A 140,174-nucleotide genomic window follows, 5' to 3' on the forward strand; every position below is an offset into this window, starting at 1 on the left:
TATGTTCACTTCAAGAGTGAAGGAACAAGAGAAATCCATACTTGGGTGGAGACTGGTCGGGAAGAAGCTAATTTTCCTCCGGTCAATCCAGAATAATTGTGTAGGCTTACCAGAATTTCAGTCCTTTCATTCTGAAGTATTTACATCCCTCTCACCTTTCTACAACTACTCCACCCCTTTCAGCTCCTTCCTAACAGCTGTAGCCAACTGATTCTACCCCAGAGTCCTAAGAGTCCACTCTGTACTCCTCTACCTCCGGTTCAAGAATGCTCCAGACCAGGAGCTTTAGGGACGCGGGTCAGGAAAACACGGGGTCACGCGCGGGGCAAGCGCCAAACTGGCCGCAGACTGGGGAGCGGCGCTAAAGGCGGGGCTGCGACGGGGCGGAGCGGGAGGAGGCCTGGGGGCGGCCTGGGTGTCACCACCAACCCGCTCCGGCCGGAAACTGGCGCCTGTTTCCGGCCGGACAGCCGAAAGCCAGCGATCCTGAACCAGCCGCCGGAGCCGGAGTGGTGACCGGGGTGTGGAGCGAGCAAAAAGCCACTGGGGGAGGCCAGTCCCGATCAGTGCCTTCTGGCTCCAGCTCCAGATCCTGTGCGGAGCAACAGCTGCGGTCGCCGTTTCCACCACCGCCTCCGCCTCCATCGCCGTCGGGGGAGGGGCCGGCCGGACCCCGGGGTCACTGCCGAGGAATGAGGAGAGGCGGTCGGGCCCCGCGCTCCGCCCCGGCCTAGGGCCTTGCCCCGGGAGCCGCGAGGGTAACGGAGCCCCCCGCCCTGACACTGTTCCCCGTCTGCTCCCGCCCCTCCCGGCTTCTCAGACTCGCAAACTCTGCTCCTCAGATCGCCACTGTCCCCTTTCTCCTTTCTGGTTCTGTTTCACCCGAAGCCATCTCCCCTCGGCACTCCTTTCTCGCCCTGACTGCTCCTTGCTTCGTCCCAACCTTTCCTCCTTCCTTTCACCTGCGTCCTGCGTTCCCACCCCGCGCTCTCCAGCTCCCGGCCTCCCTTGCTGAGCTGTGCTGGGCAGTTTGGACGGTCCCCCCTTGTCAGCTAGACTTTCGGGAGGGATGGTGGAGTTTTAAGGTGATTAAGATGCAGTCTATTACCCCCACAGTAGGATAAAGTTCATTTAAAATCTCAATATGAAACTAAAATGAAAAGCAAACAAGCTTATTCTCCCTATTGATAGCCTCCCTAAGGTGCATACAGTAATGGAGGAAAGGCGAGAAAAAGGTGTGTGTATGTGTGAGAGAGAGACGGAGGTTGACGGATTCTAGGGCAATCTTAAGTAAGAACTTTAGAAAAAAGAAAAGTTGCTATGAGCCGATGGAAACTTTAGAAGCTGATGATGAGTAAGTAAGCCGGGGGCTGCGTGATCTCACTCTTCTCATAATTACTAGGTTAACGGTGTGGCTCCGGTCGGGATGGAATGGGATTTGTTTACTGGGCCGGCGTATTTTTAGCTTGTCGGCTCACAAGGTCCAGCGCTCAGAGTCTCTCTCTCTCCCTCCTCGTGGTAGTCTTTCTGTCTAACCTAGGTGGCTTCTCTGGGCAGCTGTAAAAATTTGAAAGTAGAAACTGACTGGTGGAATTTTATGGAAGAAGTTCCCCACAAACTTTTCAGGCAGCTTTTCATGAATGCAAAGCCAAGAATTAGCAGGATATTGCCTTTTATTTTCCTTATCTTTTTGTACGTACTACGTAACGCTTTACTTAGAAATTCACAGGCTGCTAATTTTTCAGTCTTTGGCCTCTAGTACTGTATATTTAGGAGATTTTTGAGGAGGCTGGATCCCTTTGTCTTTCAGAATCTATTTCAAAGGTGGAAAAGGACAGTAGAGAAAGAGGTGTCGGTAAGACTGGCTCCAAAGAGTTGCTAACCCCTAAATATTTAAAAAACAGTTTCTGTGCTATGTAACTTCTGAAAACATTTGGAAAATTTTCTTCCTCCTAAATGAGATTGCATTCCTGATGGGGAGAAGACTTCAGGGACGGAAGCTGGATGGCTAGGGAGACATCAGAGGTAGTTAAGTATTTGCCGTGTATAACTTACATTATGCGCAAACAATGAATTAATTATACTCTTTGTCTTCATTGTTTTTCAAGTAGTTATTTTAACGTTTAGTAACCAACCTGCTGTGCTAGTCTACTGGTATTTTGAAGGCTGAACAAAACTGTAAAATAAATGAACTTGATGTTACTCCTCTGCAGGCTGAATACCGGACCGTTCTAATTTCCACTATTGACCCAGCTTGCCTCAGAGCACCTCCTTGACAAAGTGGCCAGTTACTATGTACTTAGAGATTGCAAATGAATGCAAATATTAGCTCACAATAGGCATAATTAAGAAGGTAAATATGCTGAAAACATATATTCCAAAACCAAAATAGATTTTTTCGATTTTACCCCCATTTTTGATTATCAGCACCTTTCTGCCAATAATTATCCGTTACCATGAATAATTTAGAATTGAATAGATGTCTGCTTTGGACATTACATTTTCAAGATAGAAGGAAAGATGGAAGGAAGATACTTTCCAAACTAATTTTTTATTGTCGTTGCCTTATTTGACTTATTCCTTGCTTTTAATACCGAAGACTCCCTCAGAAAAAAAAATGTAAAACTTTGCCAAAGCAAGAGCTTGCTATCTGCTGACTTGTATAAGGCAGGGTAACTGGTAATGAATGCTAATCGTTAGGTGGCCTTTAGTGGCCTTATGTTGCCAGCAACTTGGAAAATTTCCCAAAACTTTGTTTAATCTTTCTTTTGAGACCCCTATTTAAAAAAAGATTTAATTTGGAGATGAAAATCTAATTTTTATTTAATTAATTAATTAATTTTTTTTGAGGCGGAGTCTCGCTCTGTCGCCCGGACTGGAGTGCAGTGGCCGGATCTCAGCTCACTGCAAGCTCCGCCTCCCGGGTTTACGCCATTCTCCTGCCTCAGCCTCCCGAGTAGCTGGGACTACAGGCGCCCGCCACCTCACCCGGCTAGGGTTTTTTTGTATTTTTAGTAGAGACGGGGTTTCACCGTGTTAGCCAGGATGGTCTCGATCTCCTGACCTCGTGATCCGCCCGTCTCGGCCTCCCAAAGTGCTGGGATTACAGGCTTGAGCCACCGCGCCCGGCCAAAATCTAATTTTTAAAAACCGCATACACCTTTCCCAGAATCTGTTGATAATCAATAATTGTTTTGATCTGTGTGAGTTGATTGGTGCCAATATTAGTGATGATATCTGGGTAAATTCTATTTATATCTGCATCTGGCAACTCCCCTAAGTTGAACTGCATGCTTTATTCCAGGGCATGGGGATCAAAGGGGTTGAAGAAGCCTAGGAATGAGTGGAGAGCTGTCTGGTAGTCCACCACTATTTCTAGTTCTCAGAAGGCTTTATTTGCAATTTTGAGATTCAATGTATGTAACCAAAATAAGTACTCTGATTGTTATGAGGGCACTAAGTGCGACTTGTCAAAGTTTTGGAGCTCTTGAATATCTTAAGCATGCTAAAGACACTGGCCATTATAGTGCCTGTGTGTGTGTGTGTATGTGTGTATGAGTAGCCCTCTCCTTATCCTAAACACTCGTCCCACCAAAGGGAAAATCCTTAAACAGTGCTTTGAAATGTGACCTCAGCAGTGTCTTTCCTATGGGAACTTAGGAGCTGTGGAATAGCAGACTGTGGAATCTTTTTTGTAGCCTCTGATAAATTCAGGTAATTAAAAATTTGTGGAACTGGAAGACAGATACAGGGCAGTTTTTCTCATGAATGCCTGAATTCAGTTGACTTCTTAATATAATAGAAGGGAGTTGTTTGTTTGTTTTTAAATAAGCCATCCTTGCTGAGTAACAATTGAACACTTCTGTGGATAAAGCAGTCTCCATGCTCCAGTGACAGGCTTTAGGGAGGTATAAAAGATGTAAAGACATGTGTCCTTGCTCTTGGGGTTGAGGGTGGATGGGAAAGGTGGTATATAAATGGGAAGGCAGACTATTATAAGCTTTAACGTTTAGGAAACAACATACAGACAAAAGCAAATTTAACGTGCTGATAAGTATGTAAGGGCGAGAAGACTTGAAGTAACAAAGAAAGAATCAGTGAAATAAATTAGGGGAGATTTCTGAGTCAATAAATTTTGAAATGGACTTGGGAGGCTATGGATGAGTCATAAAGAGATATGGGCTATTGAGTTAGATGGGTCTTCGTTCAGACCTTGGGTCTACTTTTTACCATGTGACCTTGGACAAGTTAACTTCTCTTCCTTATCTGTAAAATGTGAGCATTCAAGTAAATGAAATAGTTATTGGGTTGGGAATAAAGGAAAAGAAAGGATCTTCCAAACAGAAAGTATAGAATGTACAGTGTGCAATGATGGTATGAATGACTAAGTTGTGAGTGGGGGGAATATATGAGTGACTGTAGAGAATGTGGGTTGGGCAAGTCATGGGTAGAGCAGGCAAGAGGGTGGAGGGGACTCAGAAGCCAGACTCTGTTGGGTGTTGATAGAAGGGTCAATAGAATCATTGTAGATCCTTGAACAAAGGACGGATTTAATGAGAAATATTGAGCTCTTTGGTTCAGGAACTCAGGGACAAGGAGTCAGGCAGGCATCCGTACATTGTGACTCTTATTTTCTTTACCATCCTGGCCTGAAGTGATACAGCCAGGAGGCATAAGATTCCTTGTAGAAGTTTTTGTGTTTACACACCTTACTATGCTGAGCCTGCTTGTGCCTGTCTCGTAGTATACCATCCTGTGGGGAAGTCTCAAGACTATGGCCGGATTCTCCTCAAGAGCTTATAGTAAGGACAGCATTATGTTTCAAGTGCATTTAACTCTCAGTTATCTCTGCTAACGTAGGGAGCACTGTTGTAGGTAATTCAGAACTTAATAAAGACATTTCTTGGTTATTTTCAACTGTGTGTTTTTAAGATTATATCTTATCCCTTTATTTCCTCTAAGAAATAGTTTTAGATAAGAAAAATTACTAAACTGTTATTTGTAGTGACCCACTATGAGTTTAATTCTTTGCTAGGTGCTATGGAGAACTAGGAAGAATGACAACTTTGTGCCCTTGAAAATACATTTTTTTTTTTGTTTTGAATCACAGTCTCGCTCAGTTGCCCAGGCTGGAGTGCAGTGGCGCGATCTCGGCTCACTGCAAGCTCCACCTCCCGGGTTCACGCCATTCTCCTGCCTCAGCCTCCCAAGTAGCTGGGACTACAGGCGCCCAGCGCCACGCCCGGCTAATTTTTTTGCATTTTTAGTAGAGACGGGGGTTTCACCGTGTTAGCCAGGATGGTCTCGATCTCCTGACCTCGTGATCCACCTGTCTCGGCCTCCCAAAGTGCTGGGATTACAGGCGTGAGCCACCGCGCCCGGCCAATACATTATTTTTTAAACCAGATTTATTTTCATTTTGGGGGATCATACTGATATTGAAATAAATTTGCGTTTCTAAGCTTATATTACCTGATGGCCAGGAGAGTACACTGATGATGATGAACAGTCAATCTTGTATTAAAGGTTTGGCCTTAGAACTCCATAAAATGAATAATCCATTTGTGGATAATTAAGACTAGACTACACTGAATATGTTGATAGACCAATTTCTTTTCAAAATCTGTATGGATTTAATGTGGCCTCCTAGGCTGTCTATCTTATGTCTGAGAATGACTGGCAGGTGATGCTTGTGTTCCAGCCAGAACGAGCCTTCACTCACAGTATCTGGACGCATGCCACTGCATTATGTTGTGTTGTTGAAGATTAAACCGGCTTTCTCAAAGGACTTGTTCTTTGTAGAGGCTCTTCCAGATATCAGCTTCATTGAAAATCTGTCAGACTTTTCCTCCTGTAGGAAAGTTGTTTGAAAAATATGTCCAATTAAAAAAAAAGAAAAAAAAAGAATGGGCTGAAGTGTCCACATTTAAGAAGTAAACAAAATCACATGCCATTCTTTCATCCTTTTTTTTTTCCTCCAGTTGACTTGCTTTCCTCTATCCTTGCCACCCTCCCCCACCTTTTTATAATCATTAGCAAACTGTGATGTCACTAGCACAGGATTATTATTTACTTCTTGAATCAGGAGATTGTAGTATTTCTGAGCTAGAAATCAGGTGGAAAAGTCAGGAATCTTATTTTATACAACTAGATAGGGATTATTTTCGACTTTTTTTTTTTTTAGGATTATACTTTATCCCTTTATTTCCTCTAAGAGACAGCTTTAGATAATAAAATTACTAAACTGTTATTTGTAGTGACCCACTACGAGTTTAATTCTTCGCTAGGTGCTACGGAGGATTAGGAAAAATGACAACTTTGTGTCCTTAAAGAGTTTACAGTCCAGTTGGGAGTAAGGAGAATAAGAGGGAATGAATACTTGCTGAGCCTCTTAATATGCCAGACAAAATTTTAAAATGTAAAACTATATTGTTAGTTGCATAGTACAGACCTAATACCATAGGTATTTGGGGAGAAGAATACTCAGGTAGTTATGTCACAGATGAATTATAACTCATTTCAGATCTTAATAAATAGGCCAGACATGGTGGCTCATGCCTGTAATCCCAGCTACTCAGGAGGCTGAGGCAGGAGAATCACTTGAATCCAGGAAGTGGAGGTTGCAGTGAGCTGAGATGGCCCACTGTGCTCCAGCCTGGGTGACAGAGCAAGACTCTGTCTCCAAAATAAATAAATAAAAGATAAATAAAAGTGTATTAGGTACAAGGGATGAAGATGAAGAGGATAACAAAACATTTCATATTGGAGCTGAAAGGGATCAAGCAAAAGCCTGGAAACAGGACTATATCTGAGATGTTCTTGGGGCAGTGAGGAGACTAACTTGAGTGGCAGCAGTAGTGAAATGAAGGTGGGTAGGTTGGTTTGGAGCTATGTTTATAGAGGGTGTTAAAAAGCCAGGCATATATATATATATGAAATTATTATTTTTTTGAGACAGGGTCTTGCTCTGTTGTCCAGCTCAGACTTGGAGTGCAGTGACTCAGTCTTGGCTCACTGCAGTCTCCGCCTCCTGGGTTCAAGCGATTCTCGTGCCTCAGCTTCCTGAGTAGCTGGGATTACAGGCGTGCACCACCGTGCCCAGCTAATTTTTGTATTTTTAGTAGAGACAGGATTTCACCATGTTGGCCAGGCTGGTCTCAAACTCCTGACCTCAAGTGATCCACCCACCTCAGCCTCCCAAAGTGCTGGGATGACAGGAATGAGCCACCGTGCCCGGTCAACTTTATATTTTAAATGATAGAAGATTTTTGAATAGAATAGCGGTATGATGATACTAATACACAGGCTGGCTTGGAGGGAATGGAGATTGACACTGGGGGTGTGTGAAATGATGAGGCCCGAGTTAGAGTTGTGGAGGGTAGGCTAAGGAGAGGAAAGAGTGAAAAAGAGACTGTGAAGGAAAAATGGAAATTAATGAGGACTGGATGTGGGAGATGAAGAAGGATGATGAGTCAACTACGACTGTGACACATTATGCCTGGGTGTCTGAGACATTGACTGAAATAAAGAAGTTAGGAAGCTTTCCTCATTTTAGGGAAATATGATGAGTATAGTTTGGGATGTGTTGGATTTAAAGTGGCAATGAAATGTCCAAATGAAGGCCACCCTGGGTGTGAGCTGGGGTAGAGATGGGGGTAGGTTTGGAAATGCAGTTTTACAATTCATGGCCTAGATGTGGTAGCTGTAGCCAAGATAATTAATAAGCTCTCTGAGGACTAGAGTTTAGGGAAAGAGCAGAAGGGCAAAGAAAATGGTACCGATAAACTTAAACACGTCTAAACCTAAACATGTCTCCTATCTTGTAAACACTGTCCTAGGCACTGAGATGGAGGTAAGGCAGACAAGGAGCCCATGAGGAGCGTATGGGTCTAGTGGGAGGAGACAGATATGTAAATATATAGATGGAATGAAGTGTGATAGATGCTGTGATAGAAGTATGTAGCAGGGAGAGTGGGAACCCAAGGGTCAGTTCTCTCTTGGGCACACAGAGGTTGGAAAGAGCCTCACCGAGGAGTTAGCATTTGAGTTGAGCCCTGAAAGATTAATTAAGGATATACTCTACAGATGACAAGAGTTACATTCCAGTCTGAGAAAATACCATGAACAAAAGCTTAAAGGAATGAAAGCCAGACTTTCTCAGGTAACTTTTACTTAATCATTATGGCTGGAGGATGGGTTGGAGGGCAGGCTGAAGAGGTAGGCAATGCTGGATCATACAGAGCTTTATCTTACACTGCAGTATATGATAAACCATTTAATAAGTTTCACATCCTAGAAAGATCATGTCAGTGGTGTGTAGGGTGGATTGGAGATGGAGAAAGCAAAAGTCCTTTCAGTAACTTCATTATGCTGAACACATTTATTGAGAGTGATCATATTTATAGAATCCTGGAATCAGACAACTGGAGGGACTGCTATGCTTTCTTAGTTTTCCTCATTCACTTTCAAATAGAATACCTGAGGTTTACTCAGGATCACAGAAGTGGGTCTGTGATAGCTTGGTCTAGAATTCAGTCTTCAATATGTACTAGGTGATTAATAAAGGTGAGTTCACCTCTCTGTTCTCTCCCAAGTCCCATTTCAGTGTTTGTGTCATTCTACCACATTGCATTGTACTAGATGATAGAAGGACTCAATGTCATTCCATTCTACTGTCTGTTTTTAACCAGTCCAGAGTGAATAGAGGTATTTTCTTAGGTCTGACTGAGAAAGATGTGCCCTGAGAGTACCATTGGGAAGAGGGGCAGTTCAGTGCCCTGGACTGGGCTGAATAAGGTGTTAGGATTTTTTTCGTGTAGTGATTCAGATGTAGAAGAATGTCAAGGTATTTGTTCTGTTGAGTGTCTTTATCTCTGGCACTAAGCTCCCTTTGTTTTCTTTTAAACTTAGTTTTAATTTGTGCCACTGAAACTTGTTAAATAAGCTATGATAAATTGGGCACTGATTAAAAGTATATTTATCTAAAAAAAAAGAATATCTAAACAAAGTTTAGAAAAGTTCAGGGAAAAAACTCAGACAGACACAATTTTGAGCCTACAACCCAAATTTGATGGACATTAACATTTTGTCTTGTTTTATATTTCTTTCTTTAAAATATTAAATACTCAGATTCTGCATCTTCCCTGTATTTTTATTTTCATTGGATTTTTATGGAGGGAAATTGTTTGGTTTTAAAGTGCTAAGCAAGAGTTTGGATTTTGTGTTTTAGTCATTTTTGCTGGAGGAGAACAGAACAGGGTAGAGGGCATCCTGTAAGTCCTTAGGTACCCCTGGGAGAAGTTGGCACTTAAGGACGTGTGGAAGGATGGATACCTTCCATTGATAGGCCTTCCTCAAAACTTGTCTGAGTTGTGATTTTTAAATTATTTTCTCTGGGCTCTGTCAGCATCTTCCCCAGGGAAGGGCCTTGGTTTGGAAGCTGTCCACTTTAGCAGAGCTGCCAAGTCTTAATTCTTTCTCAAGTGGGCAAGGGTACATTTTGTTTTTGTTTGTATTTGGGAGTGGGAAGGGGTGGGTAGAGAGGAGGCACAGAATAGCTACTCACAGTGAGTACTTATCTGAATTCCTGTGTAACTGGAAGTTTCCTTGACTGTTTTAGGGGAGATAACTTGGTTACACTGGCATTTAAATTATGTGGGAAGGTGATTTTTCACTCCCCTCCGTTATCTGATTTGAGATGGCAATAAACCTTCTTATCCATTGTTGTCAGTCCCCACTCTACCCTGTTCTAAGCTCTGCTCGTGCACGCTGTTTGAGGGATGTGAAGGCTCCTCTTCACTCTAAAACTAAACAAGTCAGATATCTCCTTATAGTTTTGGGAAACCATTCTGCTCCTTACTGTTTTTGTGTTGACTCCTCTATTCTTCCAATCACCTGACCCTTTATTAATTTTACAATTTTGCATAATGAGATATTTCAAACATTTAGAAAAGTTCAGGGGAAAAACTCAAACAATTTTGAGTCTGCAACCCAAATTTGATGGACATTAACATTTTGTCGTATTTGTTTTAGATGTCTTACTCTCTTTAAAATATTAAATGTTATAGATATAGCTGAAGTTCCACCCTGCATCCTTTCTTCCTTCCTCTTTCTCAGGAAATGACTACTGGCCTGAATTGATGTGTTCATTCCTTCATGTTTTATACTTTTCCCCCCCACATCTTTATTTATTTATTTATTTTTGAGGTGGAGTCTTGCTCTGTCACCCAGGCTGGAGTGCAGTGGCGCAATCTCTGCTCATTGCAACCTCTGCCTCCCGGGTTCAAGCGATTCTCTTGCCTCAGCCTCCCAAGCAGCTGGGATTACAGGTACGTGCCACAATGCCCAGGTAATTTTTGTATTTTTAGTAGAGACGGAGTTTCACCCTATTGACCAGGCTGGTCTTGAACTCCTGACCTCAAGTCATCTGTCCACCTTGGCCTCCCAAAGTGCTGGGATTGCAGGCAAGAGCCACCATGCCCGACCCCACATATGTATTCATAGGCAACATATAGTTTTGTTTTGAAATCTTACATAAATAGAATCATGTATGTATCCTTTTGCAACTTTTTTTTTCTCAAGATTGCTTTTCAGATGTGTCTACAGGTAGATCTAGTTCATTCAGTCACCTAAGTTTTAAACCTGTTTTCTCCATTGCCCTCCCCACTTGTCCTGTTTTTCTGTTTGTTTGTTTTTTGTTTTCTTTTTTTAAGACAGGGTCTTGCTCCGTCACCCAGGCTGGAGTGCGGTAGCGCCATCTTTGCCCACTGCAACATCCACCTCCCAGGTTCAAGTGATTGTCCTGCCTCAGCCTCCCAAGAAGCTGGGACTACAGATGCGCGCTACCACACCTGGCCAATTTTTGTATTTTTTCGTAGAGACAGGGTTTCCTAATGTTGGCCAGGCTGGTCTCAAACTCCTGACCTCAAGTGATCTGGCTGCCTCGGTCTCCCAAAGTGTTGGGATTACAGGTGTGAGCCACTGTGCCCAGCTCCCACTTGCCCTGTTTTTTTTTTTTTTTTATTAAAAAAAACTTACCCATTCATAAAGTCCCAGTGTAAACTATCTCTTCCACAAAAACGTTCCTGATTTTCTTTTTTCTCCAGCAGGATATAATCGTTCCTACAACTGAATCTTCCTATCATTTTGTTGGTACTTGTCATGTGGTAGCTGTGTATTCTTGTATTTTGGTTTATTTGTGCCCTTGGCATGCCTCTTCTACTATGCTGTAAGCTCTTTGAGAGCAGATAAGTAGTCTCTTTTTCTTTGTATCCCTTATGAGGCATGCTGTAGAAACTTACACATAGTAGGCATTTAGACACTGTTCGTGACTAAATAGATTATGAACAACAACAAAAGGCCATCCTTTATGTTAGTGAACTATTAATTTGACTATTGGTGTGGACCCCATGAAAAATAAAGCTTATAAACAAACACTTGGCACTGAAAATTACATAAAAATGCCCATAAATGGTAAAAGTAGTCAAGACTAACTTCCTGCAGGGGTGAGAACAAACATTTCTCGGAAAATGAAATGGAAATTGATAGGTGATAGCATCCCAATTGGGAAACTCCTGGGAATTGATCCTGTTGGCTTTTGAGGCAGTGTATTCATGTGGCCAGACTCATTTCACTAGCTATCAGATTCTGCTTTCGTCATCAAGGTCTTGACACCTTCACAGGAGATGGAGACGGGCCTTAAGAAAAGGCAGCCTGTCTATTCACTTAATAAAGACTGCTAAGGACCAACATGTGTATCCAATTATTGGATACACCCATTCACACATATATATGTACATGTACTTTTCACCACACTCCTTTTTTTAATGATGAGGCCAGGTCGTGTATCAGCATATTTTGAAGCTTTTAATTCTGTAACATATAGTCCCAATATAACATTGTTTTGGCCTTATGGAAGCTCCTCCCACCCCCAAGTGGGAAATTAATATTAAGTTAAACTATATGAAATTGCCATTTTGTAGGTTAAAAGCAGTCAACTCTTGACAATTTTGATTGGTTAAACCAACACGTTGTGATTTCCTTTTGGCATTCTGAAAGGCAATATAATGGACCATTTTGAAGTAGATAATCCCAAATCCTTTTTTTTTTTTTTTTTTTTTGGAGCCAAGGTCTCTCTCTGTCACCCAGTTTGGAATAGAGTGGCATGATTGCAGCTCACTGCAGCCTTGACCTCCTTGGCTCAGGTGATTCTCTCACCTCAGCCTCCCAAGAAGCTGGGATCCACAGGTGTGTGACACCATACCTAGCTAATTTTTTACATTTTTTGTAGAGAGGGGTTTTGCCGTGTTGCCCAGGCTGTTCTCGAATTCCTGGGTTCAAGCAGTCTTCCTGCTGCCTCCCAAAGTGTTGGGATTACAGGTGTGAGCCACTGTGCTCGGCCCATTTATACGTCTAAAATGCATTTCTGAACTTTAATTTGCAGGGGATTAAATGCTTTTTATTTCTGAGCACACATTTAGTATATTTGAGAAGGTGGAGGGGAAACGTATGAGAGTTGTAGGCCACAACAGGTTCTAGGAAATAAGCCTGAGATGAACATTTTTGCTGTAAATATCTCCATGTTATTGAGTTGTCTTTAATGAGGTTATAGTTCCTATGAGTAAATGACTTATTCCCCCTCTTACCTGCTACCCCCATGTCTCCTCTCTAGTCTTGATAAGGAGATCTGGTTGGGGGCGAAAACCACAGAAAAAGATGATTGCCCATGTCTCTTTGATGTTATTTGGGGTCTTAAAAGGAAAGAGGACAAGATCCCTAGTTCCTAGCACCAGATTGTTGACCTTGTGGCTCCTAGAGCCACAAGATTGGGGGTGGGCGTGGGAGGAGAATGCAGAAGACAGGGGAAAGGGCAAAGAAGCTGAGTAGGTAGGAGTTAGCAGATGTTATAAAATAGGATTGAGGAACAGGAGCAGAAAGAAGGGGATAGGTATAAACATTTAAAGGGCTTCTGTTTCCTCTCATTCTTCAAAATCTGGCTTAGAATTCTGTATAAGTCTTTTATCTTAACTATATCAAAGTTGTATCCAGGCTACACTCTACAGATACCTACTTAGAGAATATTATAGATAGAATGCAGCTTTGAAAGTACCAGTGCTGTGTTCTAAAATAGTTCTTTGAAAAGTCAGGGTCATTTTAAATGAGTTGGTCTGCTAGTGCCTTTTGAATCATTAATAGCTAACATCAAAAGAAAAGGAGGAGCGAATTCCTCTGAGGCTTTAGTGTTAATAAATATGGATATTTACATGAAGGTAGTCGCATGTGAAGAATTAAGGCATGACAATGGGAAAATACAATGACACTAACTAACAAAAATGTAGTTTGTTTATTTATTTATTAGAGACAAGGTCTCACTATGTTGCCCAGGCTGGTCTTGAACTCCTGGGCTCAAGCCATCCTCCCACCTCAGCCTCCTGAGTAGCTGGGACTGTAGGTATGTGCCACCATGCCTAGCTCCAACAAAAATATATTTTAGAAACTTACCTTCTCTTATGTGCTCCATTGTGAGCATCTGCTTTTGCCTCCCTTGAACTGGTAGCTCACCTGGCTAGGTATGAAACCATCCATTTCCTGAAAATGTCTATCAGTTCTAAGGGACAGGATTCTCTGACATCAACAATACTTGGTCCCTGTTGTTTACTGACCATAGATAGAGACTTTCCATACCCCTTCTTAGAACTCTGAAAATACAATTTGCGAGTAAGACTTAAGAGTTTCTGTGTCCTAGCTTAAATAAATTCCTGGCTATTTGGCACCAGGTGTCCTGTTATTTTAACAACTTTAAGTTCCTTCTTTCTCATGTCTTTGTAATTTTGTATAATATACTAGTTCATTATGAAAATTGAGATTTAAATCATCTGTGCGAATTTCCCTTGATGTTTGCTGCCTGATTGAAACTACAAATTCCTTTCCACCGAACACTTGCTGTGCACTGGAATCTGGGCACGATGCACTAAGTAGATGCCAAGGAGGTGTCACCCAGTAAATAAATAAGCAGGAGGAGAACTGGCCCCTTGGGAATTTATATTCTGGGTTACATAGGACATGGTTACATGTAGATAAATGCATATAAAGAAAAAGTGAGAAACAAATATAGGCTATGTAGAAGTATATATAATATCATATAGCATTTTAGAACTGAAAAGAGATTTACATATTGTCATTTCCTAGGTGAGGAAAACGAGACCCAGAAAATTTAAATGACTTGTCTAAGGTAGTAGTTACTATCAACAGTGTATTGGATATCTGTTCTCTGAAAAGTGAGGCCTCCAGTATATTATAGAAACAGTCAAAGTCCTTAAGAACTCACTAATTATCTGTGAACACTGAACATTTGCATAAGTAGATAAATAGTAATACAAAGTCCTAGGTACTAAGTACCAGGTGAGGAGTACAGTTATATAGCTATGTAGAAGTTTAAAGGGAATAGATAGGGAAAAATTTTACCTTTATGGTAATCTAGACCTTAGAGGAGAGAGAAATATAGCGGGGAAACATTCAAGGTGGAGGACCAGTGAGCCGAGCTCACCTTGTTTTGGGGGCAGGAACAGTAGTTTGTAGCACAGTGTTTTGCCTAGGAGGGCAATAAGATCAGTAAAGTTAGTAAAGTTAGAGTTAGATAAATTGGAGCGAGACTTGAATCTCAGCCAAAGGAATTTGGTTTTTATACTTACAGTGAAAAATATCTGAGTAGGGAATTGTACTGTATGAATTAGTATTTTAGGACAACTGATGTAGCCTTGTGGTATAAAATAGAAGAAAGGATACCAGTTAGAGGACTGTTGTAATAGTCCAGGAAAAAGACTGTCTACAAGGGTAATGGTAATGTAGAAAGAGGGAGAGATTTGAGTAATTTGAAGAGAGATAAATAGAATTTGGTAATTGATTATCGTGAAAAAGATTAGATAAGAATGATCACACATTTTCAGTCTGGGTAATAGCAATAGGGAGAACTGGGTTTGGTGGGTTTCTGATGCCTCTCCAAAGTGGGGTACCTTGGCAGACAGCTTTGAAAGGTACTGAGTCTGGCTCAGCATTCTCAGTGGATACTGAATTCAGGGTTTAAGTAACTGGTTTATGTTTGCATGCCTAGTAAGTAGTAGGACTTGGTGTGTATAGTCCGTTCTTTTGATGGTTGTTTAGTGCTCTTTCTACTAGATCACATTGCTTGAGAGGAGATGGATCAAGTGGTTAAAAACACAGAACGATGCCTGGAAAACGAAATGGGAAGTTGAAGACCACATTATGGTGAGGTTTAACCACAAACTGTTTCAGTTCCTTATGGGTTTTCCTTATATTTAGACACAAAATGTGTGTACTTATGTCTGTCAGGTTCTTAATGCAACAGTGGCCTGGGTTTCTTAGAGCTATCTTCTGAGATTCAATTCTTCATATTCAAGGGGAAATATTTCTTCAGATTTTGGATTTAACTGCATATTCTCTCTGACTCCCAATTTGAAGATACAATTAGTGTCCCCCCGCCCACTATCCCTGCAAGAAGGTAGGCTTGCTTGAGTTGAAAGCTGTGGGTGAGCCGGGCACGGTGGCTCAAGCCTGTAATCCCAGCACTTTGGGAGGCCGAGACGGGCGGATCACGAGGTCAGGAGATCGAGACCATCCTGGCTAACACGGTAAAACCCCATCTCTACTAAAAAATACAAAAAACTAGCCGGGTGATGTGGCGGGCGCCTGCAGTCCCAGCTACTCCGGAGGCTGAGGCAGGAGAATGGCATGAATCCGGGAGGCGGAGTTTGCAGTGAGCTGAGATCCGGCCACTGCACTCCAGCCTGGGCGACAGAGCCAGACTCCGTCTCAAAAAAAAAAAAAAAAAAAAAAAAAAAAAGCTGTGGGTGAAGTAGCCTCAAAGGCCCATTAGTCTTTTTTTTAGTAAAAGGAAGAGAGCTTTAGACTAAAATCTTTCAGGCTTATTTACGTTGTCAGCAGTTAAAAACAATTTACTGACATAGATCCTATTACCTGAAATGGAGAGTAAATACTATAAATCAATTGAGTATTTTTGCTAATAGGAGATTTTTTTACAGGGTTGAATAGCCTTAGATCTTTTGTATTTGCTTTTAAAATACATAGTCAGGCATATTTAAGATGTGACTCATTCCTACCCCTTTTCTCGTTTTCTTCTTTTGCCAGACTTTTGTTTATGTGATAACAGATACTTGAGGATTGAAAATACCATTTTCTGAATCAGCTAACACTTGTTATGCACCTACCATAAGGGACTGACACTGTTATTTAATTTCGTCTGCCAAGACTAAATATTCTCGGATTTTTTGACTAGGAACTCAGCTGCTTCCTGGAACTGAGCTCCTTGCTCTCACAGACTTAAGCATTTTAAAATGTTTTCTACTAGGTAATGCTCACAAGAAATCCTTGTGCCTGTTCTTAAGCTGCTAACTCCAGAGTAAGCACCACTCATCCTAGGTATGGCCCATGGTGATAGTAGTAAACATCTAATGCTTGGCTTCTTCCATGCTTATCCCATCTTATTCTTTGCCACAGCTCGTCTGTCATAATGTTTGACCTGGCTGGAGAATAAAGGGAAGAAAACTTCACTATTTAGTAGTGAGATCCTAGCCTGAGTTATACTAAAGACTTTATATAACACCTCATTTATACTCATAACAATTCCATAAAATAAATACTCTTATGCCACCTTACAGATTAATTCATTCGAAGTATGTATTAGTGTGATTTAGGCACTGTTTAAGGTCCTGAGGATACTATAGTGAATGTCAGATGAAGTATCTGCTAAGCAATAGAGATGTTAAATAATTTACCCAAGGTCACAAATCAAGAAAGTAACAGGTAGGATTTAGATACAGCTCTAACAGATTCCAAAAGGAATGTCTGCAACCATTGTTACATCATGCCACTGTTTACATATATTGGATGTTCTCTGTGAATATATAAAGGCATAAAAATAGGTGGAACCCCAGTTTTTTGTGTGTGTGTCTTTGTTAAAAATGTTCTTGATGAATCTAAGAAAGAAATGTGTCTTGGTGCTGAAAAGCATACCTGCACAATCATGCTTCTCTTCTCTTCCCCTTGCCTCTCCCTTCTCCCTCTCCACTCACTTGTACCTGGGTATAAACTGGACAGTGTGACCTGCTTTGGCATTTGAATGTGTTTGTGCTTTGAGAACTAGAAGAATGTTGTTTGCTTGTTTTTTTTGGCTTCCTGAAAGTTCGTGCCTACTTGCAGGTTCTTTCTTGTAGCACAATGGTGAGTAATGTGTTGTTAACATTGTAATGTGGTCATGCGAGTTGGAATTTTTTTTGTTTTCCCTCAGTTCTCTCTGATGAGTATGCAGGTAGGGACTCTTGAGTCAAACTTGCCTGCTCAATTCATTCAAGTAGAAAAAGCTTTCTGTATTCAGAGGACTAGAAAAGAGTTTTGAGGTTGGGAACAATACCAAGATCCAATGTCTTTTGCATAGCTGAAATTCAGTTTTGTTAGCATTCTAGGTTTATTCTTTAACTTGTGCTATCTAAGAGAGAACTTGTTTTAGATTATGGCCACTATTATCATGTGCCATACCTGGGATGAGTGGTCTTTACTCTGGAGTTAGCATCTTCAGAACAGGTGCAAGGATTTATTTTGAGCATTACCTAGTAGAAGCTTAAAAAAATTGCTTAAGACTTAGAGCGAGTAGCTGAGCTCCAGTAGGAGTTGAGTTCCAGTTGAGTTCTAAGGATTAATTAGGTGGGATCAAGGTTGCCACTGTTTTTTCTTTCTTTCTTTCTTTTTTTTTTTTTTGAGGTGGAGGTTTGCTTTGTCACCCAGGCTGGAGTGCAGTGGCACGATCTTGGCTCACTGCAACCCCTGCCTCCCAGGTTCAAGTGATTCTCCTGCCTCAGCCTCCCAAGTAGTTGGGATTACAGGCACACACCACCACGCCCGGCTAATTTTTGTATTTTTAGTAGAGACAGGGTTTCACCACTTTGGCCAGGCTGGTCTCTAACTCCTGACCTCAAGTGATCCACTTGCTTCAGCCTTCCCAAAGTGCTGGGATTACAGGTATGAGCCACTGCGCCTGGCCAAGGTTGCCAGTATTAGAACTGTCTGGTATTGGAAAGCTAATCACTTTAGTACTGGGGATCCAGGAGTATCTGGGCATGGTTTGTGAGGTTAGCGAGATAATTTATGTGGATGTATCTAACCCACAAGTAATGCATGGTACTTTAATTAGGTGCACAATAAACGTTAAATCTTCAAAAGGTCCTTGAATGCTAAATGTTGTCAGTTTGTCTTTCTAGAGCAGCTTCTTCATTATTAGTATTCCTTCTGTAGAAGAATATTTATTAAGTGTTTAAGTGTGGGTAAAGCATTTGGGAAAGAGATTGAGGTAAACAAAGATTTATAGTGTCAAATTCTTGCTGAGACTGTAATCTTAACATTTATACATTGAATCAGTTAGACCTAGCATTTAAGGGGATAATTTACGGGGAAATTTTTTCTGTGATTTTTGCATTGCTAGAGTCAGTCCAATGCTTTTTTAATAGAAATAACTTCTTGAATTGAAAATGCTTGCTCTGCAGTTCCAGTTAAATTGGGTTTGATTAGCCAGGCATGGTGGCATTCACCTGTAGTCCTAGCTACTCAGGAAGCTAAGGCAAGAGGATTGCCTGAGCCCAGTAGTTTGAGGTTACAGTGAGCTATGATCGTGCCACTGTGCTCCAGCCTGGCGACAGAGCGAGACTCCATCTTAAAAAAGTTTTTTTTTTTTTTTTTGAGATGGAGTCTCGCTCTGTCGCCAGGCTGGAGCGCAGTGGCGTGATCTCAGCTCAGTGCAACCTCCGCTTCTCGGGTTCAAGCGATTCTCCTGCCTCAGCCTCCCGATTAGCTGGGACTACAGGCGCATGCCACCACGCCCACCTACTTTTTATATTTTTAGTAGAGATGGGGTTTCCACATGTTGGCCAGGATGGTCTCCATCTCTTGACCTCGTGATCCGCCCACCTCAGCCTCCCAAAGTGCTGGGATTACAGGCATGAGCCACTGCGCCCGGCTGGGTTTGGTTTTTGATGTTTGAGATAATTGCCTATGATATTTCCTTTTATCCCTTCTTCATTTTTTTCAGTGAATGAGATAATATATTTGAAAGTATTTTATGAACTGCGAAGTTAGCACTTGTTATCACCACTACCACTACCAATAATAGTGTTAAAATTAATAATGGGATAGGACTCACTCTTAGAAGGGTTGGTTTCTTGGATTAATTTCAAGAAGACTCAGAACACAGTGAGATGTTTACCAGATGGCTTGTGTACTAATTGATACCTTTTGTAGTTTTTGTGGAAAGGAGAAGGAAAAACAGAAACCTTCCCTGAAAACTTGGCCTATGTAATTGTGGTCATTGTGAAGCGTTGCCTATACTACTTGTACCCACTCAGTATAGGGCAAAGAGGTTGAACGGGATTTACACGTTTGACTCTAGAGGCTTAGAGTACATTCTGTTGGAAGCATCTGTCTGCACAGGAAGCAACTCATCCCAGTTCTGGTAAGATCAACCACATTCCTATAATACAGATATTATATAATAGATATTTTTAAATGTATCGATATAGATCAGTATCTGCTAGTTTTCCCAGATTAGTAAGATTAAGGTAACAGTGCCTTTGACCAAAATATTTGGTTAGATATTATCATAAAAAAGCCTTTACAGTCAATTTCTGATGATTGACATTCTTGGAGAGGAACACATGACTTTAATAATCCAAAGGAGCAAATTGTTTAGTAAATTTGTTTAGTAAATTGAAAAAGTCTCTCACCTTTTAAAATTTCCTCTTCATCTTTTTCTGTCTCTTGGTCTGGCACTTAGTAAACTTTTTGTTAAATAAAGGCAGTTGGCTGATATCTATCTTGGGGTTTTCTCTGGAACCAGTCCATTAGATGAACTTTTGGAAAGCAGAGATGATGACTTAATTGGCTGATGCATCCCCTTCGCTTAGCAGCCTGCCTGGCATTAAGAGTGGGTCCTTATTAAGTGCTTTTTGAATGATTGAGTCAGGATGTTAAGATTTTCATCAGGAGAGAATTGCAGTGACCTGGGCACTACTGTACTGATGGTGGGCCTTCCTCAGGGGAAGAGGAAATATTGTCTTCCTACAAATAAACTTGAATAAATGTGAATGTGAGGAAAGTTATTGCTTTGATGCTTTCAGGCTGTATACTTTTTTTTTTTTTGAGACAGAGTCTCACTCTGTTGCCCAGGCTGGAGTACAGTGGTGCGATCTCAGCTCATTGGAACCTCCACCTCCCTAGTTCAAGTGATTCTCCTGCCTCAGCCTCCCTTGTAGCTGGCATTACAGGCACGTGCCGCCATACCTGGCCAAGTTTTGTATTTTTAGTAGAGATGGGGTTTCCCCATGTTGGCCAGACTGGTCTTGAACCCCTGACCTCAGGTAATCCACCCATCTCAGCCTCCCAAAGTGCTGGGATTACAGGCATGAGCCACCATGCCCGGCCAACACTTTTGGCTAAGGAGAAGTAATACAGTATGTTAAACGTTGGTGGTTTATTTCTCTCTTGGTTTTATGTTTTGTCCTGTTCAAAATTTAGCTATAGGCCAGCCCGGTGGCTCACGCCAGCAATGCCAGCACTTTGGGAGACTGAGGCGGGTGGATCACTTGAGGCCAGGAGTTTGAGACCAGCCTGGCCAACATGGCAAAACCCCGTCTCTATGATACAAAAATTAGCCAGGTATGGTGGTGCATGCCTATAATCCCAGCTACTTAGGAGGCTGAGACATGAGAATCGCTTGAACCTGGGAGGCAGAGATTGCAGTGAGCCGAGACTGCACTACTGCACTCCAGCCTGGGTGACAGTGAGACTCTGTCTAAAAAAAAAAAAAATAATAAAAATAAAAAAACCTCAAAAAACAATTTAGATATAGCTATGATTTCTGGATGGTGTATGATAAATAGCATCAAACTATCAGTAGAAGAGAAAAACTATCCTGATGTCACACATAATTTTGTCCTACCCTCTTGCTACAAAATAGTTGTGACATTAGAAGAATACTTACGGCCGGGCGCGGTGGCTCAAGCCTGTAATCCCAGCACTTTGGGAGGCCGAGACGGGCGGATCACGAGGTCAGGAGATCGAGACCATCCTGGCTAACACGGTGAAACCCCGTCTCTACTAAAAATACAAAAACTAGCCGGGCGAGGTGGCGGGCGCCTGTAGTCCCAGCTACTCGGGAGGCTGAGGCAGGAGAATGGCGTAAACCCGGGAGGCGGAGCTTGCAGTGAGCTGAGATCTGGCCACTGCACTCCAGTCTGGGCAACAGAGCGAGACTCCGCCTCAAAAAAAAAAAAAAAAAAAAAAGAGTACTTACAAATTCAGTTATATCTTTAGTAGTGATGAGCAAAACATAAATGATTATTTGGTTTTGGCATGCCTTCATGATTTTCTTTTTTTGAGATGCAGTCTTGCTATGTCGCCAGACTAGAGTGCAGTGGCCGATCTCGGCTCACTGCAACCTCCGTCTCCTGGGTTCAAGTATTTCTCTTGCCTCAGCCTCCTGAGTAGCTGGGACTACAGGTGCGCACCACCACGCCCAGCTAATTTTGTATTTTTAGTAGAGATGGGGTTTCACCGTGTTGGCCAGGATGGTCTTGATCTCTTGACCTCATGATCCGCCTGCCTTGGCCTCCCAGAGTGCTAAGATTACAGGCATGAGCCACCGTGTCCTACCCCATGATTTTCTTTATAGATGATTTCCTTTCCTAAATATGGCTTGCTTAAGTGATTAAATTTCCTAGGTATACATCTTTTTCTTTGGTATGCATCTGCAGGAGTAAGAGATTTACCTGGTGGCTGGGGAAAGGCAGTTTTTGTAAATAAATCCACAAAGTAGATCCCATGGAAAATTGAGGGCTAGTGGTATATGTGAAGTCAAGGAAAGATTACTGGAATGGGAGTAAGCAGATTTATATTCTGTACTCAGTTTTACTGTAGTTAGCTCTTTGAATCTGGACAAGTCACTTAATCTCGCTGTCTTGGTTCTCTGTGTTGTCATCTGTAACGAGGGTGTGGAATAAAAATAATCTCTGATGTTCTAGTTCTAAAAGCTGATGATTCTAAAGTGTCAATCAGGAAAACAGACTGACTTTCTGTACCTCACCACCAGGTTTGTTCTACATAAGACCCAAATGTGAAATATTAATTATATAAATGAAGTATATTTTCCATGTTCCCAGGTAGACGAGAACTATCAGATTGCGTTATATGCTTGTAACTAATTGTATGTGTGTAAATAAATGAGACTTGATTTCTTCTAAAAGAAAAATTATTATTACAAAAGGTACAATCAGTAGAAATGAGAGACCCAAATAGTGCGCAGGATACACTGGGTTAGAGTTTCTGCTTTTTAACACCAACCTGGAAAATGTGTGTGTGTTTGTGGAGTTGGTGGGAGGTGGGGAGGATAGTAGTGGCTAGGAGACAATGTAGAGAATATGGATAGTATTTTAAAAAACAAAATAGTAAGAGTTATTTAGGCTGTGGAGTTTGCACGTCTAAACTGATCTGGTTTTGCTATAAATCCCTAGAAAACTGATATGAGCCCTGCATTCTGAGTCTGAATACATAGGTCCAACCTCTATGCTATCTGGGTATTGTTTAAGCTTTGTAAACTTTTCTTTGCTTTTTTTGTTTTTTGTTTTTTTTGAGACGGAGTTTCGCTCTTGTTGCCCAGGCTGGAGTGCAATGTTGCGATCTCAGCTCACTGCAACCTCCACCTCCCAGGTGCAAGCAATTCTCCTGTCTCAGCCTCCCAAGTAGCTCGGATTACAGACATGCGCCACCATGCCTGGCTAATTTTTTGTATTTCGTAGAGACAGGGTTTCACCATGTTAGGCTGGTCACAAACTCCTGACCTCAGGTGATCCACCTGCCTTGGCCTCCCAAAGTTCTGGGATTACAGGCATGCACCACCGTGCCCGGCCTAAGCTTTGTAAACTTTTCTACGTATATGTGTTTTCCATCAGAAGAGATGGGATTAAAAACCTCAAAAAGTATTTAATTAAAAAAAGTTTATTATGAGATTATATTTATACAAGTGCTTTAAAAACAAAAATTATGACAGAGAAGCTATTAGTGAACAGACAACTGTACATATATAAGTTATTCATACAGACCTATTTATACATCTTGATGGGACAAATTTGAAACTAGTATGTAACACACAAGCCTATTTTAGGTATAGATAACTCTCAATTATCCACATATACGAACTAGCATGAATAGTTTAGAACCACAAATATTTGCTAGGCATCTACTATGTGCTAAGCAATGTGTTAGGCCTGTTTAGAATGTTTTCAAGTATAAAAAAAGGTGCAGACTTCAAGAATCTTATTTCTGTCTTGAATGTATTCTTGTCCTCCATCCTGGTGAGCTTTTACACATCCTTAAAGGCTTGGCTAAAAGTTTAGAAGCTTCTCTAAACTGGTTGCTTCTATATCTCTTCCTACCCCAGTGGGCACTAGTAACATATTTATATTTCTCTCATCAGATCAGAGTGCCTTGAAGGTAGGACTGGGATATCTCCAGGCCCCATGGCAATGCCTGGTAGATGGTAGACCAGCCTGGTAAATTTTGAATGAATGAATGATAGGCAGATTGGAGAGTTAAGATGTGAGTATCAGGAAGGTCAACTAGTATCACAAGACAGTAAATGATAACAGCAGATGCCAGGTAGATGTTTTGAATACTGGGCCTGTAGATCAAATGAGATTTAAGTATGGCCAGGAAAGATGGAACTGTGGAACTTAAAGATGGAGAATTTTAAAAAATGACAATAGTAATAAGAAGTATCCATCTTTTAACTGAGTTATATAATTTTATAAAAGACAAATTTCTCTCCCTCCCCCACCTGCCTCCTTTTTTTTTTTTTTTTTTTTTTTTAAACAGGGTGTCACCCTGTCACCCAGGCCAGAGTGCAGTGGCACTATCATAGCTCACTGCAGTTTTGAATGCCTGGCCTTGAGTGATCCTCTTGGCTTAGCCTCTTGAGTAACTGGGTCTACAGTGGGTCTACAGTGTGTGCCACCATGCCCAGCTAATTTTTGTGGGTTTTTTGTTTGGTTTGTTTTTTGTAGAGATGGGGTCTCACTGGGACTACAGGCGTGTGCCACTGCACCCGGCCCAAATTTCTAATTGTTCTGAGGCTTTTTTTTGGTTTTTTTTTGAGACAGTGTTTCACTCTGTCACCCAGGCTGGAGTTCAGTGGCACGATCTTGGCTCAGTGCAAACTCTGCCTCCCAGGTTCAGGTGATTCTCCTGCCTCAGCCTCCTGAGTAGCTGGGATTACAGGCACCTACCACCACACCTGAGTAATTTTTTTATTTATAGTGGAGACAGGGTTTCACTGTGTTGGCTACGCTGGTCTCAAACTCCTGACCTCAAGTGATCCACCCACCCCGGCCTCCCAAAGTGCTGAGATAACAAGTGTGAGCCACCTTGCCTGGCCTGTTTTGAGGCCTTATAAGAAATTTATTAGTACTTGTATGCTGAGGGAAATTAATTTACCAGAAGAAATTTATGAAGTAGATTAATTTCCTGTGGATAACCAAGAGTGGAACAGTATAGTAATTTGAATTTTTTTCTTTCTTCTATTTCTCCCCTTGAATGGAAATTCTGTAATTTATAGTGAAATGACTAAAGAAAGCAAGAAAGGGAGAGAAGATTGTCAGCTACTGAATGAATGTTTGAGAACTGATTCTAGAGAGATAGTATGTTTTGCTATTAGCCTAGTCTCTTGATTTATAGTGTTTTTTTTCTCTTGTGTCAAAAATTCAGTAATTAGAATCTTTAATAGGTCAAGTAGAACTTTTGTTTTTGCAGATTATTCTTTTAAAAGTTGAATTTGTTGAGAGCCCAAACCTTGACTATCCTTGGCTTTAGTTGAAAGGAAGAAAAAACTCATTGTGTGTTGCAAATAGACATGCTGGTCTGGATCTAAAAAAATAAACACTGACATGATTCTTGTTTCTATTTAAGCTACTATTGTTGTGCCAATATTATAATGACAGACTTTCTGTATGACTCTCCCTGCCCCCATTTTCCCAAAGATTACTTCCCTTCTGCAAGTCTTGCAAATTATTAAATTTCCCAAGTAACCGTAATTTAAGGAACCTTTATCATTAGCACTAAAGAGACAAATGCCAGTTTCCAAGTTCTCTGTTCACTAGTCCCTGATCTTTATATTACCCTTTGGTTGTTAATGAGATTTGTCTGTTGGAGTTTTATATCAAGCCTACTGTTTGTAGGCTTGATATAAAACTAGAAATTCTTGAAAAAATAGTTAAATTTTTTTCTGACACACACACACATACTAGTGGTAGCCCACCAGGGCTAGTTCCTGAGACCTTAATGTTGTGTATCCACAATAGCATATGATAAACAAATTGTTTTGGGAGTGGTTATATGACTGAGTTGAGGTTTTTTGTTTTGTTTTGTTTTGTTTTGTTTTTAACTCCATGTTTGACTTAGGGGGAGAAAGTAGACATTCCCCAAGTATATCCTGCATTAGAGGGAGAAGTATGCAGGGTGAGTAGAAGGATATATAAACATTTCCTTCCAATAATAAAAAAATAGACAATATACATGAGATTAAGAGACTATTACAAAATCTTTGAACCTGGAATGAGTAGAAGTAGTAAGAGGTACAGGTTGGGGAGGTAGGATTGGTAGATGAAGACATTGGGATTCCAGTAAATATGTATGTAATTGCTGTTCCTGGCGATTTGGAATGAATGAGCTATGTAGCTGTGTCTGTACATCTAGGAAGGGACAGTTACTTTTCTTTTGCTGTTATTTTTGAGGGACCATCTGGTGGAAGGTACAACTAAGGGACCCCCTTTAAAATATTTTCTTGAAGGCTTGAGTTGAAAGGCACTGGATTGGAAATGATAGGCTGGGCACTGTGTATGTGTCAAGACTGTGTTTTGGAAATGGTTGTGGGACTGAAGGGTTTGTTTCGGAGGGGTAGAGGAAGCTTTTAAAGGAAATATATAGGGAGGGGGCTGTGTTGGGCACCAGTGGAGTGAGATAGAGTGTATGGGAAGGAATTGGGCAGAAAGAAGGCAACTGACAATTGTAAGCTGCCCTAAAGCTTTACGTATGTTGTTTAATCCTAACAGGAGGGCTGAAATGCATACATTTCCCCCATTTTATACATGAAGAATCTGAGGCCCAAAATGGTTATATTACTTACCTATGATTACACAGCCCTTAAATAGTAGCTCTGGGATTGGAACCAAGATCTGTCAGAATCCACAGCCAGTTCTTTCTTCTGATGTGGAGTTGAGAGGAGTTGAAGCAGTGAGGGTGGACTTCCACATGGTGGACTGCTCGTGTTTTCTTAGTCCTCCTCCCTGGACGAAATGTGGCATTGTGTGTGAGCATATGTTCTCTGGAGTCAGCTGGGCTGGATTGATAAAAATCCTGGGCCTGCCACTTTTACCTGTGTTGCCTTGGGTGTATTACCCAACCTCTGTGAGCTTTAGTATCTTCATCTGTGATGTGGAGTAACAATACAAACTTCTTAAAGTTGTTTGGAAGTTTAAATGAAATAATATCTAAAGCTTTAAAGCATATTACTTTCTTTCTCTTCTTACTTTGAGACTCACCTTGTTACCTCTGGATTGTAACATTTAGTGTTACATAGATCCCTTTAGAGTAGGATTGGTCTGGATTCAGGACTAGATCCACAAATAAAAGAAAAGAGAAAAATAGAGTAAAATTGGTCATATTTTCTAAGAAGGTTATGTTTTGTTTCTTTGACTTAAAGGACCCATATTAACTAAAGACAATCTGCCAAGACGATTATTCATCTCTCCCTCCCACCTAATCAAGAATTATGTGAAAGTTCTAAGTGCCTCTGTCCCTCCTCTTTCTCCCTGTCTGGATTCCTTAGGACTGACATCATAGACATGGAGGAGTCTCTGACTTTTTAAAGTTTTTGACAGTCTTGAATGTTGTGGTTTTCCAGTGAGTTTTGGAAAGAGTTGGAGAGGACTCAAATGCAGCTCTAATGCTTCAGTGGAATCCGGAGATGGGTAGAGTGTGAAAATGTGGAAGCTTTGGGGGATGTTGTAAATGAGAGAATGTAGGGTCAGTAGTTTCTCTGGCATTTTAATAGAGCTTTATTATCCATGATCTTTAATTTTGGGTCATTTTTCTCTGTTACTAAGTAAGTTGGACACTTGGAGTATGCAGACTGATTTTAATATTATTCTGAACTAAACAATGTTTAGGAAGAGAAATTTGTTGCAAAGAAAGTTGTGTAACAATCTTAAACAGATGTCTTTGAGATGAGTTACTGTTTTAGACTTGTCTGTGTACAGCACTGATAGACTATCAACAGTACCGTGTGTGTGTGTGTGTGTGTGTGTGTGTGTGTGTGTGTGTGTTATGGGGTACCATACAAATATACTTCAGTTCGTCTGAACAAAAATTGAGTGCCTGCTAGGTGCTTGGATGCTGGGGAATATTGGATGAACAAGCCAAGATTCCTGCCCTCAAATTGTTCCTGGTTTAGTGGGGAGACAAACATGTGAATAAACACAACTACCATGCAGGGTGATAAACATTATGATAGAAGTAGAGTACAGGGTGCAGTGGGGGCACCAAGAAAGAAGTGGGCAATTTAGGAATTCAGAGAACTTTTGCAAATGAGGTAGTATTTAAGTTAATTTTAAAGAAGAGGTAGGAATTCACCTGCTACACTTAGGAGTTTCTCCAGTTAGAGGGAACAATATGTGCAAAGGGACTGAGATTTGAAGCACATAGTACACTTGGGGAACTCCTAGTACAAGGGAGGGAATGATGGGAGGTAGAAAAGACTGAAGAGTTAGGTAGAGCCAGATCATGAAGGGCCTTGTTTGTGCTGTATAGATTTTTTTTTTTTTTTTTTTCCATAAAGGGTCTCCTGTATCCGTCAGGCTGAGTGCAGTGGTGCCATCATGGCTGACTGCAGCATCACCCTTCTGTGCTCAAGTGATCCTCCCATCTCAGCCTCCTGAGTAGCTGGGACTACAGGCGTGTGCCTCCACACCCAACTAATTAAATTAATTATTTTTTTTGTAGAGATGGGTCCTCGCTGCATTTCCCAGGCTGGTCTTAAACTCCAGGACTCAAGTGATCCTCCCTCCTTGGCATCCCAAAGTGCTAAGATTATAGGCGCAAGCCATCAGGCGTGAGCCACCATGCCCTACCCTGTATAGGAATTTGTTTTTTTGTTTGTTTGTTTATTTTGAGATGGGGTCTCGCTCTGTCACCCAAGCTGGAGTGCAGTGGCGCAATTCTGGCTTACTGCAACCTCCACCTCCCAGGTTCAAGTGATTCTCCTGCTTCAGCCTCCCGAGTAGCTGGGATAAAAGCTGCATGCCACCACGCCTGGCTAACTTTTCTATTTTCAGTAGAGATGGAGTTTCACCATGTTAGCTAGGCTGGTCTTGAACTTTTGACCTCAAGTGATCTGCCCGCCTCGGCCTCCCAAAGTGCTGGGATTACAGGTGTGAGCCACCGCGCCCGGCCCCTATATAGGAATTTGGATCTAGGCTTTAGCGATTGAAAATCCACTGAAGAATTTAGAATAGTGGGATATAATACTATGATACTGGCATTTTAAATTGCTATAGTGGTTGCCTGTGGAGGCCAATCAATTGATGCAGAGAGGTAGAGGAAGGAGTAAGGGAGCTATTTCCTGGGGTCCAGGTTATGAAAACCTGAGATAGAATAAAAGAGCTGAAGCCTATGGAAGGTTTTGCAGGGATTTGAGAGATATTTAAGGTAAAATTAGTAAAACTTAGTGAAAGATTATTTGTGTGGATACGGCAAGAGAGAAGTCCAGGGCGGCTCCCTAACTTGTGACTTGGGTGATGGGGGACTATTTGCTACAATATGGAGTACTGGAAGAGGAATAGTCTGAAAGGATGGGAGCAGAGATGAGAGAATAAGCTCTTGTTTTTATGTTCTGAGTTTTAAGTGCCTGTATGATTCCCAGGTGAGGTGGAAAGAATTTGGGGGTGCAGATACATTTGGAGTCATGAACATGTGGGTGCTTAGGGCTGTGAATGAAGTTTCAATGAGAAGATGGAAGGCCTAAGGCTAGAATGGTGGGTGCACTAAGTTTGGTTCAGGGACAGAAATGGGAGTCCACAAAGATGACCAAGACACAGGGCCAGAGAAGCAGGAAGAGTGGTCAGTAAGTATCAAATGCTACAAAGAGAGCAGAAGTAAGGATGATTGTGATGATCTTATATATAAGCCAGTGCCATTCTCTTTCTGCAGAAGCCTATTTTTGTAGGTTGAGGACAAGGATTTTTGCAGGGAAGAGGAGAGTAACCACCAACAAATAGGAGCAGGGTAGGAAATATAAAGGAACCCCTCTTGCTTTGCTTTGTAATTTTTTTTTTTTTCTTTTTCTGTGAAGTAGGAGGCAAGGTCATTTGCCAGGAGTAAGGGGAGGTGATATGGATTGGGTGGGAGGCTCAAGGAGCATGGTGAAGGTATGGGATAGTAGCTCAGAAGATTGATTGAGGTACTAAGGTTAAGCAAAAGATAGCAGTGTTTCAATAAAAGGAAGGTGACTGAATAACATGTTAGTAGTCATATTGCTCTGCAAGGTTAGCAGGGAAGTTAGAATGTGGGATCCATCCAAGTTGGACAGATGAAATGGATAAGGGAATTAAATTTTCACAGGAAAGTAAATTAGGTGATCAATTATTGCTTTTACTTTGTTAGACGAGAAGAGATAAAGTGGAATCTATCCATTTTTCTCAACCTTCACTGCTTTTATCCTGGTTTAGCTCTATTTTGCAAGAATTTTCTAATCAATTCTCTCCGTAAATCCACTGTGCTTCTTCCAAACTCTTCTCATTGTAACCAGGGTGATCTTTTAACAATTCAAATCTGATTATGTTCTATCTGTGCATGCAACCCTTTGGTGGCTTCTCATTATGTTTAAGATAAGATCTCAAATCTTTAACAGGGTCCACTAGGCCCTCTCTTCATCCTTCTGTAGCACCATTCTCATCTTTATGCTTCTTCCTGCCACAGAACTTTAATGTTTTCTCTGCTTGGAGCATTCTTCCTTTCCCAATTTGTCTCTCCAATTGCTGCTTAATCTTAATTAATCTTAATTCGTACATGAAACATAATTTCCTTGGGGAAGCTTTTCCTGACTGCCTATAGGAGATAATACTCCCTTCTCTAACATTTCTTAATTATAATTATAATTGTTTGTGAAAATATTTGAAAAGATTATGAAAGGCAGAAACGTTAGATGAATTGTGCAGGTGGATGTTGAAATTGCTTAGGAAGATGGTAGGATTTTGTGGGTTTTTTCCTCCATGCTGGAAGCTTTTGAGGATAGGGATTGTGTCTAGTTCACTGTTGTGTTTTTAGTCCTGAGCATAGTGCCTCACACAGAGGCACGCCAAATACTTTTGTTGAATTAATGAATAAGGTGGTTAAGAGACTGGATGTCTTAGCAGGCAGGTTTAAAAGTAGAGAGAAGGCTGGGCATGGTGGCTCATGCCTGTAATCCCAGCACTTTGGGAGGCCAAGGTGGGTGGATCACGAGGTCAGGAGATCGAGACCATCCTGGCTAACACGGTGAAACCCCGTCTCTACTAAAAATACAAAAAAATTAGCTGGATGTGGTGGTGGGCGCCTGTAGTCCCAGCTTCCCAGCTACTCGGGAGGTTGAGGCAGGGGAATGGCGTGAACCCGGGAGGCAGAGCTTGCAGTGAGCTGAGATTGTGCCACTGCACTCCAGCCTGGGTGACAGAGCGAGACTCCGTCTCAAAAAAAAAAAAAAAAAAAAAAAGTAGAGAGGAAAAGCTGTAAGGAGATGAGGTTGTGGCCAGAGTAAAATGTTTGAGTTTAAGATTTAGAGGTGGAATGGTTTCAGGAAATGGCAGGGTCCAGGTTTGAGTTGTTGTTGCGGAGATGGTCTTAGTATTAGAAGAGGTGAAATTCTAAGGCAGCAATGTTAGGTGAGTAATGCAGATGGCTACTGAAATTGCTCAGGAAGATAGTAGGATTTAAAGTTATTAAAGTGCCTTTGGTCCCAGCTACTTAGGAGACTGAGGTGGGAGGATTGCTTAAGCCTGGGGGCTGGAGGTTGCAGTGAGCCGAGATCAAACCCCTGCACTCCAGCCTGGGTGACAGAGCTAGACCTTGTCTCTAAATAAATAAATAAAGTTATGTAAGGCAGGTGTTTAAGTCTTTGATAAATACGAGAGATAGGTACAACCTTTTCCTATGGTGAACAAATTAAATGGGTAAGAATCAGGGCAGTTCCAGGAATCAGTAATGCGTGCCCTAGTGTGGTACAGTGAAAGAGCATGGGTTCAGACTATCTAGGTTCAGACTTTGGGCCACCTACCTGACTTTTGAAGTCTTTTTTGTTTCTCTGTTTATAAATTGGGAATGAGACCTGCTGCAAGAGTTTTGTCATTAATGAGTAAGAGTGTTTTTTTTTTTTTAATTTACATTTTTTTTTTTTGAGATGGAGTCTCACTCTGTCGCCCAGGCTGGAGTGCAGTGGCAGGATCTCAGCTCACTGCAAGCTCCACCTCCTGGGTTCCCGCCATTCTCCTGCCTCAGCCTCCCAAGTAACTGGGACTACAGGCGCCCGCCACCACACCTGGCTAATTTTTGTATTTTTAGTAGAGATGGGGTTTCACCGTGTTAGCCAGGATGGTCTCGATCTCCTGACCTCGTGATCCACCCACCTTGGCCTCCCAAAGTGCTGGGATTACAGTCGTGAGCCACCGTGCCCGGCCGAGTAAGAGTGTTTTTAGAAGTGCTTAACTAATATTAACTTGTTAGTTTTTAATCTTCACTGCTGTCATTACTTCAAGATGATGTGGAAGTGGAAGTAGGGGTGAGAGGCAAAGACAGCAGAAGCGAATTTTGAACAAGATAATTTATTCAGCCTGTTAAGTTTATGGAATGAGGTCAGCACAAATATTTATGAATGAATATAGATACAAGCAAGTAATGATATAAGACAGGATTTTGTAAAATAAAGGCCACTGTTTGGCCCATAACAACATCATGATGTTGATCTACAACAAATGTTTATGTAAAGAAATGCTTTGTCTAATAATTTTGCGTGAAAATTCCATCATCCTTGGGAAGTAGGTTTTATTGTCCTGGAGAAAAGAATCAAGACCGGTATGTGAAAGTTATAGTTGGGGTGTGAGGCTGGTGATAGCTTTTGTTTTCGTTTAGAAAAGCATTTTCTAACAGTTAAAACTATCCATTAATAAAGTAGACATTATAGCAGAGTAATGAGGTCCCTGTCAGACCTTGTATTCAAGTGGAGATTATGTGATTTATGTCAGAGATGTAACAGAAGGATTCTTGCATGGGGGCAGGTATTTGGATTAAGTAATTGCTAAAGGCCCTTTCAGTTGGAAGATGTTGATGCCAGGTGAGAGCTGTCTTTACACCATTCAGTTAACAAATAGTTGAAAACCTCTGTTTTATTTGAAAGGTTGAAAGCCACTGGTTTTCTTCTTCTCCCCCTCCCCCTTCCCCTTCCTCCTTCTCCTTTCCCCTCCTCCCCCTTCCTCCTTCTCCTCTTCCTTCTTCCTGAGACAGAGCCAAAAACTGTGTTTGTTTTTTTTTTTTTTTTTTTTTTTTGAAACAGGGTCTCACTCTGTCACCCAGGCTGAAGAGTAGGGGCATGATTGTCGCACACTATATAGCCTTGACCTCCCAGGCTCAAGCAATCCTCCCACCTCAGCCACTCGAGTAGTTAGGACTATAGGCACACACGACCATGCTTAGCTAGTTTAAAAAAGGTTTTTAGAGACAGGGTCCCACTATGTTGTCCAGGCTGGTCTCAAACTCCTGGGCTCAAGTGATCTTCCTGCCTCAGCCTCTCAAAAAGTGCTGGGATTACAGGTATGAGCCACTGTGCCCAGCCTGAATTTTTTTTTTTTTTTTTTTTTTTTGAGACAAAGTCTTGCTCTGTTGCCCGGGCTGGAGTGCAGTGGTGCTATCTCAGCTCACTGCATCTCCGCCTTCCTGGTTCAAGTGATCCTTCTGCCTCAGCCTCCCTAGTAGCTGGGACTAGCCACCACGCCCAGCAGATTTTTGTATTTTTAGTAGAGATAGGGTTTCACCATGTTGGCCACGCTGGTTTCAAACTCCTGATCTCAAGTGATCCACCCTCCTTGGCCTCCCAAAGTGCTGGAATTACAGGCATGAGCCACCGTGCCTGGCCCAAACACTGTGTTTTAATCATTGGTTTGATATCTCCATTTGGAATTTGAAAAGCTTAAGCAAGGTATTAGTGGTGATGTAACAAAAGCTGTTGTTCTCACCTGTTGGGTGGGTTTAGGTCAGGGTCCACAGCATGCACCTGGAGACATCAAATGTAAGAATGTGCTGTTAAGAAGTTTGGCTTCAAATTTTTGCTAAAGAGCAAGGCATTCTAGATAATGTTGAGCCTCTAAATTACTTTGTTAAAATAGGTTTTTTTAAAGAATAGCCTGTGTGCTATGTTGACATGTGAGGTCTATGATGCCATAACACTGGTTTTCATTCACTTCTCTCACTCAGAAGACTGGCTGTGAAATTGCCTACATGCCTATGGCTTAGTCAACTCTTCCTTTTTGCTGAGCACGTGTTTGTGATTACTATTTTGTGTACTTATTGTATATTTCTCACATTCTTTCAGAAGTTATTAAAATGGCTTTATAGTTGCGTTGCTATTTTTTTAGAGAGAAGATTGAAATTTATTTTGCAGCTATACACTTGGTTTTGGATTATTCATGTGTATAAATTATTTGAGCTAGTACCTCTTCCTGTGACCTAAAGCTGTGGCTAAAATGGGTTTGGAGAAGAAATTCTTGCCTGTATTGGGGGATGGGAGGAGGATTTATTCATCTATTAATTCTGAATTTAATTCCTAATTCCTGAAGGTAAGGGACTGATTTACTTTATAACTTGACATTCTGAATTTGAGGTATCTTAGACCAAAAATTCTTTATGTATTAGTAATTCTTTCTGATAATTATGATATTGAAACTCAGGTAAATTTAAAATTGACAATATCTAGAATGATAGTCAAAGATCATAGATCATGAGGCTGTAGTGAACTGAAGAAGTTTACTTTTTAAACCTTGAAAGCATCTTAGGAGTCATCTAATCCAAGTCTAGATTATAGAAGAGACAACTGAAACCCTGTAAGTAATCTGACCAAAGTCACCTAGTTAATACATATAGGTGTATGTAGGTAAACTCATATAGTGTGAGGGCAGTAAGAGTAGTGACAGCATGGTTGATGTCCCTTTAGAAAGGAGAGTTTTTAAAACTTAGAACTAGAAGTGTGATAAGAAGTGCCCTAGAATTTCTGATCTGCTAAGCTTCAAATTGGTTGGTTTGTTGGTAGCTGATGTGGAAGTTGGCTTAGTCATTGAATCATTTAAAAATTCTTCAGGCATTTGACTACCTACTATATTATAGATGCTACACTAGATCTTGGTGTTACAAAAATGAAGAAATTGTGTCCCTGCACTCACGGATCTCTCGTACTACTAGAACAGGACAAGAGAGAATAATTTCTATTTTGCCATCTCTCTGTCTCAAAAAAAAAAAAAAAAATCCAGTGTTAGCAAGTTTGTGACCTACTGGTTTTATAACCCACAAATCTTGTTTGTTTATTTGCCTTGTCACTTATTGCCTTCAACAGTTATACTTTGACCTTTCCCAAAAGGCAGGGGATTGGTGGGTAGGATTGGTGGGTATGGTAAGGAAAGTGTACCTGGCAACTTAATGAATGAGTCTTCTATAGAAAACTGTAAACTTGGCAGAATTTGGTCAGAGATTGTTCTTCACTCTTATTGCTTCCCTCTGACTTTTAACCTCTGAGGAATGTTGGATTGGTGCCAGTTGTCAGGTCAGGGACGTAGTTTCTGCCAAAGTCTGAAAGAAGAGATCTTTTTCAGTTGAACTTATTTGGCAGTCATTTGTCATGTGTGGAGAAAGACGTGTTTGGAGTAGATGTGTTTCCTGGGTTCATGAGGTTAATGGACAGAGATTGACTCTTGTTATGAACCTTTCAGGTCCCTACTCTGTTTTGTGGAGTAACTTATATTTAATTTAATTTAATTTTTTGAGATGGAGAGTCACTCTTTTGACCAGGCTGGAATGAAGTGGCGTGATCTCGGCTCAATGCAACGTCCGCCCCACGCGGGTTCAAGTGATTCTGTTGCCTCAGCCTCCCGAGTAGCTGGGATTACAGGTGCCTGCCACCATACCTGGCTAATTTTTGTAATTTTAGTAGAGATGGGGTTTCCCCATGTTGGCCAGACTGATCTCAACCTTCTGACCTCAGGTGATACACCTGCCTCAGCCTCCCAAAGTGCTGAGATTAAAGGCGTGAGCCACTGCACCCGGCCTAATATTGTATTTTGAGTAGTTTTAAGCTATCAGTTTACTCCTCTGCTAGCATCAAAACACTAGTCAACTCTGAAATTATCCAGTGTATAGTAATTGTTCATTCACTCAACAAATATTTATTGAGGGCCAGTGTGTCTAGCACTGTGCCAAGTGATACATGCAGGGGATACATTAGTGAAGGAGACATACAAGTTTCCTGCTTTCAAGAAACATATATTAGAGGAGATGGCTAGACAGCAACTAATTAAAATAATTTGAGAGTATTCAAGTGCCAGGAAGGAAATAAACAAAGCTGCCATGTTAGAGACTATTGCAGGTGCGGAGTTCTTCAGGATGGTAGCCTGTTGCTTCCTTCTTTAGTTTGGATAAGCAAACTCATGGTAGAAACGCAGTACTCAGGAAAAGTACAGGAAAAGCATTTTTCAGGGTGGTATTACAGGTTACTGGTTAATGTAAATGTTGAGATATTAATGTTAATGAAGAGTTAGGAAATAAAATGTTACTCTTCATAATTTTAAAGTGCTGTATTTTAACATTCAACTGAAATGAATGAGCTAGGATAGTTTCACCATTTGGTTAGGAAGGTGCTGACATGGGGCTGTGATTATCCTGTTCCAGTGTAATTTGAGCCTTATGTATTTATTTATTCCTCAGGTGGAGGCCTGAATTTTGATCTATGTTCTACCTACATCCAGCTGGCTGAAAGTACTTGATGATCACATGACCCTGGACATGGATGCTGTTCTGTCGGATTTTGTCCGTTCCACAGGAGCAGAGCCAGGGCTAGCGCGAGATCTCCTAGAAGGTGAGGAGTTGTAGGGGAGAATGAGAAAAGAGAAAGTAAAATGTAGTATGTATCATTAGGATGATTTGGAACATTTAAGGTGATCAGGAAGATACTTTGTGTATGGTAGGCCCTACAGTTAATTCTAATGATATACTTTGTGTGTAACCCATCATAATTTGAAATTTTACAATCCCTTTTTCACCTTGAACTTCCTGGGTTAGTTTTTTCCACTGTCAGTTTATGCTCAGGCAGTGCAAGTGAAATTTTATATTAGTTCATTACAAATATAATTTTATTTTATTTTCATTAATTTATTTATTTTTGAGACAGAGTCTCGCTCTATTGCCCAGGCTGGAGAGCACTGGCACGATCTTGGCTCACTGCAATCTGTGCCTCCCAGGTTCAATCAATTCTCCTGCCTCAGACTCCCGAGTAACTGGGATTACAGGTGCCTGCCACCACACTCTGCTAATTTTTGTATTTTTTAGTAGAGATGAGGTTTCACCTGTTGGCCAGACCGGTCTTGAACTCCTTACCTCAGGTAATCTGCCTGCCTCAGCCTCCCAAAGTGCTGGGATTACAGGCATGAGCCACTGTGCCCAGCCTAAAAACATAATTTTAGATCTTTAAGACTTCCTCTTTATATATAAGTGTCTTTAGGGTTTTCATGATGGGATCATCCATAGTTTTGTTCTTTCCTTACATAACATACATTACGGGTAATTCTATGTTGAGTGGATCAATTTAATGTTTTCATTTTGCTGCTTTTGTTTACTTATATCTTTATATATATAAGTTTGAATGTTCTAGATTTTATTATTATTATTATTATTATTGAGACGGAGTTTCACTGTTGTTGCCCGGGCTAGAGTGCGGTGGTGCGATCTTGGGTCACTGCAACCTCCTCCTTCCCGGGTTCATGCAATTCTCCTGCCTCAGCCGCTGGAGTAGCTGGGGTTACAGGCATGTACCACCACACCCAGCTAATTTTGTATTTTTAGTAGAGATGGGTTTTCTCCATTTTGGTTGGGCTGGTCTCGAACTCCTGACCTCAGGTGATCCACCTGCTTCGGCCTCCCAAAGTGCTGGGATTTCAGGCATGAGCCACTGTGCCCAGCTGAATATTCTAGATTTTAAGGTCCTGAAGGGTTAGAATCATGTCCCTAGGATTCTTTGTTTAGAGTCACAAATAATAGATGGAAATATGAAAATATGTAATGACACAAACAGGCAGGCCTATGGGGAAGGGGCAAGTTCTTAGCATACATAGATAATATTTTAAATTGCCAGGCCTTAACAAGGTGTGACAATTAGACATTTGCTTGGCTACCTGTGAGGAGAGCGTGAGTTTGGAAACAGAAGATCAGGGTGTAAATTCCAGTTTAGTAATTCAGTACAGTTTTGCCCTTCATTTGCATTTTCTTTTTTTTTTTCTTTCTGAGACGGAGTCTCGCTCTGTCACCTAGTCTGGAGTGCAGTGGCACAATGTCGGCTTACCGCAACCTCTGCCTCCCAGATTCAAGCGTTTCTCCTGCCTCAGCCTCCCGAGTAACTGGGATTACAGGTGCACGCCACCATGCCCGGCTAATTTGTGTATTTTTAGTAGAGATGGGGTTTCACCAAGCTGGCCAGGCTGGTTTCAAACTCCTGACCTTGTGATCCACCCACCTCAGCTTCCCAAAGTGCTGGGATTACAGGCATGAGCCACCGTGCCCAGCCTAATTTGCATATTTAGTTTCATCTCCTACTACTTTTCCCTATACTTCTATGCAGCCAGGCCTGACTTGTCACCTCTCGGTGATAATGTTAGGTTACTTCCTCAGTTTGCAGCATTTCTTTCCTCTGTTATTCTCCTTGTCCTTCAAGATTCAGCTCAAATGTTTCCTCTTTCATAAAATCCTCAACTTTTCTGCATTCCTCTTATAACGTGTTGAACACTTATGAGTGCTCAATATGTGCAAAGTACTTGAGAAATGTTATTTTATTCTCACAACCACTGTACAATAAAGTTTTATTATCCTGGAGTTATAATTTTAAAACCTGAGGCTCAGTGAAGTTAAGTAGGATTTGAACCTAGGCAATCTGGTTTCAGAGTGTGGCTGTAAACAATTATGTTATAAATCATTGCTAGCATGCTCACATGTGTGCACACACACACACGCACATGCTGTGAAAGAAATGTCGAGGGTGCTGTGAGAGTGAAGAAAGAACCCTAACAGATCTAGAGTGCAGGAAGGCCTTTTCTGAGGAGTGATTTTTAAGCTGAGCCCTGAAGGACAAGTAGGAGCAGCAAGACAAAGGGATATAGAAGAGAGTGTTTATGCAGAATAAACAGCTTATGCAAGGGCCCTAAGGTGCAAGAGAGTTTGGCACATTGGAGAAACTATTAATAATGAGGTAGTAAGAATGGTACAAGAGTGGTAAGAAGCTGGTGAGATAGGTAAGAAGCAGAAAATAGGGGCTCTAGCCAGGTACGGTGGCATTCACTATAATCCCAGCTACCTGGGAGGCTGAAGTGGGAGGATCGCTTAAGCCCAGGAGTTTGAGACCAGCCTGGGCAGCATAGCAAGACGTCGTCTCTTTAAAAAAAAAAAAAGAAAGAAAAGAAAGGAAGAAAGAGAGAGGCTGGGTACAGTGGCTCATGCCTGTAATCTTAACACTTTAGGAGGCTGAGGCAGGCAGATCACCTGAGGTCAGGAGTTTGAGACCAGCCTGGCCAACATGGTGAAACCCCATCTCTACTAAAAATACAAAAATTAGTTGGGTGTGGTGGCGGGTGCCTGTAGTCCCAGCTGCTCGGGAGGCTGAGGCGGGAGAATCTCTTGAACCTGGGAGGCAGAGGCTGCAGTGAGCCGAGATTCTGCCACTACGCTCCAGCCCGGGTGACAGAGTGAGACTCTGTCTCAACAACAACAACAAAAAGTTATTAAGAAAAAAAAAGAAAGAAAAGAAAAAAAGAGAGTACAGGGCCTTTGTAGGCCATGATGTGAGGAGTTTAAATTTTATTCTAAGTTCACTAGGAAACTGGTGAAGGATTTTAATCAGGGGAGTGACATGACTGGATTTGAGTTTTTAACAGTGTACTTGTAGAGAACACTATGGCCAGAGAAGAAATGATTAAAACAGTTAGAAATATTGCCTTAGTTCAGGTGACAGATGATGATGATGTAGACTATGGTGGTAGCAATAGATAGAAGTGGGTGGAATTAAGATAATTTAGAAGGAAAAATACAAAAAACTTAGCTCAGCGTGGTGGCACATGCCTGTAATCCCAGCTACTCAGGAGGCTGAAGTGTTAGAATCGCTTGAACCCAGTAGGGCGGAGGTTGCAGTGAGCCGAGATTGCACCACTGCACTCCAGCCTGGGTGACAGAACGAGACTCTGGAGTTCCAGACCAGCCTGGCCAAGATGGTGAAACCCTGTCTGTACTAAAAAAATACAAAAAATTAGCTGGGCATGGTGGTGCGCACCTGTAATCCCAGCCTCTTGGGAGGCTGAGGCAGAGAATTGCTTGAACCCGGGAGGTGGAGGTTGCAGTGAGCTGAGATCATGCCACTGCACTCCAGCCTGGGTGACAGAATGAGACTCCATCTCAAAAAAGAAAAAGAAAAAAAAAAAAGAAAAAAATTTATAAGGGGCATAAAAGGACCGCATCCTCATTTTCTTTCTGTTGCTTGTTTTTTCTTTTAAAAGTTAACTGAGGCCGGGTGCAGTGGCTCATTCCTGTAATCCCAGCACTTTGGGAGGCCGAGGCAGGTGGATCACTTGAGGTCAGGAGTTTGAGACTATCCTGGCTAACACGGTGAAACCCCGTCTCTACTAAAAAATACAAAAAACTAGCTGGTGAGGTGGCGGGCATCTGTAGTCCCAGCTACTCGGGAGGCTGAGGCAGGAGAATGGTGTAAACCTGGGAGGCGGAGCTTGCAGTGAGCTGAGATCCGGCCACTGCACTCCAGCCTGGGCAACAGAGCAAGACTGTCTCAAGAAAAAAAAAAAAAACCCACAAAAATTAACCGGGAGTGGTGGCATGCGCCTGTTATTGCAGTTACTTGAGAGACTGAGGCAGGAGAATTGCTTGAATCCAGAAGGAGGAGATTCCAGTGAGCCAAGAGTGTGCCACTGCACCCCAGCCTGGGTATCAGAGCAAGACTCCATCTCATAAACAACAACAACAACAAAAAGTTAACTGATTGTATTTCAATAGGACTGTTCGGTTTTTGTTTTGTTTTGTATGAGATGGGGTCTCACTCTGTCATCTGGGCAGAAGTGCAGTTGTGTGATCTTAGCTCACTGCAACCTCCGCCTCCTGGGCTCAAGTGAGCCTCCCATCTCAGCCTCCTGAGTAGCTAGGCCTACGAGCACACACCACCACACCTGGCTAATAGGACTGTTCAATACTGATAATAGAAAAGAAGAGAAAGAAATCAAAAGTAAACTTTCATATTATAAAGAACAAATTAGAGAGGAAAGAGATCAGGAGGAGAGAGATCAGACAGAGAATTCCTTCCTAAAAGACCAAAGACCAAGTAAAGATTATGAGGACCTCAAATGGGGCAGTGGCAATAGAAATGGATAATAAGAAATGGATTTGAGAGATGTTTTAGGGGTACAAACAACTGTGAAGATTGACTTGGTGGTGAGGGAAGAGGAAGAATGTGATCTGAGGAAACTTGAGGAGCTGAAAATGACTGAAGTTTCAGGGCCTGGAGGGATTGTGATGCCATTACTGATTTAAGGAACGTAGGAAGAGGAGACGCAGCAAGTTTTGGGAGGGAAAATGACGGATACTCAATTTGGCCATGTGGATTGTTAGGAAGACCTGATTTTAAGGAGATTTGCAGTTGGAAGTATAGATCTGATGCTCAAGGCAGATGTCACTCATTCATGCATTGATTCAGGAGAAGAGTTCTCCATTAATTCAACAAATATTTATTGAGTAACTACTGTGTGCCAGGTACTGTTCTGGATGCTCCAACAAAACAAAACAAACAAAAATACCTGCCTTCATGTTCTAGCAGGAGAGAGGGTCAATAAACAACACATGTGATAACTAAGTAAATTATAAAGTATATTATAAACTGTTAAGTGCTATGGAGAAGAGTAAAGGGAATGATGAAGTGGGTTGTGATTTTTAAGTCAGGGTAGGCCTTACTAACAATGTGATATTTAAGCAAATACCTAAAGCTAATGAGGAGTTGTCTGTGTGGATATATTGGGCAAAGAACCTTCTAGGTAGAGGGAATAGTCAGTGGAAAGGCCCTGGAGTGGGAGTGGACTTAGCATGTTCTAGGAACAGCAAGGTCAGTGATGACTGGAACAGAGTGAGCAAAGGGAGTCAGAACAATTGGCTAATGTAATGATTTAGAAGTAAAATCATCAGTCATGATTTAGATGTAAAATTGTAAGTAAAACCAAGCACTATTCTAAGTGCTTTCAGCTCATTTAATCTTGATAACAACTCTATGAGGTTGGTTCTGTTACTGTCATCTGCATTTTCACAGATAAGTACATTGAAGCACAGAGAGGAGGCCAGATAAGTAGGCCAGGACATATAAAGCCTTGAGTATCAGGCCAAAGAGCCTGAGTTTTATTCTGTAGGCAGTGGTAAACCATTAAAAATCTCGATTATGGAACTAAAATCATCACAACTGTGCTTTAGAAAGATTAATCTCATGGGATTCTTTGGAATGGATTGGAGGTAGGACAGTAGGTGATAGGAATTGAATTAAGGTGATGGTAGATGGAATAGAACAGAAAGAAGTGTGAGCAATTATACAATGCATATTTGTTGAATAATTTAGCTGGAGAAAGCATCAGAAAAATCCATTATGACAAATCTTATCTTTCAGGGTCATTTCTTTTTTTTTTTTTTTTTTTTGAGACGGAGTCTCGCTTTGTCGCCCGGGCTGGAGTGCAGTGGCCGGATCTCAGCTCACTGCAAGCTCCGCCTCCCGGGTTTATGCCATTCTCCTGCCTCAGCCTCCCGAGAAGCTGGGACTACAGGCGCCCTCCACCTCAACCGGCTAGTTTTTTGTATTTTTTAGTAGAAACCGGGTTTCACCGTGTTAGCCAGGATGGTCTCGATCTCCTGACCTCGTGATCCGCCCGTCTTGGCCTCCCAAAGTGCTGGGATTACAGGCTTGAGCCACCGCGCCTGGCCTCAGGGTCATTTCTTTAGTAGAATGGTGATTCTTAAATTTGGGGGAAATACTGTTTCCTTTGATAAGCTGATGACAGCTATGAACTCTTTCACTAGAAAATGCACAAGCCCATGATCTTATATGCAGGTTTAGTGGTTTAGGGCACACTAGAGTACATGTAGGCTAAGAACCTCTTTGGATCTCAGAATTAGGAGACCTGGGCTTGAGTCCTGCTGGGTCTGGTGTGAACTAGCTGTGACTTTGGGCAAATAATTTACTTCTCTAGACTTTATCTGTAAAAGGAAGTTTTAATTTTAGGTTACTAGATCTTTAAGTTCAGAGGGACAAAGTTTCTATTTTCATGGCACTTACTTAGGAAATAGACAACAAATAAGTAAGTAAAGACATTTGATAAGTTAGATTGAAGTGTTATAAAGAAAATTAAAGCAGGGTAAGGCAAAAAAGAATGATTATGTGCATGTGTATTTGCATGCTGGTTTTGATAGGATAGTTAGTGTGATCTTTGTGTCTCTGTACTATGGGTGCACAATTTGCTTTTTGCTTTGTCTCCTGACAGGAAAGAATTGGGATGTAAGTGCCGCCCTCAGTGATTTTGAACAGCTACGTCAAGTCCATGCTGGGAACCTACCCCCATCCTTTAGTGAGGGGATTGGTGGCTCCAGGACCCCTGAGAAAGGATTTTCTGACAGAGAGCCTACTCGCCCTCCCCGACCCATCCTCCAACGGCAGGATGACATCGTTCAAGGTACTGGGGTGACTGTGGAATGTTTCCGTAAATGGAGTAGGAAGGGAGGGGATTGTTAAATGGAGTCATAAAGTCTAGTGATTCATTGGAGGTGATTCCATTTCTTCCCCTTCTCCCAGCTGAACCCAGATTGAGGGGGCCTCAGTCTGCCCAGGTGCTGCAGTCCCTCACTGCATCTCTGCATCTTTAGTGTTATCCTATATAAAAGCCTTCCTCAGATACTGTGAAAGAAATAGAGGAAGGAGAATAACAATCTCCTTGTTGATATAAAGTTCACATAAAGGTAGAATTGAAAGAACCACTACCTCTTTGGGGGGTAATTTGTTAATATTTGCCAATATCTATCAAAATTAAAATGCATACGTACTCTGAATTAGCAATTTCATATCTAGCAATTTATCATATATGTGTGTGTGCACATATGTATCCTTTAAATAAATACATAAGGTCGGGTGTGGTGGCTCATGCCTGTAATCCCAGCACTTTGGGAGGCCGAGGTAGGCAGATCACCTGAGATCAGGAGTTCAAGACCAGTCTGGCCAACATGGTGAAATCCCATCTCTATTAAAAATACAAACATTAGCTGGGCGTGGTGGTACATGTCTGTAATCCCAGCTACTTGGGAGGTTGAGGCAGGAGAATTGCTTGAACTTGGGAGGCGGAGGTTGCAGTGAACTGAGATTACACTACTGTACTCCAGCCTGGGTGACAGAGCTAGACTGCCTCAAAAAAGTAAATAAATAAATGAATAAAAATTTAAAAAAAGAAATACATAAATGCAGCGTATAATGTTATTCACAGCAGCATTATTTTATAATAATTACATCTTGAAACTTTTTTTTTCCTTGAGGCAATCCATCTGACTTGGTGCCTCAAAGTGCTGGGATTACAGGTGTGAGCCACCACGCCTATCCCTGAAAACATTTAATGTCCATTAGTAAAGGAGTAGTTAAGAAAATTGTAATCATCCATATTGTGGAATACTCTGCAGTCATTAGAAAGAATTAGGTAGAACTTGGTGTACTGTTTTGGAAAAATTTCTAAAATCTATTCAGAAAGGGGCTGGGCATGGTGGCTCACACCTGTAATCCCCGCACTTTGCGAGGCCAAGGCTGGTGGATCACCTGAGGTCAGGAGTTCAAGACCAGCCTGGCCTACATGGTGAAACCCTGTCTCTGCTAAAATTACAAAAATTAGTTGGTCATGGTGGTGTACACCTGTAATCCCAGCTACTCGGGAGGCTGAGGCAGGACACTTGCTTAAGCCCAGGAGGCAGAGGTTGTAGTAAACCTAGATTGCGCCACTGCACTCCAGCCTGGGTGATGGAGTGAGACTCCATATAAAAATATATATATAGTTTTTTTCAAAAAGGTAAGATGCAATACAGTGTATGTAGTATATTCTTATTTGTGTTTTAAAAGATGATTTTAAAAGCTGTATATGCATTTTTAGTAGAGATGGGGTTTCACTGTGTTAGCCAGGATGGTGTCGATCTCCTGACCTCATGATCTGCCCGCCTTGGCCTCCTGAAGTGCTAGGATTACAGGCGTGAGACACCACGCCCGACCAAAACCTGTATATGCTTCTGTATGCATAAAAATTTCTAGAAGGATACAAAAGTTTGCCTCTGAGGAAGGGATCAGGAATTTTGAATGAGAAGAAGACTTCCTTGTGAAATCATTTGATACCTTTTGATAGTATATTGATTTTTTACCATAGGCACGTGGTACTGTTTTTGAGGCAGGGTCTTGCTCTGTCCCCCAAGGCTGGAGTGAGGCTGGCGGAACACAGCTCACTACAGTCTAAACCTCCTGGGCTCAAGGGATCTTACCACCTCAGCCTCCCAAGTAGCTGGAACCATGGGCATGCACCACCTCGCCTAGCTAAATTTTTTATTCTTTGTAGAAATGGGGTCTCACTCTCTGTTGCCCAGGCTGGTCTCAAATTCCTGGGCTCAAGTGATCCTTCTACCTTGGCTTCCCAAAGTTTTGGGATTACAGGTGTGAGCCACCATGCCCAGCCTACGAATACCTAAAAATATTTTTAAGGTGGGAGTGGTGGCTTACGCCTGTAATCCCAGCATTTTAGGAGGCCAAGGCTGGCAGATCACCTGAGGTCAGGAGTTTGAGGAGAACAGCCTGGCCAACGTGGAGAAACTCCATCTCTACTAAAAATACAAAAAAAATTAGCTGGATGTGGTGGCGTGTGCCCATAATCCTAGCTACTCAGAGGCTGAGGCAGGAGAATCGCTTGAACCTGGGAGGCAGAGGTTGCAGTGAGCTGAGATTGCAGCACTGCACTCCAACCTGAGTGACAGAACGAGACTCTGTCTCAATTAAAGAACAAAAACAAAAAACAAAACTAAAACATATTTTGAAAATAGCATCACTATAAGATAACTTTAGACAACTCAGTTTATTTTGTGTATCATATATTGCAAATATGGTATTAAGAACGGCCCAACATGCTTTTGAAATTTTGGCTCCTTTGGATCGTCATTAAATCGTTACATAATTGAAGCCATACAAATGTACTGTAGTACTGCATTGAGCAAATTATAATCACAATGGAATATCTGCTTGTGAATTACAAGTGTCATGTATTCAAAACAAATGAAATGATGTGGGGTACTATCTATATTATTGCTCTCCTCTATAGACTGTTAAGAATTAACTGTCCCTATAAATTTCTGATAAATATGTGTATTGAGAAAAGTTATAGTAAGCAATATAGATTAATGTTATTGATGTAGGAAGAAAGTTCCCAAATGTGTAAGATTTATTGTTGATTGTCTTTTTTTTTTTTTTTTTTTGAGATGGGGTCTTGCTCTGTTGCCCAGGCTGGAGTGCAGTGGCATGATCTTGGCTCCCTGCAGCCTCCACCTCCTAGGTTCCAGCAATTTTCCCACCTCAGCCTCCTGAGTAGCTGGGATTATAGGGGCACACCACCATGCCCGGCTAATTTTTGTATTTTTAGTAGAGACAGGGTTTCACCATGTTGGCCAGGCTGGTTTCGAACTCCTGACCTAAAGTGATCGACCTGCCTTGGCTTCCCAAAGGATTTTCTTTTCTATAATGAAAATCTTTTATAATCTTTCTAGAATGAAAATACCCTTTAGAAAAGGTATTTTCCAAGACCCTGAAAATTACCAGAGAGATTATTTGACTAACTCTAGTCTAGTGAAACCTTACTTCCCTTATTCCCTCTCCTCCCACCAAACAATGACCAGATTGCTAAATGAACGGTCCTTATCACATTGGGAAATAATGGCAGTGGAGGAAGACAGAGTCAGAGGGAGGGGAAGATCAGGCAAATTCCAAACAAGGGTAGAAGGAGGAATGGATATTTAGTGCTAATGTAAGTGCCTGCAAAAATATTTTCTCTATTTCTCCAATTAATATTTGGCTTCAGAAAAAGGATTCTGAAATTCAGTAGTCAGTTAGACTTAGTTTTTCTCTGACTGTAAACCCTGTTGAGAGGTAACTATCACCACATCAGTGTAGAGTTCTCCAAGTAGGCTGGGTGTGTTCTAAGGTGACTCCATTTCTCATTGCAGAAAAACGCCTGTCTAGGGGCATCTCCCACGCCAGCTCCAGCATTGTTTCCCTGGCCCGGTCCCATGTCTCCTCCAATGGTGGGGGTGGGGGGAGCAATGAGCACCCCCTGGAAATGCCCATCTGTGCCTTCCAGCTTCCAGATCTCACTGTGTATAATGAAGACTTCCGCAGCTTCATAGAGAGAGACCTCATTGAGCAGTCCATGCTGGTTGCCTTGGAACAGGCAGGTCAGTGAGTGCTTCCTCTCCCACGCTCTTCCCTCTGCTCTCCACCTACAGGCAGCCTTGTGGAGGGGCTGGGCTTGATCGGTAGCTTCCAGTTTAAGTGTGTGATCTGATTGCAGTCAAAGTCAGGAGTCAGTGGGATAAACTTGTGCTGTCCTTAAAGAAAGGATACAGATTAGATACTTTACTCTGGGAATTTCCTGTTTGATGGAAGAGAAACCAGATATACATGTGAAAAGGCCTAGGAATCAATACCTAGAAATCAATACATGAAAAAAATACAACTAATTATAAAGGGCTCTGGAACACCCTTGTGAACAGAAATGACCAATGCTGTAGATGATGCACAGTAGTGAACCTATCCCCCCAAATGTATTTACCTTTGTAATTGTGTTTATCTTAAATTATTGTTAAAATTAATTATTACAGGGTGAGGCAGCTGTGAATTTTGGAAAAGCTAATCAGGCATTAAAATGCTTGCATGGGATAAGAACTGGAGTTAGATGAGGGCATGGAAAGGAAGCTTTTATTTTTCATTTTGTAACCTTCTATACTAACCATATACATCTATTTGTAATGTTTTTTTAAGTTAATAAATTATCTAACTTAATAATTTTAAGTCTGGGGAGTTTATAAGCCAGTTTTTCTTTCAGTAGTTCAAGAAACTATGCTCTGCAGTAGTTCAAGAAAACTTACGCATCACTCATAAAATATTTTCCTTATGTAAATAATGGGTTGGCAATTGTGGGATGACTGTATGGAATTAAGACTTATTTTTTTGGGTGTTTTGTGTACTTTATCTTATTGCTTATTCCTTTAAAGTCACACCCCACACATGCTGACATGCTGTCATATATGCAGATGATACTCATAAGACACCTTAAATACATGCTTTGAGTTGTTTTTATTTTGTTCATGATGGGTTTTTGCTGAGGTTTGTTGCTGTGATACATACTGGTCTCCTGAGTGGAGGGAAGGAATCAGAGCCAGTCCAAGCAGTCAACGGTTTCAACTTATGTCCTCACCCTCATCAGGGTTTCTCAACCTTGGTACTATTGACATTTTGGTCTAGATAATTCTTTGTTTTGCAAGCTGCCTTGTGCATTATATCAGGTTAGCAGCATCCCTGACCTCTGCCCATTAGATACCAGTAGCATCCCACTACCAGTTGTGACATGCAAACATATCTTCAGTCATTGCTAGTGTCCCTTTGGGACGAAATTGACCCTGCTCACTGATCTAACCAATTGTGCTCACAAGATTCTGACTGACTAGATATAAGTGAAGAAGATATAAAGAGTAATCGAGTGATGGTTTTATTCTGGGTAGGCCTCCTAGAGGAGGCTGCTTTGGAGTCTGTTTTAGAAATAGGAAGGTGGGAAGAGCTTCATGGATAATCTCCTTTTCCTCCAATATCTTGTTTCTACAGGGCGTTTGAACTGGTGGGTGAGTGTGGATCCCACCTGTCAGAGGCTGCTTCCTTTGGCAACTACTGGAGATGGGAACTGTCTCCTGCATGCAGCCTCCCTTGGTGAGTCTTGAAAGCAGTCCTCCATTCGCCTGCAGAAAGGAAGCAGTTGAGTCAAATCTCATGTGTAGGACTTGATCCAGACAACCTTGATCTTAGGCAGAAATGATGGTTCAGAGCAACATTGTGCATGCATATGTGCGTGTCTGTGTGTTTATGTTGGCACAACAGGAAATGGGAGTGAGCCCTACCTTTGTGAGTGAGATAGTGAAGAGAGCACAGATACTAGCTTGGGCTGGCTTTGAAAGCTGACCCCAAGAGTAATGAGTAGGAGTAAGCCAGCAATGTATAGCTTGATGTGTGTGTATATGTACAATTCTATTTGATATTTATTCTTTTGGTGTATGAAAAAGATACGTTTTTAGCAGTCCTTTGTAACACACACTTACTTTATTTTATTTATTTAGTTTTTGAGATGGAGTCTCAGTCTGTTGCCCAGGCTGGAGTACAGTGGCATGATCTTGGCTCACTGCAACCTCCACCCCTGGGTTCAAGTGATTCTCCTGCCTCAGCCTCCCAAGTAGCTGGGATTACAGGTGGGAGCCACCATGCCCCGCTGTAAATAGGCTTAACATTTAAAGTAGGGGCTGGGTGCAGTGGCTCACGCCTATAATTCCAACATTGTGGGAGGCCAGGGTGGGTAGATCACTTGAGGCCAGGAGTTTGAGACCAGCCTGGCCAACACGGTGAAACCTCGTCTCTACTAAAAATATAAAAATTAGCCGGGCATGGTGGCAGGTGCCTGTAATCCCAGCTACTAGGGAGGCTGAGGCAGGAGAATCATTGAATCTGGGGGACGGAGGTTGCAGTGAGTGAGCCGAGATCGCACCACTGTACTGCAGCCTGAGCAACAGAGCAAGACTCTGTCTCAAAAAATAAATAAATAAGTAAATAAAAAGCCAGGCGTGGTGGCTCACACCTGTAATCCCAGCACTTTGGGAGGCCAAGGTGGGCCGATCACCTGAGGTCGGGAGTTCAAGACCAGCCTGGCCAACATCGTGAAACCCTGTATCTACTAAAAATACAGAAATTAGCCGGATATGTTGGTGGGCACCTGTAATCCCAGCTACTCGGGAGGCTGAGGCAGGAGAATCTCTTGAACATGGGAGGCGGAGGTTGCGGTGAGCCAAGAACACACATGGCACTCCAGCCTGGGGGACAGAGCGAAACTCTGTCTCAAAACAACAACAACAACAAAATAAAAACCACAAAGAAACCAAATAAACAAAAAATTAAGTCAACTTACAACTTAATATATTATTTGCAGCCTGGTGCCATGGCTCACACCTATAATCCCAGCACTTTGGGAGGGTAAAAGGTGGGGGGGGTCACTTGAGGCCAGGAGTTCGAGACCAGCCTGGTCAACATGGTGAAACCCTGTCTCTACTAAAAATACAACAATCAGCAGAGTCAAGCTGAGGTATCTTACCATTACGCTTTCTTGCCACAGGGATGTGGGGTTTCCATGATCGGGACTTGATGCTGCGGAAAGCTTTGTATGCACTGATGGAGAAGGGAGTCGAGAAGGAAGCATTGAAAAGGCGCTGGAGGTGGCAGCAGACACAGCAGAATAAAGAGGTGGGAGAGTGTGGGTGGGAGCACCTTGTTTCCTAAAGTTACCTAGCTACCAGAGTTACCTGGTGCCTGCCAGTAGAAAATATTTCCAAGTATTTAAGTCAGTGTGACTCCCTTTATGATCCTGAAAATTAAGACAAAATGCAGTTAACACCAGTGGGGTAAATGCCTTCTGATGTGGTCATGAGAACTGGTGGTGGGCATGAGACCTACAGAGAGGTTATCTAACATTGTGCTTTTCCCCCAATAGGTGCTTTATAGCTTTTAGTGGCAGTATTTTGCAAAATGAGTTATGACAATTCCATAGGATTTTTGTATTGTTTTGTTTTTTTTTGCTTGTAATAAGGCTAGATCAATTTTTAAAGACTTACATTTTCAGCCCCTATAGAAATGTGAATACTTAAAAATCTTTTTGGACATAAATACCATTTGTTTTTCATATACTCAGTTTTAGTTTATTTTAAATTTTAAAAAGCATAAGGAACCAGCATTCTAATCACACACACACAAAAAGCATACCTATTTAATTGAGTTTGAACAGTACTTCTCAGGAGTTTGACAGATATTGAGGCTGCTGTTATATAAGGGAGTAATAACAGATTGTTTGTACTTGCCCTCTCCAAAATGGGTTGGGCAAACTATGGCTGTTTTGTAAAAAAAACAAAACAAAACAAAAAAACAAAAAAAACCCACTTTTATCAGAACACAGCCCTGCGTATTTCTTGGATGTTTACACATGTAACTGCTTTCTTCCTCCAACAGCGGAGTAGTAACATATGGCCTGCAAAACCCATACTTATTGACTACCTGGCCCTTTACAAAAAAAGTTTGCTGATTACTTCTCTTCAATAATGACATTATGCCTTTACATAAAAATAATGAGACTCCCTATTTCCTTTTCCTGTGATTCTGTCTCCTATGTTTATATCTCCTGCTCTTTATGTATATCTATTTTTTTTTTTTTTTTTGCCATGTTATGGCTGGATCTTTCTGGGATTTAATATGGCAGTATCTCTTCAGAAGCTTTCCTTTTTCATCCACCTTTCTTTTTTTCTCATTTTATGAGAAATGAGAAAAATTGCACCACTGTAGTAGTCAGCTTATGACAGAGTAGTCAGCTCTGTCATAACTGACAATATCGAAGAGTTTTTTTGTTTTAGTTATTTAGAATTTTATGTCCTGAAGATTTAATATGTAAGTAGAACATGCTATGTTTCTTCCTCAAAAACATATAATCCAGTTGTTAAAAGTAGGATGATATTAAGATCAGAATCCTGTCCTTGAGCAGCCAGTCTTCCCCGGAAGATTCCTGAGGGAAATAAACCCATAGGGGCAAGGCCTCATAAATGACATTCTTTATTAGCACCAAAAGCTAGAGCTAGCCTAGAATTTAGAATCCAAAGCCAGTCAGCAGTCAGTTTTGTAGTAGTCAACTTTGTCCTCTTCACTGTTGAGTTCAGATAATACCGGAACCTTAACCACTGCAGAAGCAAGAAAAAGCCAAACCAAAACATGCCAGCTATTAAGTAGAAATGACAGCAACAGCCAGAAAATAAGTGTATCCAATTTCAGTTATTAAAGCAATTACAGCTATTATTCTAAAGATGAGGTTAGATTATTATGGTATTTAACCAGGAAACCCAGAAATACCCAAGTTCTATCCTTGGCCAGCCAGCCTTAACCTCTCAAAGTCCCCAACATGCATAGAAAATAGTGGCTAGTAATGGAGTGATCGTTTTACTTCTTTTGCTCAGCACAGTGAACATTCATACTGAAAATGTGGCCTTCATAATTGTCTTAGCTTAGACCATTCATAGCATTATACCTACCTTGGGAGTGGGAATGGTAGGAGGGGGATAATGAACTTGGGAAGCTTCCTTTAGCTCCCCAGTACCAAAACCACACTAAGTAAGTTTTGATTTCCTGGGCTTCCTTGTTTTATGTTGAAATTGGTGGTGAGGCTCAGTAATAGTTTCTTAAATGTTAAGGCTAGAAGTGTACACCATCTAGTGGCTGTGTGTATTATAACAGTAAGCAGAAACAGGCGAGGAAGAGGGAGCCAGATCCCTCCGGATGCGTCTATTGGAGTGACTGCAGCACTCCATATAGAACTTGGGCATTGCTCTATTTATTTATTTATTTATTTATGAGACGGAGTCTTGCTCTGTCGCCCAGGCTGGAGTGCAGTGGCATGATCTCTACTCACTGCAAACTCTGCCTCCCGGGTTCATGCCATTCTCCTGCCTCAGTCTCCCGAGTAGCTGGGACTACAGGCACCCGCCACTACGCCCGGCTAATTTTTTGTATTTTTTAGTAGAGATGGAGTTTCACCGTGTTAGCCAGGATGGTCTCAATCTCCTGACCTCGTGATCCGCCCGCCTTGGCCTCCCAGAGTACTGGGATTACAGGCGTGAGCCATCGCGCCTGGCCTGCTCTCTTTATTTTTAATTGAAGTAAAATTTGTGATAGCATTTTACAAATTGAAAATAGCTGTGTCATTAAAAAGTTTCCAATTAAATTTGTTCCCAGTCCCCCTCATGTTTCCAGTGATTCCTTCTACTCTGTCAGTGTAGACTCATTTTAATACTAATGTCAGCCAAATAAAACGAATAAGGTAAACTTATTTCTCTTATCATTATATACTTCCTAAAGCCAATGTATTTTAAAATTGCTTGTACCATTGCCTGCTCTCCTTTGGTAAAAATTGTAGTTTCACTTAGCATATGTTTATTGATTACAGTCACGAAATAGACCTTGGGCGTATTGCATAAAACCTGATCCTAGAGTAGAGGAGAAGATGGATACGTAAATATATAATTGCAACAGGTTATAACATGTATAACTCTTATGATAGACGTCTCTGTAGCAGTTAATGCCGGCCGAGTGCGGTTGCTCATGCCTGTAATCCCAGCACTTTGGGAGGCCAAGGCAGGTGGATCACCTGTTAGTAGTTCGAGACTAGCCTGGCCAACATGGTGAAACCCCGTCTCTACTAAAAATACAAAACTAGCCAGGCATGGTGGCATGCATGTGTAGTCCCAGCTACTCAGGAGGCTGAGGCAGGAGAATTGCTTGAACCTGAGAGGTAGAGGTTGCAGTGAGCCAAGATCATGCCACTGTACTCCATCCTGGGTGACAGAGCAAGACTTTGTCTCAAAACAAACAAACAAAAACAACAACAACAAAAAACAACTCTATAGCAGTTAGGGAGAGAGGATACAAAGGAAGGAGTGGTTGACTACCAAGGGAGATTTAGGAGACTATTTAGAGGAATGATACTTGGGTTCTGTCCTAAAAGTTGAGAAATTGTTCACAAGGTCAGTAGAAAGTGAGCTACTCCAGGCAGAAGGAACAACTTAGACAAAAGCTCAGTGGTATAAAACAAACATGGTACATTTCAGGAACTACAGCTAATTCAGTGAGATATATCTGACTAGAGAAGTGGGTAGGGGCCAGGAAGTTGGCTTTGTATGCAGCGTTTCTATTTGGGAGGCTGAGGCAGGAGAATCGCTTGAACCCAGGAGGTGGAGGTTGCAGTGAGCTGAGATTGCTCCTCTGTACTCCAGCCTGGGCGACAGAGCAAGACTTCATCTCAAAAAAAAAAAAAAAAAAAAAAAAAAAAAAAAGGAAAGTATCCAGGTGTGGGGTGGGTGAAAGAAAGAGAGGAATATTAGATAATTCCTTGGTTTTGAGCTTGGATGTTTGGGTGATAGTTGGTACTATTCACTAAAGTAGGAAAATAGGAAGAAGAGTGGGTTTGGGAAAAAACAGGAGTTCTATTTTGACTCTACAGAGTTGAGGTAGCCATGGGCAGGTGGCATTCTCCAATAGGTAGCTGGATATATGAATATAGAAATTAAGAAGTCTAGACTGGGTGCAGTGGCTCATGCCTGTAATCCCAGCATTTTGGGTGGCTGAGGTGGGTGGATCACCAGGTCAGGAGTTCGCGATCAGCCTGGCCAACATGGTGAAAGCCTGTCTTTACTAAAAATACAAAAATTAGCTGGGCATGTTGGTGGGTGCTGTAATCCCAGCTACTAGGGAGGCTGAGGCAGGAGAATCATTTGAACCCGGGAGGTGAAGTTTACAGTGAGCCAAGATTGTGCCATTGCACTCCAGCCTGGGTGACTCTGTCTGAAAAAAAGAAAAAAGAAAAAAAAAAAAAGAAAAGAAATTAATAAATCTGGACTGGAGATAGATGGTATATACCGTACAGATGGTAGTGAGTGAGATTATGGCAGTAGAAGAGATCACCCAGAGGGAACCAAGGCGAAAATCATTGACACACCACTACTGATTTGGGGGCAGACAGAGTTTAGAGAAATAGTAAGCAACCTTATGGAAGCTAATGGTGAAGAAAAATTTAAAAAGGAAAATAACCTGCGGGAAGGCTAAGATAAGAACCAGGGTCCACTGAATTTGGCAATTAGAAGGTCATTATTCTTTGCCAAAATCCGGTAGGTGAAATGGTATGTGGCAGGTGGGTGAGCAGGATGGAGGGCAGAAATGGGACAGATTGCAATAGGTCAAAAAAGAATGGATGATAAAGAAGTGTAATAGTCATAGACTATTTGTTCATGGATCTTGACTGTAAAAGAGGGAAGAGATTTGACTTTGTAGTATAATTTGTAAACCAAGTGCTAAGGGATTAGGGAGTGGAGTAGCAGTGAGTAAGGTAGAATAGGTATTGCCTCTTAGAAACCAGCCTCTAATTGCCCAATGTTCCCTGCCTGTCCTTCACACAGTCAGGGCTGGTATATACAGAGGATGAATGGCAGAAGGAGTGGAATGAACTGATCAAGCTTGCCTCAAGTGAACCCCGAATGCATCTAGGTACCAATGGAGCCAACTGTGGTGGGTAAGTATGGCTAAGTGGGGGAGCGGGAAACCTTCATAGAGTCCTCACTGGGTTTCCACAGCCCCCTGTCTAGAGAGCTCTGTGCTAAGAGGATATTAGAAGGAAAGAGAGGAGCTATGCTAATGGCACAAAAGTGTAACAACATGATGTTTAGGAACTACAGGTAGTTCACTATTGAACTGGAATATAAAGTAGCTCATCTAGACTTTGGAAACTTCGGGACAAATGACCCAGTATCTTCAGTAAGTAAACTGCAAGGAAAATAAAAAGGGACAAGGAACTTGTAGGTTTAAATGCAGTAAAAAGACATATCAGGTTGGGTGCGGTGTCTCATGCCTGTAATCTCAGCACTTTGAAAGGCTGAGGCAGGAGGATCGCGTGAGCCCAGGAGTTTGAAACCAGCCTGGGTAACATAGTGAGACCCCATTTCTTTTTTTTTTTCTTTTATTTTTTATTTATTTTAAAATTTTTTTTGAGACAGAGTCTCACTCTGTTGCCCAGGCTGGAGTGCAGTGGTGTGATCTCTGCTCACTGCAACCTCTGCCTCCTGGGTTCCAGTGATTCTCTGTTTCAACCTCCCAAGTAGCTGGGACTACAGGTGTGTGCCAGCACGCCCAGCTAATTTTCATGTTTTTATTAGAGACTGGGTTTCACCATTTTGGCCAGGGTGATCTCAAACTCCTGGCCTCAAGTGATCCACCTACCTTGGCCTCCCAAAGTGCTGGGATTACAGGTGTGAGCCACCATGCCTGGCCAGTGAGACCACATCTTTCCAAAAAAAAAAAAAGAAAGAAAGAAAATTAGCCAGGCATGGTGGTGCACAATTAAGGAAATGTGAACAATGTCTCTGTGTTTGATTACTGTTAAAATTATAAAGTGTGATATTAATGGTATAGTGGTTGTTTAAAAAGGTAGTCCTGGCCAGGCGCAGTGGCTCATGCCTATAATCCCAGCACTTTGGGAGGCCAAGGTGGTTGGGAATTCGAGACCAGCCTGGCCAACATGGTGAAACCCCGTCTCTACTGAAAATACAAAAAATTAGCTGGGCATGGTGCTGGGTGGCTGTAATCCCAGCTACTTGAGAGGCTGAGGCAGTAGAATTGCTTGAACCCAGGAGACAGAGATTGCAGTGAGCTGAGATCACGCCACTGTACTCCAGCCTTGGCGACAGAGTGAGACTCCATCTCAAAAAAAAAATAAAAAGGTAGTCCTTTATTTTTTTAGAGATAGAAACTGAAATAAAATAAAAATGGATGAAATTATATAATGTCCAGGATTTGCTTCAAAATAATCTGGTGGGAGCCCATGGTGGGGGAGGTAGGTAAATAGATTTGAGACGTAGTGAAACAAGGTTGACCATGTGTTGAAGATGGCTGAATAGGAACAGCTCCAATCTACAGCTCCCAGCTTGAGTGACGCAGAAGAGGGATGATTTCTGCATTTCCAACTGAGGTAGCAGGTTCATCTCACTGGGGCTTGTCGGACAGTGGGTGTAGCCCACGGAGTGTGAGCTGAAGCAGGGCGGGGCATCACCTCACCTGGGAAGTGCAAGGGGTTGGCGAATTCCCTTTCCTAGCCAAGGGAAGCCGTGACAGACGGTACCCGGAAAATTGGGACACTCCCACCCTAATAGTGCGCTTTCCCAACGGTCTTAGCAAATGGCATACCTGGAGATTATATCCCGTGCCTGGCTCGGAGGGTCCCACGCCCATGGAACCTTGCTTACTGCTAGCACAGCAGTCTGAGATTGAACTGCAAGGCGGCAGCGAGGCTGGGGGAGGGGCGTCCGCCATTACTGAGGCTTGAGTGGGTAAACAAAGTGATTGGGAAGCTCGAACCGGGGGGAGCCCACCGCAGCTCAAGGAGGCCTGCCTTCCTCTGTAGACTCCACTTTTGTGGGCAGGGCATAGCTGAACAAAAGGCAGCAGAAACTTCTGCAGACTTAAACATCCCTGTCTGACAGCTTTGAAGAGAGTAGTGGTTCTTCCAGCATGGAGTTCGGGATCTGAGAACGGACAGACTGCCTCCTCAAGTGGGTCCCTGACCCCGAGTAGCCTAACTGGGAGACACCTCCCAGTAGGGGCCAACTAACATCTCGTACAGCTGGGTGCTGCTCTGAGACGAAGCTTCCAGACGAAGGATCAGGCAGGAACATTTACTGTTCTGCAATATTTGCTGTTCTGCAGCCTCCACTAGTGATACCCAGGCAAACAGGGTCTGGAGTGGACCTCCAGCAAACTCCAACAGACCTGCAGCTGAGGGTCCTGACTATTAGAAGGAAAACTAACAAACAGAAAGGACATCCACACCAAAACCCCATCTGTACATCACCATCATCAAAGACCAAAGGTAGATAAAACCACAAAGATGGGGAGAAACCAGAGCAGAAAAACTGAAAATTCTAAAAATCAGAGTGCCTCTTCTCCTCCAAAGGAACGCAGCTCCTCTCCAGCAACAGAAAAAAGCTGGACAGAGAATGACTTTGACAAGTTGAGAGAAGGCTTCAGACGATTGGTAATAACAAACTCTGAGCTAAAGGAGGACGTTCGAACCCATCACAAAGAAGCTAAAAACCTTGAAAAAAGATTAGACGAATGACTAACTAGAATAAACAACATAGAGAAGACTTTAAATGACCTGATGAAGCTTTAAACCATGGCACGAGAACTACGTGACGCATGCACAAGCTTCAGTAGCCAATTCGATCAAGTGGAAGAAAGGGTATCAGTGATTGAAGATCAAATGAATGAAATGAAGCAAGAAGTTCAGAGAAAAAAGAGTAAAAAGAAACGAATAAAGCCTCCAAGAAATATAGGACTATGTGGAAAGACCAAATCTATGTCTGATTGGTGTACCTGAAAATGACGGGGAGAATGGAACCAAGCTGGAAAACACTCTTCAGGATATTATTCAGGAGAACTTCCGCAACCTAGCAAGGCAGGCCAACATTCAAATTCAGGAAATACAGAGAACACCACAAAGATACTCCTTTAGAAGAGCAACTCCAAGATACATAATTGTCAGATTCACCAAAGTAGAAATGAAGGAAAAAATGTTAAGGGCAGTCAGAGAGAAAGGTTGGGTTACCCACAAAGGGAAGCCCATCAGACTAACAGCAGATCTCTCAGCAGAAACACTACAAGCCAGAAGAGAGTGGCAGCCAATATTCAACATTCTTAAAGAAAAGAATTTTCAACCCAGAATTTCATATCCAGCCAAACTAAGCTTCATAAGTGAATGAGAAATAAAATCCTTTACAGACAAGCAAATGCTGAGAGATTTTGTCACCACCAGGCCTGCCTTACAAGAGCTCCTGAAGGAAGCACTAAACATGGAAAGGAACAACTGGTACCAGCCACTACAAAAACATGCCAAAATGTAAAGACCATTGATGCTAGGAAGAAACTGCATCAACTAACAAGCAAAATAACCAGCTAACATCATAATGACAGGATCAAATTCACACATAACAGTATTGACCTTAAATGTAAATGGGCTAAATGCTCCAAGTAAAAGATGCAGACTGGCAAATTGGATAAAGAGTCAAGACCCATCAGTGTGCTGTATTCAGGAGACCCATCTCAGGTGCAGAGACACACATAGGCTCAAAATAAAGGGATGGAGGAAGATCTACCAAGCAAATGGAAAACAAGAAAGCAGGGGTTACAATTCTAGTCTCTGATAAAACAGACTTTAAACCAACAAAGATCAAAAGAGACAAGGAAGGCCATTACATAATGGTAAAGGGATCAATTCAACAGGAAGAGCTAACTATCTTAAATGTATATGCACCCAATACAGGAGCACCCAGATTCATAAAACAAATCCTTAGAGACCTACAAGGAGACTTAGGCTCCCATACAATAATAATGGGAGACTTTAATACCCCACTGTCAACATTAGACAGATCGAGACAGAAAGTTAATAAGGATATCCAGGACTTGAACTCAGCTCTGCACCAAGCAGACCTAATAGACATCTCCAGAACTCTCCACCCCAAATCAACAGAATATAGATTCTTCTTAGCACCACATTGCAGTTATTCCAAAACTGACCACATAGTTGGAAGTAAAGCACTTCTCAGCAAATGTAAAAGAACAGAAATTATAACAAACTGTCTCTCAGACCACAGTGTAATCAAATTAGAACTCAGGATTAAGAAACTCACTCAGAACTGCTCAACTGCATGGAAACTGAACAACCTGCTCCTGAATGACTACTGGGTACATAACGAAATAAAGGCAGAAATAAAGATGTTCTTTGAAACCAATGAGAACAAAGACACAACATACCGGAATCTCTGGGACACAGTTAAAGCAGTGTGTAGAGGGAAATTTGTAGCACTAAATGCCCACAAGGGAAAGCAGGAAAGATCTAAAATTGACACCGTCACATCACAATTAAAAGAACTAGAGAAGCAAGAGCAAACACATTCAAAAGCTAGCAGAAGGCAAGAAATAACTAAGATCAGAGCAGAACTGAAGGAGATAGAGATACAGAAAACCCTTCAAAAAATCAATGAATCCGGGAGCTGTTTTTTTGAAAAGATCAACAAAATTGATAGACCACTAGCAAGACTAATAAAGAAGAGAGAAGAATCAAATAGACATAATAATAAATAATAAAGGGGATATCACCACCGATCCCACAGAAATACAAACTACCATCAGAGAATACTATAAACACCTCTATGCAAATAAACTAGAAAATCTAGAAGAAATGGATAAATTCCTGGACACATACACCCTCCCAAGACTAAACCAGGAAGAAGTTGAATCCCTGAATAGACCAATAGCAGACTCTGAAATTGAGCCAATAATTAATAGCCTACCAACCAAGAAAAGTCCAGGACGAGACGGATTCACAGCCGAATTCTACCAGAGGTACAAGGAGGAGTTGGTATCATTCCTTCTGAAACTATTCCAATCAATAGAAAAAGAGGGAATCCTCCCTAACTCATTTTATGATGCCAGCATCATCCGGATAGCAAAGCCTGGCAGAGACACAACAAAAAAGAATTTTAGACCAATATCCCTGATGAACATTGATGCAAAAATCCTCAATAGAATACTGGCAAACCGAATCCAGCAGCACATCAAAAATCTTATCCACCAAGATCAAGTTGGCTTCATCCCTGGGATGCAAGACTAGTTCAACATATGCAAATGAATAAACATAATCCATCATATAAACAGAACCAAAGACAAAAACCACATGATTATCTCAGTAGATGCAGAAAAGACCTTCGACAAAATTCAACAGCTCTTTATGCTAAAAACTCTCAATAAACTATATATTAATGAGACATATCTCAAAATAATAAGAGCTATTCATGACAAACCCACAGCCAATATCATACTGAATAGGCAAAAACTGGAAGCATTCCCTTTGAAAACTGGCACAAGACAGGGATGCCCTTTCTCACCACTCCTATTCAACATAGTGTTAGAAGTTCTAGCCAGGGCAATCAGGCAGGAGAAATAAATAAAGGGTATCCAATTAGGAAAAGAGGAAGTCAAATTGTCCCTGTTTGCAGATGACATGATTGTATATTTAGAAAACTCCATCGTCTCAGCCTAAAATCTCCTTAAGCTGATAAGCAACTTCAGCAAAGTCTCAGGATACAAAATCAATGTGCAAAAATCACAAGCATTCTTATACAGCAATAATAGACAGCCAAATCATGAGTGAACTCCCATTCACAATTGCTTCAAAGAGAATAAAATACCTAGGAATCCAGCTTACAAGGGATATGAAGGACCTCTTCAAGAACTACAAACCACTGCTCAACGAAATAAAAGAGGACACAAACAAATGGAACAACATTCCATACTCATGGATAGGAAGAATCAATATCGTGAAAATGGCCATACTGCCCAAGGTAATTTATAGATTCAATGCCATCCCCATCAAGCTACCAATGACTTTCTTCACAGAATTGGAAAAAACTACTTTAAAGTCCGTATGGAACCGAAAAAGAGCCCTCATTGCCAAGGCAATCCTAAGCCAAAAGAACAAAACTGGAGGCATCATGCTACCTGACTTCAAACTATACTACAAGCCTACAGTAACCAAAACAGCATGGTACTGGCACCAAAACAGAGATGTAGACCAACGGAACAGAACAGAGCCCTCAGAAATAATACCACACATGTACAACCATCTGATCTTTGACAGACCTGACAAAAACAAGAAATGGGGAAAGGATTCCCTATTTAATAAATGGTGCTGGGAACACTGGCTAGCCATAAGTAGAAAGCTGAAACTGGATCCCTTCCTTACATCTTATACAAAAATTAATTCAAGATGGATTAAAGACTTAAATGTTAGACCTACAACCGTGAAAACCCTAGAACAAAACCTAGGCAATACCATTCAGGACACAGGCATGGGCACGGGCTTCATGTCTAAAACACCAAAAGCAATGGCAACAAAAGCCCAAATAGACAAATGGGATCTAATTAAACTAAAGAGCTTCTGCACAGCAAAAGGAACCACCATCAGAGTGAACAGGCAACCTACAGAATACGAGAAAATTTTTACAACCTACCCATTTGACAAAGGGCTACTATCCAGAATCTACAAAGAACTCAAACAAATTTACAAGAAAACAACAGCTCCATCAAAAAGTGGGCGAAGGATATGAACAGACACTTCTCAAAAGGAGACATTTATGCAGCCAACAGACGCATGAAAAAATACTCATCATCACTGGCCATCAGAGAAATGCAAATCAAAACCACAATGAGATACCATCTCACAGCAGTTAGAACGGCGATCATTAAAAAGTCAGGAAACAACAGGTGCTGGAGAGGATGTGGAGAAATAGGAACACTTACACTGTTGGTGGGACTGTAAACGAGTTCAACCATTGTGGAAGACAGTGTGGTGATTTCTCAAGAATCTAGAACTAGAAATACCATTTGACGCAGCCATCCCGTTACTGGGTATATACCCAAAGGATTATAAATCATGCTGCTGTAAAGACACATGCACACGTATGTGTATTGTGGCACTATGCACAATAGCAAAGACCTGGAACCAACCCAAATGTCCATCAATGATAGACTGGATTAAGAAAATGTGGCACATACACACCATGGAATACTATGCAGCCATGAAAAGGCATGAGTTCATGTCCTTTGCAGGGACATGGATGAAGCTAGAAACCATCATTCTGAGCAAACTATCACAAGGAGAGAAAACCAAACACTGCATGTTCTCACTCATAGGTGGGAATTGAACAATGAGAACACTTGGACATAGGGTGGGGAACATCACACACCAGGGCCTGTTGTGGGGTGCGGGGAGGGGGGAGGGATAGCATTAGGAGATATACCTAATGTAAATGACAAGTTAATGGGTGCAGCACACCAACATGGCACATGTAGACATGTAAAACAAACCTGCACATTGTGCACATGTACCCTAGAACTTAAAGTATAAAAAAAAAAAATGTGCAGGAGCAGCAAGCAGTTCCCATGCTACCCTAGATCTGAGGAGTAGCTTTGGGTGCATTCCTGAAATTACAGCCTAGAATCTGTTTATTGATCCATTTAGTACTGACACAAGCCTGTAATATGCTGTAATAAACTTTCTGTTTAAAGGGAAAAAAAAGTTGACCATGTGTTTATAATTGTTAAAGCTGGGTGATAGATGCATGATTGTTTAGTATACTATCATTTCTAGTATTGAATATGTTTAAAATTTTGAAATTTTGCATAATGGTTAAAAATTATAACCTATCCAGATTTGGTTGTACATAAGAATAATCTGGGCGAGTTATTTAAAATGCTGATTTCTGGACCTCCACCCCAGAAAAGTCCAGTTGAGTTGGACAGAGGTAAGGCCCAGAAATCTTTGTTTGTAATAAGCATCCAGTATTGAATAAAATTGCTTTAGGGGGTGGAAGCCATTGAATATTGAGTATGTGAATGACAGGAGCAAATTTGTCCCTCCATATTTGAACACAGTGACTCCAGTGGTTAATGAAGTGGAAAGGAGTGAGATAAGAGGCAGTTGTAGTAATCCAGGAAAGGGCCATGGATGTGAACAGTGAGGTAGACTGAAGATAGGCCAAGGGAGACAGATAAAAGAAACACACAGGAAATGGGATTGGTGAAACCATGTGATTACTGGAAGGTGAGAGATAAAAGCACAGTAAATATTCCACAAACTGCTGATTGAGCTACTGGATAGATGGTGAGGCTGTTCTTTAAGTGAGGGAACATAGGAAAGGAATTGTGTTTGGCCGTTTTTGTAAGACATGAGTGTGATGTGTGGGTGGTTGTAGTATATGAAGTAAGTAGGATGAAGCTATGCAGTTGTGTATTGAGCTACTGGATAAAGAGAATGGAGAGAGGCTATTGAACAGGAGGAATATTAAGAGATAGAGATTACCTCCAAATTCCTAACACTGCTTTAACCCCAGAGACTTCAAATCTCTTTTCTTGGATTTCCCCATATGTGAAACGGAAGTAGAAACAGCTATGGTAGCATAAAATAATCAGGTATATCAGTGGCAGCCTTAAGACTGGAAAACCAGGAAAGGACATTCTTCTTTTCCCTTTCTGCAGAACTGGTCTTCAGGGTCTCCTGTTTCTATTCTCTCATTTTTACCGCACCTCTTCCACTCTCTTCCCCTCCCGCTGTTCCAGGGTGGAGAGTTCTGAGGAGCCTGTATATGAGAGCCTTGAAGAGTTTCACGTCTTTGTCCTTGCTCATGTGCTTAGGAGGCCCATAGTCGTCGTGGCAGACACCATGCTGAGGGACTCCGGAGGGGAAGGTGAGTCAGCCAGTCAGTCCTCACTCCATCCTGAGCACCCCCTTTTGCAGAGCCTTAGGCTAAGCATTGGAAGGAAGGCAGGAAAGGGGATATATAGACCCTTGGGGAGAAAGCAAGTTATCAATTAGAATAGTGCAAAATTCTCAAGAGATGCTGAGTAAAGCAGTTGGGATTCGTTGACAGTGCTTCTTAGGAAATAATTATTAAACATGTTGGAATGAAAGCAGGGGCTCAGTTGGCAGAATGGGGTGAAGGGATTGTCCACTAGGCAGAAACACAGCCTTCATAATAATCTTCATGGCTTCCTGCAGCATTTGCCCCTATTCCCTTTGGAGGAATCTATCTGCCTTTGGAGGTCCCAGCCAGCCAGTGTCACCGCTCCCCTCTGGTGCTCGCATATGATCAGGCCCACTTTTCTGCACTTGTGTCCATGGAGCAGAAGGAGAATACCAAGGAACAAGGTGCCGAATGACATGTCTTTTGGTCTGCATTATTTTTACTTGAAAAACTTGAATGAGATCTAATGTAGGAGGAAAGAATTAAGTGGCATGCAAGCCCAGACAGCACATGTTGATACTGTTTTATTAAGCTATAAGTTACGCCAGAGTTTTCAAATTAAAAAAAAAAGTGGGGGTTTGGGAGTAAAGCAAGACCTATATTCCCTCTTCTGGAGTAAAGGCTTATGATTAAGGTGGTAAGAGCTTCTAAATGATGCTTTTCTAATTTGTGTTAAATTATGACTGAATTATCTGAATATACATTAACTGGAAAGAACATCGTGAGAGTTAGTTAACTGACTGGTGGGGACTCAGGGAGATTTGTGGCCTAAAACATATGCTGTGTGGTAGCGGGAAAACTAGCCAATTAGTTTTAATGCCGGGCTAATTCACATGTAAGAACTGAGAAGTGACTACAATTAAAGATCTTGGTATGATTTTAGTGAAGTAAGTCTGTGTTCAGTTGCCTTTCTCTCTCAAGGAGATTCCTTAATGATATGTTTCTTCCTCCCCAGCTGTGATCCCACTTACAGATTCAGAGTATAAGCTGCTACCCCTGCACTTTGCTGTGGACCCTGGAAAAGGATGGGAGTGGGGCAAAGATGATAGTGACAATGTCCGATTGGCCAGGTAAGCCAGGCCTAGTCTTTTCATCTACTTTGTAGCTGGGATTTCTTCCACATGCAGCATCCATCTCCCCGGGATTTTTCCTCAGCTCAGGCAAGACAGTCACAAGCTAAGGCGAGTTTTGTGAAGATGGGGAGGTAGAGGACAGGTTGGGCACCAGGACTCTTTCATGGTGTAGCTGCTTTTTCTCCCTCTGAAAGGGATGGGAGTCCTAGCATCTCAACTTGTTCTTTTCTTATAATAGGAAAAGTGTTCATGTACTGATTCATTCCTAAAAGAGTAATCAGAAAATCAGGATAATAAGGCCGGGCGTGGTGGCTTATGCCTGTAATCCCAGCACTTTGGGAGGCCGAGGTGAGTGGATCACAAGGTCAGGAGTTCGAGACCAGCCTGGTCAATATGGTGAACCCTTGTCTCTACTAAAAATACAAAAGTTAACTGGGTGTGGTAGCGTGCACCTGTAGTCCCGGCTACTTGGGAGGCTGAGGTAGCAGAATCACTTGAACTCGGGAGGTGGAGGTTGCAGTGAGCCGACATTGTGCCACTGCACTCCAGCCTGGGTGACAGAGTGAGACTCTGTCTCAAAAAAAAAAAAAAAAAGAAAAAAAGAAAGAAAATCAGGATAATCAAATCACATATCTTAGCCCAAGTGAGAGGAGTTTTAAAGAATTGATCAAGGCTGGATGCGGTGGCTCATGCCTGTAATCCCAGCATGTTGGGAGGCCGAGGCGGGCGGATCATCTGAGGTCAGGAGTTTGAGACCAGCCTGGTCAACATGGAGAAACCTCGTCTCTACTAAAAATACAAAATTAGCGGGGCGTGGTGGCGCATGTCTGTAATCCGAGCTACTTGGGAGGCTGACGCAGGAGAATCACTTGAACCCAGGAGGCAGAGGTTGCAGTGAGCTGAGGTGGTGCCATTACACTCCAGTATGGGCAACAAGAGCGAAACTCCATCCAAAATAAATAGATAAATAAATAAGTGATCAAAATAGTTTGCTCTGAGTTTTTTGCCTTTCTGGAATTTAAACTAATAGCAAGATAAATATGTTCCCTACCCTCTCAGCCCCCACTCTGCCTCCCTGTGGCTTGTTAGGCTTTCCTTCTGCCTCCTGCATCAACTTCCTGATGGAGAGTGTATGAATGCAAAAGCTCCTCCCTTAGTACTTACCCAGCGCTTCCCTCTCTGGGCTCCTGCCACTGGGTCCCAGCTAAGAGAGTTTGATTTTAAAATCCAGAGTTTATGACTTTTTAAAATTAACCTCTCACCTATTTATCAAAAGCTCCTTCTAAATAATATTTATAACAACAACAATAATAATGGCTACTGTCTAGTATTTTCCATTTTCCAGACACTGTACTGGGCTCTTTCCAAACACTATTTTAATCTTTACAACAACCCTGCAGGATAGATATTATCTATACCCATTCTCAGCTGCAACTGAGTTTCAGGGAGGTTGAAGTGACTTGCTTAAGGTTATAAAGCTTATTAATTAGTGGAGAATAGTTCAAACCCAATCCTATTTGACTCCTAAGCCATGTAGCCCTCTCCCACCCTTTCTCCCAACTATATCAAGTTGCTTTGCTTTTGAAAGGTCACAGTGAATTTTTTTTTCTTTTTTTCATAGTGTAATTCTGTCCCTAGAGGTCAAATTGCATCTGCTGCATAGCTACATGAATGTGAAGTGGATCCCACTGTCCTCTGATGCACAGGTGAAGACTTCTCCCACATCTACCCTGGTGTGTCTTCATTTCATTTTCAGTGACAGAACAAGGAGATCTGGGATGGTTTCCTTCTGAATCTATTCTGAGTGGTGGCTTACAATTCAAGGTTAGAAGTAACTAGAAGATGCCAAATAAGTTCCAAAGACACTTTTTCCTGTTTTTATTGTATTTCTTATTTATTTATTTTTTTTGAGATGGAGTCTTGCTCTGTCGCCCAGGCTGGAGTGCAATGGCATAATCTTGGCTCATTGCAACCTCCGCCTCCTGGGTTCAAGCGATTCTCCTGCCTCAGCCTCCTGAGTAGCTGGGATTACAGGTATGTGCCACCAAGTCCAGCTAATTTGTGTATTTTTAGTAGAGGGCAGGTTTCACCATCTTGGCCAGGCTGGTCTTGAATGCCTGACCTCAGATGATCTGCCCGCCTTGGCCTCCCACAGTGCTGGGATTACAGGCGTGAACCACCGCACCTGGCCTTTCCTGCGTTTTTGTTTTTTTTTTTAAGAGGAAGTCTTGCTCTGTTACCCAGGCTGAAGTGCAGTGGCACAATCTTGGCTCACAGCAACCTCCACTTCGCGAGTCCAAGCAATTCTCCTGCCTCAGCCTTAGGAGTAGCTGGGATTACAGACGTGTGCCACCACACCCAGCTGATATTTGTATTTTTAGTAGAGATGGGGTTTCACTATGTTGGCCAGGCTGGTCTCGAACTCCTGACCTCAGGTGATCCACCCACCTTGGCCTCCCAAAGTTCTGGGATTACAGGCATGAGCCACTGCACCCGGCCCTTTCCTGCTTTTTTAAAACCGTTAGTCTCCTATTTTCCACATCTCCTCTCCAACCAGGCTCTGTTGTCTGATACTAAAACATATATATATTTTTTGAGATGGAGTCTTGCTCTTGTCGCCCAGGCTGGAGTGCAGTGACACAATCTTGGCTTACTGCAACCTCTACCTCCTGGGTTCAAGCGATTCTCCTGCCTCAGCCTCCCGAGTAGCTGAGATTACAGGTGCCCGCCATCATGCCTGGCTAATTTTTGTATTTTTTTCTTTGAGTTGAAGTTTTGCTCTTGTTGCCCAGGCTGGAGTGCAATGGTGTGATCTCGGCTCACTGCAACTTCCGCCTCCTGGGTTCAAGCGATTCTCCAGTGTCAGCCTCCTGAGTAGCTGGGATTACAGGCATGCACCACCATGTCCAGCTAATTTTGTATTTTTAGTGGAGACAGCGTTTCTCCATGTTGGCCAAGCTGGTCTGGAACTCCCGACCTTAGGTGATCCGCCCACCTCGGCCTCCGAAAGTGCTGGGATTACAGGCATGAGTCACCACGCCTGGCTTAACATATTCTTTAAGAAAGGTTTTCAGGACTGTTTGTTGAACTTGAGATGATCATTATTTTGTCCTAAGTCTTCTGTAGATAGACCTCTGTTTTGGGCACTAGGACACGGAGTAGCTTAAAGAGGTCATAATTCAGTGGGCTCTGAGTTAGAACAGGAGCACAGGAGTAAGGGCAAATTGATGAACTCCAATGCAGAATGTATAAAAGTTGAGGGGATGCAAAGTGGCTAGACTTGGTTAGTTTTGATTAGTCAAGACTTTCTTGAGATTAGTTTTGCGCAGAATTTGGCATAGAGAAATTTATAATGAAGAACATTCTAGTGCCTGGGCCTCTCACCCAGAAGCCACGTATCATATGGTTGCTCATTGTTCTAAATGAAGAGAAAGGCTTCATTCTACTATCTCCTTATTACAGAAGGGAGTCAGATTGCAGTGGGGGAGAAAGCTGACTGACTGGAACCCAGGAAGGACAGTGCCATCCTGGGTGACCCTTCCTTCATCATGACAGCAGCCCTTCTCTGGAGCAAGGCAGTCACTAGGCGGTCACACAAAGGACGGAGTTCATAGGTGTCCACCCTTTCTTCTACCTGGCTAATTTCTATAGCCATGACTGCAGGGAGCTCCCTTAGCCAGATGGATGGGCTAGAGTCCCTGGGGGATTCCCCCATCCCAGGCTGCTGGGGTAACTGTCAACAGTGTTCTTGTCTCTTCCAGGCTCCTCTGGCCCAGCCTGAGTCCCCCACTGCCTCAGCTGGAGATGAGCCCCGGTCCACTCCTGAGTCTGGAGACTCAGACAAGGAGTCAGTTGGCAGCAGTTCCACCAGCAACGAGGGCGGCCGGCGGAAGGAGAAGTCAAAGCGAGATCGGGAGAAGGACAAGAAGAGAGCAGATTCTGTAGCTAACAAACTGGGCAGCTTTGGCAAAACCTTGGGCAGCAAGCTCAAGAAGAACATGGGGGGCCTGATGCACAGCAAGGGGTCGAAGCCTGGAGGGGTGGGGACAGGGTCGGGGGGAAGCAGCGGCACTGAGACACTGGAGAAGAAGAAGAAAAACGCACTGAAGAGCTGGAAGGGTGGCAAGGAGGAGGCAGCTGGGGATGGGCCTGTGTCTGAGAAGCCCCCAGCTGAGTCTATTGGTAACGGAGGGAGCAAGTATAGCCAGGAGGTGATGCAGAGCCTGAGCATTCTGAGGACTGCCATGCAAGGGGAGGGGAAGTTTATTTTTGTTGGAACCCTGAAGATGGGTCACCGTTACCAGTATCAGGAGGAGTTGATCCAGCGCTACCTTTCTGATGCTGAGGAGAGATTCCTGGCAGAACAGAAGCAGAAGGAGGCAGAGAGGAAGATCATGAATGGAGGAATAGGGGGTGGCCCTCCTCCAGCCAAAAAGCCAGAGCCAGATGCTAGGGAAGAGCAGCCGACCGGTCCCCCAGCAGAGTCCAAGGCAATGGCATTTTCTGCTGGCTACCCTGGGGGCTTTACTATCCCTCGGCCTTCTGGGGGCGGAGTCCACTGCCAGGAACCCCGGAGGCAATTGGCAGGAGGTCCATGTGTTGGGGGCCTACCACCATATGCCACCTTCCCCAGACAGTGCCCTCCTGGGCGACCCTACCCCCATCAGGACAGCATCCCTTCCCTGGAGCCAGGCAGCCACTCTAAGGATGGAGTTCACAGGGGTACATTGTTACCACCCCCCTACCGAGTGGCCAATTCCTATAGCAATGGCTACAGAGAGCCCCCTGAGCCAGATGGATGGGCTGGAGGTCTCCGGGGGCTTCCCCCAACCCAGACCAAATGCAAACAACCGAACTGCAGCTTCTATGGACACCCTGAGACAAACAACTTCTGTTCCTGTTGTTACAGGGAAGAACTGAGGAGGAAGGAGCGGGAACCGGATGGGGAGCTCCTGGTGCACAGGTTCTGAACGGGTGGAACATTGAAGGGCAAGGAGGCTAAACAAAGTTAAGCTCAACTAATTGGCTCATCAAGAACACAGTCCCCACGTTGATGGGGCAAATGCAGTAATGTTTGTGGGAGCCTGCCTGGAAACTTTTAAGTGTGTGCGCACAGGAGTGCTGCCAGGCTGGCAAGAGCAGGTCGGGGCTGGATGGCGCCCCAGGGGCTGTACTATTCCTCTGCAGAGCTTGACTTGATGAGACTGAGGTACAAGGGGGAAAGATGGCGATCCTGTCTTACAACCTCCTGGGTCCCATCCAAGGACCTAAGAGAAAGTAGCAGGGGAAGGTTTGGTGTGTGGGGGTGGGAGGTGGGCAGAAGTCTTGGGGAGGAATGGGCAAAGGAGGTTCTCAGTCAATAAAAGAAAACCAAAGTTCTTTAGGTTGGGAAAAAGCACATGGTGGTGGAGTGAGAAGTGTGGAGGGGAAGTGGGAAATTGGACATATTTGCTATTGATTTGAATTAAGATAGAAATTAAGGTTGGATAAATTCTTCCCCTTGAAGGATCTGGAAAGACAAGGCAGTAATGTGTCCTCATGGGTGCCTGTTAGGAGGTGGGGGTAGTTTAAATCCGTTTGTTTAGATGGGAAAGGGAGGAACTTAAAGGGAAATCCTTTTCCTCTTAAGCTTTATTTCCTTCCAAGCAGTCATCTGTCACCCGTTACAGTTTGAGAAGAGTTGAGAAGAGATTGCTGATTACCCCCTATCTTTTCCTCATCTAAGTCTTTAATTGTATTTGTTTAAGTTCCCAGTGGGAAAGGGAAGCGCGTGGTGAGAATAGCAGTCGTGTGTGTTGCAATTTTCTCCAGGTGAATTGGGACAGAACTGATCTATTTTTTAACCACAGCAATAACGATACATTGGGGTTTGAGCGCACCTTGGGAGGGGTGGGAGGACAGACATTTTAGCCAGACTGTTTCAAACAAAACCAAAAACCTAAGTAGAGCACTACAATCCTTTATGGCTGCTGCGTTTCTGTAGAAAGCAACTTATTTTACTGACTTTTTTTAAAGGAAAAGACCCCAGCAAGCAAAAATATTTAAAAAATGATTTTTTTCTCCTACTTAAGTGGTTCTTTCTCCCTTTGCTCTACTTTTGGAGAATGAACTTAACATCCCGGCTTCTTTTGTTAAGCCATAGCTGACCTTAATCTGTGGTTAGTTTATTAAAATAATTAAAAATACTTTATAAGAAGAGATATTTTTGATATTAGGGCTGATGTTGAAATATATAGGGGCAATTTATAAAAAGGTAGTTAGAGAAATATATTTTAGTGAACTATAACCACAGAGCACAGATGACTCCCAATGAGCTGATCTGTCTTTAGATTTCTCCCTTTCCCTGACCCATCCCTGTTCTCTAGGGGCTGGGAGTGGGGATGTGGACACAGAAGGGGGAGCTCCTTCGCATTTTGCACAAAGCACAAGTCTGAACAGCCTATGCTCTGGCCAGAGCCATTTCTAAGAGCTTTAAACCAGAAGACCTATCCTGGGCCAATTTTCCTTTTTCTTTATATTATTTTCCGGGAAAAAATAGTCAACTATGCAATTGTATACACTCCCGGGTGGATGTGAAGAAGGAGAATAAGTGTACTTATTGTCCAGGGTATTAACTGGGGCTGTTTTTCTGTCTTTGGATTTCTCTTTTGAGGTATGTACTCATAACCCATCCCATGGGACATAATCCCCACATTTGATCTAAAGCAGTTGTGCATACATGCATGCGCATGTGTGTGTACATATATGTGTGTGTGTTTTCCTCCTCGGTAGCCAGTCAAGATTGTCCTCATTGGAAATGCTCACGGTTTAGAAAGGTTATTTTCTCCTCAACAAACTCAGAAATCACGTATTTTCCAAATCTGATTTAATAATTTCCTATGGCTATTAACTCTTAGGGTTTTTTCTTTGAAAATAGATTTGTTTTAAGGAAGCAGTGAGATTCCAAAGGAAGGGATGTGTATATGTCTAAGCAGGTCTGGAACCTGGTATGAGATGAGCACTCCCCTAAGGTGCAAAATTTAAAGGTTACTATAAAACTCATTAATCAAGATACTTTGAAAAATGCAGTATTTAAAAAATTAATGCAAAAAATTTATGTTGAGTAAAATAGTGAAATCTTACAGGATCTGACAGGACTGAGATTAGGAGGAGGAAGTGGGACTGAATTGAGTAAGTATAGGGATGAATCATTTTAATTTAAAATTTTAATACATTGTCCATCATAGATTTTTTACATTAATTGTGATTTTTTAAAAATGCTGCATTAAAATAGTATACTGGGTTTTTTGGCACTCCTTAAATTTTGTGTCCAAGGTGAGTGCTTTACTCATCTCACCCTAGCTATGTCCCTGTTTCTGTGATTTGAACAACACTAGTGAGAACACCACTGTGTGCGCCTCCACCCCCATCACACACCAAACAACAACAGGTGGCTCAGACACCCTGAATTTGCACAGCTCACCTAGCTTTCCTAATTTAGGCCTTCATATCATAGGATGCTGGCCTGGACCAATAGGAATGAAAACAGACCAGGGGTTTTCCCAGAGAATAAAGCTGGAAAAGTTTGATTCTCCACTGGACTGCTGTCTTTGGATTTGATCTGTTGTTAGAGTCTAGTTAATACTTTTGTTTTTAACAACTGAAGACAAATGAACAAAAAACCTTGTATCATGTTTGTTTTTATTTATAAGTTAGCCAATCCCAATTTCTTTTGCCTTACTTTCAAATAAAAAAAGATGGAAATTTTGAGGGGTGGTCTAGGGGTGAATATGGTAAAATGGGGCTTTAGGCCTTATAGCTTTTTATTAAGAAATAAATTATTTTTTTTATTTGGGAAGGTAACTATTTATTGAGGCATTGAAAAACCTCTCCATTCTAAGGATGAGAGACCCTGAGACAATGGATATTTTTTATAGGAGATAGTAAAGTTTGTTTTGCTTCATTCTTTTGGGGAGGGGCTTGGTGGGATGGGGAGAGGTGAAGGAATAATACCTGGGAAATTAATATAGATTCAGCTTGGTTTGTGGTATTTTGGGAAGATGGGGGAATAGAAGAGGCAAGCCCATGTCGTTACTGGGTTAGAGAGAAGGAAAGAAGGGACATATGGCCTGCACTCAAAATGGGCAGAAAAATTCCTTAGTTAAGGAGAGGTGTGTGAGTGAAGGGGGAAGGCAGACCCTTTAACCCCAAGTGAGGGATGATATCATCTCTCAGGCTTAAATTTAAGTGCACTTAGTTCCTTTAATCCAGGGCAACTGGGGTACCTACTGAAGTTTTTAATGGAGAGGGGAGATTTTCAGGGTTCTTGTTTTTCCCTTTTTGATGTTAGACAGTGCTACTCCCTCCCTGCTATGATCTCTGCCCCATCTCCAATGGAGTAAGTATTACTGTAGTTAGGCCTCTGCATCTTCCTTAACCTATGCTGCATTTATTGAAAATTACAAGATTTAACCAGAAGTCTTTCCTCCATACTGGTTTTTTATCAACAAAATAAAAAGATTATATCCAAAGATTTTTTTAAAGATTCAGTCTTTTTAAGGAGTGGGGATGGTGTTAAACTCAGTGCTGTAGAGGGCCGTGGAAGGGAAGTACCTTGCCTCTATTAGCTCAGCTTTTTTTTTTTTTTTTTTCTGTCAAGCAAAACTGAGGCCCACAGACAAACAAGAATTAGCAGTGACTTCGTGTTGTATATCTGCGGGGTGATACTGAGCCCGAAAGAAGGAGGCTGGTTTTGAATGTGTTCTGAGAACCTAGCTTTTGCCATTCTTACTCCTTTTAGCCATGTGTCCAAGGTTCCAGTCACTTTTTTTTTTTCCCCCTCAGTAAAGAGTATTTCAGAGATGATTGTCTCTGAATTACTCGGACACCTCTGGACTTTTTTTTTTTTTTTTTTTTTTTTTTTTTGAGACAGAGTCTCCCTCAGCCACCTAGGCTGGAGTGCAGTGGTGCGATCTCGGCTCACTCCAACCACCGTCTCCTGGGTTTAAGCAATTCTCCCATCTCAGCCTCCCAAGTAGCTGGGATTACAGGCACCCATAATCATGCCCGGCTAATTTTTGTATTTTAGTAGAGACGGGGTTTCACCATATTGACCAGGCTGGTCTTGAACTCCTGACCTCAGGTGATCCGCCAGCCTTGGCCTCCTAAAGTGCTGGGATTACAGGCATGAGCCACTGCGCCCGGCCTCTGTGTCTTCCTTCTCCAATGAGTCTGCTCCAGACATACAGTCACAGGTGAGAAGACAGAATTAGAAGCCCCTTCCCGGCCTGGAATCACCTGCACTCCAGATTTTTCTAATTTCCTTCTTTCCCTCCAGGCCTTTCAACTATAGATTTGGATGAGTCATGCAGGCGTTCTGTCTCTTTTACTTTGCAGACACCCCGTCTGCAAATCACAGGGTATTTTGCCCCCATACTTTGGTTGGGTAACAAAATATTACGATGTCCCCATGTAGACTTTCTCCGTGCCATCTCCTGCATTGGCCAAGTGGGTAGGGGGCAGTAGAAAAGAGCAACGGAAGCTGGCTGGTAGCAGTTAAGAGGAGTGGGGGTGGGAAGGACCTTGGCCTCTTTCTGTGCTTATAACTGGATCTGTGACTCATCTTGTGAGTCACTCAGCTCCACCTCCCTCCTCCGGCTGCCCCTCCCAGCAGCCTTTACTGCTGGCACAAACCTGCAGTCAGACCAGGATTCTGAAAATGGAAAAATCTGATACAGCCCCTTGCCTCTCCACCCTGCTCTTCATCTAGTACTTATGCTGGGGGGGTGTGGGATGGGGAGAGGCAGCCTTAACCCTCAGCTCCTGCCCACTCCATTCCTGGTTAAGTATTGATCCAAATCGCCCAATTTTTTTCTCCTAATTTCCCCCGACCCCCCGCCCTTTTTTTTTTTGAGACGGAGTTTCGATCTTGTCGCCCAGGATGGAGTGCAATGGCGCGATCCCGGCTCACTGCAACCTTGTCTCCTGGGTTCAAGCGATTCTTCTGCCTCCTCAGCCTCCCAAGTAGCTAGGATTACAGGCACCCACCACCACGCCTGGCTAATGTTTTTTTTCTTTTTCTTTCTTTCTTTTTTTTCTTGAGACGGAGTCTCGCTCTGTCGCCCAGGCTGGAGTGCAGTGGCAAGATCTCAGCTCACTGCAAGCTCCGCCTCCCAGGTTCACGTCATTCTCCTGCCTCAGCCTCCCGAGTAGCTGGGACTACAGGCGCCCGCCACCTCCCCCGGCTAATTTTTTGTATTTTTTAGTAGAGACGGGGTTTCACCGTGTTAGCCAGGATGGTCTCGATCTCCTGACCTCGTGATCTGCCCGTCTCGGCCTCCCAAAGTGCTGGGATTACAGGCTTGAGCCACCGCGCCCGGCCTTTCTTTTTTTTCTTTCTCTTTTTTTTTTTTTTTTTCAGTAGAGTCAGGGAATTCACCATGTTGGCGAGGCTGGTCTCGAATTCCTGACCTCAGGTGATCCACCCACCTCAGCCTTCCAAAGTGCTAGGATTACAGGCATGAGCCACCGCCCCCACACTCCCTCACAGGATTTTTTTTCTCCGTGTTCCTCCAGTCTCCACACCTCAAAGTGCTAAAGAATAGAATGAGGCTCTTGAATGAAGGATGGTGGTGAGAAGGAAAGTGGATAATGGGATTTAAAAGTTATGGTACACACTTCTTCCTATGCTTTTTTTTTTTTTTTTTTTTTTTTTTGAGATGGAGTCTTGCTCTGTTGCCCAGGCTGGAGTGTAGTCATGAGATCTTGGCTCACTGCAACCTCTGCTTCCTGGGTTCAAGCGATTCTCCTGCCTCAGCCTCCCAAGTAGCTGGATTATAGGTGTGAGCCACCACGCCTGGCTAATTTTTGTGTTTTCAGTAGAAATGGGGTTTCACCATGTTGGCCAGGTGGTCCTGAACTCCTGACTTCAAGTGATCCGCCTGCCTTGGCTTTCTAAAGTGCTTGGGATTACAGGCGTGAGCCACTGCGCCCAGCCCCTATTTTCTTTTTACAACAGACTTTGGGAAGTATTTTCTTCCCCCAAGAGGTTGAGGCCCATGGAATGCATTAGGGGGAGGTGGGGTGGTGGTGCTCTGTAGCCTTTAGGACTTCTAGAATCAGGCTTCTGGGCCACCTTCCTAGCAGGTGTATACCTCTTTGTTCCAGACTGACTTCCTGTCTCACAATATCTTCACTATTTCCACAGTTGCAGCCGAGACAGGAAACTGAAAGCTGAGGCCAGAAGGGTGGTGTACTGGGGGGAGGGGAAAATTAAGTGTCACTTTGGAAAACTGGTGACCCCACCTAAGCATTGCTGCCTCTGTAGATTCAAAAGCAATAAAACAGCAGCTCATTAACTCTTATTTTGTATTTTATTTTCTGTCTTTTTCATGTCTAAATAAAGATTTTTGCTTTGCTGTCCCCAAGTCCCCCTCCTTTAAAGGAGCTGCAGCTCCTTGACTTCTCTCCTTGTTCCCAGCTTTTCTTACCCATCTTTGCTTCTTGGGTTGCAGATGGGAGGGACGAGGGATGGACTGTTGAGCTGAAGAGAGGTTTCCAGCCCTCACCTGTGAAAGCCCTGAACATGAATCATTCATTTGGAGATCTGGTGTCTGGGTTGGAGGGGTGGAGTCACATACGGGAATGGGCACCAATTGGTTGTGTATCTACGTGATGGGCAAGATTAACTGGTAAGATCTTTTTGTCCCATCCGCATCCACAAGACTTGCACACAAGCATACTTGTACTTGTGCCTGCATCTTGGACACATTTCCATCTCTTTTTATACTTCTCCACTGCACTCTTCACATGATGTCTGTGTCATGCCCTCTAGAGAAAGACATGCAAAACCACTTTAACCAGTTTCACTGCTTCCCCACCTAATTCTTGGGCCTCTGCTGACAAAAATCCCCCCAGGTCTAATTTTCATTTTCTTCTGGAAGAGGGGACAAGGAGGCTTGAACCACTTTCACATTCCTACCCCTCTCCCTGCCCCAAACCCCTTTGAGAAGACAAAAGAACTGAGCTTCTAAGGGAAGTTATCACTGAGACACTCCAGAGAGGTAGCCCAAATGATTCCAGCTTCATAATCAACAGAACTGCTCCCCTCAAACGGTCCCCAGTACTCATGAACAGGAAGAGAACAGGGTCTGGGATTGGGGTAAAGAAGGGAGTCGATATTTTTCTCTCAGTCCCCATTTCTCCCCAACCCGTCCGTCTCAGATTCCACCGTTTCCTCTCCACTTTTCCAGAATTGTGTGTATTCTCCTTTAAGGGGCTGGGCATCTCTCCCGCCCTCTCCAGAGCCGACTGAAGTTTCCGAGGAGACTTCTCAGGCTGGGCTGGACACACCTTTCCAAGGACCCCCACACTCTGCTCCGTGCACCTCAAATGCTCCTTTCCCTTGTGTCCAACCCCATACCCCTCTCCCTAACTGCCCTCTTCTCAACAAGACTCAGCCTCTCCCTGAGGTGGGTGAGCATCCTTGAGGTTTCCCACCCTTAACTGCTCCGTCCCCGGATGGAGCCAGAGAAATGTGGTGGGGGGGCCGGGGCCAGAGTTTCAACATTGCCCCCCGGAAGGAGGAGCCAGAGATGGGGGTAAGGAGAAGGAATTGGGGGGGGGGGGTGTCGGCAAGAGGGTGAGAATGGGGATGAGGTGGAGATAAAAGGGGGAAGCAAAGGTTCTAGAGGAGGAGGAGGGTGTGTCTGTCCTATCAGCTTCTGCTGATGAAGCCTGGTCTGTCTTTTTCATAGTTTCAAGTTCGGTGTCTCATTATCCATTAACCAGCCCCTCCCTTTACTGTCTGCCAGCCCTGGTAGGTCTGGAGCTCCCCACAGACACTGATCTCAGTTTCCCCCGAGAGTGTGAGTGTAGGCCTCTAAAGGCAGCTACCTTTGGGGAGTTGGGGAGCCTAGGGGTTAACTCTAGACCCCTCTCAACTCTCTGGACCAAAGTCTGTCCAGGAAAGCAGGATGCCGGAGCCCAGGAGTCGTCAGCCTAGCAGTTGCCTGGCCTCCAGATGCCTCCCAGGTAATAATGCAACAGCACTCTCCAAAGACTCTTCCAAATTTCATCCTACACCAATCTCGTTTCATGCCCTCACCAAAGATACCTCTGTGTTCCTCTCCTGGCTCAAAGTACTTCTGCCTGAGGCTCGCTGTCCTCCCCAACGGCCTCTAGAGCTGGCTGAGAGCTGGACCTTGACATTCCTTCTGTTTCCTTAACCCTGTTACCCCTTTTCAAATTTACTTATTCAATACATAGTTAGTGCCTGCTATGTGCCAGGCCCTGTTCTAGGCTCTGTTCTAGTTACAGAAATTTAAATATATATATATATTAAATAAATAAATATATATATATACACACACACACATATCTTTCCTCCTCATAAGCTTACATTGTAGTGGGCTTTGGGGAGGATTTTAATCTTCCCTATTTAGATCTCCCTTTCTCAGAGAGGGGGGTGTATCCAAGTGTGGGCAACACTGGGAATAGTCGTAACGGGGCTTCCCTTCTTCCCCTTTAGGGGAGCAGATCCTAGCATGGGCCCCAGGGGTGAGGAAGGGGCTGGAACCTGAATTGTCTGGAACCCTCATCTGTACCAACTTTAGGGTCACCTTCCAGCCCTGTGGATGGCAGCAGAATCAGGTGAGATGGTTGGGGCAACAGAAATGACAGCTAGTGGGAAACGGGTAGGGGAATCTAGCAGGATTTAGACAAACATTATGGGTTAAGGGCTGTCTTTTGAATGTGTCATTGATAATCAGTGGGAACTCTCTCTAGGGTAGTTGCCCCCTAGGGGTTGGGGCTGCCAGAGTAGGAAAATGAGGGCCATTTCAGATGTCTACCCAGTCACGTGCTTCCTCTAGGACACTCCCTTAAGCAGTGAATACGATTTTGCCCTGGTCAACATTGGGCGATTAGAGGCTGGTAAGTTGGGGGGGTTTGGTGAAGGGGTTCACTGGGGGTGTTGGAACTCCCTCCTCCTCATCCTTCCTGTATTCTCAGAAAACAGCAGGGATGGAGTGGGATGGGCTGGAAGAGTCCCTTCTGGAGGGACCCTGGTCCATGGTTACACTGCTCTGTACCTCTTGACTTCAGTGAGCGGCTTGTCCCGAGTCCAGCTCCTCCGTCCAGGGTCCCTGCTTAAATTTATCCCTGAGGAGATTATGATTCATGGCCGAGACTTCCGGCTACTCAGAGTTGGTTTTGAGGCCGGAGGCCTAGAGCCTCAGGCTTTTCAGGTAAGAGGCCCCTAACCTGAGGCTTCCTCCTCATCTCAGAACCTTGGGATCCTCTCCCTGACAATTTCCGAGATTTCTCCAGTCCCTAGGATCCTCTCATCATTCCCCCTGCTTCTCTCAAGGAAAGGCTAAAAGGCTGGGATAAATGATTGTGTGATGAGAGTAAAGAGCCTGCGCTCTAGCCTTACTCTATTAATTACCAGCGGTGTGACTCTGGGCGAGTTTCCTCCTCTGAAAAACCAGGATTCCTCCCAGAATCATCATTCTAGGATTCTGTGGTTCCGGATTTGTTCTCCCAACCCCAGTCCCCATGACCTGAGGAAGCCCCCTTCTCTAGGGCCTGTCTTCACTGTTCTTCTTTATTATTGGCAAAGAGAGTGGAGCAACACATGTGCTCCATTTCCTTCTTTTCACTTACTCAGCCTAAGCCAAAGGATGGAATGTCCTCTCCTCCACAGGTGACCATGGCCATTGTCCAAGCCAGAGCTCAGAGCAATCCAGCCCAACAGTATTCGGGGATAACCCTGAGCAAGGCTGGTGAGTGAGAGTACTTTAGGATAAGGAAGAATCTGAAAAAGCAGAGGATGGCTGACGACAAAGAGCTGAGAAGCTGTCTCTGATTTTCTCCTTCCTCCTCTATGTCTCACTCCTGTTCTAGGCCAGGGTTCTGGCTCCAGAAAACCACCAGTTCCTCTCATGGAGACAGCGGAAGACTGGGAGACTGAGCGGAAGAAGCAGGCAGCCAGAGGCTGGAGAGTCAGCACGGTCAACGAGAGGTTCGACGTAGCCACCAGGTGATGCCCCAGTGCACCCCAACCCTGCTGCTCTCTCAATCTTCCCTTAGTTCCTTGATCCTCTAAAGCTAGGACTTCCCACAAACTCCAGCCTCCTAGACACCCACAAAGCTATCTCCCTTACCTCCTAGATCCCTAAACCTGAAATCCCTTGGAATGGTCCTTCCGAAGCAGCTTCCTTGTAATAACAGCTTTACGTTGTAATGAAGTCACTGAGCCAAACTGTAATACCACTCTCATTTCACAGCCTCCCCCGTTACTTCTGGGTCCCTAACCGAATTCTGGACAGTGAGGTCAGGAGAGCATTTGACCACTTTCATCAGGGCCGTGGACCGGTCAGTGTGAGGGTTAGGGTAATGGCTGTGGATTAGAGGGTCATGGGAGGCCAGGGACAATGTGGAGGGAGGAAGCTCTGTGAGGTCAGTGTGGGGGCAAGGGTAGCGTGGAGCTAGGTGTTTCTCCCACAATGACCCTCTTCTGCCCCATGTGAAGCGCTTGTCCTGGCATCACCCTGGGGGCAGTGATCTTCTCCGCTGTGGAGGCTTCTATACAGCCAGCGACCCTAACAAGGAGGATATCAGGTGAGGGAGGCTTGATGAGAAGAATCAAGGGTTAGGTGCTCAGGGCAGACTCCTTCTCTTATTTCCTGACTCCCTCCCCTCCAGAGCAGTGGAGTCGATGCTCCAGGCTGGGCATTCAGATGTTGTCCTGGTAGACACTATGGATGAGCTGCCTAGCCTTGCAGATGTCCAACTTGCCCACCTGAGGCTGAGGGCCCTCTGCCTGCCTGGTGAGAATAACCTTTGACCCCTCACCCTCACCCCTAGGTCTGCTGAGCCTAACCTGGTTTACCCTTTGCTTGCTGTAGATGAGTAGCACTTTAGTCCAATGAGCCTCTTTTCTTTTCTTTTCTTTTTTTTTTCTTGAGACGGAGTCTCGGCTGGGCATGGTGGCTCACGCCTGTAATCTCAGCACTATGGGAGGCCGAGGCAGGTGGATCACCTGAGGTCAGGAGTTTGAGACTAACCTGGCCAACGTGGTGAAACCCTGTTTCTACTAAAAATAAAAAAAAAAAATAAAAAAAATAAAAATTAGCTGGGTGCAGTGGCAGATGCCTGTAATCCTGGCTACTTGGGAGGCTGAGGCACAGAGAATCGCTTGAACTCAGGAGGCGGGTGAACTGAGAATGTGCCATTGCATTCCAGCCTAGGTGACAAGAGTGAAACTCATTTTAAAAAAAACAAAAACAAAACAAAACAAAACAAAAAGGCCAGGTGCGGTGGCTCACGCCTGTAATCCCAGAACTTTGGGAGGCCGAGGTGGGCGAATCATGAGGTCAGGAGATCGAGACCATCCTGGCGAACACGGTGAAACCCCGTCTCTACTAAAAATACAAAAAAATTAGCCAGGTGTGGTGGCGGGCACCTGTAGTCCCAGCTTCGAGGGAGGCTGAGGCAGGAGAATGGTGTGAACCCAGGAGGCGGCGGAGCTTGCAGTGAGCGGAGATAGTGCCACTGCACTCCAGCCTGGGCAACACAGCGAGACTCCGTCTCAAAAAAAAAAAAAAAAAAGGCAGATGAGACGGAGTCTCCCTCTGTCGCCCAGGCTGGAGTGCAGTGGCGCAATCTCGGCTCACTGCAACCTCCAACTCCCACGTTCAAGCGGTTCTCCTGCCTCAGCCTCTCTAGTAACTGGGATTACAGGCGCCCGCCACCATGCCCAGCAATTTTTGTATTTTTACTAGAGACGAGGTTTCACCATGTTCCCCATGTTAGACTAGGCTAGTCTTGAACTCCTCAGGTGATCCACCCACCTCGTCCTCCTAAAGTGCTGGGATTATAGGCATGAGTCACCGTGCCCAGCCAGTGAGACTGTTTTCTACTCACCTCCCATCTCTCCCACCTCTCCCACAGACTCACTGATTTCCTGTTTTCTTGACCCCAATTTATTCTTTTTTAAACAGCTTTATTGAAACATAATGTACATACCATAAAATTTACCCTTCACTGAAGTATACAATTCAGTGAGTTTTATTGTATTTACAATGTTGTACAACCATCACCACAGTTTAATTTTAGAAAACCATCCTGGCCATTTATAATTACTTTTCATTCCTATTCTTAACCCAGCAGGCTATCAACCTGAATCCTGAATCCTGAGTTCTAATCTCTTTGCCTTTCTGATCTTTCTACCCTCTATCAGATTCATCTGTAGCTGAGGATAAATGGCTTTCAGCCCTGGAAGGAACACGATGGCTGGACTATATCAGGTACTCCTTCGCTTCTTCTAGCCATCATTTATAATTCAACCTTCTTCAACCTTCTGTTAACTTGGGCTCCTAAATGGCCTTTCTTTAGTTCTTCTCCTCAGCTTCCCAAGAAGACTGCCATTTTCTGCTTTTTAGAAGAAAGAGGGATAGGATTTGGAGTTGGCCTTATTCCATCCCATGACCCATCACTCCATTCCCCTAGGCTTATCATTTTTCCTCCCTCTTCCTCATCTGCTCCTCCAGGGCTTGTCTTCGAAAGGCCAGTGACATTTCAGTATTAGTGACATCCAGGGTTCGTTCTGTAATACTTCAAGGTGAGTTCCTTGGGTAAGCCCATTCCATTCTTTGCCTCTTTTCTTTACCCACCTGACCAGATTGCATTCAGGGAGGGAGACCCGTAAGGCTTCTTCCTCTCCTGTTCCTGGGAACTACATGCGAGCTCTACTCTCATCCTTCAGTGCTACCTCTGCCTCCCCATCACAACTTGTGGTCCCTGACACTAGGATGGTCTTAGCCCCTTTGTTCCTTTCCTTCCATCAGTGGGTGGGGACTGGGGTTGGGGTGGGAAGGGCAGTGTGGAAGCTGGTTTGAGAATTGTGATTCTGCTCCTTACATGTGAAACTGGGTATTTCTATCCGGGTGGAGTCTAGGATGTGAATCATTCAAGGTCTTTGTTTTTTCTTCACTTCTATGTGCTCTCTCAATCCTTCCTACCCCAAACCTTTCCCCTCTGTGCCTCTCACTTCTCATTGCCATATTTCTCTTCTCATTCTCTTCTGCCCTAGTTTCTTGGACCCCTCTTCTTTGTCCCTTCTTCCTCTTTATCACCCAGAGCGCGGTGATCGTGATCTCAATGGCCTCCTCTCTTCACTCGTCCAGCTGCTTTCAGCCCCTGAAGCCCGAACACTGTTTGGCTTCCAATCCCTAGTGCAGCGAGAGTGGGTGGCAGCTGGACATCCCTTCCTGACTCGGCTTGGGGGAACTGGGGCCAGTGAAGAGGTGAGAACAATTCGGGATGGCATCGGGGGGATATTACTAAAGAAGTAAGAGAATGAGAAAATTATTTTGTATAATCCACTGGAGGTGAATCCGGTCAGAAGGGCCCCGAGGTTAGGCTGAGATGAAGATCCTGATGAGTGAGGCCTCATAAGCCCCTGCTACCCTCAATTCAGATTTTCATTCTCCGACCTCCATAGTGCTCCCTATTCCCTGGGTTCCCCATTCCCTTATCATCTCACCATCCTCCCTCTTCGGGTCCCAGTAATCCCTTCCAACCTCTTAATTTCTCTCTTTTCAGGCTCCGGTGTTTCTCCTCTTCCTTGATTGTGTCTGGCAGCTCCTCCAGCAGTTTCCAGCTGATTTTGAATTCTCTGAGTTTTTCCTTCTTGCTCTTCATGACAGCGTCAGGGTTCCTGACACCCTTACCTTCCTGAGAAATACCCCCTGGGAGCGCGGAAAGCAGAGCGGACAGGTCAGTGACTTCTATTTTTGACTCGTTTTTTTTTTTTTTTTTTTTCCATTGAGATGTACTCTCTGAAGTTTGGTCTTGATTTGTTTTATGAGAAGTGAGGTCTGTGGGTGGGGAGGGGGAGATTTAGTCTCATTTTCAGGACAGGACTTTTGCGCTATATCTTTCCTAGAATAAGAGGTAAGAATCTCATGATTTGTCTCTAGATGTGGGAGGACTGTGTGTAACCATCCTTTTTCTTGCTTCCTCTGTCCAGTTAAACTCCTATACACAAGTCTACACCCCAGGATACTCCCAGCCCCCAGCTGGGAACTCTCTTAACCTGCAGCTGTCTGTCTGGGACTGGGATTTACGCTATAGCAATGCACAGATACTACAATTCCAGAATCCTGGCTATGACCCAGAACACTGTCCAGATTCCTGGCTCACTAGACCGCAGGTGAAACGTCTAAACTTCCTAAATTCCCTTGACGTTCCCACAGGCTCATGCTATGACACAGTGAAAAGTGAAAGACACAATGTCTTGAGTTCCTTAGGGAAAGCTACTCCACTACTCTTCTGCAGCTGTCACTTATAGTCCCTGGGTGTCCCTAGGAAGACAGAAGTCCTAGAATAGCACAGAGGGCACCCTTTTTGTCCTTCCTCAAGTCTGTTTACTCATCTTCCTGTCTCATGCACACATAAGTTGCCCTAAGATCAACCTTAATCAGTCCTGAGGCTTAGTTGAAGCCTAATGAGGAGGGTAGAAGAGTTCTCATGGGGAGGCTTGTAGTTCTAGTCACCAGTACAGTGAGTGGATGGCGGCAGGATACCCTATCCCGATCCAGATTGGGGAAACTAGGCTTATCTGGTCTCTCGGTTGCCAGTTGATTTCCTTTTCCCTTTAGCCAAGCTTCATGATTCCTGGACCCCCCAGTTCTGTGTGGCTCTTCTCTAGAGGAGCATTGACCCCCTTGAATCAGCTCTGTCCTTGGCGGGACAGTCCCTCCCTGCTGGCAGTCTCTTCTCGTTGGCTCCCTCGACCTGCTATCTCCTCTGAAAGCCTGGCTGACCAGGAATGGGGTCTCCCCTCACATTGGGGAGCTTGCCCTTTACCTCCAGGGCTGCTGCTGCCTGGATATCTGGGACCCCAGATCAGGTTCTGGAGACGCTGCTACCTGAGGGGAAGGCCTGAGGTCCAGGTAAGAAGGGAAAATAAGACTGGGAGTGGGAGAAGGGACTTGACTCTGCCGAACCAGATGAACAGGAGCTGGAAAGGCAAGGAGCTGAAGGCTGGGGGGACTGGGCAGTGAAGTTCTACTCCTCTTGGTATCAAACAGGGTTTGGGAGTGTAGGAGGTGCGGGAAAGTGCTTGTGGCTTAGATTAAGTGGAATTTAGGGCACAGCTGGAAAGGGAAACAGAATTAAAGACACCAGAAGTAGCAGAGAAGCAGGGGGCCAGAGCCACAACAGTATTCCTCTCTGTTCCTCTTTGCCTCCTCCCCAGATGGGCCTCTCATCTCCCACAATCTCTGGCCTCCAGGATGAGCTATCCCATCTTCAGGAGCTATTACGGAAATGGACACCAAGAATATCTCCTGAAGTTCACTCCAAGAAAAGAGATCCACATACCATTTTCAATCCCACTGAAATTGTGGGCATTCTCAAAGGCAGGGCAGAGGGGGATCTGGGGTAGAGGAGGGTACTGTCTAATCCTTTTTTTTTTTAATCTGGACTTGCAGCCTCAGCGTTCACACTCCAGCCCTTAAGTTCACTAAGAAGGTCTGAGTTTCTGCTGCAGATGGTGGTGTTAACTGCTCCAACTCTTGTCTTGTCTTGCTTAGTTCCTACGGATATTTTTGTTTCTTGTCATTTGAAGGATTAAGAAACAAAAACAATCCAGAAATTGATCGGTTTTTTTAGGCCAATTGCATCGCTTCTGGATAACCAGATGTTAAATCGTGAGATCAGAGATGCTGTTCATCAGTCCCAACAAGATGGCCTAGAGATCGCATTCTCACCTCGCCTTGCTGCTGCTTTAATTCCGACTTCCATTTCTTCCCTTATAGTTTTCTATGGGAATGAGGCGGATACAGGAAACACCCTGTCTCCTCTGTATTTTTGTAGTGGAATTTCTATTTAAGGGGCTCATTAAAGCATAGTATTTATACACATTGCTGGCATTGTTTCTTGTGTTTGAATAAAGGACTCTCCTAGGTAGGAAAGTGGTGGGTAAAAGGTGGGTATGACCCAAGAGAGGAGGGCATCTACCATATTATTGCTAAGGAAATAGGGGAACTGGATTTGGTGAGACTCTGCAGAATTCAAGTGCAGTTTGGGGAAAGGATTCTCGTGTGTGTCTCCCATTTAGAGGCAGATGCGGCCAGATTGTTCTAGAGATCCAGACTGAAGTCTCTGAGCTCCGATCCCATCCACCCCTCACCTGTGGTCACACACCACCTTGGAGCAGCCCTCACCCTCCCCATGCAATTACGACGAGATGAGCGCAGACGTCATTCCAGCTCAGACATTTCGCAGTCTCCTCTCCTGAGGGAAAACCAAATACCTCCAGCCCAAATCAGGGCTGTTGAGGCCAAATCTGCAAGAAGGTTGCAGGCGAGATGGAAGGTTCCCTCTGCGCCTGAAAGCAGCCAAGTCCTCGGGTTGGGGGGACTCCTCAGCACGTCCTTCTCTGGACAACAAAAGATCATCACTGGCCACAAAATATATGAAAACTGAAGTTTCTGTTCTTTTAGCTTTCGAATTTACAATTTTGGGAGCAGTGTGATTCTTTCCAGTCTAGCAGTGCATTAAGACGGTCTGAGCGTTTCCGTTCCGCCCTCCTCGCTAAGACCACTAGCAGCGGCACCTCAGCGCGGGAGCGGAAGACTCCACCTCCCAACCTGGGTTAAGTCTGGGAGGCTCCTAAGATGGCTGCAGCCGCTTCCAGGCACCTCCTCTTCCGCGGCTCCGCCCACCGCTACGTCCGCCTTCGCCCCGGAACTGGAAGTCGTGCTGAGGTCAGAAGGCGGAACCGCTGCTGGGAGACGGCGGGAGCTCTTTCGCCATGGCTGCCGGGCCGATCTCCGAGCGGAACCAGGGTAACTGGAGGGGGAAAGTCTGGAATGGGCTCAGCGTGGCTAAGAGGCCCCTACTACAGCCAGAAGTGCCTCTGCAGGGGTGGGAGACTGGACTCATCCCTTCCCCAGAGGGCGCGAGCCCGACCCCGTGCCTCCTGGGGGCGGGGTGGCCAGGTGCTGGCTGAGGCCTGTGGGTGTGATACTTACGTCCAATCCCCTGCTGAGTTCTCACTCAAAAAAACAAAAAGATCCACTCAGAATACTAAATTAGACTTCAAAGGATTCCCGAAGTCCTGGGAAGAGAGAAGTTTAAGGGTTTAACTTTTTTTTTTGGGCTCCTGTCCCCTACCCGCGTCCCCAGTTCCCCTGGTTGGGTTCCATCTTCATGTTTACATCACCTCCTTTCCTGTTATACTCTCACCCTTGCTCTAACTTTCTGCTCCCTCTCTTCAGATGCCACTGTGTACGTGGGGGGCCTGGATGAGAAGGTTAGTGAACCACTGTTGTGGGAACTGTTTCTCCAGGCTGGACCAGTAGTCAACACCCACATGCCAAAGGATAGAGTCACTGGCCAGCACCAAGGTGAGTACATGACAAGGGCAAATTGCTTCTGGAGGGTTCCAGCAGTATTCACAACTGTTTTGGAATAACATGAGCAACCTAAAGTATTTCTTTCTTTTAAGCCTCTGTTCAGTTTATTTCTGGAACCATTCTTAAGTGAGGTTGTTTCTTTCTTGTTCTTTGTGATTAGAGGGTAGATGAGTTTTCCCCATTTTCAATCTCTTATGTTGTTAACCTCCTCTTCTCCACTTCTCCAGGCTATGGCTTTGTGGAATTCTTGAGTGAGGAAGATGCTGACTATGCCATTAAGATCATGAACATGATCAAACTCTATGGGAAGCCAATACGGGTGAACAAGGCATCAGCCCACAACAAAAACCTGGATGTAGGGGCCAACATTTTCATTGGGAACCTGGACCCTGAGATTGATGAGAAGTTGCTTTATGATACTTTCAGCGCCTTTGGGGTCATCTTACAAACCCCCAAGATTATGCGGGACCCAGACACAGGCAACTCCAAAGGTTATGCCTTTATTAATTTTGCTTCATTTGATGCTTCGGATGCAGCAATTGAAGCCATGAATGGGCAGTACCTCTGTAACCGCCCTATCACCGTATCTTATGCCTTCAAGAAGGACTCCAAGGGTGAGCGCCATGGCTCAGCAGCCGAACGACTTCTGGCAGCTCAGAACCCGCTCTCCCAGGCTGACCGCCCTCATCAGCTGTTTGCAGATGCACCTCCTCCACCCTCTGCCCCCAATCCTGTGGTTTCATCATTGGGGTCTGGGCTTCCTCCACCAGGTAAAGCTTTTGGTTAAAATTTGTTTGTCTTAAGGTTGGGGGAGAGAGTCAGGAGGAAGAAAAAAAGAGCCTGAAAGGGGGATGGGACATGGAGTCAGTGAACAATAGGAAGAGGACTGAGGGGTGATGGTAGTGGTGGAGAAGAAAGTTGTTGGGTTTCTTTAGGAGGGTGAAGTTGGTTGACTTTTCTAACATTGCTTTTGATTTTAGAGCACTGGGAGGAGGGGGAAAGAGCTCACCCTGCCTGGAGAGGCCAGATCAGGACAGGCTCTTTAAAGACATTTTCTCCTCACTCCCATTAACTTTTCCTTTTTCCATTTCCTCTATAGGCATGCCTCCTCCTGGCTCCTTCCCACCCCCAGTGCCACCTCCTGGAGCCCTCCCACCTGGGATACCCCCAGCCATGCCCCCACCACCTATGCCTCCTGGAGCTGCAGGACATGGCCCCCCATCGGCAGGAACCCCAGGGGCAGGACATCCTGGTCATGGACACTCACATCCTCACCCATTCCCACCAGGTGGGATGCCCCATCCAGGTAGGTGTGCTTTGTTGGGAGGGAAGAGCTTGGTAGAGCATCTCTGTTACCTCTCACCCTGCTGCCCTCTGTTCCTCAACAGTAACAGTTTTAGAGTTTCCTTCAGACATTCTATTATAAAAACATACAAAATACTCTGTAACATCTACCTCCCTGAATCCATTTCTTAAGTTTTTCTGACAAGAAGACTATACTTGCTGGTTTTTATTTCTTTAACCTTTAGTTCCATTCTCTTCTCTGACTCCATCTCAAAGTGGTGACCTAATTGCCAAATCTCGGGGACTCTTCTGCTCCTTATCTAGTTTGGCCTCTGATGTACTTGAAACTAGTCGTGTCCTCCTCTTTGAAATTCTCGTCTCTTTTTGCTTTTGCTTTTCTGGATCCTCCACCCCTCTCTCTGACTCCTTAATCTTAGCTACCATGATAGACTCGTGTCTGCTTGTGCCTAGATTTTTGTGCTTGTTTCTCTTTTCTGCATATATCTATAGTTTTAATTGGGTGTATACTGATGCCTCCTAGATCTGTATCTCTAGTCCATAGCTGTTGACATTCTGGATCCTTAATGCTTTAATGCTGCTGCTTAACAGATAGCGTCATTTTTCTGTCCCTCTCCTCAAACCAATTCTTTCTCTAGCAGTCTTTTTTTTCAGGTGCTTAATTCATGAATCTGAGAGCGATGTTTGACTGCTCCCTATCACCCCACTTTTAATACCAAGTCTTGTTTAATATCAGTGGCATCTCTCCCCATGGCCAGTGTCCTAGTTCAGTCTCTCATTCCCTTATTTTTTAACACTTAATTTATTGTAGTAATCTCCTGCCACTTTGACTCCAGTTTTCCCTAACTTTGATCTACTTTCACAGAGTAGGTTTTTTAAAACACAGATGTGTACACACTTGCTCAAAATTCCTCTGTTGCTCCCTTTTACTTACAGAGTAAAACCCAAGCATTCACAGCTCTTTATGAGCTGGCCCCTGCCCCTCATTTCTATAACTGCATTTTGCTCCTGATTACTGAGTTAACTGGCATTTCCTGGAATATACTGTGCTGTTTGACACACCTGTAATCTTTCTGCTTGGGATGCTTTCTTCCCATGATCTTACCCTCCTGAAGCATTCATCCTTTAGAATTAGATCTTTGCTTAGACAGTATGTTCTCTGCTACTTTCTCAAATCCTATCAACAGTTATTACTCCACTTGTTATATACTTCAGCATTACTATTACAGTACCTAAACCATGGAAGAAGCAAGCAAAGAGGGTAAGGAGTTGATTGAGTAATTGGTTGGTTTGTGCTGCTGGAATAGGGTCAAGGATAGGGAGCACTTTTTACCACCCTTCTTTTTTGTTCTTTTGTTTTTTTGCTTTTTTGTTTTGGTGATGGGGTCTCACTCTTTCATCCAGGCTGGAGTGCAGTAGTGTAATTTTGGCTCATTGTAGCCTTGACGTCCCAGGCCCAAGTGATCCTCCCACCTCAGCCTCCTGAGTACCTGGGACTACAGGCACACACCACCATGCCTGGCTAATTAAAAGTATTTTTTGATAGAGATGGGTTCTCACTATGTTGCCCAGGCTGGTCTTGAACTCCTGGGCTCAAGTGATCCACCTAGGCCGCCCAAAGTGCTAAGATTATTGGCATGAGCCACTGTGCCCAGCCAGCCTTATTTTCTATACCCTTTTTTCTGTATAGTTCTCTTTCTGATGTCACTTTCTTTCTAATTTTGTTCTCTTCTTTTCTCTATTTTCTTTGCCTTCTTCTCTTTGTCTCTTTTCCTCTTGTGTCTGTTTTATTTTCATAGGGATGTCTCAGATGCAACTGGCACACCATGGCCCTCATGGCTTAGGACATCCCCACGCTGGACCCCCAGGCTCTGGGGGGCAGCCACCACCCCGACCACCACCTGGAATGCCTCATCCTGGACCTCCTCCAATGGGCATGCCCCCCCGAGGGCCTCCATTCGGATCTCCCATGGGTAAGTCGTCTCTAGCCACCTCCCTCATCTGCACCTATCATGTTCTTACAGCTTCCTGTAGGCACATCCCTTGTCCCGTGCCCTTACTAACTTTTCTTTTACTCCTTGCAGGTCACCCAGGTCCTATGCCTCCGCATGGTATGCGTGGACCTCCTCCACTGATGCCCCCGCATGGATACACTGGCCCTCCACGACCCCCACCCTATGGCTACCAGCGGGGGCCTCTCCCTCCACCCAGACCCACTCCCCGGCCACCAGTTCCCCCTCGAGGACCGCTTCGAGGCCCTCTCCCTCAGTAAATTCACATTTTTCCTTCCTCCTGTTACATCTTCCCAATATCTTTTCTATTCCTTGGACCAATCAGAGATGCTGTAGCTTCTTGGGGCTAAGGTACTAATCCCTTTCAGCACCCCCACCCCATTCCCCTTTTTAATGTAACTTTTTCCACAGGAGGTATTTCTTTTTTATGTTGGTGCTGAGTATTTTGCAAATGCACAGAGAAAATAAAACGAAACTGCTTGTTATTTGTGGTGTTTTCCTTGACAACAGTAACTTTTCTTCTTTAAGAAGAGATGTCAGAGTATCATGAAAAGAATGGTAAGGTAGGAGTAGGAGCAAGGGTGCTTACTCCACATTTTAAAGGCTTGTTCTGTAATGTGCTGTTGCAGTTGCTGAGCGCTGCTGTGCACTAGAGTAATTGTTTCCTTACATAGAGCTTATCTTCTCGTTTGGAAGATAGGGACCCAATATCTATAGCATAGGATCATCGTGTTTTTTTCTTTTCTTTTGTTTTTTTTTTTTGGAGACATGGTCTTGCTCTGTTGCCTAGGCTGGAGTGCGGTAGCATGATCACGGCTCACTGCGCCCCCAACCTCCCAGGCTCAGATGATTCTCCCACCAAAGCCTCCCAAGTAGCTGGGATCACAGGTGTGTGCCATCACACCCAGCTAATTTTTGTATTTTTTGTAGAGGTGAGGTTTTGCCATGTTGTCCAGACTGGTTTTGAACTCCTGGGCTCAAGCGATCCCCCTGCCTCACCCTCCCAAAGGGCTGGAATTACAGACGTGAGTCACCTCACCCAGCCAGATTATTGTTTTAAAGTGAGAACAGATGTATCTGGAGATAGTCTGGCAAAAAATGAAGTAACATACACAAAGGAATTTATTCCAGCACCGTTATAATGGCAGTAGATTGGAAACAACTCACATCTCCATCAGTAAAGGGATGGGTTGAATAAACTGATAAATTCATGCAACAGAGTACTGAGCAGCTGTAAAAAGGAATGGAGATGATCTCTATATACTGCTGTGGAGAGATCTCCAAGTGAAGAAAAATAATGTGTATAGTGTGCTACCTTCTCTAAGGGTGGCATATATATATATGTATTAACGTTTTTAAAAATGGGTAAACCAGCTACTCAGGAGGCTGAGGCAGGAGAATCGCTTGAATCTGGGAGGCGGAGGCTGCAGTGAGCCGAGATCGCGCCATTGCATTCCAGCCTGGGTGACAGAGCGAGACTCCAACTCCAGAAAAAAAGAAAGGATTAAACCAAATACTAATGGAAATTGATAACACTGGCGAGGGAGGGGATATTGAGGGAAGTTGGATTCTCTGAGTATACTGTGTTAATGTGTTTTTCATTTGGAACAATATAGATGTCTTACATAATACAAAACAAAGTTAAAATGAGTAAATGGAGACAGTAAATGTTCCATTTTGTTCTGTTCCTACAGATGTCTGTAAATAGTCATCTCATAAGGAGTTTGTATTTCAATTTTTTTCTCATTCTCAGTCCTTCCAAACTTGATTTTCATCACATTTAATCTGAGTTTAAAGACTTTTCAGTAGACCAAATCCAATAGCCTTTTTCTCCCCCATGTTCTTTGCCACATTGATCCTGTTAAGTCACCCCTTTCTTGAAGTGCCCTCTGGCTTATGTAACCATGAACTTTACTAAATTCTAGGCAAGAAGTGAGCCCAGCCCTCTTGTTCTCTTCCATCATTCTCATTAATATTTTTATGGTATCTACAAAGGCTCTCTGTTGGTGGCAGCCGAGGATTCAAAGATAAGCAAGGCAGTTCTGCCACAACTATACTTTATCTTCTCTAACTCAGTTCAGATAAGGTTGTGGTGGGTTTTTTTTTCTTTTTCTTTTTTTTTTTTTTTTTTTGAGACGGAGTCTGGCTGTGTCGCCCAGGCTGGAGTGCGGTGGCCGGATCTCAGCTCACTGCAAGCTCCGCCTCCCAGGTTCACGCCATTCTCCTGCCTCCGCCTCCCAAGTAGCTGGGACTACAGGCGCCCACCTCGTCGCCCAGCTAGTTTTTTGTATTCTTTAGTAGAGACGGGGTTTCACCGTATTAGCCAGGATGGTCTCGATCTCCTGACCTTGTGATCCGCCCGTCTCGGCCTCCCAAAGTGCTGGGATTACAGGCTTGAGCCACCGCGCCCGGCCGAGACTGTTAATGAAACAAAATATTTTGAGAGCAGGGAGAAAGTTACTTATTCTGGCATGAAGTCCAGGAAAATGACCAGGTGCAGTGGCTCACGCCTGTAATCCCAGCACTTTGGGAGGCTGAGGTGGGCAGACCACTTGAGGTCAGGAGTTCGAGACCAGCCTGGGCAACATGATGAAACTCCGTCTCTACTAAAAATACCAAAAATTAGCCAGGTGCAGTGGCAGGCGCCTGTAATCCCAGCTACTCAGGAGGCTGAGACAGGAGAATCGCTTGAATCTGAGAGGTGGAGGTTGCAGTGAGCTGAGATCAAGTCATTGCATTCCAGCCTGGGCAACAAGAGCGAAACTGTCCCCCAGCTACCCCGTCAAAAAAAGAAAAGTACAGGAAAACTTCCTGGGAAAAAAAGTGATACCTGCATTTAATCTTAAAGGAAGGATAGACCTTTCCCAGGCAAGGAGAAATTCGAGGTGGATGGGATGTTTCTGAGGAGAAACAGATTGATAAATAGCATGGTGTATAATGCACTAGAGCTGTTTGGGATTGGAGGCAGACTGAGGTCAGAGCCAGTTAGGGAGCTCCCAAAAATCATTTCTCAGCCCTTTTTCACATCATGGCAGGGAACCACTTGAAACAACATTGAGGTAAGGGGAGGCAGCTGCTTCAGCCTGGAGGCTATTGGCTCGGAAATTCTAGCTGCCCCAGTTTGATGTGCTTATTAGATGTTCGTGTGGTGATAATTGAATGGAGATTTTGAGTCGGGGCTTGATAGGAAGGTCTGGACTGCAGATATAAATGGGAATCATCCGCATATAGACAGTATTAAAGTTGGGACTGCCTGTGGTGAGCAAGAAGAGAGTAGAAGCCTTCCCGCCCCTGGGACTGAGCCCATAGGAACTCTAAAATTAAATGACCCCAGCAAAGGAGACTACAAAGAAGTGATTGGTGGGATAGGGCACTGGCACCTGGGGGAAAATGATGAAGTCTTCCCTCAGAACTTGAAAATATATACAGGCATCTGCGTATTCTCAAGGGATTGATTCCAGGACCCTCCACAGATAATCAAAATTCACAAATGCTCAAATCTCTTATATAAAATGGCACATTTGCATATAACCTGGGCACATCCTCCAGTGTGTTTTAAATCATATCTAGATTACTTGTGATACCTAATGCAGTGTAAATACTATGCGAGTAGTTGTTATACTGTATTGTTTAGGAAATAAATGTCAAGAGGAGAATGTCTATACATGTTCAGTACAAATGCAACCATCATAGGCTTAACTACATTTTCCATCCACAGTTGGTTGAATCCATGGATGCCAAACCCATGGATATGGAGGGCTGATGGTATAAGCTTTCACTCTAAGAGTACAAGATTTCTATTTTAGCAAATAAGGTATCAGTGGAGAGTAGGCAAAGTCACCTTAAAGGGAAGAAACGACTCCCTGCCAGCAGGACTCGGCTATAACCTAATTGAAAATGTTAACACATTAAATAAAGAATGTTGTCAGCCTGGCTGTGTGTGGTGGCTAATGCCTGTAATCCCAGCACTTTGGGAGGCAGAGGTGAGTGGATCACTCGAAGATCAGTTCGAGACCAGCCTGGCCAACATGGGGAAACCCTGTCTCCATTAAAAATACAAAAGTTAGCCGGGCGTGGTGGCTCATGCCTGTAATCCCAGCCCTTTGGGAGGCCGAGGTGGGCAGATCACAAGGTCAGGAGATTAAGACCATCCTGGCTAACACAGTGAAACCTGTCTCTACTAAAAATATAAAAAATTAGCCGGGCATGGTGGTGGGCACCTGTAGTCCCAGCTACTGTGTAGGCTGAGGCAGGAGAATGGCGTGAACCCGGGAGGTGGAGCTTGCAGTGAGCCGAGATGGCGCCACTGCACTCTAGCCTGGGTGAAGGAGCAAGACTGTCTAAAAAAAAAAAAAAAAAAAAAAAAAAAAATGTTAGCTGGGTGTGGTGGCACATGTCTGTAGACCTAGTTGCTTGGGAGGCTGAGGCAGGGGAATCACTTGAACCTGGGAGGCGGAGGTTACAGTGAGCTGAGATCGCGCCACTGCACTCCAGCCTGGAAGACAGAGTGAGAGTCCATTTCAAAAAAAAAAAAACAATATGTGTTAATCTGAAGAGGGGTCAGCAATGAAAGCCTAGTAAGGGGAGAGTTCCTGAGGCCAGTTCAAGCACCATCCTGGAAAGCCATGAGATTCAGAGTAGTCCAGGAGTGCTGGCAAGGCTGCCCATAGCAAAGAGGTGGGGGTAGAAGATTATTGCCAAGAAGAGTTTTCTGGACCCATTGGCATGGCTCCTTATTGCAGATGGCCAGATGCCATTAAAGATACAAATCCTCCAGTAATGTCATTGTGCATTTATACATTGACATTATGATTCTGATTTGGCTTCAGGGAGCGAATGTACTAGACATGTAGATAGTTTTCAGTCTGAGTAACAGTTAAATATTTATGATAATTTAATATTTATGTATTATGGCTTTATATTTCAGAGGACTGTGAACTTTGTTGGCATGAATGATTGTTTCCAAGATCTAGCTTTGGAGTCTGCAAAGCCCAGGCCCATGTCCCTGTCAGATGTAAATTCAACCTGTCAAATGTTACCTGTGTGGTCTCTTTGGACATAGCCTGTCAGCTTTCTCCATGTATATATCTCAGCATTCTGAAGCCTCCACATTTAGTAAAGTAGAATCACATGCTATTAGATCTGAGAAGAACCTGATGCAGCATCTAGTACAAGCCCCCCTTTTCCAGATGAGAAACCTGAAGTTCACAGATGTGGAGAACTTGACCAAGAATTGACAGCTTGTTAGCAGTGAGAACCCAGGTCCAAACCCAGGTCAGTGCTGTCCAGAAGGTCCTGATCTTATCTGACATAGGCACATTCAGGATGTATTTTCCCCAATCACTGCATTTCCTCTCACTCCTTCGGCAGGGATGGTCATCAAGTGTCACCAAGTGGCATGTCTTGGATCTCTGAGTCCAGGTTATTAGTGCAGGAGCAAAGGAAAGATGAAAGGAAAAGCTGAAACCAATTTACTTCTTCCTGCCTGGGAAGGACAAGTGTGTGGAGGGGAGGGAGGTTGAAGAGAGTAAGAGAAAATGGAGAAGGGTATTGAGAAGGATCCTTTTTGAGTCACTGGAGCAAATTAATGGAAGGGGATCTGTCCAGTTGGTCAGGTCTGTAAAAATCCCTCAGCTTCCCCAATACTTCTGCTACCACCAACTGAATAGACAGGATGAGGAGGTCTGCACTGTAAGTAAGTAACCTGGACTGTTTTTTTTTTGAGGAAAGAGATGGAAGGAATCCAGGGGTCTCTGACTTTGGCAGTTCAGGATAGAAATCACACCTTGTTATCTCTGCTTTCTCTAAAATGTCCAGGTAAACTTGGAGTAGGAGCACTCTGGATTTGGGAGACTGTTGTGAAAAAGGAGTTTGAGAGCAGTGGAGAAGGCAAGGGAGGTGTTTTGAAGGCAGCAAAAGCCCCTGAAATTATTGAGTCCTGCCATACTGAGACTGGGGTGCTAAGGAAGGGGCTGCCACATTCCCCATCTCCGTCTTCCCACTAGTCTTCCTAACATCACTGTTTTTTTCTTTAGTTCCTTTTATCTTTTACTACGAAGGGCCTGGGAAGGGCTGTGTGCCATTTCCAGCTGTTCTTGTGACAACCCCCGGCCCTTTCATCATTTCTCCCCGTGCCCTGACTCCCTCCCCATCCTTTTTTCTCTCCCCCACCCCACCAATGGTCTCTCCCGATGCTCAGTGGCGCCGGGTGGGGGTGGGGGGGGGGGCGGCGGAGGCGGGGCTGGAGTGGGGGGGGTGCAGGTCTGCATTGCCGCTTCCCTGGTACCCGGAGCAGTCGCCGCTGCCGCCTCCGCCCGCGGCCGGGACCCCCGTCGTCGCCTGGGACTCCTTACCCGGGAAATCCAGTCCAGGTGAGACCCCTCTGTCAGTCGCTCACCTCCACCCCGCCTCTGGCAGAAGCATCTTTGCCTTGCCTTGCAGCCATTTTATCCTCCGATGCTTTGCTTATAGGGAGGGTGCCGATCCCCTCTCTAGGGGTGAGGGGGGTTGGTTGGTTGGTGGTTGTTTGGGGATGGACATTTATTTCAGTTGTGCTCTTCAGGACACACACACACACGCATATGTATAATATTGGTGAATGGGGAGGAGGGGTGTTTTTCTCTACCTTAACCAAGTCCCCACTATCCCCTTCGGAGATTAACGTGGTGGTGGGGTTGTTAGGTGGGGTGGAGTTCCCTCAAACTCCTATCCCCTCCTCACCTTGACGTCCCCCCACCCCCAGGATGAATGATAAATGACCTTGGCTGGGGCTGGAGAATGGATGCTGCCTCAGTGTGCGCGCCTGGACTTGGGTGGGTGGGGTGGGGAGGGGAGCAGGGGAAGAAGGGCAGGTGAAGGATGGAGGGAAGGGGAGTGAATAATGGACATACTGGGGAGACAGAAATGGAGAGCGGCCAGGTGTTGGGGGCATGGATGGCGGGGGCTGGCGGCAGTTGCTCCAGGGTTGGGGGAAGGGGTGTTGAGTGAAGGTGGGCACTTGTCTAGCAGCAGGACCAAGGGTGGAGGAGGTGCTCAGAGCAGGGATTTAGTCAGTTTTGGGGGCTTTTCCCTTATTCCGGAGCTGAGGCAAGATGGGGTGTGTGGGGGGGTCCCTGCAAATGCTGATGGGGCGGTCTCTAAGTCTGTGCGTGCGGAGGTCTCTCCCTGCGTCTCCCTCTCTGCCTCTCCGTATTCCTCAGTGTCCATTCTCAGCGGACACCCTCATTTTTATCCCTCAGAACTGTGGGTGCTCCCATCTTCCTAACCCTGGGTAGGATGTGGGGAGGGGAGGCACAGCCTTGATGGTCCTGGGTGGGGGCTGAGGTTCAATGACCCCGCTGTCATGGGGAAGGGGTGCTCCCGCACCTCCCACATTCTACCCCTGACCCCGCGGACGTTTTGATAAGTGATTGCTTTTTAATGACCTTGTCACCTGAGCTAGGAAGGCCTTGGGATCTGGGTGGCCCCCAAAGTCAGGGGCTTTGACTGGGAGGAGGGTGGGGGGTTCTGGACCCTCCTCTGATCCCGGGCTGGATGAGCTGTTCTGAAAGGAAACATTTGCTCTGGAGTCCCCTGCCTGTCTCCACCCTCTGCAGAAAATCTCCTGGGCACATTTTTTCCTGTCAGGTGAAGTCAGCCAGCCTAGGACCTTGTAACCCTGAACCTTGTCTCCTTTAACCTCCACCTCTCCAAGTCTTGTCTCTCTCCCCCAGGCTTAGCCACCCTGTGCTGTTTTTGGGGCTAAAAATAGCACCACTTCCTCACCAGCTCAAAGAATTTGTCTTCTTTCTCTTTCTCCTGACCTCCTGGGCTTGCTGGCCCTGAGGGAGCTGACTGTTGAGCCCTCATATCCTGCTGCGCTTGTGGAAGGCTTCTCTGCCCTACATGCCCCTCTCAGGGCGAAATAGGGTCAACAAACATAGAGTATGGCTCCTGGTGGGTCCTGCCTCCTTCAGGGCTGGAGGGGAGATCCTGGTTAGGAAAGAGAGGAAAGCTAGCAAATTGCCATGCACTGAGGGGATTCCACAGTTCCAGCGCTTTCATGGGGGATGGTTGGGCCCTGAACAATGAAGAAAAGGTGACATAGGGGTCACTGCTTCTGGTCACCGTGGTCCACTGCTTACATCTGTCCTGAGGGGGTAAGGCCCTGCTTGCCAGTGCTTCTCTCTGAACCACATAGCATTGCTTACCCTCTTCTACCAGGGTGTGTGTGTGTGTGTGTGTGTGTGTGTGTGTGTGTGACATTTAATGAAGGCTCTGGATGGGTGGGAGCACCGGAGATTTTTGGGGGGATGATTTCTGGTCAGAATCTAGGCCTGCTTCCTCTCCTCCTATGAAGGAAGGGGGGGCTATCCCATGCCTTCCTCTGGAGAACATCTTTTTTGGGGGAACACCCAAACCCCCTTTATTCTACATCCACCTCCTACGCAATGCGGTGTTTGTGGACTCCTTCTTCCTTGACTCCTGGAGGAGGAGAGGAAAGGATTAAGGGGGATTAGGAAGGGAGGCCCTGAAGGGATGGGATGCAACTGTAGGCCTTAGAACCTCATGTTGAAAATGCATTTGACAGTCATTTCCATTCTCACCTCCATCCGTGGAAAGGGGACCCATCTATGACATTCTGCAGCAAGGTGGCAGTGGACAGTCATCACCTCTTTCTTAGCTTTCCATCTTTCCTGTTTACTTGGGTTCCAGGTCCCCCTTTTCTGGGTCTTCCCTTGTTTTTCTGGAGGTAGTTAATGTGGGCCCAGCTGCTGGAATTAGTTGAAACATAGACAGGGGGTCTTGGGACTCTGTTTGCAAGGATGCTGGGCAACAGCATCTAAGTATGACCCCGCTGTTGTCCCTTGCTGCTTCTTGCTTCTTTCTCACTTTTCAACATCATAAGAAGGAAGAAAACTAACATAGAGCATGTACTGTGAGATTACATTCTCACATCAACTCCAAGAAACAGTCTCCCAATGTAATTATCCCCAATTAAAATATATGGACTCTGAGGCTTAGGGAGGTTAACTAGCCTAACCGAGATCAGTTAGTAAGCGGCAGAATTGGGATTTCAACTTAGGTCGTCCCTAATGGTCATGTGCTTTGCCCTGAACCAGCATTCTCCTTGCCAGTATCCCTTCCTGCTGCTCACTCTAAAGAGCATCCAAGACGGCTTTCATTTGGGGACCTTATGAGGTAGTATAGGGCATTTCACTATATTACTGTCACCACAAAAATAAGAGTTAATATTTATTCATCATTTTTAAGTGCCAGCTGACTTATGTTAAGGAGCACAGATATATCATTCAACCCTTACTTTCCCCTTTTAAAATAAGAAGAAACTGAGGCTTGGTCCCTTAGCTAGCATTTGCCAAAACAGGAAGTCAAACCCATGTCTTTGTGACTCTGGAAGCTGAGCTTTTACCCATTAGACTATGTTGAGAGAAAATCCCTCCTTGTTGAAGCCTGTAAACATGGGACCTGAAGGAAGGACAGTGGAAGCCCCTGCCTTCAGATGCCATCAGTGGAGGTAAGGCCACAGGTTGGAGGGCTTGTCCTCTTACACATCCTTCTCAACTCCATCCCCAGTAAGAAACCCAGGCAAGACTAAAGAAGGGAATTCTGGTTTCTCATATTTCCTGTTCAGTTCTTTGCAGATTGGTGATAAAGCAAGGGCTGGGCTGGGCTAAGGGGTTAGGAGAAGGGCTCAGAGTAGGTGACTGTGACTTTGGAGCAAATTCCATAGGCCAGGCCTCCAAGGTCAAAGTAAGGGGACTTCTATGTGAGTGACCCAGTTAGCCCAGATAGCCATCCCTTTTTAGTGTGTGGATGGGAGCCTAAAGTGAGAAGACCATCTCTGCACCACATGGTCCAGATGGGGCTCTGGGTTGAGAAGCTTTATATTGGCCTTCTTCACCACCTTAGGACTCACAACTTCCTTTTGCTATCTGTTATTTTTTCTAGGTCTCCAGAGGCTTGTGGAAGAGAAGTAGGCGACCTTTCCTGAGTTATCCTGGCTTAGCCTCCCAATCTGGCTCCCCTTCCCCTTCCCATTCCCCTGCTCCTCCTGTCCCTTCGCCATCCACCCAACTGAACTGGGTATAGGTCAAAGCTCCTCTCCTTCCTTTTCTGTCCTAGGCACTCATTGGCTAGGACCTGTTTGCTCTTTTTTTGTGTGCCCAAAGATACTGGAACACACTTCATCTAACTGTGGGGAGGGGTCTTTTTGAGTCTACAAGTCCTTGAGCAAAAAGCTGAAAAAGAAGCAGGAAGTGGGGAAGACCTGGTGAAGTGCCTCAGAGCCCCATCATGGAAGAGGGCTTCCGAGACCGGGCAGCTTTCATCCGTGGGGCCAAAGACATTGCTAAGGAAGTCAAGAAGCATGCGACCAAGAAGGTGGTGAAGGGCCTGGACAGAGTCCAGGACGAATATTCCCGAAGATCCTACTCCCGCTTTGAGGAAGAGGATGATGATGATGACTTCCCTGCCCCCAGTGATAGCTATTACCGAGGAGAAGGCACCCAGGATGAGGAGGAAGGCGGTGCGTCCAGTGATGCTACCGAGGGCCATGACGAGGATGATGAGATCTACGAAGGGGAATATCAGGGCATCCCCCGGGCAGAGTCTGGGGGCAAAGGCGAGCGGATGGCAGATGGGGCACCCCTGGCTGGAGTAAGGGGGGGCTTGAGCGATGGGGAGGGTCCCCCTGGGGGTCGGGGGGAGGCACAACGACGGAAAGAACGAGAAGAACTGGCCCAACAGTATGAAGCCATCCTACGGGAGTGTGGCCACGGCCGCTTCCAGTGGACACTGTATTTTGTGCTTGGTCTGGCGCTGATGGCTGATGGTGTGGAGGTCTTTGTGGTGGGCTTCGTGCTGCCCAGCGCTGAGAAAGACATGTGCCTGTCTGACTCCAACAAAGGCATGCTAGGTAAGACATGGGGGGCTCCAGCCCTATCCCCTCAAACTCTGGAAACCTCCTTGCTCCTGGAAATTGCTCTGTCCTTACCACTGGGTTCCCTAGGACCCCACACCCAAGATGTTCCCAGAGGGCTCAGGGCTCCTCTGCACACTCTTCCCTCACACACTCCCTCTTCTTGGCCTTGGGTCAGAGTGAAGTTGAATGTGAAACAGGGACTTGCAGGAGGGCAGTTGGACTGTGGTTGGGTGGTGGTCTGCTTTATTCTGCAGGAGGTGGCTGTGGTAGGATGGTCCTTACCATTTAATGTTTCTTCATAGCTTTCCCTCTGGTTGTCTTATTCCATTTCACTGATTGGGAAACAAGAAGCCAGTATCCAAACTCCTTGGTATAAATGGGGAGAGTCAGTTTGGGGTGGTTGGGCGAGGGGGAGGGTCCTGGATCTTCTGCCAGAGAAGCTGTTTAGACTTTCTCTCACTCAGACGGGAATGTACTGTTTGATGACCTTTCCTGACAGGGACTCTGAGGAGGAACCCCCTAGACTCACAGAGAAAGAATCGAGGCCTTACTCTGCCACCAAATTGCCATGGGGTCTTGGACAGGTCTCTTCTTCCCGGGGCTTGGTTTGGGCATGAGAAAATGCAAATTTTGGAGTAGATGATTTTAAAGATTAATTCCAGCTTTGGTTTTATGAAGGAAGTGAAAAACAGGAGAGTTTTTGGACCAGAAATATTGAGACTGGGAGGAGTAAAGCATGGATTTTGTGTGGGGGACTTCCTGGGAAGATGAAAAGAATTGGAGCCCCTTTCCCCAGGAACAAATGAGAGCTCTCTTTCTGCTTCGAGGGATCAAAGCAGGGAGAATAGAGAGGACCCTGGGATGGTCTGGGATCCTAGGCACACCCATTCCTCCTTCAAAGTGAGCCAGGGGTAAGGGTGTCACTGTGTGTATGTGTGTGTGTGTGTGTGTGTCTCACAGTGAGAAATGAGACAGACCAAAGACAGTGGAGAGTTGTAGGTTCTCCCATATCTTCATTCCTGCCTTTGAACGCCTGGCCTGCACAGATGACCTTCTATCTTTGCTCACACCATTCATTTTCTCTCACTTGCTCTAATCTCTGGGTAGACTTAGCTTCTAGAAGTTCTTCACATCCTTCAGCTCCCTCAGTGCTCATCTCCTGGGAGAATTGAGGTGTGTCTTCTCACGCCCCCTCTGGCTCTGTTTTCCTCCTCCTTCCAGGCCTCATCGTCTACCTGGGCATGATGGTGGGAGCCTTCCTCTGGGGAGGTCTGGCTGACCGGCTGGGTCGGAGGCAATGTCTGCTCATCTCGCTCTCAGTCAACAGTGTCTTCGCCTTCTTCTCATCTTTTGTCCAGGGTTACGGCACTTTCCTCTTCTGCCGCCTCCTTTCTGGGGTTGGGTGAGTGTCCACTTCCTAAGCCCCTTGAGGGCAGTACTGTGCCTTGGTCACTGTTGCATCTTTAGGGCCCAGCACAGTGCCAGGCACACCAAATGCACCTTAAATCTGGGTGAGTTGAATGGATGAATGAGTTCCTTTCTCCGCCAACCATCTTCAGGCCAGCTCCTCCCTGTCCAGGACCTGTCTACTACCGTCCAGAATGCTGTTCCATGTCGGCCCACTCCTGAGTCCTCCATCCCACTTCTAGTTCCATTTTTGAGCCTGCCTCCACGAAGAGGCCTACTGGGCCTCAGCCCCACCCCTGGACTCCTGTGGACCCAGAGTTACCGCCTACCAGAGTCTACACATTTCCTGCATTCCACAACAAACCTTGCCAACACCCGTACCTGCCAGAACCCTGATGCTTTGCCCACACTGTCCCTTCACTTTTGCAAGCATGGCAGGCACGTTTACTCTGCCTCAACTCCAAGCTCCTTTCTGGCCTTTCCCACAACATCTGCCCTTGGAGACTTTTGGCTTGTCTTTTTTCTCTGGAGATTTATTTTCTTTTCTGCAAATACCTTCCCTCCCTTCCAACTCTGTAAGTCATTTTCAAGATTTAAGATTTGCTCTTTCCTTTTCCCTGAGACTCGCTTGCCTGTTTCCCATGGTCCCAAGGATGGGTGCTTGATGGCTGGCCCACAGGGGAGCTTGTAGGGCTTTATGTGTGAGATGGAGTCTCTTCAAAAGCCTGGAAGACAAAAGGGGCTCGGGGTCCAGAGCAGTGGGGCAGGGGATCAGGACTATGGCCATTTGCTAATGCTGAATTCTTGAAATGTGCTCCAGGATTGGAGGGTCCATCCCCATTGTCTTCTCCTATTTCTCCGAGTTTCTGGCCCAGGAGAAAAGAGGGGAGCATCTGAGCTGGCTCTGCATGTTTTGGATGATTGGTGGTGTGTACGCAGCTGCTATGGCCTGGGCCATCATCCCCCACTATGGTGAGCAGCTCCCCGGAATCCACCCCAGGTTATCTCCCTCCTTCCTCTTCTGTGCTCCCAGTGGTGGATTCCCTTAGCCTCTGGCCTCTCTGCTGATGCTGTCACTCTCTCCCTGCCAGGGTGGAGTTTTCAGATGGGTTCTGCCTACCAGTTCCACAGCTGGAGGGTCTTCGTCCTCGTCTGCGCCTTTCCTTCTGTGTTTGCCATTGGGGCTCTGACCACGCAGCCTGAAAGTCCCCGTTTCTTCCTAGAGGTGATGGAGCTGAGCTGTGTGGGGTGGGGTGGGGTGCAGGCTGTGGAGTGTGGAGAGCAGCAGGGGCTCCTGTGTTCAAACACCCGCTGGGGTTTGATTTGATCCTGTTCGGCTGCCTGCCTTCCTCACAGAGTCCATTCTCTGGGGGACTTTATCTTGCATCCTTTGCCTTGGAATGTATCCCTGAGGGGTTCTTGGGTGGAGAAACCAGGGGACCTCTTCACCCTTGGATGACTTAAGATTTTGCAGGGAAGGGCCTTGGCCCTAGCCTGCATTTACAGCTCAAGAGACATTCCCCCCCACACCTTCCCCTCCTAATCCCAGCAGGATTAGGTCTTTGGCTACATGCTGGCCCATCATTTCCCTTACCTTTGGTTGCCTGTGCTTGCCTTTTTCCCCTGGACAACACTCCCCACCCCCAACCTGCAGCTCTTGCCCAAGTCTGATTGTCTTGCTATACCTCAGCTTGGGGCTCTTTCAGAGTGGGCAATGCATGCTCATAGTTCAGGGCTTGGTGGTGGGATTGAGGGCCGGGAACCATTTAGTGTCCTGTGACTACAGAAGCCAGGTGGGAGGGAGGGGATCTATAACTCTGGGTCAGGTAGGGGCTGACTTGGATGTGGGGATTGTGTCTTTGGCTCTAGAATGGGAAGCATGATGAGGCCTGGATGGTGCTGAAGCAGGTCCATGATACCAACATGCGAGCCAAGGGACATCCTGAGCGAGTGTTCTCAGTAAGCCACAGCCCTCCTGACTCAGACCTCCACGTCCTGCAGCCCCAGCCCCTACCTGGCCCCTCTCTGAGTACCCCTGACCTCAGCCCACTCTACCATAAGGAGATTTTCAGGGTATCATATCCACCCCCTGCTTCCCATTTTGCTAATGCAGGGGAAACTGAGGCACTCGGTGGAGGTTGGGAAACACAGAATGTGTGACTGCCCACCCCTTCTCTTGACCCCAGGTAACCCACATTAAGACAATCCATCAGGAGGATGAATTGATTGAGATCCAGTCGGACACAGGGACCTGGTACCAGCGCTGGGGGGTCCGGGCCTTGAGCCTAGGGGGTCAGGTAATGGCGGACGGGGTGGTAGAGAGAAGGGAGTGGGGGAAGTGGAGAAGAAGGCAGGACTGAAGTCCATGTGTGTGGGTGATGGGTGAGCTGAAGGGAGGGGGGAGGGCAGAAAAGTGGGGATCTATGGGTGCTAGAACTTAGTATAGCCAAGGTCTAACTTTGTCTGGTCCCCTGTAGGTTTGGGGGAATTTTCTCTCCTGTTTTGGTCCCGAATATCGGCGCATCACTCTGATGATGATGGGTGTGTGGTTCACCATGTCATTCAGGTGAGAAGATGGGTGGGCTGGGTGGTATGTGGTGGTTGTGGTGGTGTGTGAGCTGGGAGAGAGGTGGGGAGAATGGAGATGCAGGGGACAAGCGATGAGGGAAGGTGCCATGCAGACCTCCTCTGCTCCTGCAGCCAGCTCCTCTACTTCACTAGTTCACTCAACAAACTTGTACTGTAGGCTGACCAGGATTCAGTTTCTATTCTGTGCTGGGATGAAACAGACGTGGTCCCAGGTCCTCCTGGAGTTTATGTTTTGGTCAAGAAGCGGGACGAAACTTGCTGTGAAGCAGGGTGATGAGAGAAGGGTGGGGAAAGGGTGATGGGAGGACTTGGGCTGGGGTGGGGACCTAAGTCCTAAAGGGCGAATGGGAGTCAGACAGGGAGTGGGGGTGGCTGGGGTGGAGAAGAGTGTTTTTGGCAGAGGGAAAAGCAAATGCTTGGGAGGTAAGAAAAAGTTTAGTGGCTGCTGTGCGAGACTCTGAAGTCTGCAGGAGCACAGCAACTGGTGAAGGGAGGAGCAGGGAGAAGTTGGTGAGGTTAGAGAGAAGCAAGGTCCTAACAGAAGTTGACTCCATTTCTCCCTCGTTCTGGAGAGGATACACATTTCCATTTTCTCCTCTGCCTGATTCTAATCTCTGAGCCCTGTCTGAAGCCCTGTCGTCTGTTTCCATTGTCCTTGACTCTTCAGCTACTATGGCCTGACTGTCTGGTTTCCTGACATGATCCGCCATCTCCAGGCAGTGGACTACGCATCCCGCACCAAAGTGTTCCCCGGGGAGCGCGTAGAGCATGTGACTTTTAACTTCACTTTGGAGAACCAGATCCACCGAGGCGGGCAGTACTTCAATGACAAGTATGTGGGGACCTTTAAACTTCACTTCTTCCCTGTTCCTGCTACCTCTTGTCTTTTTTATGAGTCTAGGGGTTCAAGACAAGATATTTGGGGGCAAACACTTGTGGTTTCTCCTCAATGCCCAGCTTCCCATTCATTCACTAAAGAGTGAGTCTTGGAGGGGGCATGAGGATGAGGGGGGAGTGTCTTCATCATCCTGGCCTTACAGGTTCATTGGGCTGCGTCTGAAGTCAGTGTCCTTTGAGGATTCCCTGTTTGAAGAGTGTTATTTCGAGGATGTCACATCTAGCAACACGTTTTTCCGCAACTGCACATTCATCAACACTGTGTTCTATAACACTGGTAAGGCGGGGTGGCTGGTGGGTGTCAGACCAAAGGGTTGGGTGGACCTTGATGAGAAGGAGCCTTTTTCATTCACTATCTTGGTGTTCTCAAGCTGAGATCCCTGGACCCCTGTAGGAAGGTGGTAGAGGGGTCTGACAGCTACCACCAATAATTTTGAAAATCTAATGGATGTTGGACATTTTCCTGTTATAGAATATCTGACGAAAACATCAAGTTTATTTGCCTTTGGCTGAAATTATATCTCAGGGAGGCAAAATTAATGCACCTTTGAAGAAGGTAAAATCATCCAAAATAGCGTTCTTGGGAAAAATAAAAACAATAAAAGGGGTATTTGGTGGGGATCATTGCATGAATCCACTTTTTTGATAGTGATTCTCAAACTTTAGTATATGCACATGAAATGCTGGTTTTGTGAGCTAGACTGAAGTTTCCCACCTCATACTGGGTGAGCTTTTCCCATCTTGCAGGAAAACAACAATGGATAGTACTTTTTATTTTAAATGTTTTTCTCAGAAAAATTTCCTAAGTCCACAGCATTGCTATAGTCAGCTAGCACGGACAGAAAGAATGAATAAGCAGCTAAGACTATTAATGGGAGAACTTGGACAAAGTCACACTGTTGGACAGATGATGGTCATTTTCTGCTCTAAAGATCCCTAGTTCCCATGGTGATATTATTTGTTTTACAATTAGCACTGTGAATAATTTTGAGAGCCCCTCCTATTAACTTCCATACATGCAGAGCCCTGAGCCGTAAGCCGTAGCAGCCTCCCTCTCCCATCTGCTATGACTGTCTGCTTATCTTGACCTTTGCCCACAGACCTGTTTGAGTACAAGTTTGTGAACAGCCGTCTGGTAAACAGCACATTCCTGCACAACAAGGAGGGCTGCCCGCTAGATGTGACAGGGACGGGCGAAGGTGCCTACATGGTATACTTTGTGAGCTTCCTGGGGACACTGGCAGTGCTTCCTGGGAATATCGTGTCTGCCCTGCTCATGGACAAGATCGGCAGGCTCAGAATGCTTGGTAAGGGGGAGAGGCTGAGTCAGATCTGATAGTAGGGGCCAGGGGCTGCAGGAGGCAGGCAACAGGCTTCTCACCTTGGGCTGTGGAAGAGATTGGTCAGAGAGTTCCTCTCTCTCATATTTTCTGTTTAGGGGGTGTGGCAGGATGGGGTGGGGACTGGCACAGAAGCTCCTCTGGGGGTAAAGGAGGTAAGCAGAATTGCAAGTGGTTAGGGCACAGGCTTTGAGGTTATGAGTTTTGAATCTCAGCTCCACCACCTATCTCTGGCCTCTGGCAAGTTACCTCTATAAGCCTGGTTGCTTCCTCTGCAAAATGGAGGTGATAATAGTACCTGTGTCGTAGGGTTGATGTGCTAGATCAATGCATGTAAAGCATCAATTGGCTTGGCCCATCGCTGGCATTGAATAAATGATGGTTACTGATATTATTAATAAACAATTTTAAGGAAGGTTGAGGAGGAGTGAAAAGCCTTCCTTTTAGATACCTTGGGAACAAGTCTCATCCTGGGCTATCTGAAAGCCAGCAGATGGGACAGGGCGGGCTGTGGGTAGGTTTCACTGTAGCCAGGCTCATGCTGCTCTCTCCTCTCCTGGCTCCATCCAGCTGGCTCCAGCGTGATGTCCTGTGTCTCCTGCTTCTTCCTGTCTTTTGGGAACAGCGAGTCAGCCATGATCGCTCTGCTCTGCCTTTTTGGTGGGGTCAGCATTGCATCCTGGAATGCGCTGGACGTGTTGACTGTTGAACTCTACCCCTCAGACAAGAGGTAGTTGGAATGCGGTGGGGGCAGGGCAGTGGATTCAGGGGAGGGGTGGGGTGAGGAAGGAGGCCTGAATGGGAAGAGCATCCTTAGGGGTGAGAGAAGATACATTTCCATTTTCTCCTCTAAAATCTGGTAGGTTTGGCTGGGCGCAGTGACTCACGCCTGTCTGTAATCCCAGTACTTTGAGATGCCGAGGCAGGTGGATCACCTGAGGTCAGGAGTTTGATACCAGCCTGGCCAACATGGTGAAACCCTGTCTGTACTAAAAATACAAAAAGTTAGCTGGGTACCTGTAATCCCAGCTACTCGGGAGGCTGAGGCAGGAGAATGGCGTGAACCCGGGAGGCGGAGCTTGCAGTGAGTGGAGATCATGCCACCGCACTCCAGCCTGGGTGACAGAGCGAGACTGTGTCTCAAAAAAAAAAAAAAAAAAAAAAAAAGAAAAAGAAAAAGGAAAAAGAAAAAATCTGGTAGCTTTTGTATCTACTCCTCAAAGTCTTAACTGTTAACCTCAATTTTTGGTCTCCTTTCCCTTTGTCTCTTATCTACATTCCTGGCATACATCCTTTACCTCTCTGATCTCTCCAACCTTCTCTCTCCCTCTTGGACACTGCCTGCATCTTCCTGGCCTTCACTTCCCTGCCCTCCACTCTTCCTTTGCCTCCCTCCTGTACCTTGCGCCATGCTGCACTGGGGGACTCCTGAGCAGGACCACAGCTTTCGGCTTCCTGAATGCCCTGTGTAAGCTGGCAGCTGTGCTGGGGATCAGCATCTTCACATCCTTCGTGGGAATCACCAAGGCTGCCCCCATCCTCTTTGCCTCAGCTGCCCTTGCCCTTGGCAGCTCTCTGGCCCTGAAGCTGCCTGAGACCCGGGGGCAGGTGCTGCAGTGACAGGATCTCTAGGGCTTTGGGATTGGCAGGCACACTGTGAGACCAACTACTCCTTCCTTCCCCTCCCTGCCCTGCCATCCTGACTTCCAGAGCCCTCACTCCCCTCTCCCCATGTTTGGTGTCTTAGCTGTGTGTGTGTGTGTGTGCATGTGTGTGACCCCCGTGGGCAGGGACTACAGGGAAGGCTCCTTCATCCCAGTTTTGAGATGAAGCTGTATTCCCCACTTCCCACTACCTTGACTTTGCACAAGAGAAGGCTAAGCCCCATCCTTCTCCCCCTGTTAGAGAGGGGCCCTTGCTTCCCTGTTCCAGGGGTTCCAGAATAGGCTTCCTGCCTTCCCCATCATTCCCTCTGCCTAGGCCCTGGTGAAACCACAGGTATGCAATTATGATGGGGGCTGGGACTCTGGTGTAGACCATGGACCAAAAGAACTTCTTAGAGTCTGAAGGGTGGGCCTAGGGTGCCCTCTCACACCTCCTGTTGGATGCTGAGGGAGAAGCAATAAACCTCAGCCCTCTGGCCTCCACTTCCCTCTCAATTTGGGCTGCAAATATGAAGCCTGAATTTTATGAAATTAGCTTTCTGATCCTTATTTATTAATAGATTAAGTTCTGAGGCAGCTCTGCAGGACTGTGTGTGAATGTGTGTGTATACTTATATATGTGTGTGCATGTGCCATGGGGCGGGGGGTATCACTATACTGTCCTCAAATATAAGCCAAGGGTTAATTTCAGCGGACGCACACACAACCCTGCCTCCCATAGTCCCTCCCCTAATCTGGTTTCTGTGTTGAGCTGGGGATGGAGGAGCCCTAGGCCAGCCAGGGATAAGAGACCCACAGTCTAGGGAGATCTGAGGGCATCTGACAAGGCTCATCTGCTTCCCTCCTTAAGAAGCACAGGCCTCCTCTGGAGTGAGAGGCTCCACCCACTACAGCACAGGTGGGAACAGCGCAGCTGCCCTCCCGTACCCCCGACCTGTCCCCTCACAGGCAGGGGAGCAGGGGAGGGAAAGAAACCAGGCATCTGGTCAAACCAGCAGATCAAAAAGCACAAGGAGCTGGGGCAGAGGCAAGAAGCAGGGGCCCTCCTGGCAGCTCCTCTAAGTGGGGAGAGGTTGGGCAGTGAGTGAGGGACCCCTAACGCAGGGACTAGAAGCCTCAGTTTCCCCATTTTACCCACACAATAGCCTCTGTAGGTTAGGCTGCCCCGTCCCACCCTACTCTGTGTGGCTGCTTTCTTTGGTGCCCTCCCCTCACCCCACTGTAGCTGTGATGTGTTGTAGTTTTTAGAGTTTGTAAAATGTTTAAAAAAAGTTAAAAGGAAAAAAGTGAAAATAACAAAAAAGAAAATCAAAATTCACCTTCGTCACGCTGCGTCCGGTACCCCAACCCTGTGGTCACGCCCCCCATTTTGTAACACTGTACCAGGTGGTGACTGTTTAACTCTTCGGTGTCTGTGCTCAAAAGACTGCCTTCTCCTCCAGTGCCCAGTGTATGAGTGTGTGCCCTGTGCCCTTGTCCCTCACTCCTCACATGCTGGACGTAGCCCTCTTCCTTGCACCCCTGGGAGGGACCCATCCATCTCCCTTGCTCTCCTGGGGAACCCTAAACCCAACTCTGTTGATGTGAAAAATGCAATGAAAAATATTGATGAAAAATAAAACGGAAACAAATCCTCAAAATACAAAATGGCTATACCTGCTTCTGTGACTCTCCACCTACATCCAATTCTCCTAATAGCCTTGGAAGGTAAAATGGTGAGATGGAAAAACAACTTTACAAACTGAAGGTCAGAATGACATGGTGTACCAGATTTATTTCCTAAATTGGCCTCTCTCCCTTGATCTTTCCCCTACAGATGGAGGGCCCTCTAAGTCTCCCAGATTTGAAAACTTTGGGAGTAACATTTCATAAGAATAGAACCAACTTTCCCCTAAATCTTCTGTTATGCTTTTTAAAAATACAGACTCCAGACTCCACTCTTGACTTGTTGAATCAGAACCCTTTTTTTTTCTTGGTTTGGAAGGATGGGGACCTTGAATCTCCTTTTTTTGAGACAGAGTCTCGCTTTGTTGCTCAGGCTGGAGTGCAATGGTGCGATCTCGGCTCACTGCAACCTCTGCCTCCCGGGTTCAAGCAATTCTCCTGCCTCAGCTTCCTAAGTGGCTGGCGCCTGCCACCACACCCGGCCAATTTTTGTAGAGATGGGGCCAGGCTGGTCTCGAACTCCTGACCTCAGGTGATTCACTCGCCACGGCCTCCCAAAGTGCTGGGATTACAAGTGTGAGCCACCATACCCGGCCAGAAGCTACAGTTTAAACAATCTCCCATGGGAGTTCTTACCTAAGAGAAAATCTGAAAACCACTGCCTTGGGGTTACCTTGACTCCCCTCTCACTCTAGTCCATTTCTGTTCTAATCAAACCATTTTCTGATTTTATGGTAGCTCTCAAATCAACTCCTTCCTTTCTATTCCCACAGATGACCTGTAAATCAGGGTTCTACCTTCACTCTGGATTGATCTCTGTTCCTCCAATCTCCCATGCCAACTCACTTACACATCACTGCCAGATCCATCTGCCCCCAAATGCTCTCTGACATGTCTGTACTCAAAATTCGTTAATGACTCCCTATTGCCCAACCACATGCACCTTAAATTCTTTAGCTAGAAATGGTCAAGATATATGTTAACCAGGCCGGGCGTGGTGGCTCATGCCTATAATCCCAGCACTTTGGGAGGTTGACGCAGGCGGATCGCTTGAGGTCAGGAGTTTGAGACCAGCCTGACCAATATGATGAAACCTCGTCTTCACTAAAAATACAAAAATTAGCTGGGCATGGTGGCAGGCACCTGTAATTCCAGCTAGTCGGGAGGCTGAGACAGGAGAATTGCTTGAACCTGGGAGACGGAGGTTGCAGTGAGCTGAGATCAGGCCATTGCACTCCAGCCTGGACAACAAGAACAAAACTCCGTCTAAAAAAAAAAGAAAAAGATGTATGTTAACCAAGTTTTGTTCTCTAATAATTTCCACATTGAGATTATTAGAAAGTTGCTTCTATAGACATTACTTGAGCCCCCCTCAGAAATATGACAACATTTGTAATACTCAAAAAAGGCTACATTGCGGGGCATGGTGGCTTACACCTGTAATCCTAGCACCTTGGGAGGCAGGGGGCAGAATGCCTGAGCTCAGAGTCTAAGACCAGCCTGGGCAACATGGTGAAACCCTGTCTCTACTAAAATACAAAAAATTAGACGGGTGTGGTGGCACAAGCCTTTAGTCCCAGCTACTTGGGAGGCTGAGGCAGGAGAATTGCTTAAACCTGGGAGGTGGAGATTGCAGTGAGCTGTGATCGTGCCACTGCACTCCAGCTTGGGCAACAGAGACGCCGTCTTAAAGAAACAAACAAAAAAACACTAGGGGTGGTGGCTCACACCTGTAATCCCAACACCTTGGGAGGCTGAGGCAGGAGGATCACCTGAGGTCAGAAGTTTGAGACCATCCTGGTCAATATGGTGAAACCCCATCTCTACTAAAAATACAAAAAATAGCTGGACGTAGTGGTGCATGCCTGTTATCCCAGCTACTGGGGAGGCTGAGGCAGGAGAATCACTTGAACCCAGGAGGCAGAGGTTGCAGTGAGCCGAGACTGTGCCACTGCACTGCAGCCTGGGCGACAAGAGTGAAACTCCGTCTCAAAAAAAAAAAAAAAAAAAAAAAAAAGGCTATATAAAGGTTTCTCCATCATCTGTACTCATTTTCTTAGTTCTTATTCTCTTTTCACTGTTTTAGTGGTTTTTAAAAACATTTTTCTTTTAAACAAATACAAGTACTACTTTTTGGAAATGGACAGGCTGTAAAGAAGGCAAACATTCCCCCCAGATGAAGTTCAAATGTGTCCCTGCCTATATCGCCTGTCTTGTCCATTAACTCATTGCTCAGTCCAGTGTCTATGCCTTTGCTCAGGTTCTTCTCCCTGCCTGCAGCACCTATTCTCTCCTTTCTGGTTAATTTTGTGCTTTCCTTTAAAGATCCAAGTAGATCACTTCCCCCATAAAGCCCTTCCCGACTAGTCTACAGGTATCTTTCTTCTCCCAAGAACACATGTGGCACTGATTCAGCAGTCCATTAAGAACACAGCCTCGCCGGGCGCGGTGGCTCACGCCTGTAATCCCAGCACTTTGGGAGGCCGAGACGGGCGGATCACGAGGTCAGGAGATCGAGACCATCCTGGCCAACACGGTGAAACCCCGTCTCTACTAAAAAAATACAAAAAACTAGCAGAGCGAGGTGGTGGGCTCCTGTAGTCCCAGCTACTCGGGAGGCTGAGGCAGGAGAATGGCGTAAACCCGGGAGGCGGAGCTTGCAGTGAGCTGAGATCCGGCCACTGCACTCCAGCCTGGGCGACAGAGCGAGACTCCGTTTCAAAAAAAAAGAACACAGCCTCATAGTGTAATTTCTTTTAATGTATAGGATTGTTTCCAACTCATCAGGTTTGGTGCAGTTCTGTCACGATTTAACATGGAACATCCAAGCTGCCCTTCCTGAATAGTCCAGGGCAAGAGCAGTAGTGAGTGATTCTTCTCTTTTCTTGGGTTCAGTTTGACCTGAAGCAAGTTGCTATCTTCGGAGAATATGTATGGACCCCAACAGAATAGGGCTCAGGGGTCTTCATCCCTTACAAATCCTGGACTGTATCGAAGGGAAGGCCTCAGTAGTTCGTGCTCACTCAGCCCATTTGGATCCTGGTCCTCCCCCTCTCTTGGGGTTCAAGGGGTTCCTAGAGCTTTCTTGTTCCCACCCAGGCATGGGGGGCTAGTGTCCAGCTGAGAGTTCTCTCTCCACTGGGCGGGGGTCCGTGCCTGGATGGCCAGTGCATGGACCGGCCCTGTCAGCTCCTCGGCCAGTGCTGCGTGGACCAGCCGGTGTCGTTGTAGGGGGCTCAGTCCCTCGAAACGAGAGCTCACCACAGCCACGCGGAAGTGCGTCTCACTGCCAGGCGGGACCGCGTGGCCACTGCTCTCGTTGCGAAGCTCCAGCACCTCGGGGCTCAGGGCCTGCTCCAACTTCGTGCGAATGGCGGCCTCCACTGGACCGATGGCCCCAGATGCCGCGCTGCCCCGGGACAAACAGACCCGGCCAGCCATGGAGACCAGACCTGGGACCAGGCGCCCACTCAGCATCGGCTACGCCAGAGACACAGACACCAGGAGTGAGGGTCGAGATGATCCGCCTGGTGAGAGCACAGTGTCAACACCCGCCCCGCGACCCCCGCATCCGCTCTAACCCCACGCCCGGGTGTCCACACCAGCTCCTGTCGGGAGACCGCCTCAACGCCACACAGGGAGATCCGAGACACCGCCCCTTTTCTCTACGTGACTCGGTGAATTCGACCTCCAGCTGTGGGAGTGGAGGGACAGAGATTAGGCCCGCAAGCGAGGCGCGTTCGTTCCTTAGGGGATTTGCAAAGAATGGGCAAATGTAGGGCATGTGCAACTGCGTACTTGTGGTTGGGCCGAAGCCCCTGTGATCCCTGTGAAGCCCAGGAGAAGCCCCTTTTACCTGCCGCCCAACCTCGGATACTGCGATTCCCGCTCAAGGCCAGGACTCTGGACGCTCCGGAGCAAAATGCAGTCCTGGCGCCCTTCCTGAGGCACGCTGGGAAATGGAGTCCTTGCTGTGCATTAGTAGGACAGGCAGGCACCACGTGGTGCCCTAAGGGATCATGGGAACTGTAGTCTCGGATTCTCCCCACCGGTAAGGTCGTCAGAAACTCTGAACCCAGCAACGCGAAGAAAAAGGGATTTCACGCGCAGCTGGGGTTGGGATTATTAGATCTATTTTACTGCCAATAGATATTGTAGATCATCCAGCCCAATTCCTTTATTTTATATACAAGAAAATGGAAGTCTGATTGAATACATAATTACTGTGCCCCAGACTAGTGCTGGGGACTGGAGAGTCAAGTCAGACCCTGTCTTCAAGGAGTTTACAGAGCACTGCAAGTGAGCGGACAATTGCAGTACTGGTACTAAGTGCTCCGATGAGATAAACACAGGATGCTACGGAGGCAAGTTACCCAGACTTGGCCGGGGTTGGAGAGGTGGAATGAGGGTCGGGCAGAGAATATTTCCGAGATTTAGGGAAACAGTTTGGCGGAAACAACATGAAAATCCATTTCTCAGTCCCTCATAGTGAGGTTTTGGCTATGGTAGCCACATGTATAAAGGACAGGAGGAGAGAGAGTTTTGAGGGAGTCTTTCTGGTGCAGTTAGGGTATGGTTATGTGTGGTTGGAGCCTAGGGGGCAGATGATAGTGATGAGTAGGGTACCGGGAGGAGAGGAAGGGCCCAGACCTCCCCAGACCTTGTAGCCCTTGTTAGGCAATTTTGTCTTTATCCTAGAAGTAGTGGGAAGCTACTGAGGTTTTAAGCAGGGATGTAACAGGATGTAATTTTTCCAGGATGAATCTTAACTTTTACGCTTATATATATTCTTTTGTCTTTGTTTTTTCTTCCTTTTTGTGGAGAATGGGGTCTCGCTATTGCCCAGGCAGGTCTTGAGCTTCTGGGCTCAAACTATCCTCCTGACTCTGCCTCCCTGAGAGCTGGGATTACAGGTGTGAGCCACCGCACTCGGCGATTCTTAACTTTTAAATTTATTTAAATTTTATTTTGTATCCTTAATATATTTACATATTTCTAAATGTTTTTCCCCAACTTCTCATTTTGAAAAATGTCAAAGCCATAGAAAAGTTGAATAGTTCAAAGCAACACCCTCTACCTTTCACTTGGCCCACCATTTTTTACATTTATATTTATTTTATACTTGTACATATATACTCATATATTTAAGTACTTTACATATACTTTAAAATATATTTATGTACTTTTTTGGATGAACAATTTGAAAATAAGTTGCAGGTAGCACGACATTTCACCCCTAACTACTCCAAAATGTATCTCCTAAGAACAAAGATATTCTCCCACATAACCACAATATCCTTATCACACTCAAGAAATTTAACCTATGACATACACTGTTTTCCCTAGCCTTTAAAAAAAATTTAAAACTTCCAGAAAAGTTGCAAGATTAATACAATGAGCAACCCATTTATCCACTGTTCACCTAGATTCACTGATAACATTTTGCCAGACTTGTCTTTGTATCTCTCTTTTAATGTATGTGTGTATAATAATAATGAAATAATAATAATTATTTCTGCTGACTCGAGTTAGGTGCAAAATTCTTTTTTTTTTTTTTTTTTTTTGAGACGGAGTTTTGCTCTTGTTGCCCAGGCTGGAGTGCAATGGCGTGATCTCGGCTCACTGCAACCTCTGCCTCCTGGGTTCAAGCAAGTCTCCTGCCTTAGTCTCCTGAGTAACTGGGATTACAGGCATGTGCCACCACACCCAGCTAATTTTGTATTTTTAGTAGAGACGGGGTTTCTCCATGTTGATCAGGCTGGTCTGGAACTCCCAACCTCAGGTGATCTGCCCTCCTCGGCCACCCAGGATTACCGGGATTACAGGCATGAGCCACTGCGCCCGGCCCAAAATTCTTTTTTTTTTAAAAACGGAATCTCACTCTGTCGCCCAGACTGGAGTGCAGTGGCGCCATCTTGGCCCACTGCAACCTCCACTTTCTGGGTTCAAGTGATTCTCCTGCCTCAGCCTCCTGAGTAGCTGGGACTACAGGCGGGTGCCACCACACTCGGCTAAATTTTTTTGTATTTCTAGTAGAGATGGGGTTTCACTATGTTGGCCAGACTGGTCTGGAACTCCTGACCTCAAGTGATCCGCCTGCCTCAGCCTCCCAAAGTGATGGGATTACAGGCGTGGACCATAGTGCCTGGCTAATTTTTGCGTTTTTAGTGGAGAGGGGGTTTCACCATGTTGGCCAGGGTGGTCTCGAACTCCCGACCTCAGGTGATCTGCCCACCTCAGCCTCCTAAAGTGCTGGGATTACAAGGGTGAGCCACTACGCCCGGCCTGTGATGGTTAATGTGCCAACTTCTAGAGGATTGGTGCTCAGATATTTGGCAAAATTTGGGTGTCTCTGTGAGGGTATTTTGAATGAAATTAACATTTGAATTGGTAGACGGAGTAAATTGCCCTCCCTAATGTAGGTGGGTCCCATCTAACCAGTTGAAAGCTTGACTAGAACAAAAAGACGGACCCTCTCCTGAGTAAGAGAGACTTCCTTCTGCCTGACTGCTTTGAGACCAGCAGGACGTTGGCTTTTCCCAGCCTTCAGACTCACAAGTAAACACTGGCTCCATCTGGGTCTTAGACTCGGCCTTTGGACTGGAACTACACCATTGGTTCTCAGGCCTTTGGATTTGGACTGGAACTATATCATCACCTTTCTTGGGTCTTCAGCTTGCCAGCTTACCCTGAAGATCTCGGGGATCTTGGGATTTATTAGCTTCCATAATCAAAAAGCCAATTTTTTATAATAAGACTATCTGTCAGTCTATCAATCTATCTACTATTGGTTCTGTTTTCCTGGAGAATCCTGACTAATGTATATTTACTTAAAAAAAAAAAGACATTTTTCTCACATGACCAGAATATAACTGTCAGACTCTAGAAATTAACATAGATACAGTACTATTATCTAATCTACAGACCTTATTCAAAATTTGCCAATTGTTCACTTCTATCCTATATATAAGATGAAATATTTTCTGGTCCAGGATCCGATCTAGGATCACATGTTGCATTCAGTTGTTATATCTCTTTGTTTTCCATTAACTTAGAATAGTTTCCTAGATTTTCTTTGTCTTTCATGACTTTGGCAGTTTTGAAGTTACAGACATTTATTTTGTAGAATGTCCCTCAATCTGTATTTCTTTATGATTAAAATTTAGCACATGCATTTTTTGGCCAGAATACTGCACAAGTAATGTTGAATTCTTCTCTGTGAAACTTACCAGGGCACGTGATCTTTATTTTTCTTATTACTAGTGATAATTCTGATCATTTGATTAAGATGGTATCTGTCAGGCTTTTCCACTATAAAATTCCTTTTCTGTCTGTAATTGTGGAAGATTCTTTAAGTCTATCTACTTTCCTATTTCTCCATTAATTTTTTTCCCACTAATTTTAGCATCTGAGAAGTATATTTGAGACATCTCTTAGGGGTTGTTGAAGATGAAATGAGATCATGGGGGTGGGGCTGAGGTGTGGTATGTGATCACCTGGGGAGAGAGTAGATGGTGAGAAAAGAATCAGAATGTTTATTAGAAAGGCCACTCTGGTGAGGAGTGGGAAGAGTAGAAGCAGCGAGAGGAGTAGAAAAGTCTGTTGGTAGTCTGGGTGAAAGATAACCTGAGTGAAGGCACAAGATGGACTAGAGAGAAGTAAATTGATTAGAAAGCTGCTACAAAGATGGCATCTATAGGACTTACTTTGGTTAGGACCTTGCAGTTTGCAAATCCAGTGAAATCCCACTTCTACTAAAAATACAAAAATTAGCCGGGTATGGTGGCACATTCCTGTAATCCCAGCTACTTGGGAGACTGAGGCAGGAGAATCTCTTGAACCCGGGAGGCGGAGGTTGCAGTGGGCGGAGATTGTGCCATTGCACTCCAGTCTAGGCGACAGAGCGAAACTCCATCTCAAAAAAAAAAAAAAACAAGCACAGTACCGAATGGTGAGTGCTGTCACCAGGATACGAACGAAGAGATGTGGGCACAGCAAGGATATTTGTGTGGGAGTAGGGAAGTTCTCCTCTAATAATTCTTTCTTACTTTTTTTGTACAGAGGAAGGAACAATGGCTGGATAAATGAAATGACTTCATTAAGCCCAACATCTAGTTAGTGAGAGGGTGAATGACATCATGAGGAGCATGTTCTTTGAGTCAGGCAGACCTAGACTCTAATCATGTGGCTGTGTGACCTTCAGCAATTATTATTATTATTTTTTTGAGATAGAGTCTTGCTGTGTCGCCCAGGCTGGAATGCAGTGGCGCTGTTTCGGCTCACTGCAACCTCTGCCTTCTGGGCTCAAGTAATCCTCCAACCTCAGCCTCCCAAGTAGCTGAGACCACAAGTCACAGGTGTGTGCCCCACCACACTCAGTTAATTTTTGTATTTTTTGTAGAGATGGGGTTTCGCCATGTTGCCCAGGCTGGTCTCAAACTCCTGGGTAAAAGCCATCTGCCTTGGTCTCCCAAAGTGCTGGGATTACAGGCGTGAGCCACCGCACCCAGCCCAGCAATTGTTTTAATCCCTGTGAGCTTCAGTTTATTTGTGAAACACATAATTTTATCTACTTTGTAGGCAGTTGCTACTGTGGGGTTTATCATAGTAGGGTTTCAACATTATCTTTTTTTTCTTTCACCCTTCTTATGGCACAGAGCACTGTGATAGAAGTAAAAAAGAAATCAGAGGTCAAGTCCAGGCGCAGTGGCTCACACCTGTAATCCCAGCACTTTGGGAGTTCGAGACCAGCCTGGACAACATGGCAAAACCCTGTTTCTACTAAAAATACAAAAATTAGCTGGATGTGGTGGCGCATGCCTGTAATCTCAGCTATTTGTCGGCTGAGGCATGAGAATCACTTAAACCCAAGAAGCAGAGGTTGCAGTGAGCTGAGATTCTGCCACTGTACTCCAGCCTGGGTGACAGAGTGAGACTCTGTCTGGGGAAAAAAAAAAAAAAAGAGGAGGTCAGAGAAAGAAAGGAAGGTCAGCATGCCCCTCAAGCAGGGCCTTATGGGGTGCCAGGATTGCGGTAGGGTCCCCTATCATCTGGGTTTTGTTCTCAGCCCTGTAGGTCTGAAAAGTTGACACTATTAGAACTTCTAGGACTGACTGGCTTCTTGGGGAGGGACCCATGCTAACAAAGTACACACGAAATTTATGATTAGTCCAAAATGCAAATTCATTGAATTCTATGATGAACATCTTTCTATAACTGGCTCCCCCTACTTCAGTTTTATGTTTTTATCTTGGAATAGAACAATCAGAAAGTTGTTAATTGAGCACAGAATCTGAATGAAGGAACTTGGATAGTCTTCAGAAATATTTCACCCAGGCTGTGAGAAAAGTCTGATGCTTTCATAACCAAGGACCCTTTTCTAGTAGGTCAAACTTTGCCTCTGCCAGATATATTTTATTGTTGGTGAAAACATAACATATTCCTACTACAATTGCCACCTGTTTGGACTCTATGTAGACCGCACCTTTCTGTTAACATTCATCTTCTCAAATGATACAATCAATTGGATTAGAAGGATCTTAGGTTACACCCTCGTCATCTCTGTCTGAACTTTGGTGTTTCCCAAATCTATACCAGCATTCTTACCAGGAGTAATCTCTATACGTAGCTGATTTTAACTAATTCAACTCTCAGAGTTCACCATATTTCCTCCATTTTCTGGAGGCATTTCATCACAGACTTGTTTGTACTACTTTCAATTATCTATACACCCATTGCCCAACAGCACACATCCAATAAATGCCAGTTGAATAAACTGGTGAGAATAAAGGAGAAAACATCAGAAAAGGTGTCAAAGAATAAGATTTAAGTATTTTCTGGCCGGGTGCAATGGCTCACGCCTGTAATCCCAGAATTTTGGGAGGTTGAGGCGGGCAGATCATTTGAGGTCAGGAGTTCGAGACCAGCCTAGCCAACATTCGAGATTTGAGATCAGGAGTTAGAGATTAGCCTGGTCAACATTAGTAGAGATGAAACCCCATCTCTACTAAAAATACAAAAATTAGCCGGGCATGGTGGTGGACATCTGTCATCCCAGCTACTCGGGAGGCTGAGATGGGAGGATCGCTTGAACCCGGGTGGGTGGGGGCGGGGTAGAGGAGGTGGTGGTGGAGGTTGCAGTGAGCTCAGAAGTGCTCCAGCCTGGGCGACAGAGCGAAACTCCGCCTCAAAAAAACAAAAAAACCCACAAGTCTATTTTTTCTCTCTAGCATTCTACCTGACCTTAAGGGATACTAAGGAAAGGGTGAGAATGGTGTAGGAGATGTAGGACTCCCAGAGATGGGACGTTGAGGAGGAAGAAACACAAGAGCTTTCAGGTTCATCTGTTATATAAGATAAAAGAAAAAAAGAAGAGCTTTCAGGAAAGATTTCTAAGGCCGCTGGAGTCACACCAGCAATTAATGCCTGATAGCAAAGTTACCCTTTCCCGGCTGTTGCTGAAATCTAAGGGATGATGATGAGGTGGACAAGGGAGCATGGAGAAAAAGTTTTAAGGGATGTTAAGGAAGCAACTGACTGGACATGCTGAGACGAAGGGAAGAGTAGAGTAGATTTCGGCTTAGTTATCTGTAAGTATGCTGGCGCATTTCAGGAAGAGGGTAAAGAGGGGAGGTTGTTTGCATGAGTTCGCGTTCGAATAGGCTGAGGTTGAGTTTGAGTCTGAGGTGCTCGTTGGGACAAGTAGTAGGTTGAAGTATTCAGTAAGCAGTTAGGCACAAGGGTCTGAGCTTCTGAAACAAATTTGGATGTTAGTTGAAAGCATACAAATAGGTAAGACTCTTCGGGATAAGTGAAGAATTGGAGATAGAGAAGCAGAATCCAGCTGGACTCGCAGATTTAGAGATGGCATGGGGAAGCAGGATAAGAAAAGTCGGCGAGGTAAGAAGAAAAACGGAGGGCGACATTTTGAAAGCCAAGGGAGTAAGTTTCAAGGCCGCCTCCTGGAGGTCAAGAAGATGACAAATCTAGCCTCGGTCAAACTGAATTCCAAGGAGTGCAGGCGGGTGGGGTGGGGCGGAGTCGCTGCGGGCGACTTAAGTTGAGGGGCGAGAAAGGAGGCAGCCTTAGTAGTACTTGTATTTTTAAAGGGAATTTGGCTGTGACGAGACAGAAAGGGCGGGGCGGGACTTGGTAGTTTAGAGCTCAAGGGGATCAGCGGCTTCAGAATCCCCTACTCTTGCGTGAGAGTAACTCTCAGTCTACGGATGTCTTCTGCAGTTTCTTAGAGTCCATGTTGGGATTTACCGGCTGTAAACTAAACAAAGCAAAGCAAAAACCCATAGTGCAAGACAGAACCAGCATTTTGTTTGAAAGCCTACTCTCTTTAAAGATCCTGGCATGCAAATAAGGGGCTTTAATGTGGCTCTCAGCGATTGGTAGATACTTACGAAATCCGTCATTTCCTTTCGAGCCAGGATGCAAACCAAGAGGCGGCTTTCTGCTTTTCTATTGGCTGTTGGATACGGCTCCGCTTTTAGCCAATCAAACGACTTCCCTTCACCCCTCCCGGTAGCTCTTATAAATTACATCAAATTGGTTATTCTTTCCACATTCTTCTCCTTGTAAAAGAAGCTGTAACTGCAATTTTGGCCGTAATGTCAGGACGCGGAAAGCAGGGAGGCAAGGCCCGCGCTAAGGCCAAGTCGCGCTCGTCCCGCGCTGGCCTCCAGTTCCCGGTGGGGCGAGTGCACCGCTTGCTGCGCAAGGGCAACTACGCGGAGCGGGTGGGGGCAGGCGCCCCGGTGTACCTGGCGGCGGTCCTCGAGTACCTGACCGCGGAAATTCTGGAGCTAGCGGGCAACGCGGCTCGGGACAACAAGAAGACGCGCATCATCCCTCGCCATCTGCAACTAGCCGTGAGGAATGACGAAGAGCTCAACAAGTTACTCGGGGGTGTCACCATTGCCCAGGGCGGCGTCTTGCCCAATATCCAAGCTGTCCTGTTGCCCAAGAAAACGGAGAGTCACAAGCCTGGCAAGAACAAGTAATTAAGAGGCTTGACACCATACTCATTCACCCCAAAGGCTCTTTTAAGAGCCACCAAAGTGTCAAATGAAGGGCTGATCACGAAATAGCGCATTAGCTCTTTTTTTGAAAACTTGGGTGGCTCTAAAAAGAGCCTTTGGTCTTTGGTTTGTTTGTCTGCATTTATTTGCTTTTGGCTTTGTGGCTTTCGGTTTTCTTTGGTAACAGAACGGCCTGGATGTTAGGCAAAACGCCGCCCTGGGCGATGGTGACTTTGCCCAGCAGCTTGTTCAGTTCCTCGTCGTTGCGGATGGCCAGCTGGAGGTGACGAGGGATGATGCGCGTCTTCTTGTTGTCCCGAGCCGCGTTGCCCGCCAGCTCCAGGATCTCGGCGGTCAGGTACTCGAGGACCGCCGCCATGTAGACGGGCGCGCCAGCCCCCACCCGCTCCGCGTAGTTGCCTTTGCGTAGCAAGCGGTGCACTCGCCCTACCGGGAACTGGAGGCCAGCGCGGGACGAGCGCGACTTGGCCTTGGCGCGAGCCTTGCCTCCTTGTTTGCCACGACCAGACATGACTGAAATCAAGGTTAAACACAGAAAATGCTCAGAACCTCGCTACAAAATAAGCTTGAAAGAGAACCAAGAGGAAAGCCTTTATAAGCTTTCCTAGGGGTGGGGTCTAGAACGAGTTTTTCATTGGTCCTAATATGGCTTCAGAACCGGCCAATCAAGTCAAGAGTCGGTGTTGTTGCGTACGCATTGCTGAAAACGCAAGGTCCGCACACGGACCAATGGAAATGAATGACTTTCGGAGCCCTAATTTGCATAAGGTGGTTATAAAAGAATCAGGCCCGCCCATTCTCTTACTTCTTTTCTTGGCTAAGCCGCGTTTGTACTGTGTCTTACCATGCCTGAACCGGCAAAATCCGCTCCGGCTCCTAAAAAGGGCTCCAAGAAAGCCGTCACCAAAGCCCAGAAGAAAGACGGCAAGAAGCGCAAGCGCAGCCGCAAGGAGAGCTACTCCATCTACGTGTACAAGGTGCTGAAGCAGGTCCACCCCGACACCGGCATCTCGTCCAAGGCCATGGGCATAATGAACTCCTTCGTCAACGACATTTTCGAGCGCATCGCGGGAGAGGCGTCCCGCCTGGCGCACTACAACAAGCGCTCCACCATCACGTCCCGCGAGATCCAGACGGCCGTGCGCCTGCTGCTGCCCGGCGAGCTGGCCAAGCACGCCGTGTCCGAGGGCACCAAGGCTGTCACCAAGTACACCAGCTCCAAGTGAGTCCCTGCCGGGACCTGGCGCTCGCTCGCTCGAGTCGCCGGCTGCTTGACTCCAAAGGCTCTTTTCAGAGCCACCCACCTAATCAGTAGAAAAGAGCTTGTTCACTTACTCCCTTAGTTTCTTCTCATAAAGTAAGTTATTTTAGTGTAAAGGTCATGGGAAGTGGCACACATAGCTTTTTAACCATTTGGAACTTGAGGTCCCTGGTGCATGATTGGATTTGCTTTTCAATCTAGAGCGTGTCTTCACTCATTGTGCTGCTTAGCTTTCCCAGGAGTCGGTTCTCAATTAGGATGTTGGGAATCCGCCTCTTTACCCGCCCCCACTCGCGCCCCACACTGGCGCCCTGGTGGCTTCTTGGGTCTGTTTCATTCTAAAACGAAGTGGCTGAGTTCGGCTGTTATTTAAGAGAACTCCAGGACACAATTCAGCCCAGGTTCCGCAAACACTGCGTGACAGCTCTGTATGACTGACGCTTGGCAGCACCTTTTGTGTCCGGTCACCAGTTCTGCCGTGCGATGGGGTCTCCTGTGGATACCAGCCGTTCTGTGTAGTTTGGACGAAGCCCGCGCAGCCGAGTCCCAGCCTTTTCCTGATTGGGCGACATGAATATTCAAATTCTGCGCCTCTTTCCAATTTGTAGATTTCAGTTTCCGTCGTTCACTTTGAGACTTTGAAATTCCTATTTCTCGTTTTGTTGATAATTATCGCATTTAATGGTCTCTGCTTTAAATGGTAAGGCTACGGCCCCAGGTCACTGCGAGGCACTTACCGTGTAGATACGGGCTCAAAAGTCACCTCTCAGAGACCTACGTCATCCACTAAGGAATTCGCGCCACTCATACTTGCCTGTCTCATTTTATCTTCCTTCTAGCAGCTGTCTGAAATTGGTTCGTCTGTTTTCTTGTTTATGGTATTCTCAAGCCCTTGACAGACCGGCTGGTGTGGTTTTCCCGTGCATCTTCAGCCTGGCACATTATGGACACTTACTTAAATACTACGTATTGATGTAATATTGTTGGGTTAGTTTTTCCATCCCATCCTTTTCTTAATCGCTTTCGTGGATGGATGATGGGTGCTGTTCATTTCCATTAGATGTATGTGAAGGCACGGTGAAAATGGAAATGTTTTTGGAGCTACTTCCTCAAATGTATCCTTAGTCACCTCAGTGCAACAGCTGGGAGGGGGCCGTGTTAAGATTTTTTTTGCATCAAAGAGGAGGTGGCAATGGTAGATCCACCCTTATGCTTCCCAGTTTAGCATAACCTCTTTTGGATTTTCATCAAATTCAGCGTATTGGTCACTGGAAAGAGCCTTTTCCTTATTTTCTTACTCTCCCCTCTTGGTGTTCCCCTCTTAAAAGGAGAGGAGCTTTTAATTGACAGTCACCACCTCATTTGCTTTTCAGGAGGCCATGCAAGATAGGCAGGACTACAGGGTTAATCTCCTTTTTACAAATGAGGCCAAGGGAAGCCTCATTGGTTCACAGTCATGCAGCTCATACTGTCCACCCTTGTATTCTCAGATGCAGGACAATTGCATTTTAGTTTTATTTTGTGGAGGTACAGAATATTTAGTCTTTCTGTCCAACCCTTGATTCTGCCAAGGAAGACACTGATGGTTTGATGAGTGATTCAACTCTGTTTTTGGCTAAGGGTTTTTGGAGTTGATAGCAGTGGTCTGATGAATCCAAATGAGCTCTAGACATTATCACAGGCTGAATAAATCTTAACTGTCTCCTACATGAGTGTTTTCAAATGTGTGTAGATGCTATTGTTATTAATAAAGTTACCAATTAATTTAAAGGCTTTGCTGGATTCTTTTATCTACAGTATATATTTCTCAATGAATGAAATTAACAGATACAACTTACACAGGGTCTATAGAAAAGCATGGGTGCCTCTGATCTGGGGGATGACTATTTATAAGCCACCAGCCAAACTGCTGCCCCAAAGGTGCACTAGGGCTGAAATAGTCTCTTACAAGGCCACTGTTAATACTTAGTAATTGAAAAATATATGATCACAAATAGAAAGCAGTACAAATAAGATGGAAGAACTAAAGTTCATAATTAAGTTAAGCTAACACCTACGGAGCACTTACTATGTGCCAGGTAGTGTTCTAGGCCCTTTATACATATTGACTCATCTAATTCTCACCAGGACCTCAGGAAATAGTACCGTTATTATCACCCATTTTACAGATAAGGAAACTGAGGCAAAGAGAAGCCTTTCTTCAGAAACTCTCCAGAGGATAAGCTCCTAGGTTAGCAGCTAAGGGACTTGAGAAACAGGGTCATTCTGAAAACCTGGACCCTTCCCTGTGTTTTAGGGGGAAATATCTATGCTTTAGAATTGAAAAGAAATATCACTGGTTTTATTCTCTTCAGAGTGCACCCTGGATGTAAATCCTGGGTAGTGGTGGCTGAGTACATTGAGGGTGGAATTAGGTGGCTGTGAGCCTCCATCCCAGAGGTCATAGCTCAACTCAATTGAGTTTGTCCCCACAGTGGTGGGGCTCACCAGCTGGAATCCTTTCACTGACAAGAGAGAGCCTTAGTTGCTGGTTTTGGGCTCCTCCTGGGGATGATGATCACTGGGAAGGATGTTACAGAGTGAGGAAGGGGGAAGAGGTGATAGATTTGATATTTTAACTCTGGAGGAGAAGTAATTGGTGAGATTAGTCCTCAAGAACCTCTTTGATCATTTCTCCTGCTCAGACATCTTTAAGCATTTGCTTATGTTGAGGTTAATAACAATAATTGTTAAAATAATGATTGCTTCCCCTTACTGAGCACTTAACTGTTTACCTTAAACTTACTTAGCAGTAAGCTAAGAGTTTACCTTACACTTACTTAGCAGGATGGTCTCGATCTGCTGACCTCGTGATCCGCCTGCCTCGGCCTCCTGAAGTGCTGGGATTACAAGCGTGAGCCACTGTGCCCAGCCTACAGCCACTTGTTAAGATAGGTTCTGTTGGCCGCACGCAGTGGCTCACACCTGTAATCCCAGGTGGGTGGATCATTTGAGGTCAGGAGTTCAAGACCAGCCTGGCTAACATGGTGAAACCCCACCTCCACTAAAAATACAAAAATTGGCATGGTGGTGGGCGCCTATAGTCCCAGCTACTCAGGAGGCTGAGGCAGGAGAATCCCTTGAACCTGGGAGATGGAGGCTGCTGCCACTGCACTCCAGCCTGGGTGACAAAGGAAAACACTATCTAAAAAAAAAAAAAAAAAAAGGACCAGAAGGACACTGTCATAGCTCGTAATATTGCTTATCAATAATTCTGTAGTAGGCCTGAAGGGCAGCTCTGTTTGGGTTTCAGAAATTGACCCTTAAGTGAGAGACTGTCCATGTAACCGAGGGGACTAGGTTTAATAATTCATTTAATATGTGTGATTGAAAATCTGTATCTACTAATGTTTTAAATATTAATTATCTATGAACATTATTAAATTCTGTAAGAACAGCATTCTAGGACCATTTTCTTCTCTCTGACTCCTAAGCATTGTTAGGTGTGATATCATTTGTTCTTTCATTCAAGAATTTATTGAGTATCTGTGAAGATGGCAGGTAATCTGCTAGGTAGTGAGGACAGAAAATTGAACAGGAGTGGCTTCTGCCTTCCTGGACCTCCAGTGACTAGAAGAGAAGACATATTAATCCCGTGACTATGAGAAAGTGTGACAAGTATTACAACTGTAGAGGTATAGATACAGAGAGTGTAATGGAGGGAGTCCTAACTTCACTTCACGTTGGTGGGTGTAGGGAAGGCCTCCCTGAGGAAAGGACCTTTAGGATGACACTTGACAAGGATAGGAAGGGTGTACCAGGCAGTGGATGGCATGGGCAAAGGCCTGGAGAGAGTGGAAAAGATCATGCTCAGGTAGATAGGAAGAACTGCAGGAAGTCTAGTACAGGTGGCGGTTACAGGGCAAGGAGGACAGAGCAGCATCAAGAGGTTAGACGGGTAGACAGAGCCAGATCTTGGCAGGACTAGGCTCGAATGTGTAAATTGACTTTAAAGAACCCAATGAGCTCCTAGGCTGACCTGACTATGGGAACAGAAAGGAGCTGTGTGGTACTAAAACCAGAAGAGTTAAAGTCTCAGAGGCCACATGGTTTATGCCTATGAAGCACTCCCTGGAGCACATGGTACCCTGAGCCTCAAAAGTATGTGTTTGTTCCCTGCAACAGGGCTTCCCTTAAAGTGGAAATGGCTTTGTCAGGCCAACCAGGTTGACAACAACTGCCATGGTCACCTGCCTCTGTGTGCTGCAGGTGGCCTTCTCATTATAGTTTGCCTTTCTTTACAACTGTGCTTCCATGGAATGATGGGTGGATCAGTGGAACCCAATATGTGCTCTTTAGAGAGTTGTCTCCAGGATGTAGGTTATCATGATCCTCCGTCCTCTATTTTATGTAAATTGGTACTTAGAGGCTTGATTAGATTTAGGTTTACTTTTTTACCCCATGACATGACTACTTCATAGGTGGTACTATTTCTTTTCTATAAGGAGACATGTAATGTCTAGCTGCTTCTTTTTTTGTGTAACAGCAGTGATTGATTCTCAATGCTTAGATCAATTAATTCATTATCAATTGCAAAATAATGATATTCTGTCACTCTTCTTTCATATATTAGCTGGAATATTTCAGTAAAGAGGAATATTATTATTTTTTAGAGATAAGGTCTTGGTCTGTCACCTAGGCTGGAGTACAGTGGCCAGATCATAGCTCACTGGAACCTCAAACTCCTTGGCTCAAGTGATCCTCCCACCTCAGCCTTCCCAGTAGCTAGAACTACAGGGAGGCATCACCACGTTGAGTTAATTTTTAAGTTTTTTTGTAGAGATGCTATGGTACCAAGGCTGGTCTTAAACTCCTGGCCTCAAGTGATCCTCTCACTTCTTTTCAAATCCCAGGGGAAAATTATTATTTTTAATAGTAAATATCTGGAAACTACTTACATATCTACTAGCATGTGGCAATAACGTGTTAGGATCCTTTTTGGTGGAAATAAAAATGGACATGTGCGTATTGATATGTATGCACTGATATTAAGTAAAACAGTTTTCTGGGATTTCACATAATAAAACTAATAATAGTGGCTACTCTTTTTTTTTTTTTTTTGAGATGGAGTCTTACTCTTGTTGCCCACGCTGGAGTGCCATGGCACGATCTCAGCTCACTGCAACCTCCACCTCCCAGGTTCAAGTGATTCTCCTGCCTCAGCTTCCCATGTAACTGGGATTACAGATGTATGCTTCCATGCCTGGCCAATTTTTGTATTTTTAGTAGAGACGGGGTTTCACCATGTTGACCAGGCTGGTCTCAAACTCCTGACCTCGGGTGATCTACCTGTCTTGGCCTCCCAAGTGAGCCACCGTGCCTGGCCAATAGTGGCTACTCTTTTCTTTTCTTTTTTTTTTTTTTGAGACGGAGTCTCGCCCTGTCACCCAGGCTGGAGTGCAGTGACATGATCATGGCTCACTGCAATCTCCACCTCCCGGGTTCAAGCGATTCTTCTGTCTCAGCCTCCCAAGTAGCCGGAACCACAGGCGTGTGCCACCATGCCTGGCTAATTTTTGTAGTTTTTAGTAGAGACGGGGTTTCACCATTTTGGCCAGGCTGATCTTGAACTCCTACCTCATGATCCACCCACCTCGGCCTCCCAAAGTACTGGGATTACAGGCGTGAACCAATGCGCCTGGCCAATAGTGGCTACTCTTAAGGAGAAGAATTTCCTTGGGCCAGAGGGAAGAATTTGCTTTTTCCTTTATATCTTTCAGTACTGTTTAAATTTATGATCAATGTTCACTTAAAAAAAACAATGTTCACAATGTTATGTGGTTCACTGTTCACATAACCACAGCAAAGGTTATATGAACAGTGGGATTACTGGCCTTTAAAAAAAAAGCCTATAAGAATATTTTTTTGGTGAAAATAATGTATTTAAAAATACCTGTTCTACTGCCTGGCACTGAGTAGACTCTCAATACATTGTAGTTAATTCTGAAAAATAGTCTAAAAAAATCTTCATCAATGCAAACAGCAATCAACTTAATAACAATAGCAGCAACAGCAACAACAACAAAAACTCCAGAAGTCCCTAGGGTGGATGAGGTAACACATAGGTTTGGGACTGAGTCTCCACTATTCCTAACCTATTTTTTAAAAATCCCTCAAGATTAATGAACACTTGCTTTGCAGGAGGCAGTCTCTGGAGTGATTTTCCTGACTAGTTAACTTCGCTAATGAGTTTTCGGTCACAGGTCTGGTCATCAGACAAACCAGGAGAGCCAGTCAGGCTCTTTAAGGAGGACTGGGTCATCGAGAGCTGTGAAACTAGCTAAAAATCAGAGTTGATGGAACTGGCCTGGGAGAGTTGGTATAGGTTCTTGAGCAAGTCAAGAGCAATACTTTGGGAAGGTTATTATGACCTTTGTGTCTTTATTCTGAAGAAATGTGCAGGATGCATAGAAGAAAGAGAGTACAGGAAACCGGAAACCAGTGGGGAGGCTGCTGCAACCAGTAATGAGGTCTTAGACAAGCATAGAGACAGCAGGGAGAGAGAAGATAAACAAAAACCATGTTCTGAATGGAGGCAAAAAACTGTTTTAGTTTTCTATTTATGTGTAAAAAATTACGCCAAATTAAGTGGCTTAGGAGAATACTCATTTAGCCTCTCAGTTTCTGTAGGTCTGGGCATGGCATAGTGGGAGTCTTTGATTAGAATCTCACAGGGATAAAATCGAAGTGTGAACTGGGCTGCATTTTCATATGAAGGCTGGGGTCTTCCAAACTCATCCAGGTTGTTGGCAGAATTCAGTTTCTTGCAGGTGTAGAATTGAGGCCCTCAGAGGCTGCCCTTCTCCACAGGCAGGTCACAGCATGGATATTTGCTTCTAATGGCCAGCAGAAGAGTATCTTTGTTGCTTCCATTTTATCTAATTCAGGGAAGGCCTTGACCCTCTTTTAAAAAGCTCACTGGGCCGAGTGCAGTGGCTCACGCCTGTAATCCCAGCACTTTGGGAGATCGTAGCAGGTAAATCACCTGAGGTTCAAGACCAGCCTGGCCAACATGGTGAAGCTCCAGCTCTACTAAAAATACAAAAATTACCCAGGCATGGTGGCAGGTGCCTGTAATCCCAGCTACTCAGGAGGTTGAGGCAGGAGGATCATTTGAACCCAGGAGGTATAGGTTGTGGTGACCCTGGATCATACCACTGCACTCCAGCCTGGGCGACAGAGTAAGACTGTCTCAAAAAAAAAAAAAAGGCTTACCTAAGTCAGGGATTCCCTTTTTACTAATTCAAAGTCAACTGATGAAGGATCTTAGCTACATCTGCAAAGTTTTCTCGATTAACAGCAAGTACAGGCAGGTTCTACCCATATTTAAAGGGAGGGGATTTAAACAACAGGTACCAGGGGCCAGGAATCACGGGAGCCATCGCAGAATTTTGCCTACTACAGGAATATAAAGGAACTGTGCATCTGAAGTCAGATACTTTTCTGTGATTTAAATTAATTTTAAAATAAAAGAGTAAAAAGTAAAAATTCCCAGTTACTGAAAGCCCACAGCATGCAAAATACTATAGACATACCATTTCAAATCCTCAGAACAAATCCTGAAAGGTAAATGTTATGGTTTTTATAGTGGAGGATACTGAGGTTCAGACATGTCAAAGAACTTGGAATTTTCCTTCTAGTACAACATGTTGTATCAAAACAACCCCCAAAAGGTAAATATTGCCCCCATTTTACAAAGAAAGAAATGGATATTTATGCAGTTTAAATAACTTGGCATTCCCTGATACACCATGATGCTCCTGAATTTTACTAAAATATTTGTCTGAAAATTTGCAAATCGCAAATAATCTGAGGATCTAGCAACATATTTTTCATGTCTGTTTAATAGAACCATAGCATATTAGTGCTGGAAGGAACCCAGAAATCATCTGGTCCAATTTCCTCATATGATGTTTTCCCTGATTTTAGTAAAAAATTATTCTCTCACCTCCTGTCCCCATCAGATCCCTGAGTGGAGTAGATGTTCTTTAGAGGCCCATCTTTGGGAACATCTCTTTTTTTTTTTGGAGACAGGGTCTCACTCCGTCACCCAGGCTTGAGTGCAGTGGCATGATCTCGGCTCATGGCAACCTCTGCCTCCTGGGTTCAAGCGATCCTTGTGCTTTAGCTTCCCAAGTAGCTGGGACTACAGGTGTGCACCACCATGCCCAGCTAATTTTTGTATCTTTGGTAGAGATGGGGTTTCTCCATGGTCTCAAACTCCTGGACTTAAGTGACCTTCCCGCTTGGCCCTCCCAATGTGCTGGGATTATAGGTGTGAGCCACTGTGTCCGGCTGGGGCCACCTCTTCATAAGCTCTTCCCAGGGACTCCCAGGGCTTTCTCCAGCTCCTCTGGGCAGATGAGAGAAGCCAGCTGGGTCTCTAGATGTGCCTCCAGATACACACTCCCAGCTGCCTGAAGTACATGGCCACTTGCCATTGCCAGATGACGGTTATGATCCAGTGTGGCCTGAAGTGAACTCTCTTCAGCAGCTCCTCTTCACAGGCTGTCTATTCCTGTGAAGGTGGCATCATTCTCCTAGTCATTCAGGCAGGAAGGTGCAGAGTCATCTTGGATTACATTTTGCCCCAACAACTCCCTTTCTGCTTTTCCCCCTATCCAGGTTCAGGCAATCTTCTATGTGCAATAAAGTCAACAGTTCCCCTCCTGTCCATTCCTGTGTGTAGTTCCCTTGTTCTCATCCTCGGTCCTCTCATCTTCGTCTCCGAGACTTGGCCTCCTGCTTTGGGTATGGCTCCCTTCTGATACCTTTTGCACCCTCCATCCCAAATTAACCCACTTTATACACAGCTCATGTCATGTTACTTAGAATCATGGCTGCACTGTGTCCCCTGACATTTCCTCCTTAAAATTTTGTTTTTAATGCAAATTTATTTGGAGATAACTTTTCCTTATTTAGTATTATCCCATTTTATGTGTATTCCTTACTCAGTCTGAGACAATTATTCTTTTTGCTTTTATGTGTTATTGTGAAAAAGTATATTTCTATGCATGTAAAAATTATTCTTACGTAGTACTTTTTTTTTTTTTTTTTTTTTTTAAGACGGAGTTTTGCTCTTGTTGCCCAGGCTGGAGTAAAATGGCACGATCTTGGCTCAATGCAACCTCCACCTCCTAGGTTCAAATAATTCTCCTGTCTCAGCCTCCCGAATAACTGGGATTACAGGCTCCAGTCACAATGGCCAACTAATGTTTGTATTTTTAGTTGAGATGGAGTTTCACCATATTGGCCAGGCTGGTCTCGAAATCCTGATCTTGTGATTTGCCCACCTGGGCCTCCCAAAGTGCTGGGAGTGTAGGTGTGAGCCACCATGCCTGGCCTCCTCTTGGGTTTTTATGGAAGCTTCATGATGTCAGCATTCCTTCCCCCAGGGTATAGGGCGGCACCCTCTCTGGACAAAAACCAATATACATTATAACACCAGATATATTTTTTCTTTCTTTCTTTTCTTTTCTTTTTTTTTTTTGAGTCTTGCTCTGTCATGCAGGCTGGAGTGCAATGGCACTATCTTGGCTCACAGCAACCTAAGTCTCCTGAGCTCAAGCGATTCTCCTGTCTCAGTCTCCTGAGTATCTGGGATTACAGGTGCACACTGCCATGCCTGACTAATTTTTTGGATTTTAGTAGAGACAAGGTTTCACTGTGTTGCCCAGGCTGGTCTCGAACTCCTGAGCTCAGGCAATCCACCCACCTCGCCTCACAAAGTGCCAGGATTACAGGCGTGAGCCACCATGCCCGGCCTATATATGCATATTTTTTCTAACACTTACATACTTTTTCTTGGTGCCAACAATGTTTTAAACACTTTACATGTATTAACTCATTTTATCCTCACAAAACCCTATCAAGTAGGTAGTATAAGTATGTCCATTTACAGATTGGGACATGGAGGAATCACAGAGAGGTTAAGAAACTTTCTCAGAGTCACACAGTCTGTGCCAAACCAGGTTTCAACTCCAGAGTCTCCCTTTAGTCACTATTCAACACTACTAATATCAAAGAAGTAAGATGCTGATGCAGCATTTATAGTATTTTTTTTTGAGACGAAGTCTTGCTCTGTTGCCCAGGCTGGAGTGCAATGGCATGATATCGGCTCACCACAACCTCCGCCTCCTAGGTTCAAGTGATTCTCCTGTCTCAGCCTCCCGAGTAGCTTGGATAACAGGCTTGTGCCACCACGTCCGCCTAATTTTGTAGTTTTAGTAGAGACGAGGTTTCTCCATGTTGATCAGGCTGGTCTCGAACTCCTGATCTCAGGTTATCCACCCGCCTCGGCCTCCCAAAGTGCTGGGATTATAGGTGTAAGCCACCGCGCCTGGCCTATAGTAATTTAAAAGATTAGAAATTACCAACAGCCAGGGTGTAGTGGCCCATGCTTGTAATTCCAGCAGTTTGGGAGCCCGAGGGGGGCAAGTTTGTTGGGAGTTGGAGACCATCCTGACAACATGGTGAAACCCTGTCTCTACAAAAACTATAAAAATTAGCTGGATGTGGTGGTGCGCGCACCTGTAGTCTGAGCTACTTGGGAGGCTGAGGTGGGAGGATCGCTTGAGCCTGGGAGATTGAGGCTGCAGGCTGCGGTGAGTTATGATCACACCACTGCACTCCAGCCTGGGCGACAGAGACCCTGTCTCAAAAACAAAACAAAACAACCTCTGACAATGTAGGAATGCTGAAATGAATTCTATTGATTCTAAGTAAAAACTCAACCTATCCCAATTAGCCCAAGACCACTACTTAGTCTACCTAAGCCAAGTTTGTTGACTTGTTACGATGAGGGAGAACACACAACAGAGAAACTGGTGGCAGGGTGGTGGGAGGGTGCTCACCAAACAAGAGGAAAATTGGAGTTATCATTGATTTTGGGAGAAGAATGGAGTGTAGTGTTCATAGGCTCAAAGCAAAGCAGGGTTGTGTGAAAGCGTAGGCATAGGATGGGACTTTGAAGTGGATCCAGGGTCTTGTTTCCTTGGAAACTACGAAGTTGAGATAGAGGTGGAATGCTGTGTTCAGAAATCCCTTACTTGAAGTTTTGCACCTGGGTTGAAAATTACTGCTGTTTTTTGTGTCAAGGTGGCTTAGGTCCTTCATTGGAGGAGGGGGATGCTTCATTGTTGCTTGATATGATTTCAAGCAGCCAAAGTTCTGATGGTCTGTGATTTTGAGCACAAGCTTCTCAGTGAATAAGAAAGGAGAGAGGGGACTTATGAGCCTTTATAGCTGTAGCATGCCCTTGGGAGAAGAATGTTTTCTGTTATTTCTAGGCTAGCTTTATCTCTTAGTGCAGCCTAATGAATGGCAGAACAGGTTTTGATTTTCTCAGTCCTAGCGAATTTCTGCTTCTCGAAGTGCATGTTAATGGTAATGTGCTTTATATCTTACTTTCTTATTTTCCCTCCCTTTAATCTATATTTTATTTTATTTATTTTTTATTTTTTTGAGACGGAGTCTCGCTCTGTCGCCCAGGCTGGAGTGCAGTGGCAGATCTTGACTCACTGCAAGCTCCGCCTCCCGCGTTCCCGCCATTCTGCTTCAGCCTCCTGAGTAGCTGGGACTACAGGCGCCTGCCACCCATGCCCGGCTAATATTTTATTTTTATTTTAGTAGAGATGGGATTTCACCATGTTAACCAGGATGGTCTTGATCTCCTGACCTTGTGATCCACCCGCCTTAGCGTCCCAGAATGCTGGGATTACAGGCGTGAGCCACAGTACCCGGCCAATGTAAATGTATTTCTTACTGTAGACTGAGGTCAGGAGAGTGGGCTGTACTGTACACATATTGATATTATTTGTATCCATTCCAGGTATCACTTTCTCCTGAAGCATCGAATCTAATACAAAAAAAAAAAAAAAAAAAAGCAAAACACAAAACCTAGGCCCAAATTCCACCTTGGCCATGTTTTAGCCCAGTAACTCACATTCCCCAGTGTCTAATCTTTACCAGAAACTTCCTTATCTGTAAAATAGGGTAAAAGCCTTTTCTTCTTTCCAGGGTTGTTGTGGACTCAAATGAGAGGCTGTTAGTGAAAGGTTTCTGTGAATTATAAAGCTCCTAGGAACCCAATTATTCCTGCTGGCTTGGCCACATAGTCTAAAAGAATCTCTACATAATTAGCATCTAGAGATTAGATAATTTACCCATTATTTTCCACGTGCTTGTCTATTTCCCAGCATGATGGTAACATTTCCAAGGGAAAGATCTAGAATATATGTTCTATGAATTAATGTTTATCATAAAAATAATGAAATTGCTAATAACTATTGATTTATTGTCATGTTGAGACTCTGCTCTAAGTACTTTGTATGGACTGTATAGCAGTTTATCCCTGCACTAATCCTATGAGGTATGTGTATTTATTGTTACTGTTTTACAGATATTGAAACTAAGACACTGAGCCTCTATTTTAGCCTCATGTCTTCTTTCCTTCCAGCTTTCCCCAGGCAAGTAAATGCAGGCCACAGTCTGCCAGCTGCCCAACAATTCAGGCTTTTCATTATTATAGGAAGTATCTGGTCAAGGACTACCAACATCTTCCTGTCCTGCCCCGTGAGTTCCCCAAGTGGAGACACAGCCTGTTCCCCAACACCTACACTCATGAACACAGGAGGGCTGGCCAAAATTGCACAGCTTTCATGCTTAGTTTTATACTCAGGTGTAAGTGACTGATAGAAGGGCCTTTTGGAGGTAGAGAGTGCACAGGCTGTGAAGAGGCAAGACCAGGGGAAGTCTGGACCTGCTTCCAGAGTGTCCTCCCACAAGGCTTAGTGCTCAGGACCTGTAGTGGGTTGAATATGTTCCCTAAAGTTCATGTCTATATTCATCCTGAGAGCCTTTAGAGGGAGCACGGTACTTTATTTCAGACTTCTGGTCTTCAGAACTGTGGAAGAATACAGTTCTGTTGTTTTCAGCTGTTAAGTTTGTAGTCATTTGTTATGGCAGCCCTAGGAAACTAACACGGGTTGAGTATCCCTTATCTGAAATGCTTGGGACTGAGAGTGTTTCCGGTCTCAGATTTTGGAATATTTGCATATATATAATGAGATATATTGGGGATGGGACCCAAGACTGAACACGAAATCCATCTATGTTTCATAAATACCTTAATAACACTTACACTGTGCTCCATTTTCTCCAACAACTTGACTTTCTCTACTATAGGTAAACAAAAATGTTTTCTCTCCTCACCCCCCCCCCCCTTTTTTTTTTTTTTGAGACGGAGTCTCGCTCTGTCACCCAGGCTAGAGTGCAGTGGCCGGATCTCAGCTCACTGCAAGCTCTGCCTCCCGGGTTTACGCCATTCTCCTGCCTCAGCCTCCCGAGTAGCTGGGACTACAGGCGCCCACCACCTCGCCCGGCTAGATTTTTGTATTTTTTAGTAGAGACGGGGTTTCACCGTGTTAGCCAGGATGGTCTCGATCTCCTGACCTCGTGATCCGCCCGTCTCGGCCTCCTAAAGTGCTGGGATTACAGGCTTGAGCCACCGCGCCCGGCCCTAACCCCCTTTTTTTTTTGAGACAGAGTCTTGCTCTGTTGCCCAGGCTGGAGTGCAATGGCATAATCTCAGGTCACTGCAACCTCCGCCTCCTGGATTCAAGTGATTCTCCTGCCTCAGCCTCCTGAGTTGCTGGGACTACAGGCACGTGCCACCACGCCTGGCTAAATTTTGTGTTTTTAGTAGAGACGGGGTTTCACCATGTTGGTCAGGCTGGTCTCGAACTCCTGACCTCAAGTGATCCAGCTGCCTCAGCCTTGCAAAGTGCTGGAATCACAGGCACGAGTCACCGTGCCTGGCCTTGCTTCTTCTCTTTTAAAATCACTGTCACTCATGGGGTATCTGCAGGCCTTTTTCATATTTTCAACAATATCTTTATACCACAGAGTAGAGAATAAACAAACAAACAAAAAATACCCACAGTGAGTAAGGCACATAGGTCTTGGCTCCTACGTGGGGCATTATGGGGAACGTGCTGTTGATGACACTGGCCTGCACACATGCCATTTTATGACCCTTTGTGAGTGTGTGCACGTTGGGGAAACCGGGCATGTGCAAAAAAGATACATCTCAGCGGAAAGGGGCTGGGAGGGGCCTTTTTTTTTTTTTTCCCTTGGGCACCCTGAATAAGCTATACATTGTGTGACCCATTGTGTGAGGTCAGGTGTGGCATTTTCCACTGAGGCACCACATTAGTGCACAAAATTGTTCAGATTTTGGAGCATAGGGTTTCGGATTTTCAGATTAGGGATGCTCAACATGTACAACATCCTTGCAACAATCTGGGTGTGAGCTTTCCTCAAGAGCAAGAAGAGCTTGCCACTTCTGCTGTATGACCACGGTGAAGCCAGCCTGTCACCCTCCTGCCCTGGATGACCCCAGGGAGCTCTACAGAGGTCCATGGCTGTGGGAGGCCAGTAATTGTCTAGGAGAGCTCAGTGCCACTTGCAAAGACAACAGATCTCTCTAGAAATTCTGGGCTGAGCAGGTGAAGGCGGCTGGCCAGGCCCATGAAGGAACCTAGTCAGCCATAAGGAAAGGTTCACTGTGGGGCCCCCGACTTCCCATTCCTGATCTCCTTTTCACCTCTGCTGCCTCTGACTTCCTTTTCTCTTTCCCTCCAAGTATACCTCATACTCTGCTCCTGATGACACTCAAATCTCACCCCCCCCCCCCCCCCCCCCGTCAAATAAAAAGAGCCTAGCGGCTCTTGTAAGAACGGTGTATTCGTTTTCTAGTGTTGCATTGATAAGTTATCATAAACTTAGTGGTTTAGAACAACACAAATTTGCCGGGCATGGTGGCTCACGCCTGTAATCCCAGCACTTTGGGAGGCCGAGGCGGGTGGATCACCTGAGGTCAGGAGTTCGAGACCAGCCTGACCAACATGGTGAAAACCCCTCTCTCCTAAAACTACAAAAACTTAGCCGGGTGTGGTGGCACGTGCCTGCAATCCCAGCTACTCAGGAGGCTAAGGCAGGAGAATTGCTTGAACCTGGGAGGCAGAGGATGCAGTGAGCTGACATCACGCCATTGCACTCCAGAATAGGCAACAACAGCGAAACTCCATCTCAAAAAAAAAAAAAAAACGAAAGAAACAAAACAACAACAACAACAACAAAAACCACACAAATTTATTCTCTTACCATTCTGGAGGTCAGAAGCCCAACATAACTTTTAAGGGGCTAAAACAAATGTCTGAAGGACTGGTTTGTTCTGGAGCCTCCAGGTATATAATCCATTTTTTGAATCTTCCAGCTTCTAGAAACTGGCATTTTTTAGCACCTGGACAGATCACTCTAATGTCTGCCTCTGTCATCACACCCCCTTCTCCCTGATTGACCCTCTCGTCTCTCTAAGGACTCATGTGATTATATGAGGGGCTCATCTCAGTAATCCAGGATAAGTTCTTTATCTCAAGGTCCTTAATTTATTCACATTTGCAAAGCTCCTCCGCCATATAAGGTAACATATTCACAGATTCCAAGGATTGAGATGCGGGCATCTCTGTGGCGCTATTATTCAGTCTACTCCAAATGTGCACTCCTCCCTAAAGTATTTCTCTTTGAGCACCAAGGGGAACTCTGCCTTCAGCTAAGGCTACACAACTAGCCTGATGGTGGACTGTAGCAACTTGTAGGCAAGGGGTACAGCTCAGGGCAGCTACCCCTCCCTCTTCTGGGGCCAACCTGGAGGAAGTTCCTTCCAGAGCCCAGGTTATACTTGCTTCTGGCCTGCAAATTCCTGAGAATTCTTTGAAACCTAGGAGGGGCCTGGTATTATGCCCT

At 44.9% G+C, this 140,174-nt stretch overlaps 8 protein-coding genes and 1 pseudogene across 14 annotated transcripts; 6 read left to right on the plus strand and 3 right to left on the minus strand.

Moving 5' to 3' along the window:
- The first annotated feature begins 466 nt into the window (after window positions 1-466).
- Window positions 467-73,327, plus strand: OTUD7B (OTU deubiquitinase 7B). Of its 3 annotated transcripts, XM_030936629.1 has the most exons (13): window positions 467-758; window positions 15,175-15,264; window positions 36,121-36,271; window positions 42,972-43,160; window positions 46,717-46,944; window positions 48,371-48,472; window positions 49,920-50,047; window positions 54,790-54,902; window positions 63,560-63,687; window positions 63,999-64,148; window positions 64,700-64,814; window positions 66,439-66,523; window positions 68,579-73,327. In XM_030936629.1, the coding sequence occupies exons 3-13, from the start codon at window positions 36,187-36,189 to the stop codon at window positions 69,785-69,787; spliced, it is 2,532 nt and encodes an 843-aa protein (XP_030792489.1). In that variant the 5' UTR covers window positions 467-758; window positions 15,175-15,264; window positions 36,121-36,186; the 3' UTR covers window positions 69,788-73,327. The 3 variants fall into 3 exon arrangements, with proteins under 3 accessions (XP_030792489.1, XP_010385587.1, XP_010385588.1); XM_010387285.2 differs by lacking the exon at window positions 15,175-15,264; XM_010387286.2 differs by lacking the exon at window positions 15,175-15,264 and having other exon boundaries at window positions 46,851-46,944.
- Window positions 73,328-77,075: 3,748 nt separating this feature from the next.
- On the plus strand, window positions 77,076-85,726 carry MTMR11 (myotubularin related protein 11). Of its 2 annotated transcripts, XM_010387287.2 has the most exons (17): window positions 77,076-77,395; window positions 77,753-77,828; window positions 78,325-78,446; window positions 78,668-78,728; window positions 78,900-79,042; window positions 79,501-79,579; window positions 79,701-79,836; window positions 80,084-80,171; window positions 80,329-80,417; window positions 80,502-80,626; window positions 82,039-82,105; window positions 82,349-82,419; window positions 82,938-83,104; window positions 83,403-83,576; window positions 83,830-84,012; window positions 84,461-84,754; window positions 85,060-85,726. In XM_010387287.2, the coding sequence occupies exons 1-17, from the start codon at window positions 77,330-77,332 to the stop codon at window positions 85,246-85,248; spliced, it is 2,130 nt and encodes a 709-aa protein (XP_010385589.1). In that variant the 5' UTR covers window positions 77,076-77,329; the 3' UTR covers window positions 85,249-85,726. The 2 variants fall into 2 exon arrangements, with proteins under 2 accessions (XP_010385589.1, XP_030792991.1); XM_030937131.1 differs by lacking the exons at window positions 78,668-78,728; window positions 78,900-79,042 and having other exon boundaries at window positions 77,098-77,395.
- A 310-nt stretch (window positions 85,727-86,036) lies between these two features.
- On the plus strand, window positions 86,037-91,022 carry SF3B4 (splicing factor 3b subunit 4). Its single transcript, XM_010387288.1, has 6 exons — window positions 86,037-86,653; window positions 87,086-87,214; window positions 87,451-87,993; window positions 88,323-88,529; window positions 90,325-90,498; window positions 90,610-91,022. The coding sequence occupies exons 1-6, from the start codon at window positions 86,620-86,622 to the stop codon at window positions 90,795-90,797; spliced, it is 1,275 nt and encodes a 424-aa protein (XP_010385590.1). The 5' UTR covers window positions 86,037-86,619; the 3' UTR covers window positions 90,798-91,022.
- Window positions 91,023-96,770: 5,748 nt separating this feature from the next.
- Window positions 96,771-111,002, plus strand: SV2A (synaptic vesicle glycoprotein 2A). 2 transcript variants are annotated; one of them, XM_010387291.2, is made up of 13 exons: window positions 96,771-96,908; window positions 100,486-101,452; window positions 102,680-102,860; window positions 103,686-103,837; window positions 103,957-104,090; window positions 104,735-104,824; window positions 105,052-105,162; window positions 105,343-105,431; window positions 106,122-106,286; window positions 106,495-106,628; window positions 107,452-107,658; window positions 108,262-108,421; window positions 109,128-111,002. In XM_010387291.2, exons 2-13 carry the CDS (start codon window positions 100,831-100,833, stop codon window positions 109,309-109,311), a joined length of 2,229 nt encoding a protein of 742 aa, XP_010385593.1. In that variant the 5' UTR covers window positions 96,771-96,908; window positions 100,486-100,830; the 3' UTR covers window positions 109,312-111,002. The 2 variants fall into 2 exon arrangements, with proteins under 2 accessions (XP_010385593.1, XP_030791934.1); XM_030936074.1 differs by lacking the exon at window positions 96,771-96,908 and adding an exon at window positions 99,375-100,051 and having other exon boundaries at window positions 109,128-110,994.
- Window positions 111,003-113,759: 2,757 nt separating this feature from the next.
- Window positions 113,760-114,981, minus strand: BOLA1 (bolA family member 1). 3 transcript variants are annotated; one of them, XM_010387294.2, is made up of 3 exons: window positions 114,877-114,981; window positions 114,623-114,714; window positions 113,760-114,500 (listed from the first exon to the last, which is right to left on the minus strand). In XM_010387294.2, the coding sequence occupies exon 3, from the start codon at window positions 114,495-114,497 to the stop codon at window positions 114,084-114,086; it is 414 nt and encodes a 137-aa protein (XP_010385596.1). In that variant the 5' UTR covers window positions 114,498-114,500; window positions 114,623-114,714; window positions 114,877-114,981; the 3' UTR covers window positions 113,760-114,083. The 3 variants fall into 3 exon arrangements, with proteins under 3 accessions (XP_010385596.1, XP_010385594.1, XP_010385598.1); XM_010387292.2 differs by lacking the exon at window positions 114,623-114,714 and having other exon boundaries at window positions 113,760-114,547; XM_010387296.2 differs by lacking the exon at window positions 114,623-114,714 and having other exon boundaries at window positions 114,877-114,975.
- Window positions 114,982-122,441: 7,460 nt separating this feature from the next.
- Window positions 122,442-123,228, plus strand: LOC104681097 (histone H2A type 2-B). The gene has a single exon (XM_010387297.2). The coding sequence runs from the start codon at window positions 122,636-122,638 to the stop codon at window positions 123,026-123,028; it is 393 nt and encodes a 130-aa protein (XP_010385599.1). The 5' UTR covers window positions 122,442-122,635; the 3' UTR covers window positions 123,029-123,228.
- Window positions 123,178-123,626, minus strand: LOC104681098 (histone H2A type 2-C). The gene has a single exon (XM_010387298.2). The coding sequence runs from the start codon at window positions 123,576-123,578 to the stop codon at window positions 123,189-123,191; it is 390 nt and encodes a 129-aa protein (XP_010385600.1). The 5' UTR covers window positions 123,579-123,626; the 3' UTR covers window positions 123,178-123,188.
- Window positions 123,627-123,863: 237 nt separating this feature from the next.
- On the plus strand, window positions 123,864-126,098 carry LOC115899114 (histone H2B type 2-E). Its single transcript, XM_030935852.1, has one exon. The coding sequence runs from the start codon at window positions 123,913-123,915 to the stop codon at window positions 124,291-124,293; it is 381 nt and encodes a 126-aa protein (XP_030791712.1). The 5' UTR covers window positions 123,864-123,912; the 3' UTR covers window positions 124,294-126,098.
- The window catches only part of LOC115898983, an 18,353-nt pseudogene continuing 2,704 nt past the window's right edge, over window positions 124,526-140,174 (minus strand).

This window comes from Rhinopithecus roxellana, chromosome 8 (assembly GCF_007565055.1).
Source record: "Rhinopithecus roxellana isolate Shanxi Qingling chromosome 8, ASM756505v1, whole genome shotgun sequence".
Classification (NCBI taxonomy): Eukaryota; Metazoa; Chordata; class Mammalia; order Primates; family Cercopithecidae; genus Rhinopithecus; species Rhinopithecus roxellana.

Bases quoted from the DNA above. Each gene is read 5' to 3' on its own strand.
- OTUD7B (XM_030936629.1), top strand. From the start codon at position 36,187: ATGACCCTGGACATGGATGCTGTTCTGTCGGATTTTGTCCGTTCCACA. The intron at 36,272-42,971 runs GTGAGGAGTTGT...GTCTCCTGACAG, and splicing joins AGCGCGAGATCTCCTAGAAG to GAAAGAATTGGGATGTAAGT. The intron at 63,688-63,998 runs GTGAGTCAGCCA...GGCTTCCTGCAG, and splicing joins GAGGGACTCCGGAGGGGAAG to CATTTGCCCCTATTCCCTTT.
- MTMR11 (XM_010387287.2), top strand. From the start codon at position 77,330: ATGTGGTGGGGGGGCCGGGGCCAGAGTTTCAACATTGCCCCCCGGAAG. The intron at 79,043-79,500 runs GTAAGAGGCCCC...TCTCCTCCACAG, and splicing joins TAGAGCCTCAGGCTTTTCAG to GTGACCATGGCCATTGTCCA. The intron at 83,105-83,402 runs GTGAGAACAATT...CTCTCTTTTCAG, and splicing joins GAACTGGGGCCAGTGAAGAG to GCTCCGGTGTTTCTCCTCTT.
- SF3B4 (XM_010387288.1), top strand. From the start codon at position 86,620: ATGGCTGCCGGGCCGATCTCCGAGCGGAACCAGG. The intron at 86,654-87,085 runs GTAACTGGAGGG...CCCTCTCTTCAG, and splicing joins GATCTCCGAGCGGAACCAGG to ATGCCACTGTGTACGTGGGG. The intron at 90,499-90,609 runs GTAAGTCGTCTC...TACTCCTTGCAG, and splicing joins TCCATTCGGATCTCCCATGG to GTCACCCAGGTCCTATGCCT.
- SV2A (XM_010387291.2), top strand. From the start codon at position 100,831: ATGGAAGAGGGCTTCCGAGACCGGGCAGCTTTCATCCGTGGGGCCAAA. The intron at 102,861-103,685 runs GTGAGTGTCCAC...AATGTGCTCCAG, and splicing joins CGCCTCCTTTCTGGGGTTGG to GATTGGAGGGTCCATCCCCA. The intron at 106,287-106,494 runs GTATGTGGGGAC...CTGGCCTTACAG, and splicing joins GGGCAGTACTTCAATGACAA to GTTCATTGGGCTGCGTCTGA.
- BOLA1 (XM_010387292.2), bottom strand. From the start codon at position 114,497: ATGCTGAGTGGGCGCCTGGTCCCAGGTCTGGTCTCCATGGCTGGCCGG.
- LOC104681097 (XM_010387297.2), top strand. From the start codon at position 122,636: ATGTCAGGACGCGGAAAGCAGGGAGGCAAGGCCCGCGCTAAGGCCAAG.
- LOC104681098 (XM_010387298.2), bottom strand. From the start codon at position 123,578: ATGTCTGGTCGTGGCAAACAAGGAGGCAAGGCTCGCGCCAAGGCCAAG.
- LOC115899114 (XM_030935852.1), top strand. From the start codon at position 123,913: ATGCCTGAACCGGCAAAATCCGCTCCGGCTCCTAAAAAGGGCTCCAAG.